Genomic DNA, 141,838 nt, shown 5'->3' on the forward strand with positions numbered 1-141,838 from the left:
CCCAGCCCCAGCTTTGGGTTTTGGTGCTGTTTCGCACCACTTCTTGCGGTGGGAGCATCTCCTCCCCTCGGATCAGTCCCCAGGGAGTCCCAAAAGTTTCAGGAGGCTGCCTCCAGACACCAACAAGTCGGTGTGTTCATATTTCCTGATGAAACAGCTTGAATTTCCTATTCAAGGGATTTAGAGAGAAATCAATTACCATAAAAATCTATTAATTGCTTTTTTTTTTTTTTAATAAATAAATAAAAGCTGCAAACTTTTGACCCCCCGAGGCTTATTTCTCCCGTGCAAGAAACAACCCATATTTAACCCGATCTCTCCTCCCCTCCAGAGCTACCTTTTTCCTGGCCAATGTCTCTGACTCCCTGCAGCAAATGGTGCCTGATCAGCGGAGAGGGGCTGCGGAAATGCCCCTGACCGGGCTTTTTCCATGTGGATGTTTCAAAGCTGAAGGCAACAGCTGGCATTTCCTCTGCAGAAAATTATGAACACGTTTGCTTCCAAAGCTGACGGGCCCTCTAATTGACACCAGCTATTGCATCTTCACTCTGCCTCCTGAGTTTTTTCTTGCGTTGGTTATTTTGGATGTGTTTTTCTTGCTTTTTAGGGGCTGGCAGTAGTTCTCTCCTCCTCTGTGAGCCATTAGGATTTACTCCCTCCTCTGTCTCCTTGCTGTTGTGTTAAGCCTCGAGCCCTTGCATTTATTTTTTTTTCATCTTGACCCCAAAATTCAGTGGTTTGAGTCTGGCCTTTGCTTTTGGCTGGGTGCTGTCTGTCCCTTTGTCTTCCCCATCCAAATCTCCTGCAAAAATATACGTAGATGTGTGAGGATCTCAGTGACCTGTTAACTCTGATCCCATCAAAATTTGGACCTTCTTCATACCCTTTTCCTGCTTCCACATCCCAAAATTCCTATTAATTCTCCATTCAGGCCACTCTCAATATTTGTTACATGATCTTTCAAGGGGCTCCTGGGATCTTTCTCCATAGGATTTTGTGACATCCCTGATGATGCTCCAAGAGCACTCATAAGTAGATGCCCCTGTGGATTCTCTGCTGGCTAATGTAGAGTTGTACTCAGCCTTCAGAGAAAGCTGCAAAGAGGTTATCCTTCCTCTCCCCAGCTGGCTGTTTTCAGTATTAAAATATTTCTTGTTATCCTCTATCCGAATGGGCTGAAATTGTCAAGATTTTGCTGCGTTGTGGGATCTGTTTGGTTGCGTGATGCTTGATGCAGCAGTGTGTGTAGGGACGTGAGTTTGCGTGGATTATCTGGGAAGGCTGTGCGTGCCCAGATGCAGAGCTGTCATGTTGGTTTGTTGTCTGTATGGGACAGGGATAGCTGTCTGGGGATGGAGTTAGCCTCTGGCACCGGGGATCTGTGGATGGGAGAAGCATGGGGACCAGCTGGAGGTACAGGCAGGCACCAGCCAGATGAGACTGCAAACCCACTGGGTCCCATCCCTTTTAGACAGACCTTGCTGAGTGGGGTTATTTATCTATCCCCAAATGTGCTGTCAAAAATGGAAAAAGAGTTTATTACAAGCATATACACAGGAAGAATAAATGGAGAGGAACAGCCCAGCCTCTGGCACTGCTGCAAGTTTGTAAGACCTCCTTTTTTTCCCCTCTTGCATCTTGCCAGGCTTCCCACAGCTCTGTCATCTGGTCCAGGTGTGGGAAGGGGAGAACCTGCTCCATCGACTTTACGGAGTTTGGAGGCAATTTGTTCAAGGAACTGTAAAACCTGGAGAAGTTGCCCCTATAAATTATTTACCAGAGGCAGTAAAAGATCAAGGAAATTGCTGGGATTCCTCGCAAAACCCTGAGGTTTATGGGGTCATTTGCCTGCCCCTACCAGGTTTCTCTAAAGCACTCTATAGTGGTTTAAGAGGTCTTTGACAAGGCAGATGGCAGCCAGTGTCTGCAAAGATGAGCTGAGACCTGCCAGGTTGAAGTTTGCTAATATTTAATGTATAAAACGAGCGGTGAAGTGGCACTGAAGTGAACTGGTGGCTCTGAGTGACCTGAGCTGCCCTGGTGTGCTGGTTTCACCCTGAGGGGCAGCTGAGCTCCACCACAACCCCTTTTAATTCCCCTTTCTCGAAGGGGAAATATGATGGGGGAAAAAAAAGCTCCTGGGGTGAGATAAGGATAATTTAATGAATAGGAAAATAAAAGAGAGGGGGGAAAAATACAAGCAAAGGATGCATGGAAGGAAAGGGGTTATACTTCCCATAAATGAGTGATGTTCGGCCACATCTTGGGAAGCAGGGCCTCGATATGTGTAGGGTTTTTTTTTTGGGAGAATGGAGGTTTTCACACCATTGGTGTGATATTAATGCTGTCCCAAGGTGGGGTGGCCTTGGCCAACCCCAATATCCCATCCCAAATGATAAAGTGCATGGTCAGAGGAAACCCAGGTGTGATCTTGGCCTGCTGGTGGGCTGTGGGTGGAGGGAGCTGCAATGGAAGCTGCAGAGCATCCCTTTACATTCATATAAATGGCCCTGTCTTGCTTACAACCTGTATTTTATTTAGGATCACAGCAGGATTTTGGAAAAAAAAAAAAAAAAAAAAAGGAAAAAAAAACACAGGAAGGGGAAAAGCAAGAGAGAAAACTACTAATTTTCCTTTCAACATCGGAGAATAACGCCCTTGAGTTGGGGATCATCTGTAACCTGGAGGTGCTGCAGTCATCCATCAAGGGCCCACGCTGGCGGCACAGCAGCAGGGGTTGGGTGGGTTTTCACAGCTGCAGCTCACTGCTGGAAGGCAGAGCACAGCTTTAGCTGAAATGTCAAAAGCCTGTGCAATAAAAATTTAAAAAGCTCAACGCAGTCAAAGATTTGCCACGTAGAAGTTCAACGTGTATGCACAAACGCATGTATGAATTCATGTCTGCATGTGAAATCTTTGGGATCTGGGTTGTGAAACCTTTTTGCATCCTTTTCCTCACTTCTGCAATGTGAATTGAAGGCACAGCTATTCTGAACCAAAGCCTTTCTGCACCTACAGGGTGTTCGCATCTGCAGACATTAGCATTTGCTCTCTGAAGGCCTGGGGCTCACTGTGTTTTTTCTTTGTTTCTACAAAGCCTCCTAGGATTTATCCCTCATATGATTGTTTTCCCATGACTGGGTAAGACTATGTTAATATGCATTTCTTACTGTATTTGTTCAGTGCTGAAACATTAAACAGTATCAGGGAAAACAGCGAAGAATCACATATCAGATGTTTGTCTGCAAAAATGTGCTTTGCCTTAGCAAAAGTGGCTGCAGAAACTCAGAATTATTTCTTGTTGCTTTTTTTTTTTATTATTATTATTTCCTGCATACATGTGAACTTGGACAGCAAATGCTGAAGATTCAAATGTGTTTTTAGTTCTGGTCTTTGCCCCTTGCTGGCTCCCCATCGCTCTCAGGGCATCGTCACGGTGCTACGTACCCCAGTCCCAGCTCCGTGCCGTGGCCAGCGGTGCAGATCCTCTGGGTGAACCTGCTGTAGGATGATGTTGTCAGGTGCCTTGTCATAACACAGGCATCCTAGAGGAGTTTCCTTATTCTCCTTTAAGAATAGACCAATATTTTATTGGAATTACAAAGTACTGAGGAGATTGGTCAGCATTTAAGCTTTTCTGATTGTTTTTTTTCATGTTTTGGGCTCAGTCTATCCCAAGGACTCGAGCAGCAGGGAGGTTTCCTGTACATGAATATGAAATATTTATGAAAAACAATGGCTTTAAACTAAAAGAGGGAAGATTTAGATTAGAGGTTAGGAGGAAATTCCTCACTCATAGGGTGGTGAGGCCCTGGCACAGGCTGCTCAGAGAATCCGTGGATGCCCCATCCCTGGAGGTGTTCAAAACCAGGTTGGACAAGACCTTGGGCAACCTGACCTAGTGGGTGCCCACGGCAGGGGACTGGAACTGGGTGGGCTTTGAGGTCCCTTTCAACCCAAAACGTCCCATGATTCTAACTGGGGAGCCTTCCCCATATAGACCAGTAAGACCATTAGGGCAGGCTTCGGTCTCAGCCATTGTCATAGACGTCTGCTCTCAAAGGACCTACATTAGCTATCTCAGTGGCATTTCTGATGTTATTTTAGGCACAGATATTCCCAGAATAGCTTGTTGAATTTACAAACTAATATTCTTCACTTGGATTATATTTTGGGCAGAACTGTAGGGATATGGAGGACAGGAGGAAGAGAAGAAGGGAGGAGGGAGGAAATGAAAGAAGAACTTTTGGAAGAACGTGGAAATAAAGGTCTCTGCAGGAACATTTCTGGAGGGATGTACATTTGTAATAGTATTAACACAGAGCTCAGAAACTCATTCAGAGTGCCTTCATGCTCTAAACTGGGTTTGCTTGTGGCCCAGGACAGACCCTGCCCTATGGAGCAAAGGATTAAATGGGAAGGGAAAAGGGGATCCTTTGGCATTGCAAGAAGGATGCTGGAGCTGAGGGGTGATGGGGTGACCTCACCAAAGCTGACAACATGACTCTTGCAGAAGAGCTGGGGGTAAAACACAGTTTTCTTAGGTCTTAGCTCTGCACTTGTGCTGCAATACAGGAAGGAAAGGAAAAAATGTGACCCTGGAAAAGAGCTAGGCTGGATGAAGTCATTGAGCTCTGAATTTCCACCCTGGAAGTGGTCCATGTCTCCCTGTGAAATCTGCTCAGTCCCAGCCAAGCAGGTGAGGCTCAGACCAGGAGAAGGACTTTTTATTGTCCCTTTCAAGAGAATAAAACCCCTTCTGGCAACATCACTTCTGCTGCAGTTAGTGCTTCACGGAGAGAAGTCCCTGCCTTGCTGGGGGAGACTTCTGTAGCCTAATGAGCTGTCAGCAGTCATCTGGGGAGTCACTAAACCATCCGTGAGCAGTAACCAGAGCTTTCAGCCCCCTTTGGATCTATGATGATGGGCTGGATTTCCAAGGAGGCCACGTGCAAGGCAGTTAATCCTAGATTTCGGGACCTGAAGGTCGGTCACAAAGCAGACTAATAAAGACTTGAGTGCGGGTGGCTGCTGTCTGCAGCGATCTCCTAGCGATGCTCGTGGGCTGATCCCACACGATGGAGGCAGCAAATGTTTCCTTCTTCCATTGCAGCAGTAATATTCACATTTAGGCTTAATTGAATATGGTCATTATTGCCTGAAGAAGGGTGCTTTTAGGGAAAGGTGCTGGGAAACAAAGCTGAGCTCTCCCTGCAGCCAGCCTCAGCAAAGAGATGGAGGAATGAGAGGGTTTATGGAATTTAATGTTGATTCCCCACGCCAAGATGAGCTTTGGGAGCTAGAGGAAAGCTTCCCTTGCCACAGCAGGCAGGTAGAGCATCCCATTCGGATGGCATACCTTAAAGCATCTTTTCTCCTGCAGATGAATGACTGCCCAGGCTGTGTGCTGACTTCAGAAACTGATGAGCGGGTTCTTATCAAGGGAAAAGAAAATGCTGTGTGCCCAGCTCCTTGCCCTGGCAGCGGCCGTGGCACATTACAGAGCCATGGCCATTCATGAAGGTATGTGGCAAGTGGGCTACCGTGAATGCAGCATCTGGGAGGGGATGCTGAGACACACTGGGGAGGGAAATAAAAAAAAAAAAAAAAGAAAAAAAAAAACATTTTCTAAGCAGTTATTTCTCTAATGTCACATCAGGGTGAGCTGTAGTGCTGATACCTTTGACTTTTGCGTTAGGGTCCTTTTTTTTTGTTAGCAGCTTTCTAAAAGAGCATCCCTACTGGTCCCTGGACAGGACCTGATTTTCCCTGGTTTATGGGGAAATCAGGTGTCCAGCCTCTGACACTGTCCTACTCAGCTGTTCCAGGGGAAGGTGGGGAGAAAGGGAAAATTTGTCCTCTCCTGATTCTTCTTTTGATCTCCAAGAGCTGGGATGAGCCACCAGCCAGGGGATGTGAGATAGAGGACCTCAAGGCAGCCTTGAATCCTCCTGTTGCTATTTAGAGAGGCAAGGCAGTGTGAGGGCTCACCTCTTCCCTGGCTCCCCATTGTCTGTGCAAGCCCACAGAGTTTTTGGGAACGAGGGGCTGGAACCAAAAAGACCCTGGAGAAAAGCCTCGTACAGTTACAGTATGATCCTTCCCATGTCTGTGGAGCTTTGGGGTCCTGCAGGAGGGGGAGGCTCCTTGCAAGGTCCCAGGAATGCTGTGGGGCTGGCTGCGAGCCAAAGGGTCCAAATCCTCCTTCTTCAAATCCCTCTGCAGCAATAACCCCCCCAGGCTTTGGGGGTGTGAATTCACCTGGCATAAATTCAGCAAATTCAACAAAGAGTTAATGGAGGCTTTGGCACCAGCTCCAGAATTAACTTGATTAAGTTCCTGTCCATCAATTAAGCCAATATAGTCAACTATAATGCTATTTAATTTGAAGCTGGGAACAGTGCAATAAATCAACGTTTACAGATGTCTCTGGCAAACCTGTGATTGATGAAACGTGGTAATTTTGGAGGTGCATGGAAAATTTCAAATAAAATCATATCCCCCTGTGATTAATATAGCTGTCTGTGTTGGTATTTTCTCCAGAAGGTACCCATCCAAATATGCTTAACATCACATGTTCCCAATGACAGCTTCAGGCACCTGATCCAAGCAGCGGATGCATGTGGGTTTCATTGCCCAGCCAGGCCCCTCTGGAAAAGGTGCTGAGCACCTGGCTCAGCATCTCACAGCATGGGCTCTGGTTGCCCCTTTATAGAGAAAAGGGCACCAGCCTTCCCATTTTGATCCCGTGGAGCTCCTGCAGCTCACTGTTGTCTTTTTCCTTGCTATCCCTGGGTGCAAACAAGGGCAGGAGCATTGTGCAGGGTGAGCAGGGCTCCCATGGACCAGGCACGGATGGAGGAGGCTCCTGGAGCTATGGGGCGTGGAGGGGTAACAAAGGGACCTCTGATACCGACAGTATTTTGAGCAGGTTTTCCAGATCGGGTCCAAAAATGCAAGTTTTCCAGGAAAAACTGTGGGCAGTGCGTTGAGCAGCTCCAAGAGGTGGGTGATTTGGGGAGAGCTGTTGGAAAGCGTTCTCGACCTCATCCAGCACTTGTTAGGATTTTCTGGTGATAATACAAGGACTGGCATTGCCTTTCCTTAAAATCCTTCTGGGGTAGCAGGGACATCAAGGTCCAAGCTCAGGCAAAGGGGTAGATCCAAGAGCAGCAGCAGCTGGGAACAGAGCTTATGGTGACCCGCTGCTAGCAGCGGAGCTGCCTCCAAGCCAGCCCTGACATCCCAGCTGAAAAGCACTTGTGGAGGGTTGAGAAGGAAAGGGAGATCTCAAAAGAGCGCTCTAGAAAGGGAAATTGAAATAATTATCTCCCACTTTTGTCAGGGGAAAGTGCCTTGTGTTCACAGCTGGGTGAGTTAAACCAGAAAGAGCCAGTCATTACTTTTCCTGCAGTAAAGAATTGTTAAGTTGTAAAGAGCTCAGGATCAGGAGGCACAAAAGGAAAATGAAGAAACCAAAAACCTCGGGCAGCAAAGACCTTTGGGGAGCCATCTGTTTGCTGACAGTGAATGATCCTCTTTCCTGCTGCTTGGCCAAAGGGGATCAATCAGGGATAGGTAGCAATGAAGGAGATCACAAAACCTGCATCTTTCCAAACCCTTTGGGGAACCTGCTCATAGGATTGGGGTAAAAGGCAGGTAAATTGAAGAGGCTGAGCTAAAGCAGCCTTTCCATCGCAGCAAAAACACGAGAAACCCTGCAATCTCTGCACCAAACCCTGAAATCTCTGCGGCAAACTGGAGCAAATGCTCCAGCCTGGTTGGGTGTGTGTTGGGTCTCCAAACCTGCACTGGAAGTCCAGAGAAACAGTGACACAAAATGAGAAAAAATATGAAGAAGTCAAGCCCAGTCCTGGTGAACAAGCCTGAATACAAAAGTCTACCTCCAACAGTCAACACAGTCAACTTTTTAGCAGCTTTACAATAATAAATCAGTATCTATCTGCAATGGAGAGAAAAGCCAAAGAAAATACAAATTTTGAACTTCCCCTTAAGAGACTCCATTATCTTAACCAACCTTAAAAGCTATCAGATTTCTGCCCATGAAATATATTTATTGGATTCCTAAAGAAAGAGAAATTAAATTTAAGGACTGAACAGTGTAAAGGGAAACATGCCTTGATGTTCATTAAACAAATTTCCCCATACACCCGCCCCTTGGGTGCCAGCTGCCATGGATAGCTCTGGCTTGCACTGAAAGCCCTCTCCCATTGCTCATTCTCTGCACATGACATTTTTTCCACGCTCAGAGCTGCTGACAGCTTGGGAAGAGGAGGGTGTTGCAGATCTGAGTGCATGGGGTGTCCATGCAAGACTGGAGGACCTGGTTCTTTTAGGACTGGAAAAGTGTGCGTGGCCCCACGTCTGCGTTGTGTGCCTCATGATGGCTCCGAGACCTTAATGAGAAGAATCCCGGGGTGGTTAATAGGGTGACAGAGCTGCTACATTCCCAATTTTCAGTTGTGCATGTTGTGGGTGTCAGCTTTTGGGCATACGAAAACCCTAGAAGTCCTCGTACTGCCAGCATGGCCTTCAGCCTTCACAGACCCGGGTCCCAGTGTTTATGCTTCAAATGGGAAACTTCACAGGGTGGAAACAGCAAAATGGGGATTTAGGGAGAAATTAGAGAGAATGAAGCAGCCTGTTTCTCTGGGAGACCCATGATTATTCACTTCATTGGGCTGAAACGTGGTCTCTCTCCCTTAGCTATAATATCTCAGGGGTTCACGTGGCTCAGAGGGGTTTATCTCCTGGCTGGTTCCACGATGTGAGCTGGGCTCTCCTCCTTCAGTGTGCAGGACAGCAGAGGTGGCCGACGTTTTGTTCCTCGTGGGGCAGTCCCAGGGTGTGGAGACGGAGAGCACGCGGCTGGTCAAGGACTTTGTCAGCAGCATGGCTCGCTCCTTTGAGAACGTGGTGATGGGCAAAGGAGGCGTCCGGCTGGCAGTGGCACTCTACGGAGAGAAACCAAGGTGGGTCAATCCATCCTCTACCACCAATACATGAGTTTCAGTAGCCCTACACCTCCAAATGGGGACTGTTTTTGATAAGCAACCATCTCCCTTCCCATCCTTCCATCTCTTCCCTTGGTCTTGCTGCTTGGTTAAACTCTTGGAAGAGCAAAGCAAGAGTTCAGCAAGAGTTCAACCTCAGCAATGTCACCAGAGTCTAGAGGGACTTGGCCATGGGGAACTCTTCCAGGGCAGGGAAGGTAGCATTTAATGCAGCCACAAAAAAACTCCCTCCTGTCCAATTTTAGGTACTATTTTTAAAGTAATAAGGCTCTGGGGTTCCCCTGACCACCATGAATAGGAATTCTTGACTAGCTGTGAGCCTAGTGTGACCATCTAAGTGTCATCACCGTTGTTGGTCATTACCATTAAAGATGCAAACTTGCTGTGATGACACCATTTTCTTGCCCTTTATCCCCCCATATTCCCCCATCTCTCACCCCCAGGATGAGTATTGAACTGACGGATTATGTGACCATCGAGGAAATACTGGTGGCAATTCAGGAGCTTTCCTTCAAAAGGAGCAACCTAAAAACGGGGGCTGCCCTGGCGTTTGCAGCTCATGCCATGTCTCGCCCAGCCACGCTGCGAGAGGATGCAGCAAAGGTAAGCGACCTTCTGTGACAACTTCCCTGGTATAATCCTCAGCAGGGATCAGACCTCTGACTTCTCCACCTGCTGGCACGAATGGGCCAGTTGGGTTGTGGTCATCCCATCTGCTTTTTGATGTGGAGTTGGGGAACCTCATTTAGGAGCCCATTCAGCTTCAGGTCTGTGATGGAGAGGGACAGGCACACGCAGATTTTCAAAGGGCTGGCTCAAATTATGGAGATGCTCATGTTTCTCCATGGCCTGCAGAGTGCTCTGGTCCTGGATGTCTCCAGCTAAGTACCCAAATTCTTACTGCTCAAGCTACCTGAGCAGGCTTAGGATGTGATTTAGACAAGGAGACAAGTCTTGGTAGCATCAGTTCCTCCTAATGTGCTGTTGGTAACAGTCTACATGCACCTGCTCCGTTTGGGGACAGTGGCAGTCCAACCAGAATCTTATTCAAAAAGCAGGCATGTGGCAGTGTCCCTGACTTTTGGGCATGAGTTTTGGGCCATCCTGCAGCTTCCTCTTCAAACCCTTCATGTTATGCTCGTTCATTCTCTGGCTCTGACTCCAACTCTTGTAGGTAGTCGTTTTGATCACGGATGGGAAATCCAGCGACTCGGTTGAAGACAAAGCCCACGTCCTGCAGGATCGGGGAGTGACGGTGTTTGCTGTAGGTACGTATGGACACAAAAAGCTACGTGGAGCATGGCACCAACTACTGTGTGTGAACCACCACCCGGTTTACACACCAGGGAAGGTTCCAGCTGCACAACAGCACCCGCCTCTAAACACTGCGCCCATCCCTAGGCTCAGCCACCAGCAACTACTGCACGAAGGAGAAAAACACATCTGTGCTGTGCTTGGGTATTTGTTGTTGTTGTCAATCGCTGATTTATGCAGCGGAAATCTGCGGTTTTGCATCTGTCAAAACCACTTGTGAATTCAGGAGGAGTTCAATAAATAGTTCCGTAAAAGTCAAAATGTTTTGATGTGGCATTTTCAAAAATGAAATGGTTTTACTTTTGAATGTTTCTCTTAATCGGGTTTAGAGGCTGACTTCAAGTGTCCATCAGAACGATTCCATGGGAAAGGAAAAATATCAGCCCCTTCCGCCCCCAAGTTAAATACAGCCATCTATTACAAGCCAAACCCTTCATTTCACCAAGTATTTTGGAGAGAAAAAGGAGGTGGTGGTGGTGATCCATTAGGGAGAGCAAGCAGGTGAATTTGGACCGATGCAAGCTGAAAATTATGATTAATTTCTTTTTTTTTTTCTTTTCTGATTCAACCACTGGAAGATGCAGCAATTTTCACACAGCCTCCCAAAGTCCCTTTACTAATCCCAAAGCATCCCATTAGTGTCGAGTCCCCAAGGGCAACCTCTAACATGCCTCTGGAGGAAAAATTGGTTTATTTTCCCTAATGGAAGAGGCTTCATCAGCTCCACCACTGGAGACTGAGTCTCCATTCCTTGTTTCAGCCATCAGTGTGGGCAGCCTGACCATAAAGCCAGCATAAAGCACAAAGGGCAGCACGTTGCTCCCTCTTGCTCTTCCAAGACCTTTGCCAATGCCTGACCCACCCCACTGATGTCTCTGGTGTCCGCCTTTCCCCTTCTTTTCTTTGCCTAGGAATTAAGGATGCTGACAAGCAGGAACTGAACACAATAGCTTCTGAGCCCACAGCAGAGCACGTGGTTTACATTGATGATTTCCACCTGCTCCACAGCGTGGCCCCCAAGCTCTCCCGAAGGCTTTGCTTCACTGCCTCAGAGCCACCACGGCCCATCAAGCAGACTGTGCAAGGTAATTTTGGGGTTCTCCCTTTATCCTATTTTCCTCCTGCTCAAACCAGCCACTTCCAAGCCCCTGGATGTGCCAGCTGTGCCATGGAGATGGACCTCCCACATCCCTTCTGGTCCCATCACAAGGGAGTTTTATGGGTTGAATGACCCTTGAGGAGCAGCCAGCTCCTTGGAGCACCTGTTGCTTAGGGGCAGTGGTCCTGTGTATTTTGCTTGTCTGCATTGCCGTGGTTTATCTGGTAATATGGGATCCCAATGCTCTCGCTGCCTATTTGGGCATTGGGGCAGCAGTTCTGCCCCTCTGGATTTTCATGATGGGTCTCCCGTGGTGAATTCTGGCAGCACAGCTCAGTGTCAGAAGGAATTTCATCCTCAAAACGGATGAAAAAAACAACCAAAGAGATGTCCAAAGAGATCTGAATCTCCCCAAAGAGATACAGGTGTTGCAGCAAACACAGAAGTGGTGGTAATGAATTTCTCCCTCTTTCATGCCACACAAAATTTAAAAGTTTAAATCTTAGGACAGAGCTTGGGAGAACTTTATCCAAGTCCTTAGAAGATCATTTTTTTTGTTTGTTTGTTTGGTTTCTCTGTGGTTCTGCATCTCTTCAGGGCTTCCTGTGATGCTTCACGGAGAGTTTGAGCTTTCTGGCAGAACCATCTCTGCTGGCAGGAAGGAGAACGGCAGAAAGGAGCTGATGCTCTCTGCGTTAAGCAGGTGTTCACAGGGCAAGTGTAGCCAGAAACAGTTTTGTTTTCCCTTCTTGTGCTGTCAAGCAATTTGTCAAAAGAAAACCTGCTTGCATGGTTCTGGACTGGAAACAGAGGCTTTCTCTGCGTTGAATATGGTGACTCCATCGATGAAAGGCTTGCACATCGTGGTCCAAACCAAAGACCTTTCTTTTCTCTTTTAGCAGCTGAGAAGATCGTTGGCCCCCGGGATCTGCATGTCAGTGAGCACAGCCACAGCTCGCTGCGGCTCACGTGGATGCCAGCTACAGGGAGGGTGACGGGGTACCAGGTCCACTTGCATCCCTTGTTGCCTTCTGGGCAGCCAATTTCGGAGGACCAGCAGCAGGTAGAGTCGCTTTCCTGTCTTGCAGTGCCCCAGTTGTGGGTCTCAGTGTTCAAGATTAATCCTCTTTTGGGGTTGTTGATGGCACAGCCTGGTTTGGAGATGGCACCGTGTCCCTCAGCCACCCCGGTCACAGCCCAGAGCATTGCCATAAACTGCTGGAGCTGCTTGTTTGAAGGGAAGCTCTGTAGGGAGACCATCAGGTCTGCTGGTGTGTCAATTGGAAAGGAGGAATGGAGGGAGAATATGGCACAAACTGTCACAAGCTCCTTTATGATCAATAAGAACAGGTTAATAGGAACTGCTCCTTTCTTTACATACCTCTGTGATACCACCTCTCAAATAAGTCCAGCCAGCTTCCATAATAGCAGCTCCTGTTCCCCTTGCTGCCAAGTCTGTTCACCTTAGCAAGGTTTCTGCGTGTTTTGGTTTGGGATTTGCCATGTCCTTGTGAGAGAGGTGATGCCACCTGTGCCACCTCACTCCAGGTTGGCTGGGTCAAGCAGGATTGAAGGATGGAAAATGTATGCCTAAGAGCTCCAATTTCTAATAAGAGAACAAACCTATGAAAGGGTAAAGTATTATGGTTAAGATTATTGATTTTATTAATTTTTAAGATTGCATTTAACAAGAATGATCTTGACTGCTTCAGAATCTCATAAGAACAGAGTAAGAACACAAAATTTAGGTCTACTTCTCTTGCCCTCAGGCTACATTGAAATCTCCTTATATGAGCTTTTCCAACCTAAGTGATTCTGTGAAAATGGTTCTAAAAGAAACTCTCTTTGTCAAAAATAGTTGCTTTTCTTCCATTGTCTTTGAAGTGAGTATTGGGAAACAGTTTCACCATTGTGCACGCTCTTGTTTTCATGGAGTTTCTTCTGAGATATCCCATGAAACCCACCCTTGGCACTGTCCCGTGTCAGTGGCATGTCCCATGTGAACCCAGATATCATTTGAGGATTGCAATGTACATAAAATCCATTAGTGCATTTGAAGAGGCTCCTGCTGATGGAAGCACCTTGCTCTAGAGGAGAAGCCTTGTATTCCTAACCTGCTGTGAACACGGGGGGTTTGACCATCACAGAGGTGTAACGATGTCCTTTGTCCCCCTGTGTGACAGATCATGGTGGACGGTGACAAACACACCGTGCTGGTACCTGATCTGAAACCCAACACCAAATACGTCTTCACGGTGAGAGCTGTCTACACAGATGCCCTTGGGGAATCAGCAGCTGTCAAGGGGAAGACAAGTGAGTATCTCTTCTGCAGGCACCCCTGCATGTCACTTGTCCATGTGGGCACAGGAAGAGAACCTCCCAAAAACTATATGTGTAAGGAGGGAGGGATGAAAGGGTAGGAGGAACATCACCTATACAATGGTATATTTGGTCCCTGGGACAATGTGCAGCATCTTGAGCGGGTGCAGAGTAACCCACAAAGCTCCTGAAAGCACAGGGTGGAGCTCACACCATCTCATTTAATAATCAGTGGGATTTAATGAATCCAGACTGGGATTCAGTTAACGTACCTCCCATGTACCTGGGATGCAGGAAGCCTTCAGAGACCATGGGTTTAGAAACACAAACACTGGGGTTCTCAAGAGAAGTATATTCTAAACACCTTGTTTTGGAAGTGGGACTGTCCAAAAGGTTTGGGTTGGCACTATGTACGTGTACACACTTAGAGTTTCACTACCCACAAGGAGAACACCAAGGTGGTATGATCGTGGCTTTTAGGAAATGCTCCAAGTGGTGATCTCTGGTCCCTTGAAATGATCTGGACTTCCTCCAGATTGTGATTTTGGCCCAGAAATCTCTGCACTACTTTCCGGGGCTTTAAGGGATAAAGGGGCACAGTAATTCCACTTTTCTCCCTGTTTTGCATGAAGCACCAAGTCTGCTTTGCCCAAGGCATTTTGAAAAGAATTATTCCTTTTTCCTTTCCTTTTGTTTCTTCTCCCCATCCCCACAATGTCTAAATTGCTTGTTTTCTTGAGGGAAGATCTCCGACAGGATGAATAAATAAAGAGCCTCAATGAAGTTGATTCATATGTACTTGCCACAAAGAAGATGGAATGGCTTTGTGGGTAGAAATAAAGTCATTTGATCTCTCCTGCTATTATCCCCAACATGAAGGCAGAGGTAGAAACCATAAATCTGTCTGCCATGGCTGGCTGGATCAAAATGGGCTCCTCTTTGTAAGAGCCACATCCGTGGGCTCAAGTAATGTTTGATTCCTGTGTTCTTGCTCAACCTACCTGAAACCACTGCAGTTTTATCTGCTCATGAGGCAATGCCCTCGTGATAGATGTATGGTTTGATATTTCAAAGCTTACAAGACTATTCAAAGAGGAAGCCCCGAGGCACGTTGACAGGGGGGGGTTCAGCTCATTTTTCAAGTGGACAAGGGTGTGATAGAGGGGGAAGTTTACTTTTGAGGATATTTTTGCTACAATAGGGAGAATTGGCACTGCTTACTGTTGTGTCTCTTTGAAGACAAAAATATTTCCAAGGGTCTTTGATGTGGGGCTTTATTAAAGCCCTGTCTTATCCATTTCCGCACTATTTTTGTACCCCAAAGCACCTGTGCCTCCAGTCACTAATTTCCAGGTGATAGAAGAAGGACTTTTTAGCTTGAAGGTTGCTTGGACACCTCCCCTGGGCAAGCTGGAAGGCTACAAGATCTACATCCCCAGAGGTGAGTTCAGTTTTCTTGGCATTTGCTTTAAAAGGAGCAGTGAGCTGAGGGCAGGAAAAGTGCCTTTTTGTCCAAGGAATACTGCACCACAATGCTCCTGGCATTACTCTGGAAGGAGACCAGGTTAGCTTCTTCCAGACATTGTGGTTCCTCTGGGATGGAAGAAGAGAGTTCTTTGAAGGACCTTCTTTGGCAGGACAAGGTGGGGATGATGCTGTGGATGCCCTGTACCCAGTTGCACCATCATATCCAGATCTGCCCTGGATGTTTTTCATACTCAAGTATCCCTTTTCTCTTTGTTTTGCAGCCAACAGACCAGGAATGACCTACGAGCAAGTTCTGCGGGGCGATGTCTCCTCCCATGTGCTGGATAACCTGCAGGAGGACAGAGAGTACAGCATCAGCATCTACGCCGTGTACCCCCAGGGGCCAAGCCAGCCCGTGGCTGCCGTGGGGAGAACATGTAAGAGGTTTGACTTCTTGGCTGTCCCCTTCTTGCCCTGAGCTTTGCTTTCAAACCCTTTGCTGTTGAGAAGCACCTTATAGTTGGTGGGGACGGCAGCTACACATGCATCAAAAGAGCAGTGCTCAACACATCCTCCCTAAATCCGTTTTTGAGCCGTGCTCTTCCCCCATCACGTGCATTGATCCTTGAATACCACCATGCTGCTGGGGTGGAAAGGTGGGAGATCTGCCAGAGGCTCACTCACCCCTCTCTTTCGCACCCACACTGCAGAAAACAAGTGAGGTTGATGCCTTAGAGGTACTGGTCTAGTGGCCACAGATTTGAGTGTTTTCACCAGTGCTTTTACAAGAAACCTTCAAGCTTTTAGGCAAAGCAGCAACCCTTAGAAATCTTTCTCCTGTTGACAGACAGGTTGGAGGGACAGTGATAGAAGGAAGGCAGCCACCCAAATCCTCCAGTGGTCAGTAGGTGCTTTGAAAGATTTGTTCCCTGTCCTTCCAGTGAAGCTCCTGCCCGTGAAAAGCATCTTGCTGCAGAACGAGACCACTGACACGCTGCAGGCGAGGTGGAGCCCCGTCCGGGGAGCAACAGGCTACAGGCTCACCTGGACATCAGCAGGTAGAAACAAGGGAGCGGGGTGCAGGCGTTGGTGGTCAGGGAGAAATGGGAGGCTGGAGCTGGGTGCACTTTGTGCCAGCTGGGCAACAAGAGTTTGGAGGGACCCGGGTTCTTTGGGTCTGTTGCACCAAGACCTGACTTTGGCCTCCAGCATCCCATATCCCCCTGAGAATGCATCCTCATTCTCAGATTCTAACGTTTGAAAACAGATCTGCACTAGCAGCTGGAGCCTCTCCCCTGCCCTGAACCCAAACATATTTTCATTGCTGGTGTGGGGGAGTAGAAGTTAAAAAATCAGGCCTGATGGCGTATTTTGGTCTTGGGAGATGGATGTCTCTGTGGTTCAAAGAGGAGATGGGTGTCGAGACACCTGGGCTCCATCACAGGCTTTGAAAAAAATAGCACTCTCTCCTCTGGCTCAGCTCCCCTGCTAATGAAATAAGGAGATATCTCCCACGGGGTGTTAGCTGGAGAACAGCTCCAAAGGTCATCAGAAGGGAAAAATCTTTATGGGGAGGATGTAACACTGCTTTTATTGCTTTGTAGTGAATGGTTCTCTGGAAAAAAAAAAATAATTAAAATTCAAGGCACACCCCAAAACTCAGCTCTTTAGCCAGTCTTTGCTTAATGTCCCAGATAGAAATGGAGTACATGTGCCTCTCCTGCCACATCTTGAGGGGAAAATGAGGGATGTCCTCAGCTGAAGGAGCAACAGCACATCACCTCTGCTCTGGGTTTTGTGGTACCTGTGCAGCTCTTTTACTGAACACTGATTCACCCCAAATCTAGAGGTGACAAAAATCCCAAGGGACAGCCCACCCTCATGACTGTGGGGTCCTTCTCCCAAGCTCCATCCCATCCCATCCCATTCCATCCCATCCCATCCCATCCCATCCCATCCCATCCCATCCCATCCCATCCCATCCCATCCCATCCCATCCCATCCCCCTGTGTGCAGGGGCATTGGGATCGGACACCTGTTGTCCGTTCCCTTGCAGCCATCCCAGGTGCTGGAGGATGTGGATTTTTCTTCTCTGACAGAGAATAGATAAAAATAAATGAACGCCTGATACGGAGAGAAGGTCCATGGAGTGGGGGGGAGGTGGGAAAGGGGGATGGGGCGCAGGGTGCTGGTGGAAGCAGAAGATGGGGACATGGCACCCTCCAGTGACCAAACTGTAAATGGCAGCCCCCCCCCCAAATCCCAACCTGCTGCTGCCTGCACCTCTCTGCTCCTCTAAAAAGGGGGGTCCGATCCCCCAAGGATTAGGTTTTAACTCTTCTCTGTCCATGCTCCCCTCTGGAATGATGCTGAGAAGTTCTGCTGAGCGGTTTCTAGTCCATGATACAAAAAATAGGATTAACATGGAGAAAATCTTTTGTGGCATCACTTGTCTCCTGTGTCCAGCAGGGAAGGCAGGATTGCTCCAGCAGCATGTCACCCAGAGCTGGGAAGCATGTGGACCCTCTTAAAGGACTGCTCCCAGCCCCACGTACCTCCATTTCTGTGTTTCTACCTCTTTTATTTTCTTTGGCCTGCAAAGCCCTAAGCCACCTTGATCTGTTGGTGATCACTGAGGTCTGCCCAAAATGGTTGTGGGTTATTTCTGTCTGTATATACATTACCTCCTCAACCAAGATGTGAGCTAAGCACCATCCCTACTGTCTTTGGTTTGAGGACCTCATGGACACACGTGCAGACCAGGACGACAAAATCTTTAATCTCAGGCAACCGAGACAGTCCTTGAGTGTCTGTGTGATTGCCCACCACCCTTCCAAATTGGGGGTCCTCCTTGAGGGACCTCACCCATCGTTTCCCTTTGCAGAGGGCAGCATCCAGGATGTGAACCTCAGCAACACCTACACCTACTACATGATCCAGGGGCTGCAGCCTGGCACAGAATACACCGTCACCATCAACCCCATCTTCGGAGATGTTGAGGGGCCGGTAGTAAATGCAAAAGCAACCACAGGTGGGTGCCCTGCAGCAAGGTGTGAGCAAGAGAAACAGTCCAAGAGGACATGGATGGGGTGAGGATGTGCTGGGAGCACGGAGTTGGTGCCATTTGTGGTCACCACCCTGCCTGTTTGGTGCAGAGAGCTGTCTGGGGGTCACTTAGAAGCTGTGGGGACCTTGATGCAACTGGGCGACTCTGTTTTCTTGCAGTGGCTTCAAGCACTGTGCAGATGCTGAAAGTGAGTGAAATATCCATCAGTGGTGCTCTGGTCTCCTGGGACTCGGTTGCTGGGGCCACTGGGTACCGAGTGGCTTGGGGTCCTACACCGGGTAAGATCCTGCTCTCCTCCAGCCTGTATCACCCACACCAGCTCCTGACTAGAACTGTGAGAAACTAAAAGCAAACTAAAAACACCTTCCCCACAGACACCCTCTTCTGTGTCCTCCTCAACAAGTTGCACAGGGGAATGGGGGCTGCGGTCAGTCCCTGATGCTTCGTCTCCACTGCTCCCTCATGGTCCCTCTCTGCCCCTGCTCCATGTGGGGTCCCTCCTGAACTGATCCTTCAGGGGCTTCAAGAACTGCTCCCACACGGCTCCGTCCCATGAGGTCCATCCCTCAGGAGCAAACTGCTCCAGCACGGGGCCCCCATGGGCTGCAGCTCCGTCCTGGGGCCTGCTCCTGTGGGGGCTCTCCATGGGCCGCAGCCTCCTCCAGGCCACATCCACCTGCTCCACTGGGGGCTCCTCCACCCATGGAGGGGCTGCAGCATGGAGATCTGCTCCATGTGGGACCCATGGGTGCAAGGGGACAGCCTGCTCCACCAGGGGCCTCTCCACAGGCTGCAGGGGAGCTGCTGCTGCCTGCCTGGAGCACCTCCTGCCCTCCTGCTGCACCCACCTTGGGGGCTGCAGGGCTGGTGCTCACCCCTCTCTCCCAGCTGCTGTAATGCAGCAGGGTTTTCCCCTTCATTTTTCCCCTTTCCTTTCCTCCCAAAGGCCCAACCAATGCCACTCAACTCAGCTCTAGCCAGCATCAGGTCCTTTTGGAGCTGGCTGAAGCTGGCTCTTATCTGCCATGGGGCAGCTGCTGGACTCTGCTCACAGAGGATACCCCTGCAGCCCCCCCCCCCAACCAAAACCTTGCCACATAAACCCAATACGTCTGGTTTGATCATTTTGGTTCCTCTTGGCTAGTTCAGTTCCTTCATAGTCATTCAAGCCCTAATTCAAATACACAACCACACTCTCATGCCCCAGCACATGCAGATGTCCTCCAACAGCACTTCAGCTGAGACAGAGATGGACTGCTGGGGAAAACACGGCATTCTCCAGACTCTCTAGTTTTATCCTATTCTGTTTTATTTTCCCTCTCTTGCAAAGAATTTTTTGGCAAAGACCGGCCTCGGCAGCTGTCCCTCAACAAGTCGATCACAGCCTACAGGCTCCGCAACCTGGCCCATGACACCGAGTATGTGATTTCTCTCTACGTGCTCTTTGGCTCAGTGGAAGGACCAGGGATCACAACCTCAGCCAGGACATGTGAGTATGGGCAAAGCACTCAAATAACCACTGCAACACACAACCCTTGTGTGGCTGGTTCAACCTGGTGTATCCCTGCAAAGCTTTACACTGTGCCTCCAGCACCTCACTGCCGTCACCTATCAGGGGCACCACGGTGGTGGTCCTTTGCCCTGCTGACCTGATGGGTGAGCGCAGGAATCCCAAAGGCTCTGGGTTTTCTGCTTGTGAGTCTTCAAATGCGAACTGGAGTCAGCATGCTCTGCAGTAGATATGTTCATGTGCCTTGGGCTTGGACAAAGCTTCAAATATGAACCACCAAATTTGCGTTCACCGAACTTTCAGGCATCTCAAAATCCATACCAATAGCCAAAGCATCCCACACTGTCCAATAGTTCAGCTGGAAGAGAAGAGACCTTGATAAACTCTGCTACAGGGAGATGCAGGGAGAGGAACATCCCAACACGGTCCTTGATGCCTGGTGGACTGTGTTGGGATGCCTGCTACAGGTAGCTGCCTCCTGCCTCAAAGAATGAGGACCCCAAATGGCTGTGCTGGGAGACAAGGTTGCTTGGACAAGAGGCAGCAGATACAAATTCTTCACCTAAAATATAGAAAGACAGTGATCCAGTTGGTAGCCAGAGATTGCCCCTCAATGGTGAACCATTGTATGTCCACCTCTGTTGCTGCAGCTTGAGGGGGGCAATGTGGTAATGCTGAGCACGGTGAGCACCATCTAATGCTGTCTTCATCTTGCAGCTCCTCTTGGCTACGTCTCCAATTTCAAGGTGACATCCTACACCAACACAAGCCTGTCTTTGGCGTGGAGTGCCACAGCAGCTGCCACCAAATTCAAAGTCATGTGGAGCCCCGTGGGAGCAGGCAATGGTGAGCAGAGACAGGGTGCACATGCATGTTCCTGGCAGAGACCCACGTTGGTGGCCATGGTGATGGAAGACCCCTTTCCAAACTTCTTATCTAGTGCCTGGGGTAGGAAAAAGATTTCACTACTAAGAAACACAGCCTTGAGCCTGCACCTACGGGTGATAAATCTTTTCCTTTTTGTATTCGTGCTCTTCTATTTATGAAACCGATCCCCAAAGCTCTGAAACCACAGTACAGCAAGTAATTGCTATTTCCTTTCCCTTCTTTCACAGAAAACCAGGTTGCCAAGACTCAGTACCTGGGCAGTAGGGTGTTAGCTCACCGTATCGACCACTTGCTGCCTGACACCCAGTATAAAGTCAGCATTCGGGCTGTCTTCAGCAAGACTGAGGGGCCAGAGGTGACTCTGACTCACCGCACAGGTAAGTCCTGGTGGAACAGACATCCTTGTATTGGGACATCAGGGCTGGATTTGTGGTCCTGGCCCTTCATTCTTGGGGTGTTCCTTCTGACATCTGCCCTGCTTTTGGCTGGGATAGAGTTAATTTTCCTCCTACTAGCTGGTAGGGTGCTGTGTTTGGGATTTAGGATGAGAATAATGCTGATAACACGCTGGTGGTTTAGGTGTTGCAGAGCAGTGCTTACAAAGCCAAGGACTTTCAGCTTCTCATATTGCCCTGCCAGCAAGGAGGCTGAGGGTGTAGCAGGAGCTGGGAGGGGACAGACCCAGGACAGCTGACCCCAACTGGCCAAAGGGATATCCCATATCATATGGCATCACACTGAACAATTAACATGGGGTGGGGGGTGTCTGTTGCTTGAGGACAGGCTGGGAATCATTTGGTGAGTGGGGAGCAATTGTGTTGTGCATCACTTGCTCTGTTTATTCTTTTACTTGATTTTCTTTCTTTCCTTTCCTTTTCTCCTTTTCTTTTTTCTTAAACTGTCCTTATCTCAACCCAGAAGTTCTTGCACTTTTCGATTTTCTCTCCACCCCACTGTGGGGTGGGGGGGGACTGAGCAAACAGCTGTGTGATATTTAACTGTCTGCCAGTTTAAACCCCAACAACATCTCATCCTGGTTCATTTCTGCAGCATCTCTCGCAGGCTCCAACCTCATCCAGACCGTCCAGGATCTGAAGATTACTGACACTGGTGTAAATAGTTTGAAGCTGTCTTGGAAGAGGCTTCCAGGGGTAACTCACTATAAGATATCCTGGGTGCCATTCAGCGGTAAGCATCCTCCTCTCTTGGATGCAGTATGAGGACAGAACACAAAGGTCCTCAGAAAACAGGAGCTTAGCTCAGCTCAGTTCTTTTCCCACAGGTGATCAGGGTGGATAGGGACTATAATGTCTGGGGACAGGCTGAAGCCCTGAAACTTGGCCATGTTTTAGTTTGCAAAGTAGATATTGGTCAGATTCAGGCATAGCTGGTTTTGGAGAAACAGGGAAGCAGTTTATGTGATGCCTTTGTGACCAGATCACATAGCTGCCCACACCTTGGTTCCCCTGTATGCAAAATGAGCTTATAACATCCTCCCTGGTCATTTTCCATAAGATCTCTGTGCAGAAACTGCTGTAACAATAACTGTCTACAGCAACCACCCTGCCATTTCTATGTAGCATTGTGTGGTTTTTTTTGGTGTGGCTGCAATTTTTGTTAGGTGGCTTGGAAACCTCACAGCTGGTTGAAGCAGAGACCATCTCATTCACGATCCCCAGACTGAAAGAGGGCACCACCTACACCATCTGCGTATCTGCAGTGATCGGGGGCCAGGAGGGAAGCCCCACGCTCCTCACAGCCAAAACCTGTGAGTATAGAAACCACCGAGGGGGGACAAGGGCAGTGCCAAGATTTCCAATGGTTATTTGCTAAAATGCCACCGATTCCCACTATCAAAGGATCTTACCTGCCTCAGCTTTCTGGAAAACCCTTAAAGTGCTGCAGGGACTCCTTCGTCTCATCAGAAACACAATAGCTAAGGAGGTAAAAAGGCTCTGAAAACTGATCACAGGCTAAGGAATATTTCTAATAAGGGATATTTAAGGGATATTTACCCTGGGGCAGATATCATCAGATACTCACCAGCAGCTGGAGCTGTGGACAAGTGGAACAGAGATGTACTTCATGCTCATCGTTTCTATTTGGACTTTTTGCCTTTCATTTCAGTGGGGCCTGGATCAGAGTCTCCCAAAAGAGATGCATCTCTTTCATTTTAGCACAGTCAAGCTCTTGGTAGGAGCTTCTACCCTCCTTAAGTTTGAATTATTTTTCTTTTCCAACAGTGGATTTACCCAAAGTGACCGAGTTCACGGTGCAGGAAGCTGCAGAAACCAGTGTTTTGCTGACTTGGGCGGCTGTTCCTGATGCATCCACGTACCTATTAACGTGGCGCTTGTCCTCAGGTAACCATTTTTGGTGGGGAAAGGAAGATGGTTTGTAATTTGGAACCCTCCATCTTGAGTTGCCCCATCACCCAAGAGGATCTGAGGATGGACCATGGACAAGTCTGGCTTACCTTGTGGTGTGTTCAATTCAGTACTTGGTCTTAGAGCCAGCTGATGCAGCAGAAGATGCAAGGGGTGGGTAATAAAGGGGAAATTTCTTTCCAACACCAGCCTTAAGTGGCTGTTGATTCCTTCTAGTATCATGACTATTATTTCCAAGTGCTTCCCAGTTTGGCCAGGGTTAAATGATGCTGTTGTTGATGGCATCACTGCTGACCCCATCTGAACATGAAAACAGAGGGTTGACTCTGCAGGTATTCCATGAACCATATCCATTAATCTCAGTTTCATTTGGGTGAAAAATAGAGGGAAAAAAGAAAACTGTGTCATTGAGGAGGTTCAGAAGATGATCGATGTGACCATTGCAAAATCCTCAGAGGAAGAAAAACGAGAAGTGAAAATTGCCTAGGAAAATAAATAAATAAATAAATAAATAAAGCCTGATTGGCGTTATCATTTTCTCTTCCTCTAGAGGCCCTGCTACTCCAGCAGGAAGAGTTGCAGTGAATCAAAAAAAGGCTGGTTTTGCCGTCCATAAAGCCTTAATTCTTATCATTTTAAGACCTTTACTATATAGTAAAGAACTTTTAAATCTTTCCTAATCATTGCTCACAGTTTTTAGTGTATGGCTTGTTTTCTTTTTCAGTTAATTTGGCCTTACTGAATTTTACTGTTTTAAGGTACCAGCTATATATTTTTTTTCTGTAGTGGGCTTAAACCTCTTTGGATATAGCAAGTTTCCTGTCATTGTTGCTTCAGCCACTAACTTTTTTGCTAGGGATCAGTTCATCTTCACAAGTCAGTAAGAAAAACGTGTGATGCAATTCCCCTGTGCTCCCTGCAGTGCTTTTTGAGTTACCAGGTCATCAGCTTTAATTTTTCTAATTCCAAGGACGTTTTGGTATTGGCAGCTTAAGACTTGCTGCATATGTCACTCAGGATGAAGTCTCCTGTGATAACATCATTTTTTTGCTCTACATATTATAGGTAAGTGATTAGGGAACTGAACATTCAGCTCTCTAGGGTGACTTAAGTGATCTAATGCAACTGTTCCTCTCCTGTGCCATGCTGTTAAAATATCGATCTGTAAGTATTCAAAAATCATTGGTTTCAGAGTTGTCAGGGGCTCAGAAATGGATAATACCACATCTGACAGTCCCACTGTGCCCTCACTCAATCGATCCTTCTGAAATAGGTTTATAACTATTGATTTAACATTACAATCAGATGAATCTTGCCACTGAGTTTCAATAGTACCAACAAGATCAAATTTATGCTCATAAGTGAGTAATTCCAATTTCTCTTGTTTAATTATCCAGGCTGCCAGCATGAGTGTATAAAGGCAATTAAGAATTTTGTCTTTTTTTTTTTTTTTTTCTCTGCCTGCCTTGATTAATTTTCTTCTCAGCAACTTGCTTTTTTGCTAAATGAATTCTCATTCATTGCCCATTTCCCTTGCTCCCTTTTCAAGCTCACTTAATGCCCTCTTCCCTACCTGCCTACCCTCACCAGCCTGCCCTGTAAAAGACTGGGTCCTCTTCTACTCAGCTGGAGGTCATCCCAGCTGTAGATCTCCTCATTTTACATAAAACCAACCCCATACATTTCAATGGGGCTCCATTAAGAGCCAGTCTTCATCCCCCCAGTGACAGTAGGGACCTTGGAGAAGTTCACCTAGATCTTGCCCTCCTCCTTCTTCTTTCTAGCTTCTCTTGACTGTTCTTAGACCACCAAAGCCATGTTTTTTTGCATCCACTCAATCAACATCCAGAGGCTTGTTTAATCGTGCAGTTGCTCCTTGACCCTCACATCTCTTGTCCCTTGCAAAGCATTTCACTCTTCTTCAAAAACTGTCTCCAGCAAGGACCATCTGCCTTCTCCAATAGTTGCAGACTTCTTCCTGCATGTGCTTGGCAGCCTTGTGCTGTGCATCCCATCCTGGGTATGATCCAGGTATCTCCTGCCTCTGTCCACCAACAAAGTCTTCTGCTTGTCCAGAGCATGAACACGGTAACCAAACACTTTCTGATTGTGGGAAACATCATGTGAAACAGAGGGTTTTAGTGCTACGCAGTGGCACAAAGGAAAAGGAAAAGTAGCTAAATTTACCTTTTTGGGGTATAAAGCAGGGGTGAGGAGTGGGCTGCTTTAGATCTGTGTCTCAGCAGAGCTGTCAGCTTATATTTCTCTTCAGGCAAATCTCTTCAGGCAGAATAACAAGTCATCTATGATAATTATTATCTTGAGTTGCCTACCCAAATGGAGAGGAATAGAAGATTTTCAAATTGCAAGAGGGAATAATATATATATATATAAGTATATATATATTTAAAGGAAGAAAACATCCCTTCCAAAATTTGTTCTGGGGTAATGAAGAACATTCAATACAGTTGAAACAAGCTATTTACAACAATTTAATTTATTTCCCTAGAAACTAACGTTCTTTTCTTTTAAGAGAAAATGCTATTTCAGAATGAAAAGGTACAAGTTTCACTTTGAGCAATGTCAAAACTCATCATTCAGTATTTCCAAAATAACACACTTTTAAAATGTCAAAACATTGTTATGACATTTTCACAGATTTTTCCTATCACTTTGAAGCAAAACTATCTATTGTATGCAGTCAGTTTTCTCAAGTTATGTTTATTTCTATTTTATAGCAAGCTTTCTATTCATTAACAAAAAGAATCCTGTTTCTATACGTGACAGCCTTTGCAAACCATAATTAATGTTCCTTCATTGGATGGTCACAGAGCTCAGTGCCTGGACCAAATGCCCTCTCTAAACATTTGGACAAACATCAGGCTTTATTCCATCCCTCTCAACTTCAGAGAGATGCAAACAACCTTATTTCAGCTGGTTTAGGGCCTGACCATTGCAGCTTGCAAATCCATTTTACCATGCCCAAAACTCATCTGCTTCTCAAGCTCCTGTTTGCCAAAGGTGATGTCAGTAGCAGATGGGGTGCTCCTGACATTGGATTTTCTTGAGCTCCTCTGCCTCTCAGTTAATGCATATTTCTTTCTTTTTTCCAGATTCTGATCTTTCCCTGGAACTGTTATCAGCAGCTTCAAGATCATACCGAGTGACAGGACTGAGCTCCAAGGAGACGTATTTGTTTTCCATAAGGCCAGTCTTTGGAAATACTGAGGGACCGGAGACAACACTCACTGCACAAACAGGTATGAAGGCAGGAAGGTTATGTAGTAGCTTTTCTTAGGTGGCTGCTATTGAGGCTAATTTCTTGTCTTCTCTACCCTTGTGGTGTTTTACATCATAACTAAGAGAGGGTTAACAAATATCTTTTCCTCTTTTGCCTCTTGCTGCAGGACCTCACACAGATTCACCTGCACTGGTCTCTCCCGTGACTTCTGCAAAATTGACTGCAATGAGATCCCCAACCACAGCTCCTAGCAATGTGAGGACCACTCCTCTCCCACTAGCCACGGCTACAACATTAGCACCAACCCCAGACACCCTGCCAACAACCACCACAGCGTCTGCACCGCTGACAACTCTCCCTGGGCCAAGTGAGTGTGCATCTGTGTGTGATTTGATGGTGGTGATGAAGGGGGTCAAACCACCAGAAATCATGGTCTTCTCTGGTGTCAGGAGCTAAAATTAATCTTTGTTTGCTGAGAAGTGAGAATGACCAGCGTTGGGGAAATGAATAAGGCATATATCATGCAATTAAGCTCTCAGCTCTATCTTTGGGGGGTGAAGGTGCTGACTGCTCACTCAATGACACTTGGCATCACAGAAGATGCCCATGCCTGGATTTGTTTTATTGTTCTCAGCACAAAGAAACATGCTGCTCCTTTAGGACCACACAGCTCACAGAGATTCTCTCTTCCCTCCGCAGTCTGTGGCAAGTTCAAAGCAGACGTTGGGTTCTTGGTGGATGAATCCTCAAGTATTGGCCAGAGCAATTTCAACAAAGTGAAGGATTTCCTCTTCCGAATCGTTTCCTATTTCCCTAAGATTGGGCCAGAAGGGACACAGGCAAGAATCTGTTCTTCTGTTTCCTGAACGTGTTTTCCTTCCAAGTGTTTGCCTGTTGCTCACCTCTGCAACGACAGCAGTCTGCTCACTCACGTTGAGGTTCAGAGAGGATAAGCACTTTGCCTAAACGTAATTTAGTTCAGGAGGGATGCATGCTGCCATGGGAGATGCTGCACCAGGAGATGCTTCCACCCAGCCATGAGCTGCCAGAAGTGTACTTCCCTTTGGTTCTGTGCTCTATCTACCAGCCTGTGCAGAAATTTCTGATGCCCTAGAGAGCAGAAAATAGCACTTTGCCCTTGCTGAAGCACCTGAATTGTGCCCTATGTGTCACCTGCCAGCCTGACAGATGTTTTTGTGCTCGTTTTTAGTCTGTAAGAAACTCAGCCTCATTCCACTTCTGTTGCAATGCAACTGTTTGTGTTATCAAGGAGATTTATTGAGTGATGGCACCTTTGCTTTGTGCCTGATCCCTCCGCATTTCTTCTCTCCCCTTCCTCCCTTTTCTTTGCCAGGTTGCTGTCGCACAGTACAGCGAGGAGCCCAGGGCAGCCTTCCACTTCAACCAGCACCAGGACCGCAACAGCGCCCTGAAAGCTATCAAGGAGCTGCACTACGCTGGAGGCAACACAAAAACAGGTGTGCAAGTGCAAGCCCACATTTGGGGTAGAAAGTTATGGTCCAAAGTTCTGTAAAATCTGACAACAGACAGTTGAATTTGGTTTTATTCCCAGGGATGGCCTGTCCAACCAGCCTGGTGTCCTTTATCCGTGTCCTAGTTTTGCTACTGGATTTCTCTTTGTTTTTTTATAACCTTGCCTACACTTAAGGGAGGTTTATATACCTGGCTTGGAGATCAAGCCCATAAACATTAGATAAGGATAGTTGTTGATGAAGCATCCTTATTACCCACTCAATGCACATTCTAATCAGTAAATGCCAATGGTTATTGCCTTGTTACCCTAACAACAAAACAATGTACCTGGTCCTATTTTTATGGAGTGTCATCACGTAAATGTCCTTTGTTTCCCTCTGTTGTACAAATAACACAGCTCTTCATCAGCTCAGCATCTCAGAAATGCAGACACTTGTCTTACAGAGTTAAAAACCCCCAGAGCACTTTCCACCTACTCATTCCCAGAAGGATGGTGGGGTATTCCTCCTTCCCCCAAGGTACATGAGCAGTAATCTTAAACTGAAGATAGTTAGTTTTAACTTTATCGTTTTTAAGTGGCCCACCTAAATATCTTCCAGTCAGTCAATGTAAGGGGAAGCATTGAGGAACCCATATATGTTAAATGAAGGCTTGTGTACCTCATCCTGGCTTAGTGGTATTGGTTAGCAACACAGAGAAATTGGGCTGGTCAGAATACAAGAATTTGGACAAGACTGGTTAGAGTAAGTGGGTGTGAAACAGGTCAGATTGCAAATTCTTAGGTAAACTTTCTTTTGGTCCCCCTTTTTTTTTTTTTGTGGAGTTTGTGTCAATGAAGGCATTTTACTGCTCCAAGGAGACTTTCTGTGATATTTTGGAGTTTCTTAACCACTTCAGCTTGGGGGAGAGTTCTTTAGGAAACTCTCCTGATCTTTCTAAAGAAATTTGGAAATGGGAATTCTGTGATTTTTTTTTTCCCTAAAATGTAGTGAAAAAAATGCTTCAAATCTGTTAAACATCTTTTTTCCTTTTCCAAAACAGAAACTGCTGAAATCAACCTGAACAATTTCAGCCAATCTCATTTACTTCTGTCTTCCCTCAAAAAGCATTGGCCCATGCTAGGGTCTACAATCTATTTATGGGGCCACAGAGCATAGCTTTTTTCCCCTATGCATGGAAGAGGCCCCACAGGTAGACCGTGTTAGGAAACCTACAGAAGTGTTATTCTGTAGGTTTACATCTTGCCTTTCTATGTTTGCCCAGGTCGTGGTATAACCTACATGCTAAAGGAAATATTTCAGTCCTCCAGAGGGATGAGACCTGAGTTTCCTCACATGCTGGTGCTTGTGACTGATGGGCGATCCCAGGACGATGTGTTGCCACCAGCCAGAGTAGCTCATGCTTTGGGTAAGAATTGCCCTATTGTGTTTCCCTAGGGCCTTGGTTCTCCTTCATGTACAGAGGAGGCTGAATTTCCAGAGGGTTGAAGGTTAACCCACTCATGCATTTTGAGTGCATCGTTTGCTTTCTTCACTTCTTCATCCTTTCTTCTTCCTGTTCCTAGTTTGAGTGTCTTGGTTTTGCTATAACTCACACACACTGCTGTCGGTGAGTTCTCTCAGGACAAGTGGAGTGAGGGTTTGGACACTGATCTCAGACATTTCTGCTTCCACTGAAAGAGTGATGTGTTTCAGGAATCCGCATCATTGCTGTGGGTGTCTCAGGAGCTGACCCTGCTGAGCTCAACAGCATCTTGCTGCAGCAAAACCTCCAGAATGTTTTCTACATCAGCACATTTGACGACTTCCCCCAGATCCTCCGAGAGCTGATAGAAGTCATTTGCTCTGATCCTCAACCTTCAGGGGCCCAGTTGCCTAGTGGGGAGGTGAGCTGCTTCACCCCCTCTTCTAACTCTGGTCTTTGGAAAGAATGCGAGCTTGTCTGCAGTTATCTCCAACAGTGATATGGTTATTTCAGTGAAAAGGTTGGTGGTGTAAAAGCACAGTAACCTCTTGAGACATGTTGAGGTAGAATTTTTGATGTCTGGTCCGAAAACCTGGAGGATCACTAATCTAACTTGAACTCCATGATGCAGGTTGCCACACATGAGGCCAACAAGCAGCTGCCGTTTGATGACACGGAGAGCAAGCTACACCCTCCCGCCCCATCATCAGCTCAACCACACCTCCAAAAAGGAGAGGAAGCTTGTGGTCCCTGGTGCCTGAAGGTAAGAATTCGTTCAGTGATTCGGGGAAATATATTTCAGAAAAACATCTTGCTCACTGCTCTGGACAGGTGATCAGATTCTCCATCCTGTTCTCCAAATTTCAGTGCAAACTGAAGACACTATAAATAATATATAGAATCATAGAATCATCTAGGTTGGCAAAGACCTTCAAGATCACCACATCCAACCATCAACCTGACCTACTGAGCGTCACTATTAACCCATGTCCCTTAGTGAGGAAATGAATCAGTCTCCTAGGTGGTCAACCTTGCTTCTGTTGCATAAGACAAGGGGTATGCTAGTCAGCGCTTCATGGTCAGTCTGGTTTGTGTTTGGTGGATAATGATTTTCTGATCATCTCTTCTATTTTTCTTTTCCTTTCAAGAGCTTCAGGGGCTCACCAACTCGTGGAGGCTACGACTCATATGGATTTGTTATGAAGGGAGAGAAAGGAGAGAGGGTGAGTCCATTTTCATGAACCATCCACTTGGTTATACAACTAAACTATTAGTAACAATGAAGAGATCTAGCAAAGAATCATCCTCAGATCTTTTATGCTGGTGTTTTGATATATGCTGCTTCATGCTGGCTTTGAAAATCAGGCAAAAAGGAAAAGATGCATATGTGTGTGTGTATGTGCTGGCAATGGAGGATTCCCTGAAGCAGTGCAGAAAGCTAGTGCTGCATGAAAGTGTTTGGATTTGCAGGTCTGGAGCCATAACTTGCATACTATTACTCTCTACATATTTAGGGCCTGCCTGGGAAGGATGGCATTCCTGGGCTGCCGGGTAGGCCGGGGAGGACAGGTCCTCCTGGTCCCCCAGGGCTCATGGTATGTATTTGTTTTAACAAACTCAAAGTGGCATTTAACGGAGCAGTCAGCATGGCTCTCAAGTCTCTCTCTCTCCCGTTTTGCAGGGACTCCCTGGCATCCAAGGTGATATCGTAAGTATATTGAATGCAGCAAACGTCATCAATGCAGCGGGACACTAAAGCTTTGTTTTCCAAGCTTTTCAAAGGCCAGTAGTGCTGAGCAGGACAGGAGGCCCCAAGTGGCACATTCTATTTTTCTGTCACCAGACAGCTCCAGACCAAGACAAGGAAAAGTCTGTTGGCTCTTTCTTTCTTTCTTTCTTTTTTTTTTTTTTGTTTCCAATTTATTTCGTTGTGTTTTTTTTTTTTTTTTCTTTTTCTGGGTTCTGTGTCTCCTGCCAGGACTCCCACTTCTAGCTGTGAACTGGAGTCAGACACTCAGATTTCGTTCTGCTCAGAGATTTGGCCAATAATGCAATACAACACGGGCATATTTCTAGCCAAGTAACCCTCAGTGAAATAGAAATCTCCAGAAAAAAGGCTAAGGACTGTGAACTCTGCCTTCAGTGATATACCTGTCCTGCTGCATAATCACCAGCAGCATCATAGCTCACAGACTTCCCATATGAAATTTTTTCATGCAACTATTCATACCAATGCTTGGAAAATATGTGAGCCCTTGGCCCTGTGGATGACACATATATGATTCTCATCATTGTTGGGACCAAAACCCACTTCTAGGAACCTCTTCACATGACTACTTAAAAACTGAATGAGGTTTTATAAGAGGTCGGTCTGTGACTTGAACATCCCACAGTGATATCTTGTGGGTGCTTTGTTTTTTAACGCTGTGTGATTTATCTTTAATTCCAGGGAGCTCCTGGCTATCCAGGACCAGTGGGGCCAAAAGGAGACCGAGTGAGTTTCACTCTTGGGATTGTCTGGGAAAAAAAATAAAATATATCTTGCTCTCTTTTCTTATTTCTAAGCATTTGCACAGTGATTTGTGATTTCATATTCATAATATGTGAATATGAAGTTCTGAACTATTCATAACTAACCCTCCTACACCACTATTTTTTTTTTTTTTTTTTTTTTTTCTTAGGGGTTTGTCCTTCAGCTTTGCTAGGAGGTATTTAAAGCCTCTGTGGAGAAAACGGCTCAGTTATTATTGCAGGTTCTTGGGACATTTCATTTTTTTTCAGAAACAGGTTGGGTCATTCTGCATTTTGGAGTTCCCCTATGAAGAAGTCTGTTTGTTCACTTTTAGGACACAGAAAGATAAGGCTTAAGACCAGTTGTAGACACTTCCTAGGAGCAGTCCTCCTGTCCTTCCATCATCCACAAATGCACATTTCTCCTCCTTCCTTGCATGGACCCAAGCTGTCTGTATGGCTACACAGTGCCCTAGATCAGAGAACAGATCCTGCTGAAAGCCAACCCCTTTTTTTTTCCCCAGGATTAATTTTCTGCCATGCCAGTGAGCAGAACTCACGGCACAGCCTTGTGGTTTCTAGTACCTCTAAAAGAGTTTCTGAAACCAAGTGGTTTGGTTTTGCAGTGTAGAGAGGTGCATGCCTTGGTTTAAAATTTACTTATTGCCTCTAAAACACAAAACTGTCTTCTTTTGCCTGGACCTCCCAGCACAGCTGAACATGTGTCCTCCTCTTCTTTCATACAGGGTGAACCAGGCTATGTCCTGGGAGGAGTGGAGGTGATTCCCGGCCGAAACGGGCAGCCTGGCCCCCCTGTGAGTATTGTACCCCCGGTGTGCTGAGCCCTTCAGCCTCTGTGGCACTGACAGAGCAGCAAAGGGAGCTGTGAGAGAGCCAACATCCCTCTCTCCCCTCTCTTTTTTGTTGTTGCAGGGACAGAAAGGACAGCCGGGGGTTCCTGGGGTAGCAGGACCTCCAGGTTTACCAGGCTTACCAGGGCCGCAGGGGCCACCAGGCGTCTCCATCAAGGTGAGCAAAGTTATTTGCAGCATGGCTCTGTGATGCTGTGCCACAGAGAGAGGGAACCTGGCATAGCCCAGGGTCCCTAGACCCTCTGTTCACTCAAGGGCCCTAAGAACACACATTTCTTCTCTCTGTCATGGGATTCTCTCATCAAGTTATAAAAGGACTCTCTCCAAAATGGCTTTGCCTGTCACCAGGACCCTGCTGTTCAACACAGTGGGAATGAACAATGGAGCCTGAAAAGGTTGCAGGCAACTTTCTCTGACATGGGACCAGATTCAGTGGTCACTAAGACTTTTACATCTCCAGGTCCATACAAAGGTTTTTCAGTGGCTGGAGTGAAATACCTGGGATCACTTCTGCTGTTCACAGCTAAAATAGGACTGATGGTTGTTGCCAAATGTCCCCTTGCACTGGGGGATGTAAAAAAGTCTCAGTAGAAAACAAGAGACCTCAATTCCACTCCTGTCTGCCCTAAGGTGGTTTTGACATCCAATTTTGCAAGTTGAGGAGTCTAAAGCATGAAAGATAACAGACACCTCTGCTAAATCTCTGCTTTCCCTTGGTGGTAGGGGTTTTGGTCTCTGGGGTTGTTAGCCTGCAGGAGCTTTTGGCCACGACCTAAATTTAGAGAGGAACCCCTCTCTAAATTACCACGCTACACTAATACTCCTTGTCACTTTTGTTTCAGGGTGAACCAGGGGATTCAGGTATCAGAGTAAGTACCTGAGACTGATTTTCACTTTACCAGGTGATGACAAGCCTTTATTATTATTATTATTATTATTATTATTATTATTATTATTATTATTATTATTATTATTGTTATTATTATTATTATTATTATTATTATTATTATTATTATTATTATTATTTCTAAGCTGCCCAATAGGCTCTGTTTTCAATACTTACCAGATGCCCATCAACACCCAAAAGGGTTGCTGGGACAGATGGTGAGACTGTCCTGTGCTTCACATAGGGCCCTCGTGGGAGGAACGGCCTCAAAGGGGACCGAGGAGGCACGGGAGAGCCGGTGAGTTGTCCACCAAGGGCCAGTGGCTGCAGAAATTTCACTGGCCATGGTGGGAAAGGGCTGTTGGCCTGGGGACACCTGCTGCCACTTGGGGTGGGTGTAGAGGGACAATGTTTGCTGCCAGCTCTTATCAGCCATCATTCTGAGACGCTTTGCTCTGCTGATGAGGGCTGGCAGATTAAGCATGGTCAGTTAAGCATTTCTCACTTTGTCAGCTTCATCCTGCTGACCCATCACTCACCAATAGCCAAAAGGAAAATGTCAGAAAGTCAACAAAGTCACAAGATCACAGCCACTCATTTTGCTAAAAGCAAGGACATGCTCATCCTCATGGCACAGAGCAAAGCAGTAGGAATTGTGTCCATCACCATGCTTGCCATGATGACAAACCCTTGGGTATAGTCAATTATGTTGGCAGATAATAGCAAATATTGCTTGATGAAGGTTACTCCAAAGTGGCAGTGATTCCACCTTGAACCCCTCCTGTCCCCATCACCCAGGGAGCAGCTCAGTGCAACCCTGCTCCTTCCAACATCCCAAATCCGACCCCTGCCCCTGTCTGAGGAGGGCAGAGAAGTCTGGAGTAGGTCCAGAGGAGGGCATGAAGGTGGATTAAGAGAGTGGATCAAAAGTGTAGGACAGTAAATGAACTGAGCTGGTGGCAGATTCGAGAAAACCAAAAGGATGGTTCTTCACACAAGAAGTCCCACAAGGATATTTGCAGTATTGGAAGGGAAAAAAGAAAAGTAGTCCATGGAGGGCTACTAAGGATAATTAAACCTTGTCTGGTTTGGGAAGTCCCTGCATTACAAATGATTCAAGCCTGAGAGATTACTCAGGGACTCTAAGCATATCTTGTTTTTACACCCTTTCCAAGATGCCTATTGCTATCCATCATCCTACAGAAGTGTGTTTTTTGTAACCTTTACCCTACTGCAGAGCTATATCCCATAGACCAGACATTTCCTTTTTTCAGTCTTTACCACTTCTACATCAGCAGCATTACTGGTACACAGCCTTCCAGTAACACAGCCTTGAAGTGCCACTGCAGAAGGCACCCACTGCCAAATCAACACAAGCACCCAACCTCTATCTTCCCATATAACAAGCAAAAACATCTGATTTTCTTTTCCTGAGTGAGGACAATGATCCATAGCCTATTTTGGGGAGGGCAGGAAGGGGAGACATTTTGGGTCTAAATAAACATCTCTGTAAATGCTCAGTTGCAAAGAAACCAATAAGCCAGACTCATCAGGAAACACATTTCTCTGTTTGTGTTTCTGCAGACTTAATAAATCTTCTCTTTAGTACATTTGGTAACAAACAGTTTGGAAGAAAAAGATTTGATGATGTCTCTTCTTTTCCAGGGGAAACCTGGCTTGCCAGGCCCTGTAGGACTGGATGGTGTTCCTGGACTGCCTGGACCACGTGGAGAAAAGGTCATTACTCGTACCTGATGTTTGCAGGATCCATCATCCCGAGGGGGAGCTGAGAATAACTGAGGCAAAGTAATATCAGGGTAGAATAACTGCAAATAGTGGAGGCATGTTGGGATTTTCCCCTACTCCCCTCCACTCCCTGCTCATATATGTTCAAGTTCATGCATGGTGGAGGAGATGCTCCACCTCCATCCAAGCCCTTGTATTCCTCTCAGTCCTCTTGCTTCCACCCAGTGTAAGATCTCTGCAGTTCCTTCTGTCAGGAATGGCTTTTCCTCCCAAGCCCTGCAATCTTCCTGTCCCCTGGATGGGGCTGCTCCTCTGAATCCCCCATCCTGCTTCAAAAATTCACTAAAAATATCCACAGACCCTCGTTTTCAATTCTGTCCTCCCAGTCATTGTTCGCACCTTGCACTGGTTGGGCATTTATTTTAGTTAAATGGCTACAGAGCAGATTTCTCCCCTCCTCCTTTGCAGGATGGTTAAGACCAGAGCTTGGAAGCAGGTTGCAGTGTAGGATGTATCTTGCTTTGCAGTCTGGGGATTCAGCTCTCCTGAGCACAATGCTGTGCTTACCTTGCAGGGGATGGCAGGAACTGGCATTCCTGGCACTGCTGGCTCGAAGGGGGAAGAAGGAGAGCAGGTGGGTGGCCTTTCTGCAGTGACACATCTGCTGAAGTCCCCTTAGAGGGCTCAGTGTCTTCCAAAGTCTCCTCCAGGACCTTCCCTCTAGCTTCTCCTTGGTGGGTACAACCCATGGTTTCGAAGGAAAGGGACAAAGAAGGGAAGACTTGGGCTTTTAAAGCTTGAGTTTTCACTGTTTCATTTTCTATTTTATTTTTTTTTTAGGGGGCGATGGGCCCTCCAGGAGTACCAGGTCCAAAGGTGGGTACTGAAACCCTGAACCTGAGTCACTGTGCTTGATACTCAGGTGCCAAGGGATGTATCCAGCCCTAACCATCATCACTGGCTGTAGGAACATTGACCCCTTCCTCAAAAGCAAGGAAAGGGAATAATTCTGTGCATCAGCAGTCATTGGCCTGTGGAAGTCATTGCTGTGGGATGTTGCAGAGACCTGGAATGGCAGTGAGAGGCACTATCTCAATAATATAATAAATGCCATTTTTTTGTGGACAGTGAGAACCTGCAGAACTGTAATAGCCATGGTTAAATGTGTTTTGGGAGGAACATGAACTCTCATGCACCAGGGTTAATCCCAGCTCTGATGGGATGAGGAGGGATGAAGATGTGAGGAGCAGATTGTCTGACATCTGCATTTCAGGTACCTTCCTCAGAACCATCAGGAGATTCTCCTGAGCTGGGAGAAAAGTCTCTAAATTCAGTTTTGAGTGGCTTTTTGCATCTTCCTGAAGCATCCAGCTTCAGCTCACACTGGAAGTTGACACTAGAGCAAGACTGAAGTCCTGGGCACCAAATTTTCAGCAATTTTCAATTTTCGTCTCAGGAGATCTGAATTTCTCTGGCACAGAAAGCACCAGGCATGGGCTTAGGTGGTACAAAAGCCATCTCAGCACCATCCCAGGTTGGTACAGCTCTTGGAAGAGCAACCACATAGGATTGAGTTGCACTGCTCTCTGCACGTCCCCTTCTCCAGGTAACTCAGGTTATACTTGGAGTGACTGCTGATGCCCGAAGGAATATGAGCCACTGATTTATTTCAGGTCTGATAAAGTTAAAAAAAAAAAATCCATGTTGACCCCAAAAGAAATTATTGTCATACTTCCAGGAGAGGTAAAAAATAGGGGAAAAAATATAATATTCATGGAAATGTTTCATTGGCCTGAAACAAAATATTTTGCTCTCCTTTGCAGCGATCTTTTTTTTTTAACCTTCATAAAATGGAGATGGATCTTAAATCTGTGAGGCCTTTGCAAGTGGTAACAGACAGTTTGCTGCTCATGTATTGATCTTCATGAGAGCAAAGACCTCCTTGAATTGCACAAACCTGTGAAGTCTGGGTGTGTGGCCAGGTGTTTCACTGAGAAAGTGCAAATTTTGGCAGGGTGCTCACCAGTAGGGTAACTGGTGATGTTGGCTTATGAGCTTATGAGCTCTTCCTGAGATGATATCAGAGGGTGTAGAAGGCAATCACTGCTGCTCTCCTTCATCCAGGGTGAACCAGGACCACCTGGGAGTGGAGAACCAATTGAGCCAAGGATGTGCCTCCAAATGAATCAAATCAGAAGGAAGTTTTTCTAAATGAAGATTTTAATAAATACATAAGTTAATAAACTTATACGTAAATATAATTTACTTATATGTAAATATAACTTATATGTAAATATAAGCTCCAGACCTGCACGTTATCTGTGCAGTTAACTTCAGCTTTTCCAAAAGGCTGTCTCATCTTGACCTCTCAAGCTCTTTGGGAGGAAACAGTCTGATCAAGCTCAGGATGGTCTATATATATACCTATAGCAATAAGTGCTTATGTATATTATATTAGGTAGTAAATGGTCATGATATAAGTATCTAGTATATAATAACTGTATATTATAATATACATTCAGTTTGGTATTGGGCATTATATTTAGAGTATAGATAATAGCATGCTTGATTATACAACGTCTTAATTATAAATATAAATTGTAAATAATAGAGGTATTTAAAATAATATACAATGCATAAATGCATGGACTACATATATAATTTATGATATATCCCATATGTGATATATATATATATAAGAAAATCTTGATTTTCCTTTAATTTTTTACCTGCTTTCCCCATGGCTTTCACAACCTCCAGTGGAAGGACCAAGCTCAGCACGCTCTACTGCAGCATGTGAGCTTTCAGGCTGATCCTGCTCTGCCAGTGGAGCCTAAAATCTTAACAAAAGCATCTTCTGTTTTTCAGGGTAACAAAGGGGAAGGTGGTGTTGAAGGGGAAAAGGTGAGACTGGGCAGCACTGGATAGCACAGCAGGAGGGAATCAGCCCTGGCTCCATATTCAGGCTCAGAACAGAGCAGCTGAGATATCAGGTTGGGGATCCAGGGAGGGAATTTGAGGTCCCCCCAAAGGCTTCTCGCAATCTGGATGTAGATGTCCAGGCCGTGTATCTATGTGCTGTGTAACCACAGAGTTCAGGAGCTTCTTGCTACTGAAGGAGCCCTTGTGCATGGGATAGACCTTGCATCAGTGGGAAATATCCTAGGCAGTTTGCAACAAGCAAACAACCCTTGATTGCTCTTTGCCAGTCCATCCTGTGCATCGACAGATTTATTTTATTGAGCTTGATTTCAGTTTTGCTGCTTGAACAAGTGCTCCCCCAGCCGATTATAAACTCAACGATCAAAAGAGATGGTGGATTTTTTTCCTAAGAATAGCTACGATAGTGAAAAGTGGAAATAGCTGTCAGTCTTTCTGAAGTCATTGGCCTGGAGTGGATATATGGGCTGTGTCCTAAGCCTCTTGTTTGACTGACCAGGCTCAGGAGGGTGCTGCAGCCCCTTTTATAGGAGAGGAATGTGGATCCTGAGACAGGCACTGATGGTGGAAGGATGTCCAGGGCCTGGCAGTGATGGACCAGTCCTTGTTCTCTTGAGGTTATATGCTTTATTAGGTCCCTAAGGTGCTGTAAGTACAGTGGATACACATGCTTGCAGCTTCCAGCTCTGAGCAGAGTCCCAGGGCTGGATTAGACAAAGCACTGACCTGGTCTGATTGCTCCCATAATCTCAGGGCTGTCTCCTGTCTCTCTGCTTTTCTCTTACAGGGACTCCCAGGACCTCCAGGGCCAAAGGGAGACCAAGTAAGTCAAACAGCAAGAGGACATGTTTGGCTAGCTCAAGGGATGGTATCCCAAATTTCCCCAGCTTGTATGGCATGTGCAGATCTTGCAGGTGCAGTCAAGTGTGCTTAGCAGGGGCTACACGGAGAAGAAGCCAGCAGGGAGTCACTTGAGCATCCCTGAAAGCTCAGAATCTCATTTCTGATTTTCTTTTCATCTTCTGAACAAGGTTTTGAGCTGATTTAAGTAGGAGATTTTTTTCATTGTCCCAGGTTGTTCATTTTATGTCATCTTGCTTTGCAGGGGAACCCAGGATTTCCAGGTGCTCCAGCTATGGGGGTAACTATGAGTGGATTACAGCTCTTCTTGTGCCATACAGCATCACCAACAGTGGTGCCAGTAGACCAAGGACCAAGAGATGCATCCCACTGAAGTGTGGGATGAACTAAGGGACTTTATCCCTAGCCCTCCAACCAGCCATGTCTTCTTCTCCCTTGCTCCACTTCTTTTTTCCTACCCCTGTGCCACAGTTGCCCACTGGCTCCTCAGAGGAGCACAAGGATAAAGCCTCTTCCCTGCTCAAGCCTGTGTTCTAGACTTGTTCCCTTGTTCATGCTGCTCTGGTTCCTGCTGAAGAGACACTGCTGATGTCTCTTTTTTTTTTTTTTTTGATTATTTGCCTTGTTCTCAAGGGGAAACAGGTTCCTCCAGCATCCTGTTCATGTCCTTCCAAATGCTAGGGCAGCTTTCAGGATAAATTTTGGTGGTGGCCACCTCTGTGCACTTCACAGCACTTCTGCAAGGGCTGTGGGAGCAGCTGGAAGTTGCACCGAGGGCTGAGACCCACCACCAGGACACACCGATGCATCCTGGAGGATGCTTGAATGAGCAAGGGTGCCCTAGATTTCCTTCTGAGCAAAACCAACAGAATTGTTTTGGAGACACAAGGTAGGAAGACAGCTCCATGGTCCCAAAATCCAACTAAGGGCTGCTCTGCAGAGTCATAGTGCGACCTTTAACATTTATTTTTGTCCAAAGGTCAGTCCTTTGGTTTTTAAGTTGTTTGTTAGCAAAGGCTACAGCAGATATCTGTCAACTACCCCTCACTTATGAATGATCTTTCAGTCCTATCCCTGGAGCCAAAACCTACTGAGGTTGGTGGGACCCCTCCACAAGCTTCACCGGGCTTGGCATTTGTCTTGGAGCCCTTCCTGGTGTTTTCTGTCCCAGTGTAGGCAATGCATTTCCTATCCCATAACAAGGCTGAGGTTCTCCTGCCTTGGAAGTGGTAGCACGAATAGACCCTCCTTTGAAAGGGAGATCCTTTCCCAAATAAGAGAGAACTTCTGTGATTTCTTTTTATCCTCAGGTTTTGGGACCACCAGGCAAGAAGGGTATGAGGGTAAGTCCATTAATTAGCACTGCTTGAAACTTAGATGAAACTTTGACTAAGAAAAGAGAGGGCAGGGCTATTTACTGCCTGAATCATATATCCCTTGTGAAGGGCTGGAGAGGAGAGGTTGGAAAATTAGCAACAGTCTTGCCCTGCTGGTATTTCTTTTGCTTTTATTAACATTTTGTACCTGTCATTCTCTTTCTAGCTCCAGTCTGTGGGGAAATTTGCTATTTCCATGTGATAGTTTTAGAAGGTAGAGTTCATGGAAGACTCATCCTACTCACAGAAGCTAGTTTCCAGCCAAGGGAGGCATTGACACCAAGTCAAACAATAGAGGAGGCTGGAAGGGACTTCTGGAAGTCACCAGTCCCACCTTCTGCTCAAAATAGGGACAACTTCCAAACTGGGTCAGGTTCCCCAGGACCTTGCACTAAGCACCTCGAAGGATGGAGAGTTCTCCACCTCTTGGGACCCCTCACCCAGAATTTGGCCTCCCCTTGACTGGAGGAAATTAAATTTCTTGTATCAGGGAGGTCTCTGAGACAGAGCTGTTCCCTGAATGATGTCCATATTCTACATCTGTTTTGTAGAGCAACACACTTTGCTCACTTTTACTGTCTAGTCTTCATGGTGGTACATGGCCTGGAGTAGCTTTTTTTTTTTTTTTTTTTTTTTCTTTATTCTTTATAGTTTATTGTCAATCTGCAGAGAAATTAAAGATCTCCCTTATCCTTGTAAGGAGTATTTACTGCAGGAGAAGCTCTTCTGGGTTTTCTGACTCCTGGTATTCATGAAATACCCTCCAGGCCTCCCTCACCCCTTAAAGCTAATGAGTTCTGCCCTTTTCTCTGCGTCTGGGTGTTTGTGTTACCTCCCTTCTTTGGTCTTATTCTCCAGATTGTTTAATGTGGGTTAGCAAAAATTTCTTTCTTATTCTAGACTAGCTGCAGTTAGGTAGTGACCTGGGACCTGCATTTTTTGTGCTTGACACCACTATAAGAGCGCACGTGGCACCTTGTAGTTGTGTGAAGTTACATACAACATCAGCCATGTGGATGGATGGATGGATGGATGGATGGATGGATGGATGGATGGATGGATGGATGGATGGATTTCCCAAGGGAATGGTTTTCAGAGTGGGTTGAAACTGCAGAATGCAGCTCTAGCCAAGCCACATGAACAGAGCTTGGCTTTCCTGCATGATATTACTTGCTTTGGGGTTGTCTTTATCCACAGGGAGATATCGGACCAACAGGGGCCCTGGGACCACGAGGAGACAAAGGAATACAAGGAGACAAAGGAGAGAAGGTAATGCACTTGTTCTTCTCAGCACATGCTTTGTGGATGGAAGGGTTTTATTCACCACTTGCCTTCCTGTGTCAGACACTCCTGTGCTCTAAGCCCAGGGGAAACCTGTGCTCACATGAAGAAGTCAAAAACTGCTTGCAAGGAAGTCAGTGAGGGATGAGGAGTTACCAGTGCTTGGCTCACCTGGCTGCCTGGGTTGGTGAAAATTCTTGGGATCTGCTCTGGCCTGTCCTGCTATCTTATTTATGAGCTTGGAATTGCTCCTGGAAGACACCGTGTCCCTGTTTGCATCCTGCTTAGCACCAAACAGGGCACTAGCAACAAAATCCCATCCGTTATAGCAGGGACAAGAAGTAGTCTGACCCTTGAGGGGCTGCAAAATAGCGGTATGACAGAGACAGGTACCTGTGGTTATGGCACAGAATATATCGTGAAGAGCTAAGTGGGCTCATGTCTCCAATCTCTAAAACCAGGACAGTGAAACTGAGGCACTTGCTGGCTTCACCAAATACTGTTTTTTGAAAATTAGCATCTCCTAGAGGTGGCAGGCAGCGTGGTGAGGAGGCAGAGGGATGTGGCAAGATGGGGAACGTGGAGCCAGAGAGGAAAAGCTCTTTGGTGATGCAGTGAGATATTCATTGGCTTTGTTTTTGTTTTTTGTTTTTTGTTTTTTTTCTGTTTGTTTGTTTGTTTGTTTTTTGTTTTGTTTTGTTTTGTTTTTCAGGGAAGCCCAGGTTTTGGCATTCCTGGTCAGCCCGGGCTGAAGGGAGACCCGGGGGACAGGGTAAGTGGGGCAACACACAGGGTATGAAAGAGAAAGCTAACAGACACACTGGGAGGTTGAGAGGCAATCTCTTAGTCACTCCCAGGGGATCTTTGCACCTGACTTTGGAAGACAATGCTCCTCCAAAATGCAGAGAGAGGATCGCTCCTAAATCTGGAGTAAAGCTCAGGAAGTCAAAGCTCAGCTGGTGATGCTGCAAGGAAGAAAGCCAAGGAAGCCCCATTCCCAGTGGTTTTGTGGCCTGAGGGCAAGCCTGAGCTTTATCTTCCTGACTCTTGTGTTTAAGGCACTCCCACATGTGTTCACTGACGGCTAGTAAAGGTTAATGCCTTCACGTTTCCTCCTGTGAAGGTATTAATTGTCTCTTTCACTTTAATGCAGTCAAAACTTGCAAAAAATAGCATATTTGAGATCCCCACCCCTCTGTCAAAGTCATTCATGGAATTAGTGATTTCAGAAATGATAAAGATGTGCATCTAGACAATGTCTGCTTGTAGGAGCCCCTCTTGGGATCAGATTTTTTCCCCTTCTTTGCATCATACTAGGCTGTTTCAGCTGCTACCACCTCCTAAGGGCATTGCAGCACTGAGTCACTGAGTCTGATGCTTACACCCTGTAGATAACACAGAGGACCCTCATCTGAAATTTTTCTACCTCTGTCATTGTCGCCATGTGACTAACGGTCTGTATTTCTGCAGGGAAATGTAGGTTTGTCTGGGAAACCGGGTCAAAAGGTGAGTATTTGATGCAGTGACTGCAGCATGTGAAGCACCATCTCCTGTGACTGATGTCTGACACCCAAAGCAGCTTGAGTCAGTGTGGTTTTATCTTTGCCGTGGGGCTAGTGTCAAAATTTCGGGAGTGTTCAGAAGCTGAAAGGTCTGAACAGGTCCTGCTTTGGTGGAGTCTCCAGGTGACATGCAGAGCCCTGCACAGAGAAATGTTGAAAAAATGCAGGAAGTGGGGCTCAAAATTCCTGCAAAACCTGTCTTGTAGGAAGCAATTGTATGGCCATGATGCCCGGCATGCTCCTTGAACCTGCTCTACAATATCTTAAATGTGAGGACTATGAAATCCAGAAGAGGAATGTAACAACTGCCTTGTTTTCCTTAGGGGGAAATAGGTCTGAAGGGAGAGAAAGGTGAACCAGGAGTACCTGGGAAACCAGGCGAGACCGGACTAAGAGGTAAAGATGTAAGTAGAAGCTCACAATCCAGGCAGACGGTCGTGCTGAACCCCTTTAATCCACCACTCAGTGCCAAGCTCTCAACCCCACGTTACGCCCTTGCAGCAGAAAGTAGGAACAAGCGATGAGATGGGACCAGTCTGAAACAAATATCTTATATGGGGCTGGATGGGAAAGCAACAGTGGTCAACAACACGAGTCCAGGCCTCTAATTAGCCATGCTGGCTTGCTGTTTGAGGGATCCACCTTCCTACTTGCTCTGTCCTTTCACAGCAAACAAGAACATAGACCCTATTGGGGTGTGCTTCAGGCTAGGTTTTGGGGTGAGGTCTCATCATGCATGGTCAGGGTGGTGCAAGTGCCTGGCACCTTGGTATTTATGTTACACAGTATGGATGCAGCATCTTTTTTTTTTTTTTTTTTTATCTCTTATTCAACATTGTGCTTTTTTGTTGTGTTTTTTTTTTTGGTCTGGTTTGGGTTGGTTTGGGTTTTGCAATTGAGCCTGTCTGCTATGCAGGAACCCTCACGGTGTGCAGTCACACCAGCCCTGAAGGGCTTGCTGTGGTTTTTAGGGTACAGCAGCTCCCTCTTATAACCAACCAAGGTGACCTTTCCCAAGAACTTGCTGGCTTCAGATAAACCTCTTCTACAAGCAGTTTTCAGACTTTTCTTCAGTTCCAAGGGCTGAGCTGACTCCTGAGCATCAGGTGGAATAGGATCACCAAGAGAAGGCTTAAATAAAAAAACGCAGCTGTATTTCTGATCCCAAAGCACTGCACAATTCCCCTGACTTCAGAGCCATGGTGATTTCAGAATCAGACCAAGAGCTCTTAGGCTGAGCAGGAAATTAGAGTAAAACAACCTGCTGCAAGACAAAATGTAACCTGGCATTTTTGCATTGTGTTTTAGGGAGAACCAGGGAAGAAAGGCACCTCCGGGACAAAGGTAACATAAACTTTTAGTGCTCTCAGACAAGGCATTGCATGAGTTAGTTAAAAAGAATCTGCAAAACTAATCCCTTTGTTTTGAAGCTGACCCCTGCTCGTTTTATTTCCTGTTGCCTTGTCCTTGGGTTAGATGAGGCTGTGAAGAACCCTCTCCATATTTCCCATGACTTTTGTTTCTTTTATTTCAGCTTTGGTTTCATCTTCCAAAGCTAAATGCTGAAAAACAAAGGCCAAAAAAGAATCAATGTGTGTTTTCTTTGGGAGAGAGATCTTTACACTGTCCAGCAGAAACCATTTGTTGTGACAAATCATAGTAGGGTTTGGTGGAAATAACCCAGTTTCCCCCATAAGTATGAATAGGTTGTTTTCATCATCAATCCCATTCATTCCATCTCTAAGGCTGCTCTGAAACATCACCACTAGTAAACAGCTGATATTTCACATCACCCCAAGCCTGCCTTTGTACCAACTTTCCAAGCATTAAGCAATGCCCAAGAGGTGCCCTTACCTTCTTTTAGGACCACTGGGATAGTAGTTGACTTGTTTCTCCCCCTTTAAATTGTTTCCTTCAGGTGTAAATGGAGTAAAATTAGTATCACCAAGGAAGGCTCAATGCAACCGAAGAAGGTATGTTAAAGCTCCTACTCCTCTCTTTTAGGGAGAAGCTGGTGCCCCTGGAGAACCAGGAGAAAGAGGAATGAGGGTAATAATTGAAATTATAGTGATTTTCTGCCCAGGTGAGTTTTCTGCTCTGCTACCACCTGGGCCCCCTGCTCTGTCCAGGAGGAAAGGAGTTCCTTCTCCAGCCCAGCAAGAATCCTCACTTACAAGTTTCCAAGTGCAACTATTTATTCCCTAGGCAAAAAATCCTGGGGGGGAAGCATTTTACTTGTTTGCTTTACGTTCTGAAGCACCTTGGCAGGCTCTATTTCTGGCTGATTGCTTCTCTGAATCCTTTCTTGTAGGGCCCACTTGGACTCCCAGGACGACCTGGAGAGCAGGGCATAAAAGGCGACACAGGACAACCTGGAAAGGATGTAAGGAATGCCCAAAGCAGCAGCTGAGAGAGGAAGGGCTTGGGATAGTGCACTGCCAGTCAAAGACAGAACTGTATTTTTTCTGCCTCACGGTGTGCAACGCACAGAAAGCTCCCTCCCTTTCTCCTGGGGAGGGATTTCCTCTTCAAAAGGAGGATTAGGGCTCTTTCTCCCCTCTTGTTTGACTAGGATTGTGTACCAGGTGGTGCTGAGCATGCAAACCTTCCCCAGCCCCACGCTGCTGGAAACAAAATGCTCAGCCCTGTCTCAGTCTGGTGAGGAGGGAAGGGAAAGGATGCGCTTGTGTTCTGTCTGATCTCCCTCTAATAGCTTAAGAAAACACTGGCTGGCATAAGCTACATTTGTCAGAGGGACAGAGGTCTCAAAGGCAAGGCATTTCTACAAATTTTGGTAAAATGAGCATCTGGCTGGGGGAGAGAAAGTCCCTAACGAGCCTACCCACTGGGGAAGAGGCTACTAACCTCACCCCTTATTAAATATCAGAGAGCATCCTCTGCAGGAGTGATGTTGAATTCCAGGTTTCATTAGCTCCGTTGCTCTAGGAAGGGCTTGTTAGTCCACTAGATGCTGAGCTAGCAAAAAGATGCTGAGCCCCCCTCCCCTCCCATGGCTTCTTCTCGTCCTACCTCTCTCTCCCCCTCCTAGGGAATCACTGGAGAGAAGGGAGACAAGGGCGATTCTGTAGGTTTGCACGTTCCCATTTATAACCTTGCATGAAAGAGTCTGTTTGGAGGCTGAAATGCTGAATTGCACCACTCACTTTTTTTTTTTTGGGGGTGGGGGGTTATGGGGATGTTGTATCTCCCTAGGGTAAGCCTGGTCTGCCTGGGACTCCTGGAAGCATTGTGAGTAACATCTTCTTCTACTGACTTCCACATTTGATCAGGAAAGGGATATGTCGAGATTTATCATGAATCCTGGGTACCACAGGGGACACACTGCCAGAAATTATTGCTTTCAGCAGCGTGTGCTGTACAGAGGATTTCCCTCCTAGCCTTATCAAAGCAGCACCCTGAATCTCTGACCTGTGAGCACAAAGATGCTACACTGGCTCCCTGTTGGTTTGAGCCCAGACATAACGGGATCACATTGCTGGTTAATTTTAGAGAAAGCTGCTGGCTTGGGACCCATGGTTAAGGGCTACCTGGGACAAAAGGCACATGGAGGTGAGAGCTCACATCAAAGACATCTTCCTTCACCGCATTTCTTCCATTTTTTTGTAGGTGTCTTCTCTGGAAAACACCATCACCCTGAAAGGTGAAAAGGTAAGGTCTCCTTCTAGCTGAAGAAGCTTTGCCTTGAAGCTGAATATGTGATTATTTTAGATATGTCATATATTCTGTAATTTCGTTACTTTTATAAGTCCAAGTCTGCAAACACAGCCTGAAACTTGCAGGTTCCTTAAGCAAATTCTTGCTGTTCCCACCTCCAGCAGCAAAGCTACTCCAAACTCCACGTATCACTGTTGATGATGCTGGGGCAAGGTGAAATACAATTCTTCCCAGTCCTCTTGTGTTTTCAGGGAAAACAAGAGAGAATATTTCAGCCCAGAAATTGGGAGGATATAATAAGACAATGAAGTTTGTTGCCAGCCCAATGGTTTTGCAGAAAGGCAATAAGATGACTGGGATGCTGCTACTCCAGTAGTTTGTCCAGCACAAGTCTATTGCTGTTACAGAAGCTCCCTTGCTCAAGCAATAGCTCTGTCTGGAAGGGATTGAAGGAGCTTTTACCCAGCACCAGTACTGGAGGGATCACAGTGGCATGGATCCAGCACAGAGATATCAGTGATAGGATGCAGCAGAGCCGGAGTCATTCCATCCTATCACCAGCCCTCTGAAAAAGATCACTGAAAATATCACCCAGCCCCTCATGACTTGGTGCCAGTCTGCCTAAATTCTATCTGGGGAATGCCCAAATAGTGATCAAGAGCAAAACAGCTCCTTGCCCCCTCTTGCCCTGCTTATTTATGGTCTGTTTAGCAAGCAAATGGCAAAGCTGCCTGCAAACCATAATGCCATGTGCAGCCCCAGTGCAGGAACAGAGGTGGGGTCATGGAGCAATTCGAGTAATCAAAAAGCCCAATATGATGAAAAATGTATTTAATGCATTTAAATCCCTCCGTTTAGCGAAGTTTGTGAGATGGTCATTTATTTTATGCACCATGCAGCTGGGGTCAGGAGAGGAGAGGAGGCAGCCAGGGGAGAGGCAGGGCAGCCACAGCATTGAGTTCTGCCAAATTTTGACGTCTGCCAAATTTCACTGAGAGGAAAGGCTTGTTCAGAGAGAGGCAGAGTGTTTACCTAGATGGCTGCTTTGTAGGCAGGTCTGGGCTTTCCAGTTCACCCACAGGACTCGGTCACAGGCAAAGACTGGGAGAACAAGGCAGTATCATCGTGGGTCTGTCCCCTCCCCAAACCCTACATGAGATATCCAGGTTTTGCTTCATTGGCCAAGCTGTGATGGCAAAGAAATCCAGGTGAATTTTAGTTTGTGAGGAGGAGTAACACCATTATTAGCCCGAGTAGATATGAGGGGAAAAGAATAAACAGAAAAGCTCTTAGGGATGTGAACCTGTCTTAAGGATCTGGGTAGCATACTTCAAGTGAAGAGCAGAGTTGCTCCAAGTTTACCTTAATTATGTGAATTAATAAGGTAGTTACAAGAAAAGTCTGATTGGTTCATGCGGAAAAGACAGGGATGTTTTTAGGATGAGGCCAGCACAGGCCAATAGGTGGGAAATGCCATAAAACATGATGAAACCACTGTGAATTTTAGAGGGGCTGAAGAACTAACACGTTCCTGCTGGCTTGCAGGGGGATCGCGGGAAGGATGGTTTAAAAGGTGAAAGAGGACCTCCAGGCCCAAAGGTAGGTGCTCGAATGCGTGGAGGCATCTTTGTGTTTAGGAGGGGAAGAGAACCCATCTCAGATCTCTTCTTATCCCAAAAACATTGGGTTTTTCAAAGCAGGCGTCATGAGCTGGGCTCGTAAGCTTGTGGTCATCGTGATGTAAGCCCTACAACCCAATTTCGTAAATATATGACATGTAGGAAGGAAGGTGCTGTTCAGGAGCTGGACAGGATACATTTCTAAAATGCTTGGGGTATTTGCTTTCTTTCCTCCCCTCCTGCAACTTGAAGATCGCATCAGAAAGGAATGGAAAGAGAAAATACTTCTGCTACAACACACATCTAGAGATCTTTAGAGGTGGGACCAACTGCTCCGCTAACAAAGAGGAAAATGGTGAAGGAAGAAGCATCAGTGGGTGCAGGTAGAAGTCCTGATGTACCCAGTTTATCCAGCACATCCCCACAATGTGGCTCCTTTGCCCCAGCACACCTTGGCATGGAGATGCAGCACCACTGGGGCCTTCCTGACGCCCTTCATTCCACCGGAATCTGTTAGTGCAGAAACCAGATTTCAGTGAAATGAAGCCCGTCAGAGAGGCAGGTCAGCCCCTGGTCCCATCAGATGCTCCTTGCCCTACCACTGGACTTCCCAAGCTGTTGCAGCTCATCCAGCATTTCATCCATGGCAGTAGCTCATGATCTCTCACCTGGAAACCCACATCATGCTGGTCAAGGAGAGACAGAAAACCCATCCCTGGGACTTAAACCCATCAGAAATATTTGACCCAGACTGTGCGTGGTGGTGTGGAGGGCCACCAGGACCACAGCGACCCCTAGAAGGGACCACGGTCCCTGGGAGCACCTTGGCCACCCCCTGCCTTGCTGCCACAACCACACGACTTCCAGCCATGGCACTGGCAGCACTGGTGGCATTGAGGGGCCACCTGCACTTAGGTTTTTATGTCTTGTGCATGGCTGAGGAGTGGAGAAGGAGTAGATTCAGTCTGTGGCAAGGAGGATTGCCTCCAGAGCAACGGGTCACCCTCTCATTGCATTTATACATGCCAAGTGGAAATGTGGGAGCTTGTTAAATATTTTTATTTTTTCAAAAAAACACCTCTTTGGTGATGCTCAAGTCAAACTCTGGTCCAGCCTGACCCTAAAAACACAGCCATTGCCTGCATCTGATGGAGGAGCAAAGGAGCCCATGCAGCAGGGTGGGATTCAAACCCCTCTGAGAGCCAACAGAGCTTTTTCTGGGGTCACGGAGCCGGATGGTGGCAGACTTCTGTCCATTCTTGATGCTCGATGGTACAACTTAATTAATTGTTGTTATTTGTTTGAAGGGAGAGCCCGGTCCACCAGGAAAAGGAGTGGAAATGAAGGTAATGACAATAAAAAATTTGGAGCGTATTAATGTTGGCAACACCTCCCTCTCTACCAAGGGTTGGGATGGCAGAGGGGACCCCATGCATGCCCCCAGGCTTAGCCATCACCACCTGTGCAGCCAGCTTCCCAGGTTGGAAAGGGGAGGAAAAGTATCATCATGTTCAGTCCTTTGGGAAATGCCATTTTCTCCTCTCCCTGCTGTGTTTCCCAGGAACTCCCACTGGAGTCAGGCTGCTGCTCAGCAGGGGGCATTTCTTCTGCTCTTTGGGGCTGGCCTTTAGTCTTGTCCTTACCTTTCTTTCTTCTGGCAGGATCTGGAGAGACTTTTTGAAGAAAATGGTATTAAGGTATGTAACGCCTTGACCTTCCTCTTGACAAGGTGATTGCAATTAAGCTTTTCCATCTATCCACTCTGGTCTTCTGGAGTTGATGTGTGCTCCTCTGAGCCCAGCACTCACAAGAAGGCATGATGTCTTCCATCTTCCATGGATGAGGCATCTACAATTTCTCTGGGCAATGCCAAATCCCCATTCAGAGCTTGGTACTGCCGCCTGGGTTGGTTTGTGGAGTGTCCTGCAACAGTGCTGGGTCTGCACAGCCAGGAGGAGGAGACCCCCAGCTTCCTCTGGGTGCTTTGGCCATCTTGTTCTTTACATCTTGTTTAGTGCAAAGGCCAGTTTGGGTTGCCCCTTCGCTGATAGCACAAATAATTGTGATTTATCACTGCAATACAGCCATGCTAGGTCGGTGGCCTCCCTCTCCAGTCTCAAGGTAGCCACCAAGCTCAGGAATTGTGATGAACCTCAGCTTTTAGTATCTACCAGCTAGGCCCTTGTTGTTGAGCTTGTTGCCCTCAGCTCCTTTTTGTGAGCTCTGGAGATGTGACCAAGGGAGGTGAGGAACTGACTTATTCAATCGGGTGTAGGGGATCTTATTTACAGTGGGGAGAGCCCCTGCGTAAGCACCATCGATCAGATCCTAGATGCCCAAACCTTAAGCACCTATATTTAAATCAACCGTTGGCTGTCAGTGCCAGATTGTAGAATCCCAGAATCATTAGGGTTGGAAAAGACCTCCAAGACCGTCTGGTCCAACCATCCCCTACCACCAATGTCACCAGCTAAACCATGTCCCTAAGCACCACGTCCAACCTTTCCTTGAGTACCAATGCCTAACTAATGCCCTGTGAGCTGACTGGAAATGCATCAGCAATCTTTTTGGGGTGGCTTTTCTTGGACTGTTGTGTCTTGGGGATGGGGGGGTGACAGCAGACCATTGCCTGAATGGTCCATGCTGTTGGCAGCTGGCATTGCTGAAGGATCTCTCCAACGTGCTGCTACGGGATGGGCTGGATGGGCTGATTCAGCAGTTGGGCAGCTCCAGGACAAGCAAAGCCTCCAGGAGAAAGCAGACACTTGCACGGACTGCTAAGCATGGTGTGAGTATTCATCATCCTCAGGGGGACCTAGAAGGAAATGAATCAGTGAAGGCTTCAGGGTCACCTCTGTCATCAAGCAGGCTACGGTGACTTGCAGCCAGCTTAGTCTGGAAGGAGCTGGGGGCTCTCACCAGGATTTTGGAACTATGGGTTAAGTTGCTGAGATTGCAAAGCACCTGGTTTTCAGGGAAATGAAAGAATCAGTCAGCTCCTGATATTTGGTGATGGTAGCTAGAAGCCATCATCTATAGCTCAGAGAGGCTGGGGGTTTTTGGACTGGTGGACGTGTGAGGGGATCAAAGCAGAAGAAAGGATAAGAAAAGACCAAAAGGGTGGCCTCAAAAGTGAGAGGGATCCCAGGGACACAGAATTAATTGGGAAAGAAGGCCTGGAAATGACAAGCAGGGTCTGGCTGCCTGCTCAATCTACCCTGGCACAGGAAGGCCAGCAGGTGGGACAGAGCATGCCAGGGTGGTGGGCAGAAATAAGCCATCAGAACCCAGCTTTTTGCATTTGTGGTTCTCTGGAGCTCAAGTTTGACAGGGCCACAGCAAACCACTTTTTTTGAGGTTGCAGGATTCGCTGAAGTTTGATACTTCTCGTGATGCCCTGGCCAGCAGCGAGGTGACAGAAGAAGCACAGAGCCTGGCAGCGGAGCCTCTGTTTAGGGTGCTGGTGTCTGAAGGACCCCCTAAGGTGACAAAAACAGCAGAGCTGATGAAATGGAGTCACATAGATCTGTACTCTTGTCCACCCAGTCTGCTGCAGCAATAATAGAGCTCGCACATCTGATGTGTGCCAGATGCCTGGGAGCTCCCAGCCCATCCTCCAGCGATGATCCTCCTGCTGATTCCTCATCCTCCCTTGTAGAGGCTGTAATCTAGGTGTGTCTCCTGCCCCAGCAGGGACGGATCCGATCCTGCTGTCAGATTGGGCTGAGATTGCCCAAGGAACAGTTCCTGCCATGACTCCACAGCCCTCATTTGCTTGAGTAACCAGGCTAATTGCTAGAGATAATCTAGTCACCTACATCCTCTGCAATTTCAAGTAACAGATTGTGGTTGTGGGAATTACAAATTTTAGTGATAAGACTTAATCTCCATCCTGGACCTGAGTTCCTGTGTGTTACAGCACACCTCCAGGAATAAATTCAGAAGGCTGTATCCAGGCCACCTCTCATAGCTGTTGGATGAGTCCTGGCTCTTAATTTGCCCACACTAGACAGTCCTGATAAGAGAGAGCCCAGGAAACAGTAACAGCAGCCGAGGTGAGGCTTTTTAATCCTCTTTTACAACAGTCAAGAAGTGACTCACTCTCCACAAACCCTTGTTGGTCACTGGTAGGAAATGTTGTCTGTATCTGGAGCACGAGAGATGTGGGAGCATTTGGAGCCAGATCTGATGATTTTATCTTCTTCTGTGGTTGGTTCAGCGATGATCCAGTTGCTCAGGCTTAGGTCAAGACAGGCTCATCCCCCCTCTGTCCAGGCTCTTCCTGTGATCTCGGGTGAGATGCCTTACTTTTCCAGATCGTTGCAACCTGGATGACTGTCTTTTAGGGTCTTGAGGGGAATGAAGTGCTCACCAGTAAATGTGTTTGCACCAAAGGGCTCAAGAGACTGAAAATAGACAAGTGCCAGCAAGCCTGGAGCCAGCAATGTTGGGATTTGGGGCATGGAGACACCAAAGCTGTCTCTGTTGGGTTTATTAGGGACAGCATCTAGAAATTGGTCACACCATGTGCTAGATGGCCTTTGTAAGACAGGGTGTGCTACGTAGTCTGTGCTGAAAGAAGCCACACGGCTTTGTGGTGTACTCAGTGATATGCCAGAGATGTGCTCCAAGAGACACAGACTTTCAGATACCAGCATGGACCTACGACAATAACCGAGTTCTGCTCATCTTTGCAGGTCAGGGCGCTCCACAAATGTTGTCACTGTCTCTGCCACCATGAATGGGGGTTTGGAGTATGCTTATATGGCCTGGGCCACTTAGCCAGGGCAGGGTGGAAAGGGGCTGCTCACCTTCTAGTGAGAGCCTTGGTTTGGGTTCCAGGTGAGAAGAGGCAAAACATTTGCCCTGAGCTCACTTATATTGTTGTGGGAGCACCATTGCTCCTCTCTGACCCCCTAAATCTGGCTGAAAGGGTTGGGGACCCTCTCTTCTCACCTGGACCACCCTGTTTAGGATGGGCCTCAATGAAAAAGCAGGGAGCAAAGGGGGCTCCCTTTTTTCGGCATGCCCCAGCCCAAAGCCATTAGCACTTCCCAAGTAAGGTGCAAAAGAGATCATGGTAACTTGGCTCTCCAGCCTTGTCCTGCTGTCTGTGAGCACGTTATTGAATAAATGGTGTGTTGCTGATAAAAGCAGTGTGTTGTGGATGAGGTCTTGACTCGGAAAAAGAAGTAACTGCTTTTGTTCTCCCCAGGGTCCATCTGCTGGTGAGTACCAGCCCCTGGGGAACACACCCAAGTCCTTGGAGGAGAGAAGGAAGGAGAGAGACTCGAAAGGGACAAACACTTCTCTCAGCAGTGTATGTAAATGCCTGTTCAGTGACTTTTAATTACATTCCTATTTGTGCTGATTTAATAGGCGCAATGGGATTACATTTTGAAGAGCTTGAGTGGACAAACCCTTGCGATTCTGTGCATTCAGCCTCTATTTTGCTGCAGTGAAAAGCTAATTTAGGGAGAGGATAAGGAGTTCTGCATGAATCGGTTTCAGAGTTTCAAAAAGTCTTTGCTTTCCAACTTCCACTCTGGTAATCAGTAAGACTTGTGTTGTCACTCACCCAGCATCCCCTGCAGAGCTTGCCTGTGCCCCCCACACACCCCGAAGATGATCTGCAAGGAAACCAATCCACAGAGCTTCTTGAGTCCTTGAAGGAGAGGGCAGAAGGACAACCACAAGAGGACACCAGCCATGTAGGTATTCCCCAGCAGCTCTGGGTGCTAGACCAGTGTGGAGACAAGCAATAGACTGGAAGGGACTGGGATGCTCATCTCTCACACAATGCTTTGAGATCCCCAGGGGAGACAACTGCTTGGACATAGGACCTTGGCAGGAGGCTGATGGCTTCATGGCTGATGGCCTTGTCCTCTGTATATGGGCAGGGAAATGGGACCACCCACCACCCAGAGCCCTTGTAAAATTTTTTTGGTGGTTAAATACCCACTTTGATGGAAAAAAAAGGCCAATTTCAACAAGAGTAAACTGTAATTTACCAAGCCTTCATGGGGCAGCTGAGCCAAGGTGCCTATCCCAGAGGAAACATGGTGTAGGGCAACCCACTTTAACTCTTCCTCCAAGGTCTGCAAGACATTCGCCTCTTAGAAACCTCAGGAGATGAGTTATTGCTCCTCAGCTGAGGGGCAGTAGCACAGGAAAAGGTTCCTTCCATAGCCAGGAGGTGCAGCAGCCTTCCAAGGGCACATGCACATCCCCTCTAAGTCACACCACAGCATTTGCAGCAAAACCAGAGGGCACATCCAGGCTGGCAGCAGCAGTGTCACAGCTCAGAGGATGGGCACTAACTTGGGGTGCTGCTGCAGTGTGGTTGTCTGAGCCCTAACATCCCAACTCACTCTTTATTTCCGCCCTCCTGGGCATGTATTTTCTTCTGTGAGCCCTAACATGCTCAATGACTTGGACCAAACCCAGCACCCTTCATTCTTCACAGCATTTTAACCCTAAAAGCAAGGTCGAGCTTGGCTGGGGGACCCTTCCCCAACACCACACACGGAGTGGCACCAGCCACGGTGATGGAGGGGGGCAAATGCACTCACCCAGTGCTGCTTCTGCACTTTTCCACCCGATGTTTTCCTGTGTGATGGAATGAAGGCTGTTTCTGAAAACACTTGGAGGCAGGATGCCCACAACCTGAGTGGAAAAATCCCATGGATATTTGCTTTCTGCTACAAGCACAGCTTCTGCTAGGAGCAGCATCAGCAAGGATGCTATTTCTAGGAACAGCGATGGGGGAGGTAGCAGGGAGACCCTGTCAGAAGGAAATCTTGCTCTGATTTGAGTCTGCTGGAAACTTGCCTCTGCTCCATCCCTTCAGCTGTCTCCTGCCTTGCAAATTGTCACGGTGCTGGCTCACGAAGCTGGAGCAATTGCTGTGGCAGCAGCCACGAGAGGGCTCCCGGCACAAGCACGCACACGAGCGCTCACACACGCGTGTCTGTGTGCAAGCTGCAGCCCTGCAGACTGTGCAACGAGCATCCCTCAGCTGCTATCACAGGGCAGGGATTTAGGAGCTCGCAGAGCCTGTTTCCAGTCCACATCCTACTTTTTGTATTGCTTCTCTTCCTGGATGCACCGTTTCCCTTTGCTCTCCATGGTTTAAGCTGGAGAGAGATTTGGAAAAGCAAAGGATGGACACCAAACCCCTCACTTCTCACTCGATTGCATGTAGGACCCCAGCTGAGGTAGGAGCTTTGTGATGCCAGACTCTTAAAAGCAGGTAGAGCTCAGTCCCTAGGGACCTACACCCTGGAATTGGGGCATCCCAAATCTGTACTTCCATTCAAAGCTATGGACTTCAGCTCTGTTCCTTGTGGTTTCACGCATGCCCCATTCATGGAGTGATTTAATAAATCAGATCCATCACAGGCACAGCATTTTCCTCCTTGATGAAAAGGAAGTGACCCCTCTTTGTCTGGTTTCAGGGAACTAAATGCATCCATGTGCCCAAATGCTGTGGCTGCAGTGTTAGGAAATAAGAGGAGTTTGAGGCAGACAAAGAAAAGTTTTACTGTCCCTAGCAATCAGGGATGTAATCATTTTTTTAATCCCTGCATTCCAAGGATGAAAAGCAGTCTTTGCATCCCATTTGAGATTCCACTTCCATTTTTTTTAAAGCCAATGGGAGGTAAGGAGCAGAGCCACAAAACTGCAGGCTCATTTATCACCAGAGATCAGGTGGTTTTTTTTTGGCCAAAAGTTCACACTTTGGGTTTATAGAGATTATCTCCTGTCCCATTTATCCCCCTCATCCTCCAGAGGAGGAAGAAGCATGGGTGGAAGGCAGGGAGCCAGGAGCAGCCCCTCTCCCCCCAGCACAGATCCCTGTGCGCATCGCAGGGTGATGCAAAGAGAGCGAAATGGAGCCGCTTCTTTCCCCGTCAGCAGCAGCTGTAATCACGAATTTTACCTGTTAAAAGGTTCATGGGGCCCTGGAGAAAAGCATTCTGTAATAGCCCAAGAGCTTCATCTCAGAGGTGCAATTTCTGGCTGGCAGGAGTTAATGGGGGAAGCAAATTAACTGGCATAAAGAGGCAGGATGAGCCCTGGTACACGTGCCCATGCCAGAAGCAGTGCCCAGTTGCTCTTTCCATGGATGAGCCACTTCTTTGGCACTATGGGACTGGTCTGGTTAATTCCTGCCCCCTCCATCTCCCAGCCTCCCTGCAGTTCAACTTACTCATTTTCGGGGTTAATTCAGATAAATGGTGCTGACTGTCTCCATGTGGATAAACCCAAAGTCACTTTTTTTTTACTGATATCTTCATTCTTTGCTGTTTCTGTATTTCTTGTTCCTATTTATTTGCAGGATATTTTCTTCCTCCCCCTTTTATTTTAATTTTTCTCTTTCCTGTCCTAATTGTGTCCATTCTTTTCCTCCTTCTTTTCTCCCTTGTCTCTTTTTATTTCTTTTTTTTATTATTTTTTACACTGCCACCTGCCATCAGCAAATCACTGCTTTAGAAAGCAGCAGCCTCTCCACTTTTCCGTGAGGTGCCTTATTGCTGGCATCTCAGAGCTGGAAACTGCTAAAATTGCGGAGGAATAGCAGAAAGGAGGAGAGTTATTACCCCCAGCAATTTCCCACCACCCCTGGAAATGGCAGCTTTATGAGATCGCCTGCACATGGGTTGCCATCTGAACCTCGGCGAGGTCTTGGCAACCCACGGGCTTGCCTCGCCTTTTCCTTCTGACGCTCTTCGCACGTCTGCAGAATGAAGGTGGACCCGTGCGAAACAGCAGCGGCATTTTACACGTGCTGTGCATGCAGATCAGCCGTGACCCAGTGCAGGATGGACAAAAGCCACCCAAGATGGGCACTCATGAGCAATCTGTGCCAGCGCATCATTGACTGGTCTTTAATTCCTCCTCCTCGCTCCTCGCTACGTTGCAGTAAAGAATTTCAATTTTAATTGGTCCAAAATATTTTTTCCTTACGTATTTCGATGAGTCAGAAACTTCCTGGGTTTATTAGCCAGTTAGAGAAACCATCATCCAGCTACTTGAATCCAACAAAACAAGGCTAGCAGCCCTGCAAACTTGCCAACATAATGTCCAGGGCTGGACTAACCAGCACTTCTTACAAGTCCTTTGTCCAGGATTTACTTTTCCTTAACTTTAGCCATCTAAAAGTTTCAAAATACACTTCTAGATTAAATTGTGAGATCAATCCCTGAGTCTGAAAATAATAACAACGTGGAAATAGTGCTAAGTATCTGCACCCTATCCTGATTTTCTTCTCTCCTTCCCATGCTCCTGTCAGGGCTCAGGGCTGAGGTTTGGGTGCAAGGAGGTGCCCAGCCTTCTTTTGTTGTGGATCACTCCATTGCTTTCTGCCTTCGTATCAAAATATTTACCAAAGCTGATCTGCAGTGCCTCCATCATGTAGCTCAGGGAATAATTGCTGTACACTGAGATATCCAGCAGCTAGGAATATTATAATTTTTACAACAGCAAGCAGATAATTTGTTGTTGCTAACATGGAAAATTGCAATCAGTTTATGATTTGGGCCAGTAACTATTTGTTCAAGCTTTACTGTGTGTGTCTCAAATATGTACCGGCCAGAACCGAGCATTGCAAACATCAGCAAGAGACAGATGACCGAGGAGAGTGATCAGGCATCAGCAGTTGTATTATTGCAGTCAGATATATCGGGTACAATAAGTGCACAGCAGCTGTGTTACCCAGGCATGGGTGCTGCAGGAAAGCATTTAGAGCTCAGAGTTGCAAGATTTTAGGTATTCCTCTGAAATAACAGTAAGTTAATTGCATGGTCCTGAATTAATAATAGCATGGGGTGCTCAGCAGGGTGATGTTTCCTTTCCTGCAGGAAAAGATGAATTCGGATGATGGTTCTGCACTCCCAAGGCACATGAGGGCCAGGAGATCAGCCCAGCAGGACAGACACCTGGTAAAGACCCTATTTCACCGTGGTGGCTTTGGGCTGGACATTGCATACAAGCAGAGCCACCGGCATAATCCCCAAGGGAGCGGTGACCCTTCCTTGTTGGCTCTGCCACAGGTGCATCCCCCCGGTGCCCCAGGAGCTCCGAAATCCCCATCTGGATCTGCGGTGAGTGAGTGAGACAACCTGATATAAAGTTGTCCTCAAACACATGGACACGAGGGAAACCCTACTTGCCTCTTCTCACCGTGCAAAATCATGATGAATCATGATCAATCTGGGTGGGGGGGGGTGAAATTTTGGTGATAAATATTAATAAATAAAGCAAGAAACAGCTGCAGGTGTGGCTGTCTTGCTTGGCAGAGCAGAGTGTTCTCGTATTTGGCAAGGGAAACGTGATGCTCACAACACGGAAGTGGTGAAAATCAAATTTAATCAATGAGGGAACATAAATTACCTGGATCATGGAGAAAGAAGTATGAGACAGGAGTATTTTGTGTCCTGAGAGAATAGAAGATACTGGTATGTGTGTGTAAATGTGAAAATACTTGAGTGCATTTATAAATATGTATAAGACGTATGTCTCTGACATACCTGCACAATTACATCTCCAAATTTAACATAATAAGCCAGAAATGGAAAGTGCAAAGAGATGAATTTACAAAATTTAAGAGAGCAAGACCTGTCTCCATGAGTTAAGGGTGAAAAATTCTGAGTCCTCCAGACTCCTTTCCCATGGCTCAAGGGGTGAAACATTTCTCCACCTCTTCTCACACTTTTCTCTTTTCTTCCTCAATTCAAGATGTACCCAGGCCCTCAGCACCCGAGGAGAATTAAGGTACAACATGAAGCCCCAGGGCTCCTCTCACCCCAGCTGCACATGGTGAGGATGTGGCAGAATCCCAACTCTGTGTTGTACCTGCACTCATTTTCTTACAGAAGGAGGAAATGGGCCAGCCAGATCCACCCTTGTGTTGCCAAAAGGTCAGTGCTTTTGGTTCACCTTTTAATGCAGATACCCAGTGGTGTTGGGGTGAGTTGGGATCCCAGAGCATCTCCCAGGGCAGTCTCATTTAGAGGCTGAGAAATCACAGATGAAAATTGGCCAGGCTGGTGGGTTCAAGAGGTGGTAACCAATGGTTTTGGCCACTGGCAATGAGTACAGGACCCATGCTGGAACCTTCCACATCTGTTTCAGATATGTTTTTGGTGTTTTGTGCCTCCTCAGTATTTTTTTCCTCTGTGAACTTCTCTGGTCTCCTTCAAACATGGTATCCTGGGACAGGGAGAACCTCAGCTACCGCTCATCTCTGGCCCCAGTTCCACAATTTATCATCTCTCTGTGCATTTCCACAGTGCAAGATAGGAGTGATGGGGTCAGGGACAGCCCTGATCTGGTTAGGATCTGGTTGGGGTAGCCTTGGTCCACCATTAAGCAGTGGAAAGGAGGTGGCCCTCCACTGCGGTTTGACAAAAGGTGATGCAGAAATGAGGGCAACACCAACGTGGCCCAAAGAGGGAAGGAGAAATTCCTCATGCTAGCAATTGAAGGCTCTGTCTGTTGTTTTCCAGGGAGAAATGGGAGCTCCAGGAGCCCGTGGAGACAAAGGAGAAAAGGTAGCAATAGTGCTTTTGTGGTCTGAGTCTCTGAGATTTGGAGAAGGAAGCTGGGGACACACTGGTGGAGAGGATGTTCAGTGTCCATGGGAGGCTGTGCTGATGTAAACTGGGATTGTTGCAGTCCCACCCTTATCCCTTGATCTGTCTGAGTGCTTCTGCTCCCTCCCAGCAATGCTAACACACGTCTGCCATGCCTCAAGGGGAAGGCAGAAAATTCAGGGAGGTTCCTGACGTTTGTTCTGCTGGACTGAACCAGGTGACAGACAAGCAAAAGCCAGCCCTGGCACAAGGACAGGGATGGAAGAAGGGCTGGAAGATATTTGGGTTTTGTCTTACAGGGGCAGCCTGGAGAGATGGGGGAGCCTGGAGAAAAGGTGAGCTGCGGAGTTGGGATCAGCAGCTGGAGCAGGACAGTGGTACCAGCTAGGTGGCCCAAATCCAGCACTGGGGATTGCCACGGGGAAGCCAAAACCCTGTCCCCTGCTCAGACCCATCACCTGCTGGGTCAGCTCAGTACCCCAACTCCTTCAGTACCCCATCTCCTTCTCTTTGGCCCCGTGTTGGGGCGTTTGGCTCTGCCCTGGCCACATGGACATTCCCCACCTCCTCTGGGGACATCAGAGGCATCTCTGTTGTGGGCACAACTGGAAACCTTTGCTCTCACTCGGGGTGGCACTGAGGTTGTACTTCACTCTTCTCCCACAGCCTTGGTAACTCTCTCTTCATTTCTTAGGGCACCAAAGGAGACAGAGGGGAAAATGGTCAAAAGGTAAAGAACAGCATTGATACCATGGTCAGCGGTGCCTCTACTGACACCAGGAGACCTTGTGTCCTCTATGACTGCTCTCCCTCGTGACATTTTACCTCCCATCTCAGGGAGAGGTGTCAAGGTGACCTCCTGAGATGTGGGCTCAGCCCTGGGAGATACGGCTGCTGTCTGTTGGCTTGGCAGGGAGTCCTGTTGGCTGCTCTAGGCAGGGCACACATCTTAGACTAATGCCAGAAGGTACGAGTCTCACCCAGAGTCTTCTGACACCATCTCCAATAATATTCCTGCAATTCATCTCCCTCTTTTCTAAAGCTCAGAATCACTGAAGGTTGAGGCTTGGAGGCACCTCTGGGCCCTTCTGGTCCCATCCCTGCTCCAGCAGGGCCACCCCAAGCTGGTGTCCAGGTGTTTTTTGATGCTCTCCAAGGAGGAGACTCCACAACCTCTGAGTACCTGTTCCAGGGTTCCAGCACCCGCCCAGCCCAGAAGTGCTTCTGGTGGGCAGAGGAAACCTCCTGGGCTCCAGGTCGTGCCCTGTTTGAGCTCTTTAAAAGTTCTCAGCAACTTTATCTCTCCAGATAAGGCTTCCCATCATCTAGAGGAGATGTGATAGTCACTTGGGGCCCTTTAGACTGGCTGTTCAGGGAGCAGCATGAAACAAGTTCTTGATGGACCCAGAGTGGAAGGAGTGGTCTTGCTTTTTTCTTGACCTTCTTTTCTTCATAGGGAGAACCAGGAATTGGATTCAGAGGTCCTGTTGGTCAGGCTGGTCCCCCAGGATTTAAGGTAAATCTGTCTTCTCCTCTAGATAGGATCTCACTTGTTTTTCTGTGGGTTTTACTCTCTGGAGTCCTTGCTGACCTTTCCATTGCTGGGTGGGAAGCACAGAGGTGGCTGGGATGGCAAAGATAAGGCACTGAGGCCAATCCTAGCTTGGAAAGGCAAGAAAAACTGTATGTGGGTTTGGGACAGAGGGAGAGCTTTGTGTCCTCCAAGGGACCAGTTCAGAACAACTGAGCTCCAGAGGATAAATATGGCTGTGAAAAAAATCCAGGGAATTGTGGTCTCAGCAGAGGGTTGTTTCTGCAGTCCCTTGGGACATTGCAGGAATTTGGGGTTTGAGTTTACTGAACAGCTCTGTGGGTGTAAAGGTAAGTGGTCCCCACTCTAGCAAGCCGTTCTCCAGCCCTAGGACTTCTCTGATGGGTCTGAGCTGGAAGAGATGCCCCCAGTTCTACGTACCTTTCATGGGAATTCAATGAAACACCCCAGGCTTTCTCCAGGACCTTTGGGATTCCATCAGTCCCACCTAAGATCTAAATTCCTTGTGATTCACTCAACAGGGTGAGCCAGGGGCCCCAGGACCTCCAGGAGCTCAGGGCATCCAGGGCATTCGAGGCAACGCTGGCACTCCTGGGTCACAGGGGGACAGAGGGGCTCCAGGCCTGCCGGGGACACCAGGACAGAAGGCAGGTGGTGTGTGGTGAAGGGACTGGGCATGTGGTGTTGGACACAAGGTGAGAATGAGCGTGGTCTTCCTTAGATTGCATCAGGTGTCCACTTCAGGTCAGACCCCCACCTACCCAGGTCTCCTGAGCCTACACAGAGTCTGGGAAGGGAAACAGAGATAAAGGCTGGTTGCAAAAGGAGTGGTAATGGCATTGATGAGATAAACTGATGTGGTTAGGGAAAAAAAAAATAATAAATAAATAAATGAATTAATAAATAAACAGGCAGGGTTTGGGCCAGGAGGATGTTCTTCCAGTTCAAAACAAAAGCAATGGAGCTCCAAGACAGGTGGGGACCCATTATTCTCTACTGAAACTTAATGATGTGACCTGATGAGGTGATTAGGAAGAAAAGGAGTGGTTTGGGGTTTGATGTTAGCAAGAGGGTTCGGGGTCATTAGAACATGGGGACAGAAGGAGCAATGATTGTCACTGCAAGGACAAGGAGTTTAGTGGGAGGTGGGATGGGGGACAGCAACATGTTTAAACTCAGGGTCTCTCCTCAACAGCAAAGAGGCTCCCATTGGGAGCATCCCAATGACTATTCCTCCTGCTTGCTGTGGTGCACAAGGCTTTAGGGACGCTGGCTTTGGCTTTCAGGCTGGCTTAAGGGGAAGCAGGGCCTTTCCCTTAGGGTGTTCTCCTTAAAGGATTTTATTTTCAAGGGTGAACGTGGGAAGAGGGGCCGGAATGGATTTGCTGGACCTGCAGGACCATCGGGATCCCCAGGAAAGGAGGTGACTTTTATACCTCAACCCTTTGTCTTCTGAGCAATGCAGGGTTGGCTGGGGAGGTGGTTGGGGCCCTGGCACCTGGCATGGGTGTGTTTTCACCCTTTTAGTGGGCCAGGAGAACATCAAAGACATGCAAAAACGAAGTCTTCCCTCCTACTTTGTTTTCCTCATCCTACAGGGGATTCCTGGGACACCCGGACCCAAAGGCAACAAGGTGAGTGCCAATCTGCCAGGCAGGTCACAAGTAGCCGAGATCCTGGGGTGGCAATGGGACATCCACTGCCCTCCCCTGGCTCCTTATCCCTGAGCCCTTCCAGGTGCTTCATCCCTCTTTTGCCCTCAAGCCCTTCTTCCCCAAGTTTGCCAGAGCATCCTCCAGAGAGAGCAGCAGAAAGTCAATGGAAGTGTCTCCTGACTCTTTCTGTGGCTTTTAAATCAGAGTCAAGCCTATCAACAATCATCCCATGTGGTGTCCTTGCTCCAAGCAAGACCTTTTTTGGTTTTGTTCTGCAGGGAGAAGTTGGGGTTGGAGCTGCTGGTCCAAGAGGTCCTCGTGGGCTGCCTGGCCCTCAGGTAGGTCCTTCCAAACATGCTCCTTGCTTGGCTTATTACAATCTACCCTCTTCTGGAGGCAACATTATACCATCACCTCCTGCTCACTCAACACAGAGGATGCCAGAAGAGCCCTCTTTAATTAAATAATGGTTGCAATTAGCATCCCCTCTGCAATTAGATGCACTCAAGCGCTGCATGTTGCACTGGCCGGCTGCATGCCTGTGCCCTCACTGGCTGAGTGGGAGCTTCAAAGGCAGCATCTACACCTCCACATCTGCATGTCTCAATAATATCATTTCAGTGAGGAGCCAGCTCATTTTGCATGCTTTGGGGATGCTACCTGCAAGCTCATTCCTTCAGAAATCCACATCCAGCTTTTTTACCCTCATTTCCCTCTTCCAGTCCCCCTGGCAGAGGGAAAACAGCCCCTGTCATCCTCGGGACAGCAATGCTCACTTTTCCTCACTTTGCTGAGAAGTTTTTGGTCCCCTTCTGGCAAAGACCCCAGGGAGATCCTCTGGAGTTGTAATCAGAGGCCATGTTTCAATTTGCTGCGTCTGTGGCTGTTCCGCGAATAAACTGATTTTATGCTGCAATCCATTTAGACAAACTCCCCATCTGCTAGCAGAACGGTTCAATGAGGCCCCTGAGACAAAACACTTAATGAGAATGTCAACAGCTGTGAAAGGTCTGGGGTAAGCCTCGCTCAAGCTTTATTATCTGTAGAAATGATGAAATAATGTTTCTGCTCTTCTGACTCCAGCATATATCTGGAGTGAATCACAGAATCTGAAATTACATTGGCTACACAGAAGAGGGAAAAATTTGGCCTCACAGGATGGTGCCTAAGTCGAGGCATCTTAAAGACAGGTAAATCTTGGGGGATCTACCTAGAGAGATCATAAAAGCACTTCTCAGACCCAACAGCACACCTATTCCTGGTAGTAAGGTTGAAAAAGAAATCAGTGGCATGCTTGAGGCAAGGCTCAGAAGAAGCACTAGAAAACTACAGCTAAGTGTGAAGATAAGGCTCACATTGGTCACCAAAGGCAAGGATTTCTGCTGAGCAGCTGGCTGGTGGTATCTTCTTTCTGAAAGTCAGTGGTGTGGGTTTCAGGTGAATTCCTTTGCTGGGGTGAGGCCTACTGAAATCGAGCTCAGCAATGGGTTATGAATGTGCATAAAAGCTATCAAGCCCTTTAACTGAGGGTGAGAAACCTCTTGGGAACCCAGGAACATCTCAGATCTCTGCCCATTGCTGCCCATGCCTTTGTCATGTGTAAATGCAGCTCAAGGAGGGTCACCCAACCTTAGGTGGCTTCTTCTGAGCCAGTCCTCCCTGTAGCATCAGAGAAGAAGAGGCACCTTTATTGGAGTGATATCATGCTAAATCAGGTCCATATCCTACAAATGCATTTCACTTGGGGGCTGAGGAGAAGCTGAAGATTGAGGCTGACCAAAGTATTATTCTCTAAACCCTGCACACACTGCCACCTGCAGTGACATGTGGATGGTCTCGAGCCCTCCAGGCCCTTTAAACCAAAACCATAGGAGCATTGAGGCACCTAATCCACGAGGCCATACAAGTGAGCAAGGCAGGAGGACTCCCTGGAGGATCTAGGCTTCTGAACATTCAATTCCTGTTGTCCCCTGAGAGATGGTTTGCAGAATTGGGACTGTATATGTTGCATTTGTCTGCTGGTGGCCATCACTACCCCTCTTCTTCCTCACAGGGTGGCAAGGGCGCTGTGGGAGTCCGTGGCCCCGTTGGCATGATGGTGAGTGTTAACATAGCATGCAAGACTGATTAACATGGATTACAGTGGCCCAGGGCCCACAGATAATGAAAAAAATAAAAAATGTAAATGATTTGATGGTCTTAGTGGGAAATAGAGACTTGGGGAACCTGAACTCCAGGGTTGTGTTGGGATGCATGAGCATAAATCCCGCAGGCAGCTGTGAGACACAAGCTGCCGTGCCAAGCGTAATCACTTTAGGCTCCTGTCCATTTGGCTGACTCATCTACAAGCTTCTGAAGCCCTCCTAAAATATCTCCACCTCTCTTTTCTTCTCCGTCAGGTCTGCTTGCCTGCATGAGTTTCAGGGTCTTGTTCTGTTTTAAATTCCCTTTCCGCTGATAGGGGTGAGTCAGGAGAGATGCAGATCACAACTGCTGCTTCGACAAACAACTTTTTATTTATTAAGCTGTTGTCTCGAATGGAATGAAGCTCTTGTTATGAGCAGAATAGGCCTTTATGAAGCTTCTCAGAAGGCCAAGGGTGACTGCAGCACCACATTTCACCCTGGGTCTCATCCCTGAAGGGTTTGTTCTTGTCCAGGCTGTCCCTTAACCATGAGGGCTTGCAGAAGGATGTAGCCCAGTGGTCAGGGCAGCAGCACAGGGCACATGGGGCTAGCAAAAAGCAGGGTTTGTGCCTTTGGGAAATATCTGTGCTCCATCTCCTCCCAGTCCATCCTGTCCCTGCCCACCCCTGTGATGAGCTGTCTGTGCTGCAGGGGGAAGTGGCCACCTCTAGATGTATTTGTATGAGGTCATGGATCACAAAAAGGGGTTATACCTCGGCTGACTCCCCAGGAGAAGCCCTCTGGCAGCAGCCCTACACTCTCTGAGAGGCTGGGGCTTCATCTCCTTAACATTAAGCATACAGAAGTCTCAATGTGAGGCTTGCAAAATGGGGCAAATTGGCCAATCTGGTTTAATTTATATATCTCCCAGGAGATCCTGAGTTGTAGCCCTGACCCTGTGCCGGGCAGAAATCTATGGCTAATTTTTTTCTTTCCACCAGTGTGACTCAATTTTGCTGTTTCTCACTTCTCAAATTGCTCTCAGGGGGAAGGAAAGGAGAGCTTGGGCTCCTGCACCCACCCCACCACCAGCTTCTCCACGCTGGAGCCTCTCCTTGGAGGCAGCCCTTCAAGTGGAGGCTGCTCTTTTACTCTTCCCTAACACCTTCCCCGTTTGGTATTTCTCTTTACATTTTGTTTTATGTTCTTGCAGGGTCTAAAAGGCCTCCCAGGCATGAAAGGCGAAAGAGTAAGCAACAGTCACCTTACTTATGCAGCTCCTCAGGAGGAAGGCACCATTGTGGGGAGCCTTTATCATGGAAAACTTGGGAGGGGGGAGAGACAATTTGCTCAGTGTGCACAAGTGTGAAGTGACATTTGCAGCCCCCAGTAAGGACTGGGCTGAGATGGGGCCTGGGTGCATGCTATCTTTCTGCAGGCCCATTTTTTTGGTTGGTTGGTGTTTTTTTGGAGGGGTGGTGGAAGGAAATTGGGGAGTTTGGACACCAAGGGACTCCTGGTGTACTCCGTTTGACACCCAAATGTGCAATGCATACCCATTATTTGCATCCCTGAGCAGGAGTCCCTTGGTCTTCTTCTGCCACTTCCCACTTGCAAGCCCTGAAAAGCTGAAACGTGCAGTGCTGAGAAGAGCAAATCTTTCAGTACAACATGCAAGTTTTGAGGGGGAAATCTGGGAAATCCTACATTATGTAGGAAGTCTTCCTACCCTAGATATAGCGTGGGCACATCTCTGCAGGCGTTATGTCCTGCTGGGAGGTGAAAATCCAAGGACAGCTCCACACCGTGGATGTGCTGAGCATGGTGGAGTCAGCCAAACCACTCCAGTCCTGGATCTTTCTTTTTTTTTTTTTTTTTTTGTTTATCATTGCAATAAATTCTGGTGGTGCGCAATCTCTTGCGGTAAGCTAATCATTTGGCCGAGTGCCCAGAGGAACTGGCTCCCAGCTGTGATAGATGTCAGCGTCTTGACGTGCAAATCGGTGGACTGAGCAGCACAAGAAGAGTGAGTAAAAAGGGAATCACTCACTGTCTTTTTTTTTTTTTTTTTTTCTTTCCTGTTTTCAGGGTGATCGGGGACTTCTGGGACCCAAGGGAGAAAGAGTAAGGACATTCCAGCTTGTGGCTATCTGGGGCAGATGGGGTAAAAGGCTGCTAGGATTTTATAGTTACCTGTGAGCAGATGGACGTTTATTTTAGTGAGTCAGTGATCAGACATGGTAGAGACGTAAATGATAAGAAATACTGATGGGTGGTTTCAAATATCTGGAGGTCTTAGGGATATTACAGGATTTGTAGTGTTACATATGGGGGAGCACAGCTCAGCTTGCATGGGGTGCTGAGCAAGGATCCCAGCTGATGGTGTTCAAAGACTTCACATCAAAGGGAACTTTAAATCCTACCTTCAATCCTTAGTGGGAACTGAGTAGTAAGCACCACGTGCCTGGATGAGGATCCCTTTGCCAAGGAAATTTGCAGAATTTGAGCCCACCAGTGTCTCAGAGCTGTACCATGTGGGGAACCGCTCCCTGGCGAGATCTTTTAAAATTTTAATTAAAAATAAAAAATAAAATCAGAGCTTAAACAGGACCTGTGGACATCTCTGGTACAACCCCCGCACAAAGCAGGGCCAGCTGCAAAAGCAGATCACACTGCTCATGTCCTCGTGTGCTCTTCTCTGAGCCTCTGCTCTGATGTTTGGCCACCCCCAGGGGAAGAAGCTTTTTCTTCTGTCTGATGGGTGGAACAACTGGTCCCTTCACTGTGCACCTCCAAGAAAACTTGGGGTCTATCCTCTCTGCATTTTACACCCATGAAATGGAAGACAATGCTTAGATGTCTTCCTCCATCGTGGGGTTCTCCAGTGGGTTCAATCCATTTTGTTGGTGTCTTCCTTGCCCTGTACGCAATGCTCCAGGTGGGGCTTGCACCATAGTTTTAATAGGATCCTACAAAAGCCATAACCAAAAACAGCAGAAAAAAAAAGTCACTTCAGCAACTCTTTTCTGGGGCACAAAAATGCTTCCTGTGCTCTAAGGGAGGAAGAAAATTTCCACTGATTTTGGTGAACCAGCTCGCCCCAAAGCGTGCTGCAATCTTAAGCCTGAGTTGGCTCATAGCAGGTAATGCGAAAATAACACCCAGAGTGGTTCTGGAAAGTGCACAGAAAATGCTGAACTTCTGCCCAGTGTTTTGTTAACTTCCTTCCTGGATGAAATGGCTTGTTAGAAAATGAGTTTTAGAAAACCTACATGATGATTCTGCCTTTGAGTCATGCAGTATTAAATGATTATGGCCGATTTGTCTCTGAGGAGGCTACTTTCAAAAGGGACTCGCTCCAGAGACAAATCAATTCTTAATCTGCTTCATGAGGAGGCCCCAAAACACCTCCCAAGATGAAGGAATGCGTAATCTGTTTTTCCAAAGAACACCTTAATAAAATATAAGGAGGAGTGTGAGATAAAACTGGAAGGGAGAGAGAGTTGGTTTGGGTTTGTTCTACATGATTGCAGCTCAATTTTCTTTCTAACTCTCTCTTCATCAATACAGGACTATCTGTGTGCATCTCAGGGCCAGTACCATATATTGGATTAAACTACAGCATACTTATGCTCTCTTTTGTCCGCAAAATTGATCAAGTCCATCCCCATCCGCATTATAGATACTACGGAGAAAGAAAGCAGGAGGGTATATTAAGATGGAACTGGATCAGGGTCCTACGGTGACTGTGATGGTTGTATAAAGATTGCAAAAGACTGAAAAATATTATCAAATCTGGGGGAACGTTAATTCATGCATGTTTGTTAAGACCCTAGCATCAATGCAGTCTCCCTGAACGGGGATATTTGCGATACTGAAGCGAGCTGGTGTAAATGGAGGCCTTTTCAAGAGGGCTACAATTGCCACAAAGGACTAGCAAGGAGAATTATCAGCCTGCAAGGGGTTAATTTATCTTTCAGGGGAATAAAAATGAATAAATGAGTTCTGTATGCTGCTAACAGCAATGGTGAAATATTAACAGGCTGCACTGAACATCCAAATCAGATGTAAAAGTCTTCCAAAGGCGAAAACTGCTCCTTTCTGCTTCTGTCCTGCCCATGGTAAAAAGGAATCACCTTCCCTACTGGGTCTGCCCTGTCTCCAGTGCCAAAACCCACACCTGCTGCACCTCCACGCGTCCTCCTTGCTGCTGCACGCTGGAGGCAGGTGCACGCCGGCAGGTCGCAGTGCCCCGGTTTGAAGAATCGATGTTGTTGAGGGTGTGGAGGTTATCCCATTACCCTGAAACCAGCCTTTAGCTGGGTTAGGATGAAACAGAAGTATTACCCTGTGACACGCAGCCTGCACAGCTACGGAAGGCTGTGAAAGACTTGGGTAAAGAAAATTTCGGTAAAGAAAATTTGTCTTAATCCCAAAGACCAAAATGAAAAAGCTTCTTAGATAGCCTGCCATCTTCTCACACTTGTCCATATCCCCAGGGGCTCAGGTTGTGCCCAGAGGAAACTTTTCCAGCCAGGTGTAGGTTTTCCCTGAAGCTATCCAGAAGGTGGCTTCAACCCTCCTCCCTCCAAACTATGGATGGCATCTCCTCCTTGGAGACACAACTGCTGATGAATATACTTGGCTCAGACATGTCCGTGGGGTTACTGCAGCCCTGTAGAAACCAGGGTGGCACCTAGAGTGGCTGACCCTCAAAAACTACCTCAGAAGGATGTCCTAAGTCCCACTCACCTTCCTGAGCTCCATCTCTGTGCCCATAAAGGAGGGCACCCTGAGCCTTTGGCCAGGTCCTGCTCCTGGGAGGAGATGCAAACCTTGCCATCCTAAGTGACACGCAGGGATGAAGGAGCCAAGCCACCTCATCGGGGATGAATTTGTCCCATCATGGATGGCCTCAGGTCAGGAATTGAACCTCAGGGTCCCATCTTCCCATGCACAGCTCCACCTCCAGCCTTGACATCCAGACAAATGGGCCCCAACATTTTCTGGAGCAAGCGGTCACTGGCAAAACTCTTGGCTGTGAATCCAGGAATCACTGGGCATCTGCATCTCTTCCATGTCTCCTTTCCCTAGGGTGATCCCATGACTGGTTTTGGACCCCAGGGCTATAAAGGCAGTAAAGGAGATCACGTAAGTTTGACTCTCATCGTCTTTTTAAGCTATCCCTTCCCCAGCGTTGGTGACATCCACATAGGAAACAGCTTGGGACAACCACTGCAAACCAGCACTTTGGTCCAGAGACACTGGCTGAGGGCTGCATCCTTCTAAGAGAGAGGCACAACTAAATTGCTGTCTTGTCCTACAGGGTGAACAGGGCCTGCCAGGTTTTGATGGAGACAAAGGCGAGAAGGGAGAGGATGGACCTGTTGGAGAAAAGGTAAGAGCATCCCAATGTGATTGAGCTGTACAAAAAAAAAAAAAAAAAAAAAAAAGGCACTGGCTGTGTGAGGAGGGGGCTATATGCAGATACTGTCTCTGCACCCTCCCTTCCCACCTTCCTGATGGGAAACAAGGTGCAAGGACACATTTGCCCACCTCTTCCCACAGACAGGGCAAGGATGCTGCTGGGCTGGGGCTTGGGGTTGTGATACTCATCCTGTTTGCCAGGTGTGGAGCCTTGTAGTTGTGGGAACATGTGAGGCTGGTGTTTGCAGTGTAAAACCACTTTCGGAGAAGTGTTCATTCAATTGCTACAACACTGAAGGGCCCCGTATCTCCTTCTCCCTCCAAGAGCTGGCCGTGCTCCTTCCTTCAAACCCTGCAGCTCCTGAGGCAGTTTTAAGGCTCAGCCGGCTCCTCTGTTCCTGTCCAGAGCTGCTCCTCATGCAGGGCTGTCCCCCAGGGGGTGGCACAGCCAGCCACCCGCCCCTCTGGCTGTCTTTGCTCTTTGAGAGCCCCCCGTGGTGGTCTCAGGTCTCAACCCATCACTCTGCTGGGAGGAATCACACAACTCTCCCACTCTCGGACTGAGTCATGGATTAAATCTCCATATGCTAATCATCCCTATTTTGATATCATGTTAATGGGTTTTGCTCCAGAAGCCTGACCCAGGACAGGGACTCAGCTGGATAAATATAAGTGTCTACGACAGCAGCATCCCTGTCTGAGCTCCTGTTACTTCCCATGGGGATCTGCATAACTCCACAGGGCGGATTCAGGATGGGCCAGTGTGGGCATGTCCTTTGTGAAAGGGCAGATCACAGCCTGGCACTGATTAGGTCCCCAGTGATGTTAAAAGAAACCCACAGAGATGCTCCCATGGGTGGTACCTGTGTTTTTGTCAGATGAAATCCCCCTCGCAATATCTGTCAGACTGCTCCCTAGTAAGAAAATAATAAGTAAACATCTCCTAAAGACACAGCACCTTTGGGCTGAATACCTGAGATACCCTGGAGCCCCGGGGTAGTATCTCCACCACCAGTAACTCAATACGGGTCTTGCTCTTCGGTGTTTGCAAGGAGACAGCCTACTTAGAGGCTTTGAGACCCTTTTCTGCTTGTGTTCCTTCAGTCCCCATCACTGGGCACCAACCCTCTTCCAGGACAGTGCTCTGAGCTTTCTGCTGAGCTGTTCTGCAGCTGATGGCTTTCTTCCTTAGCACTGGATGCCATACAGACATTTGGGGTCTCTGGGGGCCTGGGGTCTGCTATAGAAACGGAGATTTTGGTGATTCTCTTTGCTATCTCCATGGGTTCCTCTGCTCTCTCTGAGGGTGGGTCACTTCAAGATCATAGGGTACTTAGGCTGCGTTTGACAGGGATTTTAAAATTGTAGGGACTCAAAGGTGAAGCTGGCTCCAAGGGAGTCATGGGGCTTTTTGGAACAAGAGGACCGGTGGGACAGAAGGTGAGTACAGCGAGCACCTACATTAAGATATCCTCTCTAAGACCCGAGGTGTAAAATCATGCATGAACTGATGTATAAAATCCTTTCATGGTTTCCTCACAATAGAATTCCGTATTTTCTCCAAAATTACTGCTCGAAATATTATGGGGTTACCAGAGAGCAGTAGTTGTGCTCTGCCAGGAGAGTCCTAAAGATCCTTCCCATTTTATAAAGCACCATCTTTCCTGGCGTCTTTCCTGGGTTATGACAGTCAGTAATGATTTTGCTGAAATGTCAGTATTTACATGCCAGGTATGAATTCCTGCCTAAGCTCCAGAATCAAAATGGAGATGCAGGGCTCCCTTCAGCTGCCCACCCAGGATGTTTAAAGGATCTTACATCCCAGCTGCTGCTGCAGAGGGTCCCTGACCCCCAAAGGTCCTCCTGTCTCCTCTTCCACAGCTGTAGGAATATCCTAAAACAATCCCCATTCCCAGAGTGCGTGCATCTCTTTCTCACAGTCATTCATCACCGCTTTCCTTGCAGGGAGAGCCAGGAGCACGAGGTCTGCCAGGCTCTGCAGTGAGTTGGAGCATGTTTCTCTGCCTTTGGGAGGCTTAAGCATGGAGTGGGGTTGGCAACACTCGTCCTCACCCCATGGCTCGCATATGGGTCACTGGGGAGGTGAGGGGAAGGCCACTCAGTGTTGCTCCACAAAGCTCATCTTCAAAGAGGCTTTGCTAGAAAACCTGCCATGGGCAAGGGGGGCAACACCAAAGGTAAGTTTTAATAGGAAGTTGCATTTTTTTGCATCAGGAGACACACGAAATGTGCATTTAATTATTACTTGTAATGCCTTTAGTACTTCAGGGAGCATTGCCAGACACAAACAGGCAATGTTTCATGTTCAGGTGGTTATGAATTGTGACGATAGGTTGTGTATCACATGAGAAATGTATATATCCTTGAAAGACTTGGCTACAAGTGGCTATTCCCAGTGCTTAGTGGACACTGCTGCTGGCCAGAGGGAAAACAGTTATGTAGGAGGACCTGGGTAGTACTTCCTGATTCCTGCAAACTGCAACTGGGGAAAAAAATAAAAAATAAATATACTACTACTAATAATAATAAACTAATTTTGGTTTTACTGCAATGTTTTACAAAACTTTTACAAAACAAAACATTTTTGCTGCAATGTTTTACAGAAGTGTTTACATGCTTTACAACTTTGCCATTTCACCTGGAGGAAATCCTAAGTTTAAAAAAAAAATAAAAAAAAAATAAAAAAAAAAAAAAGGAAAAAAGAAAAGGGTCTCCAAAGTTGTTCAAAGTGAAAAAAGTCACCACTGATTTGTTTTCATTGGGGAAAAGAAGGAATAGGACAGTAGGAAACACCAAAAGGCAACTAGTCATGGAAATATGAGCATGTTCAGTTGTTTCATTGCAATAAGAAATATTAGTATTTTCTTAAGCTATTCCACACTTAATGTCTCCTTGTGCATGAGCAGGTGGTTCTCAGCAACAGCCTGTTGCTGTAAAAGCTCCACGGCTGCTCAGCACTGCCTGATGATTACTGGTCATGGATGTATGGGTATTTAAGAGTCCATAATCCAAACTGGTAATTGCTCACTGAGGAAAAGGCCCTCATTCAAATAAGAATTTCAGTTCCTGCTTTGGTAGTGCAAGTAGGAGAATAAGGATGGATTCCAGCAAAGGAAGCTCAACTGGACTGCAGTAGGAACTGGCCATCCTGACCAGCAGCCATCCAGTGATGATTGGGAGCTGTGCTGTTTTCTACTGGTACCCACAGGGGTTGTTGCATAATATAATTAACTACCAGAAATTGCTATCTTGACAATCAGTATTTGAGGAAAGCTACGTAATCCTTTTTTGGAAAATATCTGAGGGTTTTGCTGGTACAGGGAACGCTATGCTGTGCTTGGGGCTAGAATGAGATAACAAAGCTTGGTTTTCGTTTTTCATTAAATTTCTAAAATTGCAACTCTCACATCAAAGCTGGGGCCTTGACAGAGGAGCCTTGATATACAACAGCTTGGATGAAATTCATATGACCTCCGGTTAGATGTCTGCCATGTTCGCTTTCCACATCTGAGCAGGCTGGACTCAGTGTGTTTTATAGACTGCTGTAGGGTACTCTTGCAGTGTGATTCACATCATCTATTTCAGACACCTGTGATGGGACATGACATCCTGACGTGACTTGTTCTCCACAAAACCAGGCTGATGATGTCTCACTTTATCTTCACAATGCTCACAGATACCTTGATTGTTTGCTCCTGAGTTACTCCGGAGTGGGAGGTTAGGCTGCCTCATCAATCATTCCTCAAGTCCTCTTTTCTCCTTCGCTTAAAGACAGATACTACTTGGTCCAGTCTGCCTGTACCCACTCATTCCTATGCAAAACCTCCAAGGTAATGCCTAGCAGTTCTCATTTTCCTTCAGCCCCCCCTAATTCCATCTGTCCTTTCTACAAATTTCCACCAACTCATTGCAAAAACTTGCTTTTTGTCCTGCTGAATTCCCTCCCAGTTGATATCTGGGGAGACAAAAGTTCCAGCGCCACCACAAATCACTCTGAATAATTTAACCAGCTTGTACAAAGTCTCATCCATTTACTCTTTTGATTTGATCTGCAGGAGTTCCCAACCAAGTGACAGCATTTGTGTCTTCTCCCTGTAATCATTGCCTGGAGAATTTCAGTGGACCTAGATGAGTTTATAACTGGATCTCAAGGCAAATGAGTGCATTCTTGATATTCAGGACACCTCCTTCTTTTTCCTCTTTTCTAAAAGCACTATGCTCTTTTACATTGATATTCCTGCCATACTTCATCCTTTAATATTAATACTTCAGCCTGTGTTACATATATTAAGTTGTAGTCTTGATTATGTATTAAGACTTCAAGCTCCTCTTCTTTATGTCCCAGATGTAATTCATGCATTAAAATACCAGCAGATTAACCCATTATTCTCCTTAAAGCTCTGTTTTGAATATCCCTTGCCATCACTCCCTATTTGGGGTTTCCAGGATCTGCAGTTACGAGTGTTCCTGGGTCTTCTCCATTGTGGTGTGCAGTTTTCTTCATTCGGTCTACAAATAGGGTCTCTGAGTTCTTCATGTCCTCTTGTGAGCTGGGCTCTACAGTTGGCCAGCAGCCTGTGGATGCTCGCGCTATAACTGAGGAAGCCAGGCTCCTTGTGGTAACACCATCCACACAGCCATGTGCGTGTTCCCAGAGAGTCCCTCTGAAACTTGACTGGAGGGTGGGAGACCCACCAGATCCTTGGATCTTCTGCTTTTGCTCCCACAACCATTTCTGATGTTCTTTATTCTTCAGTGCTCTGTGGGGCCCGAAAATGAAGTGATAACCAAGGCCCCTTCACCCAGGCTATGGTAGGTGTGGTAATACAAGCACAAATTTGACTTTACCAGATTAATTAAAAGCCCTAGAGCTCTTGATATAGTCATTGAAGAGCTACTCAGGGTACCAATGTGAGGGTCCCACCTCACTACACCAGCTGCATGAGGACTTAGGTGAACCCTATGGCAGCACAGCTCTAAGGCCTGCTAAGCAGTGGGGCCACCTCAAGCAAGAGGTGAGGAAAGGTTGGGTGTAGACCTCTGTCCTGTGCTGGATGAGAGGTGCCCTGGCCACTTGTAGCATAAAGAGCCATCTTCTGAGTTGTTTTTGGCCCAGGAGGGTGCCCTGAGCACTTCTGATGAGTCCAAGGTGGTCAAGGAGAAGCCAGCCAGACCTTCCAGCCACAGGTGGAAATCTCTGCCCAGAAACCTTGGAGGCTTTGTGAGATGCATTACCTGAGAATTAATGCTTGTTACAGCCACGAGGACAAGCTGCTGCTTCCACACCAAGACAGGACAGGGTTTTTTGGGGGAGGAGGCTCAGGAGTGAATCAAATAATTGCGGGCAGGATCGTCTAGGCACAGGACGCAGCAGGGAAGGGATAAAAACACAGCTGAAACTCCCAGGTTGAGACTCCCAGCTACTTCAGATGTATCATCCCATCAAATATTGAGTGCCGAAGCCCAGGAGGTGGGAAACCTTTTAGCAGAGGTAGCAGCCTACGCCATGGTTTGGAAATGCATTAGCCCTTTGATGTCTCTTCCCTGCTGCTTCCAACAGATTGCTCCTTTCGGGGTGCGATGTGTTTCTGCAGATGGATTTCATGCTTGCCCAGGGTGACCCAGCTAATTCCCCAGCTCCTCATCTGAGTGGAGACAATGAGCCTGGTGACGACACAGGCTCTTCCCTGGCTCCAGCCCAAATCTTCGCAGGAATTTGTGCCTGGAAGCAGAGATCCTCGGCTGCTCAAAGGCATCTTTGCGTCACGGCCAGCGCTCGGGACTTATGACTAAGCCTCTGCGTTGCTGTGCCTTCATGGTACCTGGTGTCTTTGCGGTTAAATGAAGCCTGTTCCAGCAACACTTTAATAACAGAACCAAACAGCAGAAGCCATTTCCAGTATTCCACCATTAATTGCCTTTAAACTGCCATTTTACTAGCTTTTCTTGCCCAGCCTTTATTTGCCTGGCAATACACAGAGTGTAAATCTGAGGGAACAAATTTCCATTTGGCTTCTTTCCCTTGCCCACTGCCTGAACATTTTTTCTCTTCTTCTTGTTTCTAAATCCTCTTCCTTCTTGACCCTTCCTTCAGCCATCATTTTCTTTCCCTGGGTGTAGACGGCCTTGAAAAGCATCATCTCTCTGACCCCAGCCTCTGAAGGGAGATTAGACCCGCTGCATGCCCAAACCTGACTAAAAAAAAACCTTCTAGCATGTATGATGAAGTCTGGTCAGCCTGTCACAGATAGAGCAACTACAATGAGATAAGATTGAGGTCAAAAACATATTCACTAGATAAGTAGGCATGCCTGAGACCAGCAATTTTTCTGCCTACCAGTACGTGTCTTGAGCTTAGCTCTTCCTGAATCCACCTGAGCTCCTTTCAAGCCCAGAGCCATCACAAGAAGCATCCCACAGATTAAAGCTAACAGAAGAAATGAGAGTTGGACATGGGCAGATGTGGGAAACACAAGAAAAGACAGAAAGGTCTCTCTTTGACACAGGAGCCCCTCTGGACAAATAAATCCAGGTGCTGAGAGGACTATTAGAGCTAATTGGGAAATCACTAACTAGTGTCAGGTTCCTTCAGGCTCAGGCTGTGCTCAGGAATAAGCTTTAGCCCATCCTCTCGGGCACAGGTGTATAAATCCCTGGCCAGATGGGTCTGTACCTAGTTCAAAGCAATCTGAAAAATGCCAGGCACTTGAAGGTATCCTGGGCTCTTGAGATTTAACCATTGAACCAAAAGGTTTATTGCCCTCCAAACAAGCAATCTGTCCTAGTAAACAGAAATTCTAGTTAGCTGTGTTTTTTATGGCCCATTTATTTCCTCAGCCAGAACTTCATATTGATTGTGTCAATAAATAGTAACTGGTAAATAAAGATCATGCATGAGATGTTCGTGCCTGATTGTGCAGGCAGGGCTCGAGGAGCATGGACTTTACCTCCTCCAGATGTGACCAGCAGAGCCGTGGAGGAGCACAAGGCCTGCTCTCAAATGCTCCTCTTACTCCAAAAGATAAAAGGTGCCCAGTCTTGGGGAGGGATTTGAGGAAGCACTTCCCAGAGAGGAGCTGAATTTTAATATCTGGGGATGAAGAGGTGATGGGTCTTGCAGGCTGACCTGCTGACAAGGGCAGCACCGTCCCACCCACGTATCTCTGAGATGTTTGCTTGTCACCACGATCACTGAGTTGTCCATTAGCCACTGAGAGGATGAGTAATGGGAAAGGTGATGATGTAGCTGTTTGACATACAGATCTGGTGGCTGGTTTTTTTTCCTTTTTTTTTTTTTTTTTTTTAATAAACATGCTTCCTTTCAATAACTTACTGTAAATTAATTCCAAGCAGATAATGTAACCAAGCAGACAACAATAACTTGTTCATCTCCTGATCTGCTTAAGCAGCCAACTCACGCTTCTCCAAGAGAGATGAGCCCTGTGCAATCAGCGTCTCTCAAGTGGGGCCAAATCCAATTTCACCTCACACCCAGGTTCTGAAAACTGCAGTCAAAATCAGCCAGATTAGATAAATGGACTAGCAGAATTGGCAGCCTTGGGGAAAAAAAAAAAAAAAAAAAAAAAAAAAAAAGGCATTTTTAGTAACTTTCAGTTTGCTGTTGGAAAGAGAAAGAGGCCCTAATGCTGGATGATGTTGATATCCCATGCTGAGCTAAGCAGCAAAGTGGTTCAAGGACGTCCAAGGTGTAGTGCTATGGTGGAGCATCTTTACCCTTCATTGCCCACATGTTTGGGCTGGATGAGGCTCTCTTTTCTCACTCCAAACTCTCCAGGTGGGAGATCTTCTCCAAGCTGTAACTGTAAGCAGCCTAGTGCTCAGAGCTGCTCTCACCAAACAGGGCAGTCATTCACCAAACTGAATTTCACTGCTGAATTTCTGCTCTGCTCCACTGGTTGGGGCTGAAACTGAGCTGCTGACCCAGTGCCCAGGACCGTGGGCATCCCATGAAGGAACTCACACAGCGTGATGCTGCCTGCTAATGCCCCTACCCCTATTTTCAACTGCAGCCATCACCACCTCAATTTTCTTTCTTCACACGTGTGGCTTGCAGGTTTGTGAAAAATGGGTGCTAAACCCCAGCCTCGTGTCTCAGTGCTGGTTTTAGGGTGGCTCCTGATCTCTGACTGTGTCCGTGTGTCACCTGGGCTCTTGCTATTGAGTTTCTATCCTGATGACTCTCCTCAGACACTGCCTTGCTAACACTGAAATTCATTTTGCTCCTCTTTGGCAGGGTGCAGCAGGCCTCGATGGGAGGAACGGAAACAAGGGAGCCAAAGGTGACAGAGGTCTTCAGGGACAGAAGGGGAAAGCAGTGAGTAGCAGGAAAGGATGTGGTTCATTTGGAAGGCAAAAAGAGGCTCCATGGCTTTCTCACAGCCATATAAGAAAGTTTTCTTCACTGAGGGTGGTGAGGCACTGGAACAGGTTGCCCAGGGAAATTGTGTGTGCCCCATTATTGGAAGCGTTCAAAGTCAGGTCAGCTTTGAGCAACCTGATCTAGTGAAGGGGAGTTGGACTAGGTGATCTTTAGATGTCCCTTCCAACCCAAGCTATTCTGTGATTTTATGATTCCATGAACTGCAAATTTTTTAGGAGCCCCCAGTGATTAAAAGGACAATGTAAATGCAACTGATGTTATCATCAGAGCTGCATTCTTAACCTGTCAGGCTATGTATGATATGTTTTTTGCTTTGTTTTGTTTTCATGTAGGGAGATAAAGGTGATCCTGGGATTGCTGGTGACATTGGGCGGAAAGGAACAAAGGTAGGGGAAGGGTGAGACCCTGTTGAAATCTCCGTTCATGGAAATACTCAAAAGCTTTGTGGATATGGTCTTGGCCAACCATCTCTAGGTGATCCTAGAGCAGGGTCCAACAGAGTGGTTGGACCAGATGGCCTTCAGAAGTCCTTCCAACCTCGACCACTCTGTCATTCTGTGAAATAAACATTGGGACAAGCAGAGAAAAGAACTCAGACTCCAGGCTGGAGTGGGGCTGATGGGGAAGGATGCTGTGGGTAAGGGAAGCTCTTGCAGCACTACACTGGGACTAATCCTGTGCACATGCAACATTCATCCTGTCTGCCTTCCCCTTGATTTAACATCATTGCCCATGATCTGCTTTCTTTCCAGGGCTTACATGGGCTCCCAGGACGCACTGGCACGCCAGGAGCCAACGGCACCAAGGTGAGCTCAGCCCAGCTTTCCCTCCTGCTCTGGATGCCCCATTTCCAGGAGTGTTTCCCACTCATCCCCAGGGTAACATCACGCTTGAAGAAGCCACCCTAACTCAGGCAGAAGACCCTCTCTGCAGGCTGCAGCACAGAGAGATGTGGGCACAATCGGGATTGTCAGAACTGATCCCCAATTTTGGACAATCTGTGGTTAAAAAAAAGAAAACAGCCCCTCATGAACCCCTGCCCAAATCCTCTCCTGCTCTGTGGCTTAGCAACTGCCTGGGCTCGATTCACAATTACTGCCAGGCACATCGCTCTGATTGTCAGCACTGCTGGTCCTTCCTCTATAAACAGGGATAATGGCCCTTAATGGTCTTTTTATGAAGGGTTTTGAAAAGCTTGATAAGAAGCAAGGGAGCGCTTGATATCTGAACCAATGGGCTATGTTGTTATTATTGTTGTTATTGTTGTTATTGTTGTCCTTCATCTGCCTTGGCCTGTTGGGTAAATTAAGTCCTACTCAGTGAATTGCCCACCTACTTTTATGTGGGTGGGCTTAAAGTCAGGGCAGCCTAAAGTCTATATTGGTCTGAAGTAGGAATTTACATTAGTCTGAAGTAGGAATTTACCCGTATTTAGGCTTTCTGTTACCAGGAATGTCATCATGTCCATGCCCTCCACAGCACCACTTACCCACCTTGCATTTTGAAGCTAGTTTTCCACATATTTTAGACACTGTACGTACTTACAGCCCATTCACTGCTTTTGCATCCACAGGGAGAAATTGGCAGTCCTGGAAAACCAGGAATCCCAGGATCAGATGGGCCATCTGGACCAAAGGTGAATATTTAAATTGCACATCTTCCTTCCAAAAGGAAGTTTCCTAAAAGCTTTGCAGATGATGGGAATTTCACCTTGGCAATGTGCTTATTTCCATGGGAAACAAACAGGGCTATTCTGAATCTGTTCCTAGAAGCCAGCATCTATCTGGTTGGAGATGCTTGGACATCTCGGAGGTGGGGACCTCTTCTCTTGCCTCTGCAAAACAGCCAAATTCATCCACCCAGCCCTGAAGCTCCTCAAGCAATATTGCACGTGCCAAGCACTGGGGCTTTTTAATGAGATTTCTTTCAGTCACCTTGAGTACAACACAACCTGAGAGACCCTGATGGGTTGCACTCAGTAAATAACATTGTAACCTGAAGAAAAACAGGTTTGTTCAACAAATGCAACCATGCCAAGTCTGCACTGGCCATGATTTTATCTTGGCTCCCAACAGGGCGAACAGGGAGCATCAGGTGACGACGGTGCCATGGGGATTCCTGGGGAGAAAGGAGAAAAGGTTAGTGCTCGCCACACTGCATCGAGCTGCCATTTTTTAAAGAATAAATCCCATATCCATCAGGTCGAGTTAATAAAATTATACACTTTATGCATCATAGGTACCCTTTCCAGAGGGCAAATGTCAACTGTCTGGAGCATTGAGGCTGGGACTGCAGGTGGAAAGGGCAGGAGAAGGAGGTCTCCTTAAATTCACCCTCTGCTAATGCATGAAACATCAAGGGTTATTGCACTTTCCAGCCCCTTCTTGCATTCAGCTCCACCATTTGGTCCCAAAGGTTTTTGCTTTTGGTCCCCACTCCTGACAGTCATCTGTGTCAAATACTTTGAGTCCTTCTCTTGCCAAGCAACACCCCTGGCTCAGTGAGTTTCTGAGCTGCAAATGGTTGGAGGCTGGGAGATCAAGATATGGATGAGAAGCAGAAGGAAATGAGAGAGAAAATTTTGTGTCCAGAGGAGCTGGACAGGCTCTTATTTTTGCCTACATCAGAAATCCACCTTTAGCTGGGTCTTGCAAGCATCTTGCAGGCATCTCCTCCTGTTGTGTTTTAACAGGAGACTTTTCTGTTCACCACAGCTCCAGGAGAAAGCCCAATGGTGCAGATAAGTAGGAAACTTACAGGCCACCCTTTTTCCTCCTCAGCTATCATTGGCCTTTCTGGGGATACAGGCTAAAGGACTCAGCTTATATGTGCAAGGGGAGTTGGGCTTTAGAAGTTTTGGGGTATCATCCTGGAGATGTCCATGTCACCAAGCAGGGAGGTTCCTCTGGAAGAGAAATGGTAGGGAGCAAAACAAAATTAATCTCAACCATCCTACTGATGCTCTTCCCATGTGAACAGACAAAAGAGAGTGTCTAGGGTCTGCCTTTATTGCCAATGTCCATGGGAGTATCTGGGAAATACCTGACTGGCCCATCTCTAAAACCACCTGTGCTTGATAAAAGCTCTGAACCACTCTCTCTTGCTGATTCTCAGGGGGCCAAGGGAGTTCCTGGCTTGGGAGGCTTCAAAGGACAAATGGGGTGGCCTGGAAAGACTGGAGCTGCAGGACCAGATGGACCTCAAGGGCCCCAAGGCAAACCAGGGCCACAGGTGAGCAATAAGTGTCATTATCATGCTGTGAACCCTAAGGAGATCTGGTGTGAGGATGGCTTGAATGATAAACTCTAATATGCTGGCTTCTAGGAGATATAGTTTTCTCCTTACCATTGTAGCTATATCATATATCTATTGATAAAGAAAAATCCTCTCCTTCCACTCCCGTTCAGCCAGGTCTGGATCTCCCACGTGGGCAAACACAACCATGGTCCCTCTGCTCTCTATAAAACCTTATACCAGAGCTGGTGGGGCTGCCCTAGCAAGGATTCACCCACAGACACCCTCTTCCAAGAGCAGGATGCTCTGGACCTCATGGATTTACCTTCTGTGGGAAGCTCTGGTAGAAGTCCCATCCCCAGCTGCCCTCCAGATCATTGCACCTCACATCCTCATATGAGATAGCACCCCAGAAGTGTCCCCCCTCTCACCCAGATTTCGGAGGGGTCTTGGTCAACTTAATTCATCTTGCGATGCATTTATCACCAGAGATATTTTCTTTCCTTTCCTCTCTTCTTTTCCTATCTGCAGCATAAGTGGTGACCTCTGAATGAGGAAAGGAAGGCTGATAATTTCATGTTAGCAGGGCATCGAGTGCACCCCTCCTGTTGCTAATTATCTAGGGAGCAGGATGCCAAAGTTTCGGAAGGAGCTGGTGGCTTTCAAACCCCATTTGTGGCCTACGCTTAATAGGTGTCTTTGCATGCAAGACATGCTGGGCACCTTTTGAAATGTAACAAAAAGACTTGGAAATGAGACATGCTAATACTGTTTATAAGCAGGAACATGCTGCCCCCAGATTCTATGGTAATGAAGAGTGTCTTGCTGCTGCCAACACAATGCAGAGGGACGACACTAGAGATTAATGTTAATCACCCACCCTTAGACAGCATCCATTAAGTAACGAAGAACTTTTCGACTGAAAGAGTACTGGAAATGAAAATACTCTTCTCAGTTGTGCTGGTGGGACTGGCTGAGTTTCAGGCTTGCACAGGAGAATACATAAATGAACATGAAAGAGCTGAGAACAAAAGAAAAGCTGAAGTTGGGCAACTACCTGAAAGACCAACTGCATCCCACCAGACATCTCAGGGACAGCCCTGTTTTAACTCCTGCAAAGCTGGCAGATATTTGGCAGACATTAATTGATTGATGTATCCTTATAAAAATAAGCTTAAGGACTTAATGCACATGTGTGTGTGTATTTATACATAGGTATCATGTGTATGCACATCCATGTGTTGTCTGTAAAACATTCGAGTTTGCTGCCAGATGGGAACTAGATCGTGCTGCTGTTTGGAAATGAGGAAAGGAGGGAGAAACCCTGGCAGGGTTTTTCTCTGTTATGCCCTGATGAATTTTTTCAGCCAAATAATGCATCTCTGATGGTCAGTGAGTGACCTTTGCCAAGTTAAGAGTACATGCAAAAGGAAGGAGAACGTAGCTGCTGTGTAGCTGCATCTGACTTTACAGGTCTGTGCTGGTAAAGATACAGCAGTGGGAACTGCTCTTGCTGTCAAGGATGGAATTTGGGACAGTTCAGACCCAGTTTGGTGTGAACTTTCAAATGAATCTGGACCTCATTAGAGCAGGTCTCCTAGGCCCGACCAAAGGTCTCCCTTCCCTAGAAAGCCTTGCAGGGCTTCAGAGTCAGGTGGTGTAAAGGCATCTATATAGGTTTTGTTGATTATTAACCTAATTTTCACCCTACACAGAGAAAGAGCAACATGTTTTGGGAAAGTCTGTACCCACAGGGTGGGCAAGGTGTAGGACCCTCTCTCTGAAACACTAAAACAGGGACTAGATCCAGCCTCAGACCATAGCCTCAGCCTTCTTCTTCTTTTCCTTGCTCCCCAGGCTCTACCTGGCAATGAAAAATTCATCAAAAGAATCATACAAGGGAGGAAGTAGCCAAAAGTACAAGCTCCCCTCATGTATGTTTAAAAGGCAGGAAGTTTTTATGTTAGCACTTACAAGTGGTGAATGCTCAGAGAGCCATGTGAGAGATAATAAATGGCTTTTGTCTGGACACTGATTAAAGAGGGACTGTGAGATGCCTCTTTCTACACCCACACTGCTACTTGTCTTTTCCCTAAATTAAAAGAGAAAGTCCCTGGGTTTGAACCACAGCAAGGCCACCCCCGTTTCTGATGTGGGAGGGCGTTATCTCAGACTGCAAGCCCTTCTTCTCCCGCTGAGGCTCCCTTTCTTAAATTAGTGCCAAGACAGAGAGCTGGAGAGAGAAAACTGCCTTCTGCCCCACAGAAAAAAACAGGAAAACCCCAAGCTGTGGAGCATGGAATCTCCAGAGGTTGCTCAGGCATCACTAATTGACTTCTCCTCATCCTCTCTAGGGCCCGCGAGGAAGAAGAGGGAGATCTCCACTCTGCCTCAGAGGGGCCCCAGGCATGGACGGGCAAAAAGGAGAAGCGGTCAGTATGGGGGTGATCCTGCTGTCCTGCTGAGACCCCACCACCACCCTGCAGCAGCGCAGGGCTCTGCATTAGGGCTGGGTGAACCCTGGCTGCCCTAGGTGGGGTTTCTTGGCCCTCCAAATTTTGCAACAGCAAGAGAACAAAAAGCTTCTTTGGGAAAACATCAAACATCTTCAGCTGTGCTTGGTAGACCAGGAGACCAATTGGTAGACCAACACTCAGTGCAGTACTTCAGTACAGTGGGGTAATGCTCAGCCTTTCATTGCTCATCAGAGAATATAATCAAAAGCTTAATTTCATGATACTGACCTGCAACCCATGTCCCAGATCAGTCCCTACATGCTTCGGGCCCTACCACCACCGACTCACAAGATTTTTGCATCAGGAGGTGGCACTGCTTTTCCTCCATGTGTCAGTGGAGGGTAATGTGATTTCTCCCCAAACTCCAGCACCTGTAAGCAAATAGGGAATGAAAAAAATGACCATCAATGTTTTAATTTAGGTCACTTTTCCCATGTTCCTTTTCCTTTGATATTTTTAAGTATATGTAATCAACAAATCCAGTTCTCACCAGCTATGAGCAGAAAAAATTTCTTTTCAGCAAGCCCTGTTGGCAAAACCCAGCATCTCCCCAGCACTGGAATTGCAAGCCTGGCTTCCATCTTCTGCGTGGTCTTGTTGGGGTTCCCAGAGGTTCTCTGGAGGCCAGATCCTCTCCACGCCTCCACCTCAGCCTTTGTGGTCCCTTACATATTCCAAAGAAACCTGCCTTAAACCTGGTAACATCCTTAGAGCCCTACTGCCTTGTGCATATATAAGTTAGAGCAGTCACACAGCTCTTCAAACTCAGTGGAAAAGCAAAAAAAAAAACAACCCCAAAAAAACTGTGAGCCTGCACCCAGCCCTTTGAGACACACTTTTGTTCTTGTTTCCCCGCACACGGATGAGACCGTTCCTTCCAGCTTAGCCAGCTACCCACTGATATCCCTTAAATTTATGGGAAAACATGTGAGCATTTTTCTCCATCTCCATTTCTAGAGCATCCTCTCCTCTCTAAGGTGCACTTATTCTTGGAGCATTTAATGGTCAATCTACTGAGCTTTTGTAATGACTTAAGTGTTTTTAACAGGGTGAAAATGGGCCGGCTGGCCAGAAGGGAGAAAAGGGAGATCCTGGTCTTTCTGTGAGTACTTTAGTCCAAGATGACATCCTATTACACAGGCCTGAATAGAGAAAATAGGACAAACTGCCCCTAAGAGGTGTAGAGAAGGAGGGAAATGGTGAGAAACAAATTAATGCAGAGAATATCCAGGAAATGAGAGTGTTGGCCATTACCCAGAGACATCAGATAGGCACGAGCTGGAGCAAAAGCAATGCTGGGCAGTCCAATGCCAAGTCCAAGCAATGACCCGGAGTTTGGGGCACAAAATTTGTCACCCCTACAAGGTGGAGCGCACGTGAAGTTGCAGTAGGGTGCAACATTAAAGATGCTCAGCTGAGACAGTGGTAGTTGGTTAGCCCAAGGACAAGGGATAGACTCAAAACCCATGGGACCAGATGTCTCACTCTGTGGGGATTACTGTTAGCTAGAAAAGAGACAGAAGAGAAGAAAACGAGGTGCAGTTACATCTCAGCTAAACCTCGTGCTACAGCCCATCTCTGTCGGTCAAGCCTGCAGTGTGATTTCAGCAGATCTGTGATGCAGATGGGCTGACGAAGCTTCTCAGAGGACATCTGAGGGACCTTGACTCCAGGGACAGTGCCAAAAAGGTTCTGGTACTCACTGGAAAGCCAGCCTGGGCTTGAGGTGTCCCACGGTCCTCATGGCTGGAGATGTCTGTTCCTCTGGGCAAGAAAGAAACCATCGGTAGGGGAATCATTTTCCTGATAAGCCACAAAATGTGAACCAAGGTCTCTATGACACCAACATCTTGGCCAAACCGAAGTGGAGGTGGCCAGAGACCACATCTGGTGGGGCAAGGGGAGTCTGGCTGGGACATAAAGCAGAGGGAGATGGAGCTTGGGTAGAAAATCTCCTCTAACCTCTGCTTTTCCCCCTGGGGCACAGGAGGAAGAGGTGAAGGAGGTGGTCAGGAGCGAGATGAGAGGCAGATGCGGTAAGTCGGCTGGTGAGCCGCGCTCGGGGCCATGGCTCTGACATCTGCCGGTGGCTAAATTGGAGCAATTTGAGCACCAGCACATGCTCGCCCGGCAGAGCAAATATCACCCCATTAGCAGCCAGCGGAGACGTGTCACCTCGCCAAGCTCGGAGACGAGCATGGGTTTCTGGGCCCTGGGGTCTCTGTCGTGGCCCTGACCTCCTGCTCAAACTCTTAATATTTTTTTCTTTCAAACCTTCTGTCTTCCCATTTTTTCCCCAGTGGTTTTATCAGTAAAGGTTTCCTCACTGGTCACCTCCATTTCCCCGCTGATCGGTGAAAGACACTGGGTCACCAGGGGAAGTTTGGAGCCATGTTTTGCCAAATAACAACCTTTTAATTCCCGTCTACTTCGTGGTGCTTCTTGACACACAGACCTCTCTTCTGCAGCAGTGAATAGCTGCCAAGCAGGGTCATGGCAATAACAAAAAAAAAAAAATGTGGAAAAAAAACACATTTGGAGTTGGTTTTACCCTGTAATCCCCACATCAAAAGGGTTTTAGGGTTTTGTGGTCTTGCTTTCCTTGCTCAGCTTCCTGAACACCACTCATGTCCCTCTCCCTGGAGCCTTCCTGTGGCCAAAGAAGGTTTGGGTTTGCCCCCTTGCAGTTGCCAAGATGATTAAGCCAAATTAGTGCTTGTTTCCGTCTAGAGATGTTAGGAGGTGTTTGAACGCTTTTCAGGGGTAAAAAATGGAAAATAATCCATGAAAGCATGTGCTACCTGTAAAAATAATTATTTTATTGGAAGAAAAAACTGCATTTCCATAGGGAAGGAATAAATAGAGAATAAACTTTGCCCTGTCTTGTGTTTACAGACTGTGGAGGTGAGCTGGGAAGGACGTTCGCGGAAAGGGGTAAGGCTACTAATACAGAAATGTATGTGAATATATAATATATAAATAATATATATATTTCTAATATAGAAATATCTAATATTTCTAATACAGAAATATATGTGAATGTGCACTGGAGTAAAAAGGGTGTTCTCCCTACCTCAAACAGTCTGAAACTATGAGTGAAAAGATGTTGTTAAGAAAGAGTGTTTTTTTCTGAGATTCAGTATGGAAAATGACCCTGGATCACTGAATGCTTTTAGACCCTGGCTCCTAGGGGGACTTTTTTTGAGGGAAAGATGAAAAAACAAGGTTAAGAGGGACACCAAGAAGTCTCCTGCTTCCACTCTGCACTGCAAGACAGAATCAAAGCTATTCTTGACAAATATTTCCAACACCCAGATGTAAAAGCTGTAGCAATAGGAACTCCTCTCCATACCCATGAAACAGATCCTGTTATTCCACCATCCCAAACCCTTAACACAATAAGCTTTGGTGCCTGCATTTTGGGTGTCTATGTGCCATTTAAGCTCCCCCTTTAGGGACCTAATGGTTATGGTCCATGGAATATGGAGGGCAAATCTGCTGGTACTGATGTAGACCCATTTGGTCAAGGATTCAACCTCTCTTTTTTTTTTAGCCTTCGTAGCACATTGTTTTATAGTATATAAAAGCAGAGCATTTCACAAAGCTGAGACTTTCTAAAGAGAGAAATAGGTCAAGAAGCAAATAGCTGGGATACTTGGCAGCATCCTTGCTCTGGACATGAGGAGCCAGTACAATCACAGACACACAGTGTAGCTGGGAACTCCCTTGGCATGGGACATTCCTAATTACACCAGACACAATATAGCTTTTTCTGGGCTCTGTTTCCCCTCCTGCTCTGTATTTAGAAAACAAATGTGTCAGCGTAGAGAGCATCTCTCCCTGGTGTCTCCATGGCCCCGTACGTGGGATCCTGCTCTTGCACTGGCCTCCACTTGCTCCTGCAATGCTCATAAATCACAACAAATGAATCCTGCACAGTGAATATTCTCGGACACAGAAGAATTTCTGCTCCTATAAAAGACAGCCCTTGCTGACGTGTTTTGCATTCATGACTCAGGTTCTACCCAAGGGATTTGCCTGTTATCCAGCTGCTCAGTCCTTCAGCCAGGAGCACTTGGTCCTCTCTCCATCACTCCTGTTCAGAGCGTCATTTAGACGTAGCTCTACATTCACAAAGGAAAGCAAAGCTGCATCAAAACCACAGTGGACATGCCACAGAATATTAACCTGGGATGGATTCGATCTGCTGGTCCAAATCTCTTCAAAACACGTTTCTGGGTTTGCACAGCCAGGTTCAACCAGATCTGCCATCCTGTAACCTCAAACACTGTACATACATACAGCCAAAACTCCTAAAATATCATACATAAAGCCAAAACTCATAAAATATCTGCCTCACTAATGTGCCTGCTAGCCCAGTCCTAGTCAAAATCCCACCTGTCCCACATTTATCCTTTTTTTTTTTCCTTAGCTGGTCTTATCTGAGAAGACTGCAATGCCCAACATTTTAGTGGATCCACCCCATAGAGATGCTACAGGTCCCACAGAATTTAATTATACAGGGGGCTTTGATCACATCCCAAGCATCACTGAAAACATGTCCATGCAGTGCCCGTGGTGATCCAAAGGGGTCCTGCCACACACTGGGAGCTGCTTCCTTTAAAACCAGCTTTTAGTCTGCATACATTTAGTATATCCCCCTGCCTTTGTTGACAAGACAATAGACAGCATGATCTGCCCCTACGCACTTGCCTTTCTCAAAAGTATGTGTGATTTGGGAATGATTTCCTACCTTGGCCACATGCCCATGCTCTGGAGGTTATGGCCAACAGAACATGGCATTGTGTTGAATTACAACTATTTTTCCAAGCACGGGGGGCTTAGCTGTAAAAACCATCATGCCAGATTTCATCCTCACTGACCCAGCAATTAAATCCACAGGCCTGGAGGCAGCTGAAATCAGCAGGCAGCTCCCAGGGTATTCTGAGGGACAGGAACACCCTGGAAGGGATGGTGAAAACCAGGAAGAAATACTCAACAAAACCCAGAGCATGACCACGTTGGCAACATTGTCGGAGCCCTTCATGGACCCTTCCCTTATTGCAGGTAAGTGCAGCTGCCTGGATGCATGCTGTCGGTCTTTTCTACCACAGAAATAATGCTTTCACCTCTCTTAGAGCACACCATGAACCCTGTGCTAAATCTCTATCATGGACAGTGGGCAGAAAGGAGGCAGGAAAGGGATTTCCAGCAAGGACTCCTACACAAAATCCCACGTGCTGGACAGGGTTGATCTGTGGTTCAAAGCCAAGATGATCCAATGCTCCTACAAAGGGCAGCAGATGAGGAAAAAGGGGCCCAGTGATGATTGCCACTTTTGAAAGGACATTCCTAAATTCTGGAAGGAGGCAGCCAAGGTTTTCGGGCTGATTTTGTCCCACTCACGTCCTTGCAACTTCTAGTAAAGCTTCCTACCAGCCAGAAATTACATCTCTGAGACCAAACGCTTCAGCTATTATGGACTATTTCTGCCCAGGGCCTCGTGAACCATTTAATGGGTAAAACTTCTGATTACAGCTAATGGGAAAACAACCAGCTCGATTTGTCTCTCTTTGTGTTGCCCAAGAGAGAGGGGGAGACAGAACAGCCAAGGTCCTGCTTTGCAGATGCACATACATGACCGGCCCATACATGAACACCAGTAGGTCTATGACATCTCCTCATCTACCTGTGCACCATGCTAGTGTGATTGGCCACATTTTTAGGAATTATCAGTCTCCCCAATAGGATCTGAAGCAGTGCTGGGCAGCTGAGATGCAGCTACTATTTGGGGAGGATGAACAAGCCGATGGGGTTGTTCCCCAGGAGGCTCCAGGACCACACTGGGATTCACTGGGACGGTGTCCTGGTGGAAAAGCTCAGGAGATGAGTCTGATGGACATGGGGAAATCCATTAGTGCTTGGCTGAGAATGGCCAGCTCTCCAGGAAGAGGATAGGACGGGGCAGTTTTAGCTGCATTTTCCAATCATCCAACCTTTCTTCTGACCGTGAACCATGGAGTGAGTCCCTGGGGGACTTCTTGGTCCAGCCAGCTCACCAGCTGGCCAGCCAACACATCAGTGGGCCAATCAGCTCTGCTACTTTGGAAAATGTTAAAAAATAAATAAAATAAAAATCACATTGCACTTTTTTAACATGCAAAACCCCCGATGTTATATAATTTCAAACCTCAAAACAAGTGGTAGCCTGTAGAGGCCAGTGACTGCAGTGTAGATATGTTCACCTCTATTACACTATGGCACTTTCCCTGAACTTTGGGATGCATTTTAAGTCAAACCCATTGACGATGACCCCAACTTTTCACCCATATAATCTGCTCAGGACCAAACAAACCCTCCCGAATCCAGCTAAGCCTGAAGCCAGCCTCCAACCATCACCGCCTTCCTCCTGCCCATCCCTCAAACTCTCACCTAGCCTCTGCATGGCACTGCGAAGACGTCATCCATCTGGGTTTAAACTCACTTTATACCAAGGCAGCATTCGGGATCTGGGCGGTTTCAGATCGATGGAGCGTACCACGCGTTATCGAATCACAGCTGCCGCCGTCGCCAGCCGACAATCCCATTAAAGCCTGGGTCTGAGGCAGGAGGGCTCATAAATCGCTCGGCTAAGTGATGAGTGCGGATAGGCGCTCGAAATGTTAACAGGATTCTGCAGTCGGAGGGTTATTACCGCCAGATTACAATCGCTCCTGGCTTTTCAAAGCTCCCAGATTTACAAAACTCCGGCCTGACATTTATCTCCCGCAAACAACCTCAAATACTTCCATTTTCTCTGACTAACACCCAACCTTTTTGACTGAGTTGTTTAACACCATTAAGAATTTTATTGCCGCCGGTTCCTCCCCCCCGCCTCGCCAATCGCTCCGTGACATTTATTAAGAGAACTTGTTAAGTGTTGGAAAGCCATGCAAGGCTCCGATGATCAATATTTAAATGATGGCTAATTTGTTTGCGTGCCCTCATTACGTGTAATTTCCATTTGCTTCCCCAGCAGCTTCCAGTGTGCAGCAGATAACGGGGCCCTCTCTGCACAAGCGCCGAGAAGCCCACAGTCAATTACCAGGTGAAATACAATGAATTAAGTGACATTTAGGAAAGTCAGCTCCCTAAATGCTTTCTGGCCTTGAGATCAAGGGGATGTGGGGCTGAAAGTGTTACACGTTCCAGCACACAGCGGCTCCAATCTCAGATTTGAGCTCGCCTTAAGGCAGCTGCATTTGTCCCCACCCCAAAAAAACACAGTGAGATTCCCCTGTGCAATGTCCCCTAATACAACCATCACTACAAAGACCCCCACCCCAAGAAATTGGGGTTCATTGCCCCCATGCAAAGCTCAGAGACCTCCTTGATGGGCAGCCAGTGCTGCGGAGCAACAGGAAGCTTTGTGCCCATCCCACTATTGGAAACCCACTGCCAAATGCCCACTGCTGGTCCTTGCTGCCCCCTTTCCTCCTCCAGCCCCATTTTTTGGGGTGAGAACGCAACCAAAGAGCATGGGCAGCTCTTGCACCAGCCCCATACATTTGCCCAAGGTGGAACCAGGGTGGCTTTTGCCCACCTGGGTCCCACACCTGAGTGGTGTTGGGGTCTCCCTGCAGCCCCTTGCCTGCAGCCGATGGACGAGGGTTCCTGCCGGCACTACTCCCTGCGCTGGTATTTCCACCCCATGACGAATTCCTGCCGACCTTTCATCTTCGGGGGGTGCCGAGGGAATGGAAACCGCTTCGAAAGCAAGTGGGAGTGTGAGCGGCGCTGCAAAACCTCAACAGGTGAGGCTGCCCCTGGCTCTCCTATCCTCCTCTTCCTCAGGAGGAAGCAGGAAAACCCGTCTGTGATCCATCCACCTCCTTCGCCTGGTGGTGCCCCACCAGGACCAGGCAGGAGGGCTCCAAGCCCAGCAGGACAAGGGCTGCTCTGTTTTATTTGATAAACTGGGATGGTAAAGGGGTAGTGATGGTTTGGAGCAGCAGGGGGAGGAAGGGGAAGAGGCCAGCTGCAAAGGGGACAAGAAGGACTGTCTGTTCCCTCCATCCATGGAGAAAAGGGAGGTTTCCAAGGCAGAGCTGCTGCTTTGGATGGAAGTAAAGACCCTGAGGAGGCAGCTTTGCCCACCAGCCTCTCCAGGATGGGCTGCTCAGCTGCTTTGATTTTTAATGTACCCTGCTCCCACCGGCAGCCCTATAACCAGTCATTCTTTCCCATCTGTCCCTCCAAGTCTCACCGATTTTTCTAGATGCCTCTAATTTCAAGGTCTTCCCCTCCTGCTCACAGCACATTTCCCACCCTGGTCCCCTCCAGCCTCTCCTAAAACCATCTCCTCCCTTGGGCCACAGCCACTGATGGGCTGCAGGGTGGACCTGGGGTGATGAGGAGGGTCCAGACCAGCACCAGTGCTGGGTCCCGATAGTTTGCATGCCTCGAGCTCATCACCCCATGCCTTCTGCAGGAACACAATCCTCAGACAGCTCCATCCAAGTGCCTCTCTGGCCTCTCCAGCCACCAAGGACTTGGGGCTGAGTTTGAAGCTGGTGGAGCTGCCTTGGTCTAGCCCAGCTCGTGAGCAGTCCCGAACATCCCTGTGTGTGTTTCATGTCTCACCAAGGGTTCAATGGGCAAAACTCACTCCTGGAAGACCAGTTGGGCTACTGTTATATGATGTAGGCTTTGGAGGGTTGGTTTTCCTGGTTCTTCCTACTCTCCAGGCACATGGCAGCGTGCCACAGGGGAAATGGGCTCCTGCTGGCCCTGGCAGTAATGTAAACACCACTACTGCTGAGCAGGGCATGAGCTGAAACACTTTCCTAGAAAGACATCCCTCCCTCAGCCTTTTCTCTGCGTGGAAGAAATCCCTCTGGGCAGCAGGAGAAATGCATTAGCTCTCCACAATAAATTAAAAAAAAATACTGGTGAGGTTTACCTGCTCTGTCTTCAAAGGCATTTTATGAAGACAAGGAAATTAAAGGTAGGGATATACAAGTTCAGGTCCTTTTTGGAGTTTTTAGGTGGTCCATATTTGGTTGGTTGATTTTTAGACTGGCATCTGCTATACTTAAAAACAAGACCATTGCACAGGGTGTTATCATCCAGTTGAAACCTCCTGATAAGCAAGGGGTTTTGCACAGCCTGAGCTTCCTATTTTGCGAGGGAGAGGGCAGTGTAAATATTTGTTGCTCTAAGTCCAGTTTAGGACAGGCAATGCCACCCAGAGAGCTGAAATGTTCCTTGGGGAGTACGGATATGGATTGACCAGCCAGGATGGGGAGATTGGCTGCCCCAGTGCAGCCAGAAGCCCTCTTTTCCCCTCACACGAGGGTTGACATCACTCCTCGGGGAGCCCATCCTCATTTCTTGACCATGAGGACAGCCAAGGTAGACCAGTTGGCCCATTTCACCCAGTCACCACCCACATTTGGTGGCCTGCCCCTTGCTATTTCCTACACGAGGGGCAGCCACTCTCTAGGCTCTAAATCCAGTCCCAGCAGCACTGGGTTAGAAGTAAACCTCTTTCTGGACAATGTGGTGGGCCCAGGCCATGAGTGTTAGGCCACAGGGTGGGCTTCCCAAAGCAGCTTCAGTTATCTCCAGAGCCACACCTGCACTCCCTCTGTGGGGACAAGCAGCTGCTGTGGAGTGGGATTCATCCAAAATTAGCCCAGGTCCCTGTGTCCTCCACGTGCCCACTTCTTGCTGGCCCTAAAGAGTGTCCAGAGCTGGCCCCTATCGGGATAGTTGCTTTATGGGTACCTGACATGTCATGATATGACCAAGCAGAGACAATCCCATGGCGTTAGGGCCTCCTGAGCCAGTCCAGACGTGGGAGGCCCAAGAAGAAGCCCAAATTACAGCCAACCTCCAACATCCCCTTTGTTTCCTCTTTCCTTTCAAAAACCAGACCGAGGGAGGTGATCGGCTGCAATCCACACCTAAATCAAAGGGAAACAGAGCTGTGAGAAGTGCCTCCAGAACATCTTGGAGACTGGACAAGCAAGACAACCCATTTAGCATGAAGAAGCAACAGAGGTTGGGGAAAAAAAAAAAAAATCAAAAACTAATTATGAACAGAAAACAAAGCGATATGAGGAGAGCAAAGCACCTGATTGCTCCGGAAAGCTTTGTCTGGAGGCTCATGACTGCACCGCTCTACTCAGAAAACTGCTGTGCAAAACCAGACAACGCCCACCCCCGAGTCTATTTTTGTAAAATAAAAGTGTGTTAATGCTGCTGTGTATCATCCGAGCTGATAATTCACGCGGAACCAGTAACCCTTTAAGAAAGGTTGATGGGAAGCTGGGGGTTTCCACTGCCCCGTGTCGTGGGCAGGCTGAGCCCCATCCTGGTGGCAGAAAATATTTCAGCTTAGCCCTGACATCCTCAGGGCCTTTAGTGAGTCCCAAGTTGTATGACAAGAAAAATAATAATTTAAAAAAATGGATTTTAAACCAGGCCTGGCTTCTACCTGCAAAATGCCAGCCCCAAGACTTCAAGGTGTGTGGAGGTCCATTAGGTGGGAGGGTAAAGCTCGGGGGTTGGTGGCCACATGGATCCAGCTGAGATCAAAAACATCTCCAAGTGCACTCATGGGACAGCACACCAGCCCCTGGGAGGGTTGCAGTAGCTCAAACAACACAAATTTTCCTCCCAAGTCCTCAAATATTCAGAATTTGCCAGAAAAACAGCAGAAGTGAAAGGTTCTGCCTTCCTCACAGGCGAGAAAATTGCTGCCGTGTTGCAACCAGGCAGGAAATGTGGGGTCTGAATGCGATGCTTATTGCATCGTGTCTGCAGGGGTTGTGCTGGGAATTGCCTTTTTTCCCCCAAACGGCCTTGGTGGGAACGTTGTGGTTAGATGAGGGTTTGTGGTGGAGAAGGGCTGGAGGCGATGGCTAGGAAATTATCAGTGGGTTTTATTAAAAGTTTGGATACACGTTTTGGTAAGACTGAGATCAGGTTTTCCTGGCTGAGCAGGTATGGTTCATTGCTAACCTGTACAGGCAGTATGGTGTACAGGCAGAAGTACAGGCAGGAGCCGGATTCATTCCCTCTAAATGAAAAAATAAATAAATTAATTAAATTTAAAAAAGGGGGGGGGGATATTGGTAAATGTTGGAAATGATACAGGTGCCATTTTCAGCCTCTCTTCTCAAAAGGATGTTTTGCATCAAAATGTACTTTGGCAAGCAAAAACACGCAGGTGTGCATCACAGCAAAAAAAAAAAAATACTCCCTGAGAAAAGAAAAAGTACTCCTGGCTGAGCAAAACACTGGCTGCAGGCTCACCCCACCCAAAAAAAATAATGATAATAATTTTAAAAAGGCCTTTCTGTGCTTCGAGGTAAGTCCATGGCATCGAGAAACAAGAATTTCTCATCGAGAATGAGCCCTAACAGAGTGCATGACCCCAGGTTCATCCATGACCCTGGTATAAAAATCTCTATTAAGGAAGGACTTCGCCAGGGGGATCAAGTTGTTGGGCTCTCACACTTTTTAGAGCTCTAAAAGAGCTGGGGGAAAGAGATTCAGCCATAGGAAGGGCTGAGGATACATTCCCAGAAAGTTTCGCCCACATCGACCCAAGCTGGGACATCTCTGGTTGCAACCTCCCCGTGCCCCAAATGAGGCTTCCTGATGCAAATCAGTCTGTGGCTGGACTGGTGCAAAAATATCCATATGGGCACATGGGGACCCAAAGTAAACACAGTTAAAATAAACGTTTTAACAGGTTCTAATTCCTGCCTCTTTCTACTGAGCCCATATGTGGCTGCACCATCTCTGGTAATATGGGATGTGTCCTCATCCTAGCCTCCTTTGGGTCCCTGCCTCCTTTGGGTCCCTGCCTCCTTTGGGTCCCCAAATCCTCTCAAGACATCTCCTCTGCCCCCTGCCCTATCTCTGCCCTCCCAATGTGGGGTTTCCACCAGGAGCTTCTCTCCAGTTCAGGGTGCCCTCTGAGGGACTACCGCCACCAGACAGCTCACTAGTATCTCCAGGTGGCACTTATTTCCCAAAAACAAGAGCAGGAAGCCTTCCTCCATCCCATGGCTGCTCCCTCAGAGACCCCAGCCCCACATTTCCTCATCCACCTCCAGCTCTCAATTTTACCAGGGCTTTAGAGATGAGGATGGTGCATTTCTGCGGGCCAGTGAGGCACCTGGCAGGCATGTTAAGTTGACATAAAGTCTGAAGAGACAACAAGCTATAGGAATTGCCTGAAGATAATTTTTATGGCTGTGAATCAGCAGCATGGTGAGGTTTGGAGGCAGCTAGAGGTGAGCAAATGGACCTGGAAGCATGGACCATGGGCCTGGGACCCACCTGAGAACATGAGGAATTTTTCTTCTGGCCTCATTATTCCCAGGACACTGAAGGAATGGGCCAGCACACTCAATTTTCCTTTTAAGCCCACTGCCATCACTTTAAATAGAGCTTCACCTCCCCACGTGTGGAATTCCTTGGCAGCTTTGGGCTCCAAGCTTGGCCCAAAGGAGTGTCCCAAAGCCAAATTTGGGGAGCAGATTTGGCCACTTGGTTTCGTGGTTAAGCCATAGCTGAAGGAGAGGGGCAGAGCCTCTGTGGTGTGATTTGGCTCAGGACCTTTCACCATAAACCATGCCCACAAGGGAAGCCCAAGCAGCAGCTCACGGGAGAGCTGGGGGACTTAATTCAGGGTTGCAAAGCACTTGGAAGACTTCTCCAGTGGGAAGCAGCACTGCAGGCGAGCGTATAGGATCAAGCTGTTCAGTCCTCTGCTGGGTGTATAAAACGCAGCTTGAATTTCCCATCAGAGCTCTGGGAGCTTGGGCATAATGGGAAATTGATAACTCGATTTTTTTTTAATACGTCTAACCTTAAATGTTCGTTATTGATTTGCCATCTGAACTGCTTTGGCAGGGCCAAAATATTACCGGAACGCATCCTCGGTGTTTCCTTGGAAATGTCACGTCACTCTAATTGAGTTTCTTGAAATGATTTGATTGCAGGGTAGGGGAGACTTTTAGGGCCGAGAGGTTTGCTGGGAGCCGGCTGCTTTCCAGGTGCAGGGAGCTGGGGCTGCTCCAAGCGGGGCGAAGCCAGAAGATTCCTGAACATCACAGGTTGGAGAAAAGCCATAAAAAAAAAAAAAAAAAAAGCGAGGAGCGTGGCTACAAGCCCCAGGCATAGGAAGAGAGGCACAGGCTGGGGCTCTAACGCACGTAAAACCAGCTTCAAAAATCCTTAGTTTTGCAAAGAGGAGGGGGACTTCAGGGCGTGGGTGACCCCAAAGCCCCATTCACATGGATGCTATGGAGCTGAGCATGTGGGACTATATATATGGCTGTGTACCTATAGCTGAAGCACGCTCAGCCCCTTAAATTTGGGATTTCAGCGCTGCCTTGCACATCTGGCCAGCGGAGCCTTGCGAGGAGGTGAGGGAAGGAGAAACTTGCCCAAGCGCGGCATCCGATGTCAGCGGGTAGTTCCTAGGCAACCCTGACAAAAGAAAATGGATGGCGAGAGATGAAGAGGCTGGGCCGGAGTAATTGAGTAATTCGATAACGATCCGGCCCCTGAAATGGCTGCGAGCCCCGAGCATCATCCAGCCTCCTCTGGCTGCGCCGGCAGATTGGAGCGGACAGGCTGACGGGGAGGGAGCTGACAGAAGTCCTCGTCTTCACTCCTGCCAGAGTCAAAAGCAACAGAAAAGTTCATCGCCGTGTCACCCATCTGAATTGCATCCGGCTAGGTAAATTAATTACCTGGTATTTTTAGAGCAGGAGTAATTTAGGTGCTGGAGATGCTGCGGAGGCAAACGGACGTGAAGCTGATGCAGGGCTGGACCCGAGCTCTGGCAGGACACGTCTTGCAAAAGCACCCAGATTGGCTCATTTTGGGAGCAAGAGCAATTACTGCATTGTTATTTTGGTCTACATAACCACTGCCGGTAAAAGTGAGGATGCTGCTGGTGAGCACCATCCCCTGCCCATGACAAGGGTGGGATTGCAGCCTGATGGCTGTGGCATCCTGGAGAAGGAGGGGAAATGGTAAAGAAGCCCCCAAATCCTTTGGTGCTGGGCAGGCAGCTCTGCCTGCTGAGATGGGGCGAGCAGGAGCAAAGACTGGGATGGATTCACCCCACAGCATCATTGCTGGGTGGGTTAGGAGCAAAACCAAGCAGAAAATCTCCCCATCCAGGATCCTGAAAGAGCTGTGTCAGTCTGTCCTGCCCTGTTTCACCCCAAAACAACCCAGGAAATCCCTTCGGATCCGTAAGGTTTGGGTCACACATCTCCTGCCTGGGGCATCCCCTACCCAGCTCCCTGAGCCCCATCAGCAGGTCCCCATGTCCCCAAGATGTGTCCCACCCTGCCCCTAAAGCCACCCCAAGCACCTCCACGTGGCTCATGAAGCGAAGGAGCCACCCCTTGGCCATGATCCTTGCAGCAAATAAATGCTGAAGGAGCAATATAACCCAGCCGTGGAGAAGTAACCATCATATTTCTTGCATTTTTCTTGATTTTGGGTGTTTCCTCCCAATGGGAGGTGTGGTGGCCACGTAGCTGCAGGCACACACCCTGCACATGGTGCAAGTGCCTCCTTGGAGAAGGGGTAGGAGGTGTGATAGGGACAGCAAACAAAAACATTGCTGCAAACACATGGGGAAGACAATTTGGAGGATTTAAGAGAATTTTTTCTTCTCCAGTGCTATATTTTTTTCCCTCCTTTAGAGGGAAAGCATCAAGAACCAAGCTTTATTTCATGCCCAAAGAGCTGACAGAGGTGAAGTCTGGCAGTTTTTAAGAAGGTGGCTTGGTCAGTGACAGTTTGACCCCTGCAAAATGAACAACCTTCTCATTCCCTATCCCCTCCTGTCTCTCTACCAAGGTCCCAGCCCAAAGCCATGAGGCTTTCCAAGCCACCAGCACCTTCTCTCCAGCCCCTTTGCAGATAAATGCAAGGACTTGCTGCTGCTGAGCTGCCAGCAGGAGTGAAACCACCCCGAAAATTGTGTCATGGGGCAGAGAAACCCACATAAAAAATGAGTTTTGGGGGAGAGGAAGAGCTGTTTGCTACAGGGTTATGGAGAGATGGAGAATGGGCAGTCCTGAATTTCCAGCCTGCACAGCCCTGAAAATGCACATCGTGTATTAAAAGTTATTAAAGATGGGTCAAAACAACCCAGAAAATCCCTTTTTGCCCATCTACGGACATACTGTGCCTCCATGTCCAACTCCTCTCTGCAGCCGTGGTGATGGAGATATTAAAAAGGACCACACGTGGCATTGCCTTCGCCTCCCTGAGCCTGCCAAAAGTTTCGTGTTGGTATTTGGGGCGTGCTTTTCGCTTTCAAGGCTTCTGGTCTGCCACGACCACGAGATGCTGGGTCTTATTTTTCCCAGTAGTGGAACGGTTGTGGCGATGAAATTTTAATAAGATCTTCTTCAGCTGCCCACATTTAGGCTTAAATGATGATTCAGAGAAGGAAATTGAGCTCGGCAACTGCAAGAGAGGCTGCGGAGAGGTGGGAAGGTGTCCTGCTCCTGGAGAGACAGACGCACAAGGGGTACCAGTGAGGATGCTCGTGACAAAGCCTGCATTTTTTACAAGTTTGGTAATTTGGGGAGAAACTTTGGGGAGTTTGGGTCATACTCCCCTCTGCCTCAAATGAGCTCCCGAGAGTGTCCTTTCTCCAGGGTCAAGGGTTATTTTTATGCCGTGATATTTTTAATTTTTACAGCAAAATCTATGCTTTGAGCTCTGCAAAAAAGCAAAGAGCAAAGCAGGGATCAGCAAGCTGTGGTAGCCAGCCGGGGACAGCTAAAACAGGGTTTAAAGCAGACCGATAGAGATGTACCAGACAGTTTGACTTCTTTCATCTTTTTTGTTTTTCTTTAGTGCTGTTTTCTCTTTCCTATTTTCCCCTAATAAAATCACCGTGAAGACTCCATGTCTGGCATGCAGATTTGCCTCCTGCAGGACACTGTCCTGCACCGACCCTACCGAAGAGCGAAGCATTTTATGGGTAAATAGCTACAGAAATACACCCCATCATCTGCTGATGGCACAGGAGATGGAGATAGGTTTCCTTTCCTGGCTCCAGTGGTGACCTGCAGGATGATGGGAAATGCATTTGCCCTCATGCTCCAGCTTCGTACTTGGAAAAGAAAGAAAAAGAAAAAGAAAAAGAAAAAGAAAAAGAAAAAGAAAAAGAAAAAGAAAAAGAAAAAGAAAAAGAAAAAGAAAAAGAAAAAGAAAAAGAAAAAGAAAAAGAAAAAGAAAAAGAAAAAGAAAAAGAAAAAGAAAAAGAAAAAGAAAAAGAAAAAGAAAAAGAAAGAAGGGAAGGGAAGGGAAGGGAAGGGAAGGGAAGGGAAGGGAAGGGAAGGGAAGGGAAGGGAAGGGAAGGGAAGGGAAGGGAAGGGAAGGGAAGGGAAGGGAAGGGAAGGGAAGGGAAGGGAAGGGAAGGGAAGGGAAGGGAAGGGAAGGGAAGGGAAGGGAAGGGAAGGGAAGGGAAGGGAAGGGAAGGGAAGGGAAGGGAAGGGAAGGGAAGGGAAGGGAAGGGAAGGGAAGGGAAGGGAAGGGAAGGGAAGGGAAGGGAAGGGAAGGGAAGGGAAGGGAAGGGAAGGGAAGGGAAGTCCTTCCCTGCTTTTTGGTCTGGTCTTGCGTCCTGTTTCCCCGAGACCTTTGGGATCCGCCACCACCATATCTCCCCAAACAAGGACAGATTCAATTCCAAGTGTGTGAAGGTGAACCCACGCTTGCAAAGCTGCCAAAAACTGACAAACACCCCCCCAGGGCCCCACAGGGGGCCAGCCCTTTCCCAGTGTCCCCAAGCCATCCCACTGCAGCCACCAACCAAGAAGAGCTGACGATCCCATTCCCAAAAATTTGGAGCAAGCACAAGGGCACAGCCTGAAGTAATTGCAGTGGGTGCAAACTACAAGCTGGCATGTTCTCCCTCCATCGCACACGCTCTCCTTTCAGCCCCAGAAAACCCTCAGTGAGAGGGGACGACCACTCCACCACAAGGGACAGACCAGTTGAAGTGGAGTAACATCACTGCTGTGAAGACAGCTCCACAGACCTTGCCCTGTCCCAAAATGCAGTCTTCATATAGTTCAGTTCACTACCAAAATGCCCTGAGAAGACCCCATCACCTCCGGGAGAAAGTAGGCTTTAAGGTGGCTTAATTGATCTGGTTTAATATCACTCCTTTCCCCATCCTGTATTCCCTTCCCTGGGTGCCTGAATGATGGGTTCCCAGCTTTTGGCAATAGCAGAGTTTCAGTTTTGTCCTGAAGACCTGAAATTGCTGGAGGTGATCAGGGCCATGAGGTCCTCATGTCATTGGGTTGCTCCAGGATTTGGTTTCTGGGGTGCCTGTTTTGCCCTGCCTTCAGTCCCAGGGGATGCCAGACCCAAACCCCATGCCAGGAGCAATGCTGCCCTAATGATCCCCAAACAGGTGACAACTGAGCCCAAAATGCCACCCAAGACATTTCCAGGGGATCCCCCGGCCCTTTTAAAGCTCTCCTCCACCTCAAAGAGACCTGGGATGGTGACATCTCCCTCTGAGAGGAAGAGGGGCACCCATTTTTGAGTGCCCCCACCCCTTTCATAAAGCACCCATTGGCCAGGTCGGCACCCAGAGCCCCCATCCCAGATGCATCTACAAGCTCAACCCCTTTCTTTCACCCCCAGCCCCATAAAATCAGGGGAAAAATGTGGGGAGGTTGTCCCTAACCCACTCTGAAGCATGTAGGGCTGCCAGTGGTCTGAGGCCAACAGGGTCTAAGGGTCTCCTGAGCTTTTTGAGGAACCACAGCTGATATCTGAAGCCCCCAGGGAGTGAGAAGATGCAGAACACATCTCTCCAAAGAGGCACGAGGGGACAGAAACACTGGTGAAGCTCTCACCATTCACCCCAAGCACCCATAGGAGTTGAGTTGGAGCCTCAAGGTGGCATTGCATTCATTTTAAATGGTTTTAGGTAACTTCTTGCAAGCTTCAGGGCCATGGTACCACCTGGTCCACCAATGCTCATTAAGACACCAGCTGCTGCTGCTGACTCAAGCCCTTCTCGCCCCACCAAGGATGAGGAAAGGCAGGACACGACCCGAGCAAGCCGAAGGTTGCTGAGAATCAGCACTCGCCTATCTGCAACGAGAGCAAAGGGAAATCATTTTTAATGGAGCTCCACCGCCAGGGACCCTTCGGAAATAGCTCCATCCATCACTGCTTCCTCGCCACGCAAGGTGAGCTGAAGGGTTTTGGCAGCTCTGGGGACCTGGCAGCCCTTCAAGGAAGCTCATCCTGCTGCAATAAATGAGCCTGCAAGAGTTTGCTGGAGCTAGAGGAGCGAGGACTGCAAGCCGTGGCTTCCCTCGCTCTTGCTGGGAAGGAGCAGGGTGGTGGTTCCCTCCGGCGATGTTTCCCATCCAGGTTTTTGCGTGGAGATCTGCAGGCAGGTTTGGTGACCAAAGGCTCCATGGATTTGCCTTCCAGGTCTCATTGAAAAAGGGGAAACGGAGATGTCAGTCCAGGAGATGGAAGCTTCAAGAGAAAATGAAAAAAAAAGTGAATTGCTGGGGAGATGAGACCGGTGTATCTCAGCCAACAGCTGGAGGTGGTCAAGAGGAAAATGTTCTACCAGGGATTGAAGCCAACGGGGAGCTCCCACCCTCACCAGTTGCTCTGTCTCATGTGATGGGCAGCAACCTCAAGGGCTGGGTGAGAAGCTGGGAGATGCTTATCCAAGAAGATCACGGCTCCGTTTCTCCAAAAAGCACCCGTGACCACTGCTGTGGTCCAGGAGTGAGAACGTCTCCCCATCGTCACTCCGAGCCCACCCAGAGGCACTTCTGGCTGCCACAACTTTTGTGGGGGATCTTAGAGGGTTTTCCTCAGGTTTGGTGGGATTTGTACCTTCCCTGATCCACCAGGAGCCCCCATCCCAGCCTTGGGAGGATCCTGCGCCAGGAACCTGACTTTTTGGGGTGCTCCAGCCCAGGACCATGTGGAGAAACCCCATTTCCAGCAGGGAGATCTCCATCCCCATCCTCTTTGCAGCACAAACCCATTTCTGCTCGCAAACCAGCACCGTGAGGCATTGCAGGAGACCTCACTGACCTCACCAGGACTGGAGCAATACTGGGACCATGGGCTGTTGTTGTTTTTTTTCTTGGCTGCTGCCTTGGGGCAATCGGAGTTAATTCTGCTGGACCTCAGTTGGTCTGGGGAGCTTGAAGGGCTGTGGATGGGGCTTTAGGGCACTACACTGGGGCAAAACCCTGCCGAGGTGGTACACCAGCCCCACGCGTCAAAGAGAAGCCCAAATTATTGGGATAATGCTGCTCATCAACACTGAAAACCCAGACAGGTTTCCTTAGGGGCCACAAAAACCTTCTGCATTTAAAATACCCTTGCAGGGAGTGCTCAGCTACCTGGAGGAGCGGGGGAAACGTGTCTGCGTGATCCTGCAAAGTCCCAGCACTGACGACAGCCCCGTTTTCGGGTGACTCTCAGCGGGTCGTCGGGTTCAGAGGTCTTTTTTGCCCCCCTTTTTCCTCTTTCTGAATGGGGAGAGGCACCGCCGGCCCCGTGACGTTGCCAGCTCCCTCTGATTTCATTTTAATGAAATCATGCCCAAACGAAGGCTCCACGTCTGGAGTTACGACTCAAACCCCGTGATCACTCATTTTTATATATACACAAGGGAGGGGAAAAGCGTTTCCATAGAGAGAAAAAATATCACAGCCCTCTTAATAACAATAAAAGAAAAGCGAGGGTGCAGAAGTTCAGGGGAAGGCGCCTGATGCCTCTCTCCTCGGAGTGAGACAGCCGAGCGAGCAGCAGCCCCTTCCCATCCCGAGCACCGAGGACTGCCAGGTGAGTGCCTGGATTTCATTTATTCACCAGCAGCCGGCTTCATTTGCACAAACTTTAAATATTTCAGTGCTTTCCTTGGGAGATCAGGTTCCACGTTTCTCTGCAAGGAAGAAAAGAAAAGAGAGGAGGGTAGGGAAAAGCAGTTCAAAATACTATAAGAGGCTCCCCGCCACCACCACCAGTGAAATGTCTTTTGGGTTATTATAACAATTTTTGGAGGTAGATCAGGCAGGGGAAGGGTTTGGAAATCTAGAAGCGGGGACGCAAATCGCTGCTGATGTTAAAGGGGCGAGGGGAGAGGAGGGCACAGCCCCGTCCACGTCGGGTCAGCCTGGATTTCGGAGCCCTGGGAATCAGCATCATCAGGAGGCATTCGTTAGGGAAGCAAAAGCGGCATCAGACAGAAAGTTTGTAAAGTCTTACAGGTCTCATCCGCTCTATTATTTTATTCCAGACTTACTTTTTGATGGGAAAAAAAAAAAAAAAATCAGCTTAATGCTCCTCTGCTGCCGAGGAGCAAATAGCTTTGTCCCCAGTTTGCCAGAGCTGCCCTGCTGGAGTGATTTACTTTTCTCTCCGAAGCCAAGAGGCAGAGCTGTCCTGCCGGGGCTGCCGGCTCCATCTCACCGTAATGCCTGGAAATCTCTCACGGGCGTCCCAGCAATTTCCACCCTCCGGCAGCAGCAGATTTAACTCCGAATTCCTCAACCCAGCCACAGGCAGATTTTCTTCTTTTCCTGCTTTTTTGGGGAGTTTAGGGGGATCCTCTGCCAGCTTTCTCTGGAAGCAATCCAAAAAACTTTCTGGCAGGGGAGCAAAACCCCTGTGAAAATTTATAGATATATATATTAAAAATTAGCTCTTGCTGCCTGGGCGCTGAATTTCCTTGCTACTTTGCCTCGCTTTTTGTCCTGCTTTTCCTCTGGCTCAGCCGAGGTTCCCAAAGAGTTTTGCTGAGCAGCAAATGCCCGTGGAGCCAAACCGTGGGTACTGAAACCCGTTTCAGTATCAGTGGGAGGCAAGGCAGCGGGGAGAGGCTGCTCGGAGAGGGCAGTGGCTTCGCGAGCCAGCTCAGCTCAGCTCTCAGAGCCGTCGCCGTTATTCGGATGGCAGCCTGGGGACACGCACGGTCCCCCAAAGAGCAGGGGCTGCAGGCAGGGGTGAGGAAGGATGGAGATTTCTAAATTCATGCCTTGATCCCCCTCATCCCGCTAGCAGGGACCACAAGGAGTTCGCTGGGGTGGCTGCATCATATGGGGCTGAAGCAAATCTGCAAAGAGGGACGTTTTGGGGTGGAAGATGCTTGTCCTATTAAGCTTTTGCAAGCCAACTCTAAGCCCCGGGATTTAAATTTCATATTTGGGGCTGAAGGAATGAGTGTTTCAGGCTCCAGGTCTCCGTCACAGGGACGTTGTGTGCCCGGGATTGGTTTTGTTCCCCCATCCTACAGCGGCATTTTTGCCAGCACTGACTGGGTCGTTTTACATCCTTCTCCTGTCTGGACAAAGGGCAGAGTTAAGGGGACAAATCTGCCCCAAACTCCCCCAGAGAGGGGCAATGAGAGCAGAGTTAAGGGTACAAACCAGCCCTGATCTCCAAAGGGACAGCACATTAGAGGCTGAAACTCGGTGACAGGGGAGCAGGTCCAAGGTGACAGCTCCTGGGGATAAGGGGGTGATCGGATTTTGGGGGACACCCACCCTAGAAGGACCCAAGCGAGGTCCCCGTACCCAAGGGGACTTGTCCAACCTGGACAGGGCTTGTCGTGTGGTGAGCTTGCCACAAGATGGGGCCAGAAGATTGGGAATGGCATCCCACCTCCAGTCCTCGGTGGGGACACCTGTCTGTCCTCTATAAAAGCAAAGACCCCTCAGAAAATCCCTTCTGGACTTTTAGGGGGCCCTTTCGAGCAGATGGATGGGTGTATGGGGAGGTGGGTTGCTTCCCAGAGAGGCAGGACTTGGAAACAGGGAGGGTTTGCACAGCATGGGAGTTATCCTAAGATTATCAGCCTCCTCAGGACACCAAAATGACCGTATTTTGAGCAGAGAGGAGCTGAAAGGAAAACTCAGCTTTACACCAGCTGCTGGCACACTTGGTGGAGGCATTAGCAAGGTGGAGAGGGCTTCACGGGGACCGCAACGGGATTGCCCCAGGCAAGGAGGTGCCCACAAGAGAAACAAGTCCTCCTACAACAGGCAGTTGACAAAGAAAAAAAAGGCAAATCCTCCCCTCCACAGAGCGTTCAGCCTTGCAAAGCACATGGGACATCAAACCTCACACCCAGTACCCAAAAAAAAACAAGGGTTTGGGGGTTGCACCGTGGAGGAGGAGGCCCTGAAGCAGCTCGTTCCCCGTTGCCCTAAGCATTAGCTGGGATTTTGGGTGGGATCCAGGAGGATGGGACGTGGGAGGACGGGGGGATGATGGTGCTGGGACCCCCCCCGGGGAAGTTTATGTCCATCTCTGCCCTCCCCTCGGTCTCTCCAACTGGGCAGGCCACCGCCATGCCCCACGCCAAGCTGCTGCTCCTCCTCGCCCTCCTCTGCGCCAGCGAGACCAGCCGGGCCCTCCGCCTCTACAACGCCGCCTCCATCTTCAGCTGCCTCAACGCCGCCCTTGCCGAGGCCCAGAAGAGCCTCCCGGAGGAAAACGCCGTCTTGGACAAGCGTGGCTACAACTATCACCCCTCAGAGGAGGCCTCCAAGGAGGAGGAGGAGGATGAGGAGGAAGGAGAGGGAGAGGAAGACAGAGGGAAAAGGACATTCCCAGGGGAAGGCCATTACAAATACAGCTCCCAGGCGCAGGTGAAGGGGAAGACGTACCAGAACCGGGCCAAGAGCGACCGCCGCACCAAGGTCACCCTCTCCCTCGACGTCCCCACCAACATCATGAACATCCTCTTCAACATCGCCAAGGCCAAGAACTTGAGGGCGAAGGCGGCGGCCAACGCGCACCTCATGGCCCAAATCGGGCGGCGAAAGTGACCCCCGCGGGGCCGGGGGGACTCGGAGCAGGGCTGGGAGCACGGGGCCACCACCCGGCCCCCGGCCTGCCGGCCAGAGGGGACTGAGAGCCGTGTACGATAGCAGTGTTGTATATTTTTGACCCATAGAGCTACCTAAATTTCATATCTCTTCTTCCTCCTTCTCTCCTTCCCAATCTCCCTCCCCAATTCCTCCTCCTGGACATTTCCACACCTGGGGAAGAGCCTGGTGTCCGCAGCAGGGCAAGGGGACGTGTCACCGTGGGAAGGTCCCGATTAAAGCTACAATCTCTTGAGTTTCCAACGCGTTGTTGTCCCATCACCTCCCCCAGATGCTCATTCAGGGCTTTTCCAAAACCTCCAGCTCCACCTCGCCTGTCTCAGCCCCTACATTTTCCCAAGTCCCCCAACACACAACCCCATACACAATCATTGCTGCATTGGGAAGGGAAAAGTTCAGGGGATCCCAGTTTGTCCTGCTGGACAAAATTTTAAGGTCTAGATTTTAAGGTCGGCCTGCAACCACCCATTTTCCCACCAAAACCTTCAGCCAGGAGGCCATCACCCCCATCCAAGTGGTCCTTCAGGGAGCATCCCCAGGATGTGGGGTGGCTTTGCCTCTCTCCCCAGTTGTTCGAGGTGAGTTTGGAGCCCAAAAGTTGCAGGTTCCTCCCCAAGCACTTCAGACCCATCCTTGGGTCTGTCCGTGTTGTCCATCCCCACCACTCTGCCTTTCCAGGTACTCGAGGTTCCCCTTCATATCCCTGCCAGAGCTCACCCTGCTCCCCTTCATCTACCCTCCATCAAGCCCCAGCTCACTCAGTGCCCACCCCTTCACCTTAAACTTCCCCCAAATCCCCTCCTCTCTTCACCTCCCAGCCCACCTCCAAGATGAAACTCCATCTCCTGTCCTCCATCCCAGCATGTGGAGGGAAATTTGGGAGATGGAGAGAAATTTGGCCCTCTTTCCCCAGGAAACATTTGCCAACAGCAGGAAATCTCCCACCAGCCTCACCCAGGAAGCCCCCCAGGGGGGACATTGCAGGGGACAAGGTTGGAGGGGACCTTGGTTGAAGGGTTGGCAGATGGACCCACCAGACATCTGCAGGACATAGGTGGAAGCATCTCCTCTCCATCCCTCCTCTGGGTACCCAAAGGAGGCAGCAAATCTGGATTCATCCCCAGCAAGCCCATGTTTGGGTGGCCAGAGCTCCTAACTGGTCACAACTCTAGGACTTAGGATGAGAATTTGAGGCCTGAAAAGCAAAAATCAAATAAATATACCAGATCCTCCAGCATCTCCCCCTCGTACACACATCTCCAGCAGGCAACACACCAACATGATAACAGCATCTCTGTGCCATGACCACCTCCTCCCTCCACCCTGGGGCTGAGGATGGACCGGTGAGGTCTTTCCTCATTGCAATCTCCTCTAGCCTTGGACTATATGGCCCTTTATATACATTTATATACAGCTTTATATATTTTATGGCCCAACAACCTACATGTCCATCCCCTGCCAGTACACTGAGCTCTTGTTCAGCAGTGCACACTTGTTGTCCTCGTTTTACACCTGGGGAAACTGAGGCACACGTGCCAGATGTGCTCTTGTCCCTTTGTGGGTTTGGCCAGAGGTGTCCCAAGCTGTCTGGACGCAGCCTTTCCAATGCATCAGGCTGTCTACAGGAGCCTTTGCTCAGGGTTAAGTCATTGCTCTGGGTGGATTTCCCCTCTGCTTCCCAGTGAGCTCCAGTAAAGCACTGGCCCAGGCTGGGAAGAGGCTTTTCCCTACCCCCATTTCCCATGGGGTCGGGGTCCAAATGGCTGTGATGTTCCCAAAGGGATGGGACAGACTGGCCAGCAGCAGCTTAGATGAGGGGAACATCCCCAAGTTACTGTCTGGAAATCCAAACATCCCATCCCTAGGGCTCACATTTTTCTCTTTCTCCTGCTTCCCATTAATAAATCAATTAACACTGAAAACACACCATGGGAGCAGGTGGACCCAAAGTGTTTGCTGGCACCAGGCTGTGCCTGAATGTGCGAAGCTGGGACGGGGTAGTGATGGAGAAAGCAGAGGTCCTCTGTCCCCACCTGCATCCCCCTGGGGGAGTCTCACCCGTACCCGGTGCTGTCGTGGACAAACCTTTCCAAAATTAATCCTCCTTTTTGCTTGGAGGGGACAAGACACAGACAGAGGTCAGAGGAGCCAGATTTCCTTAGGAAGCTGGACTGAAGTCTCCATCAGCCACCACCAAGGGCTGGGAGCATGAGGATCCAAAGCTTAGGAAGGGCAGCCTTGCAGTTTGGGTGAGACGTGAAAAGTTTGGTGAAAGCCAGGTGAGGATTTGCTCTTTCCTGCCACTTCGTGCAGAGATGAAACCCAAAATCAGGTATTGCACTGGGAAGGGTGGGCTTCCCTGAGCAAAGTGTGGGTGCACAACTGGTGTGGGCTCACTCAGACCAACAAATCCTTCTGCTTCCACCGCCAGGTCCCTTCCAGCCTCTCCATAATCCTCACCCAAGCATCCATCCCTCCCCTGCCCTCCAGGAGCTCCCTAGCCCTCTTTCTCTTCTTCCACGTGCCAATGCTCACATGCCAACCCGCGTCAGGCCAAACCAGAGGTGTTGCAGGGATTTTGGCAACTCCCCAAGGACAGCAGGTCCTGACCACCCTCCTGGGATCAGGGAGGCCCCATGCCCATCTGGCTGAGGAAGGAATTTAAGCAGTACAACTCAACAGGCATTGAGGATTTTGGCCAAAAATATTCTCCTGCTGAGTGGGACGGTGCCTGTGTTCACGTCCATGGGGTTTTGGCTAGAAAAAAACAAGATGATTTCAAGCGGTGACCATGAGGAGAATTGTCCCAAGGCACTTGGGGACATGGTGGCCTTGCAGAGGCCTCAGGAGCTGAGCCCTAAGCAGCCACCCTGAAGGCCTTCCCTTGTTGCCAACGCCACATCTTAGCCACACTTTAAGGAAAAAAACTCAGCTTTTGGGGTGCCCCAGGGCTGCTTAACCTCCCCAGCACATCCCATTTTCTGCTCCCCCCCTTCACAGGCCCCAACCCTCCTGCTGAACCCAAGAAGGTGGTGGGACACGGGGAGACCCAACCATGCCCGGTGGACCAGAGCCAGTCCCCGTGTCTGGGCTCTAGCTCACATTTTAAAACTCGTGTTTCTGGGATATCCGTGTCAGTGAGTTTCTTGCTTCGGTGTGTGCTGTATAGAAAATAAAACCGTTGTCCATTTGCAGTGTGATGGTCTCATTGCTGCCTCCCCAGCGTGGTGCTGAGCCATGTACCATCTCCACGGCTCTTTTAGGTCCCCCGGGACATCCATCAGCCCCACATCACAGCCTCAGCATCTCTGGGGATTTATTTTTTTGCCATGTGATAACTGCTACCCCTATTTTAGTAGAGGAAACATCAGGACCTAGTCCCATAGGGGTTCTGGGAGAGGTCCAGGCCCTACACCATGGATGTTTTGGGATCAAGATGTGGGATGCTGCAAAATCCAGGCACAGCCAAGGGAGCCACGCTGCTTTTGTGGCTCTGGAGCCGCCCTGGAGCTGGGAGAGCCCAGATTTCTCATGGTACCAGCACTGGAGAAGCCACCCCAGCCCTGGGACATTGCCTTGAGGCAGGAGCCCCAGCCTGCAACTCCTCTCCACCCCCAGGTGATCCAGGAGATGTAACATTTGCATTCAGAGAATTGGGGTGGAGGATAGGAAGCGCATTTCCAGGCCTGAAAATTGCAAAGAAATTCGTAAAAAATTAACATCATTTTTTTCTTTTTTTTTTCATTAAATTAACCAACTCAGATTAACCCAGATACTCCCCCCAAACAAACATTTGAATGTCTTCTGAGTTTGCAGAAAGTGCAAAAAGACAAGAAAGAGCAAAATAATAAAATAAAATAAAATAAAATAAAATAAAATAAAATAAAATAAAATAAAATAAAATAAAATAAAATAAAATAAAATAAAATAAACAAGAAAGTACAAAAAGATGAGAAAAACCTCCCAGGAAAAGCTAAATGAGGATTTAAAAGGCTAAAGAAAGTTCGGGCTCCCCAGGTGTGAGTCCTTCAAAGCTCCTCATTGCCCCACACCGCAGTCCCAAAGGATGTGGGAGTGGTGGTTGGTAAGGGACCGAGATGGATGTCCCTTTGGTGGTACTGGGGCAGAACTAAAGCAGGGGGTGATGTTCTGGGCTTGTGGGAGATGGGTTCAGCACCTCTGTGCTGGTTTTGGTGTGGGGGCTGTTGAGGCTGGGGCTGTGCTGAGGCTCCAACCCCATGTCCTGCCCTGGTCCCAGCTAAAAGCACATGGGCAGGCTGTGGGAAAGCTTCAGGTAAGCTTACTTAAATACCTTCTTAAATATCTTTAATATCTTCTTAAATATCTTAAATATCTTCCTAAATATCTTAAATATCTTCCTAAATATCTTAAATATCTTACTTAAATATCTTCTGGCTCAGAGCTTCTCCAGTTGGATATATTTTCCTTTACTAACCCTCTGTGGATATCTCTACTACAGTCTCTTTGTACCCAAAAGCTTGACTTTTTTTTTTTTTTTAATAGTCTCCTGTGTCAAGGAGTTCAACAGTTCCCTACACACTACATGAGGGCTTCTCTCTTCGGCTCAAGCTGTGAGCAGTTGCTTCATGGGGCAATTTCTTGGCCTTGTCTAGAGAAGGTGAACAATCAGTCTGGGCTCCTTGATCTTTGGATCCCCTCCAGCCAGCAGATCCTGCGTGGCTGCCTCTAATCTAAAAGGAGATGAATTGCTCTGCATGTCAACATGTGGAGCTCGCCAGAAAGGGGCCTCTCCTGGCAGGGGTCTTCTATAGCCACCCAACTGGATGGTGAGGCCAGCCTCTACCTCCAAAAATCCCTTCCAACCTCCCCCTCTCTGTGAAAGGAGGGATGTGTTTGCACCAAGGCTGGTTGAGCTGGATCGTGCCCTCCTCCCCAACTGGGAGCACTGGGTGAAGCAGCTGGGAAGGCCGCGGTGCCCTGCCTTCTGCCCCGAGGCAGGGTGAAGGGGAACCACGAGCAGCTCGACTCCACAGCCGTGGTGTGCTGCAGATCCAGCAGCTCTGCTCTGCATCCTCCTCCTCCTGGGAACGGGGCTGTTGTGCAACGTAATGACAGCCCTGGGATGCATGGGGACCTACCGCAAGGCCCTAATCTCTGCATCTCATCTGCCGTGGTGGGAGGTTGCAACATCTCTCTGAAGGGCTAACGCGTAGTTCTTGCTAGCCCAGTATCTCTCGGGTGCCTGCTGTGGAGAAAATGTCCTGGCTGCCACCAAGCTGGAATAACATCCTTCTTATACATAGGCTGTGGGCCATATGTTCCATAAAAACACCCAGAAAAGCAAGTTTTTGCCTTATTCCTTAGTGCATACCAATAACCTCCTCCTCTATCCCATCCCGATGCAGAGGGAGTGCATTTCTATCCACATTGGCCAGGCTGGCATCCAGATGGGCAATTCCTGCTGGGAACTGTATTGCTTGGAGCACAGAATCCAGCCAGGTGGCATCATCTCCTCCAAGGCATCCTCAGGGCAAGCAGACTCTTCCTTTGGGACCTTCTTCAGCGAGACAGGCTCAGGGAAACACATGCCCAGAGCAATATTTGTTGACTTGGAGCCTACTGTCATTGGTAAGTGGTGGAAGATCCCCAACCCTCCTACTGGGGGGAGCAGGAGGGTGTCACCACCTCTGATTTAGCATGCACTGTTGGCCATCTAACCTCCTGGTGAGCTTACCAGCTTTCATATTCGCACTAGTTTAGATGTGGGTTCATAATCTGGTGGACAACGCTCATGACAATCATGAGGTTGTCAACTTGATCTCGACTTCTTTCAGATGAGATCAGGGGACCTACCGCACGCTCTTCCACCCAAAGCAGCTCTTCAGCAGCAAAGAAGATGCTGCCAACAACTATGCTTGGGGCCACTACATCATTGGGAAGGAGATCATCGACCCTGTCATTGATAGGGCTCGTAAAATGGTAACAATATGAATGGTCTTCTGCATTAGCCCTCTGTTCTTGCCTTGGCTGTCGAGAGAGGCAATGTTTTTTTGCCTATAAAGGCTCAGAAGTGCTGGGATAGTACAAAGATATGCTTGATTTGGGTAGAACTTCTTCGTGGCCATCAAGCTCTTCCTCATCTTCTTGACTGCTTAGTCAAGATATTAGGAGTCTGTATCTGTCCCCAAATGTCACTCAGACCAGGCTCCAATCTCTACAAAAAAAAAAAAAAAAAAAAAAAAGTAATAATTTAAAAGAATTGTCTGTGTTTAACAGACTTCCACTGTTAGAAGTGGAAGGTGTGTAAGCAGTAGTAAAAACCTGGCCTTAAACTTGATACTGAATGCGGTACCTGGCTGCCCTGGAGAAGGATTACGAGGAGGTTGGAAGGGACTCAGCAGATGGAGAAGAGGATGATCAATAAGCTCTGTGGGGAAGCAGCTTGGATTGTGAGTAGGTTTTGTTGTTTTTTTTTGTCCTGCAATTCCTTCCAGAGAATGGAGTTGAAGACTGGGTCTGTGATTTTTTTTTTTAAGTTACGGGTTGGCTAAAAGCAACCTTTTGGTCAAGGTTTGTGTATGCACAAATTTGCCTGAATAAATGGTGACCAGTAGAAACATCTCCTGTCTTGATGTGCCACCATGGTGGGATGGGAGGGGTTTTTTTCTGCCTTGGCCCCTGGTGATGCTGGGCTGTCTTGCAGTCAGGGGCAGGTGACAGCAGGGCACGAGCCACGTCCCCTGCAGGGGAACTGCTGGGCTAAGATGAACACTGGGATGGTGATCCCATTCACTGGCTGCCTGGGGCTTTTCCCTGACCAAAACATTGCTGGCTCTGGACTTTGCAGCTTGCAGCCCTCTCTGAGGCAGCGGGATCAGCTTTCTCCAGCCCCCCACCACCACACAGAGCCCTGCTAAAGCAATCCACGTCTGGCTGCCAGGGCTGGGCTTGCCTGAGAGTCTAATTTTGAGTCTGGAGATGAGAATTCAAATGCTCCAGCTGTCTGCCAGCCCCTCCAAATGCATCTGACCCATGTCCTTAGCTCATGCTCAGCACCGAAGCAAGGAGCTGTCTCCCCAGTTAGACTTCTTTCCTCTTGTGCTGGGTGAGGGTTGCCCCCCAGGCACAACAGCACCATCCCTGTGGACAGGTAATGAGTTGGAAAAATGGGTTTTAACTTGATTTCTGCAGATCCCCAGACTGGGGCAGGTTATTACTCCGCCGGGGAGCCTCCTCCCAGTAAGTGATCCAAGAAAAGGAGCTGGCTGGGATGCTGCGGGGAAGCTGGATCTGCACTCAGGCTGTAATTGAAGGGCTGACAGGGTTGGCTCTGGGTTGCACTGGAGGAAAGTTTAAACAACCTGAGGTGGGGGGGGAGGAGTTATTAGAAGCTGTCTCCACTTGCCATTACTCAGCTGGGCTCCGAGGGGTGGCAATCTCCCAAGGACAACACGTGGGGAGCTCCCAGGGGTTGTCTCACCTCCAGCCGCCCTCTGCCTGGGGGGAGCGAGGTTGTTTGGACTGGCAGGGTTGGGAAGGAGCTCTCCTGGAGCTCCCGGGCCTCCAGATGCGGCTTTATGTGCTGGTTAATGCCACCCTGCTGCAAAAGGGTGTGCCTAGACCCCGAAGTGATGCTCAAACCCATCACAGCGCAAAAAGGGGAGAAAGCAGAAGGATGTACAGGCAAGCAGCAGGTGCAATGCCAGCTCTGTCTTCCCCGTGTGGGTATTTGGCTGGGAGTGATGGTAGCTTGCTTGTTTTTGGAGCCTTGTCTTCTGCTCAGCTCAGATATCCTGGTGGAGGGGTCGTGGTTTGGGGTTTGTGGTCAGCACACAGCTGTAGGGAGGAGAAACAGCAGCTGAGCCAAGCCTGGTGGCCTGAGACCTTCATTTTTATGACTGTGGAGGAGCTTAACCTGTAAGGATGTGTTGAACCCTTTTCATGGGACAAGGAGTGATGGCTTTAAGCTAAAAGAGGGGAGATGTAGATCAGATGCTAGAGGGTGGTGCTGCAAGTAGAGAAAATAAAGCTGAAGCCACACAATAAAGGGTGAAACACTCTTGGAAGAAGGTCCGTAGGCTTGTTGAGAAGACAAAGCATCACCTACGACCATCAAGGCAATGATGTTGCTTCCCCAAAAGTCATGGCATCACTCCCCCCATAAAGAAAATCCTTCCTGGCCCTCCCTCCCTGCATTTGTGGGAAGGGCCCGAGCAGGGCTGTGCTGACGGATGTGCCCAAGTCATTAATTGCAGTAATAAATAACCTCTTCAATTACATCAGCTCTGGTGCTGTGCTAATTGCTTTCCAAGCTGCGGGAGTGCAGCTGTGCTCCTCTGGGCTGGTTCACGGCTCCAGGCAGGAGCGATGCTCACCCAGATGAACTTTTGGGGGAATTGAACCAGCAACTTGCAGCTCTGGCTGCCTGCAGGGAGTGGAGCCACCAGCCTTGAGACCATACCTGTAAACTTCACAGCGTGTTTACCTGGGGGGCATGGAGCCAGAAGTCATCTTTGACCTTTTCAGAAGGCATCTTTGGTCTTTTTACTCCCAGCTTTGAAATGAAGGATGGATGTGGGGGCTATGATGTGCAACAAACATGAACTCTCACGCGACAGCCATGAACAAACTCAATTCAGCATAGAGCAACAAGATTATAAACACTCCCTCTTCATATCTTATCGGGGGAACCTCAGTGCTTTTCCTCCTGAGTCACCCCAGCACCTGCCCCTGGCTCCTCAGGGCAGACTCCAAGCCCAGGCACGTGGGGCTGGTTTCACACGCCAGAAATTTGGACTCCTTCAGGCCCCCAGGAAGCCTTGCCAGAGCTGGGGAGGTGGCAAAAACCCACCCAAATGGTGCTCTCCCCACTGTGGGACTGGTCAAACTGGGGGTTGAGTGCCTGCTCCCAGCCCCAGCTCCTCCAGGCTGCTCTTGGAGGTGACATGAGCAGCATCCAGCTCCTGACAGGCAAGTTCTGGCAGGATATAGGACATTTCCCACACAGCAGCAATTACAGTCAATAATACTCAGAGTTAACCTACCCAGAGCATCCCCTTACTGGCATTCATCATTTCCCCAAAGGTACCATCCACACACAGGAGGGACCTCCACGTACGTACAACAACCCAATTAAATCCAGAGAGCTCAGAGGAAAAAAAAAAAGTCTTTATTCAAATACAAAAGACAGTTGCATAGAAGTGTACTGGTACATTTCTCGTTAAAAAGGTGCTTCTGCAGTAAAAGCCAGAGCAAGAGTTTGCCATCTCAACCAAAGCAGGCAGCTTGCAACATTCCCCTGGGCTAAAAAAAAAAAAAAAAAAAAAACAGGATCCTCTGCCCAGGCAGGATGTGTCCCCAGCACTGAGCCAGGCACCTATTCAGCTTCACTCATCGATAAACAGCCGTGTGATAAAGCTCGAGACACCCATGCTACAGAAGTGCGCTAGGAGCACGTAGACTAGGCAAGCAGAAAAGGCATAATACTTCAAACAGTAGCGGCGAGGTTCAGGACAATCCTTTGGCACCTCCAGGCACTCAAGACCAGTTTAGCCTGATGACAAGAGAGTTTGTATTTCATCTGAGGTTTGGCTTCATTAAGAAGAGGCAGGAGTTTGTTAGTACTCATCCTCATTCGCCTCATCCTCTTCTCCATCTGCTGAGTCCCTTCCAACCTCCTCGTAATCCTTCTCCAGGGCAGCCAGGTCCTCCCTGGCCTCCGAAAACTCCCCTTCCTCCATGCCCTCGCCCACGTACCAGTGCACGAAGGCGCGCTTGGCGTACATCAGGTCAAACTTGTGGTCCAGGCGGGCCCAGGCCTCGGCGATGGCCGTGGTGTTGCTCAGCATGCAGACGGCGCGCTGCACCTTGGCCAGGTCCCCCCCGGGCACCACCGTGGGCGGCTGGTAGTTGATACCCACCTTGAAACCAGTCGGGCACCAGTCCACAAACTGGATCGACCGGCGGGTCTTAATGGCCGCGATGGCTGCGTTCACGTCCTTGGGCACCACGTCGCCCCGGTACAGCAGGCAGCACGCCATATATTTGCCACGGCGTGGGTCGCACTTCACCATCTGGTTGGAGAACTCAAAGCAAGCGTTGGTGATCTCCGGCACCGACAGCTGCTCGTGGTAGGCTTTCTCCGCCGAGATGATGGGCGCGTAGGTGGTGAGCGGGAAGTGTATCCGCGGGTAAGGCACCAGGTTGGTCTGGAATTCAATCAGGTCAACGTTCAAGGCGCCGTTAAACCTCAAGGAAGCGGTGACGGAGGAGACGATCTGCCCGATGAGCCTGTTGAGGTTGGTGTAGGTGGGCCGCTCGATGTCCAGGTTGCGGTTGCAGATGTCGTAGATGGCCTCGTTGTCCACCATGAAGGAGCAGTCCGAGTGCTCCAGGGTGGTGTGGGTGGTGAGGATGGAGTTGTAGGGCTCCACCACCGCTGTGGAGACCTGCGGGGCCGGGTACACGGAGAACTCCAGCTTGGACTTCTTGCTGTACTCCACGGAGAGCCGCTCCATGAGGAGGGAGGTGAACCCCGAGCCCGTGCCTCCCCCAAAGCTGTGGAAGACCAGGAACCCTTGGAGGCCGCTGCATTGGTCAGCCTGCAGTGGAATAATGTATTTTTACCTCTCTCTGAAGGACTATCCCAAATGGCATAGCAATAAATTCTGCTTGAAGCACTTACTGGCCAGAAGAGAAGTAGTTAAATGAAACCGAACTCCACCCTGAGTACATCCAACCCCTGGAGTAGATCCTTTCCCATCACCCTACTAAGAATCTTTAAGTAGGCATGTGTTAGTCAACTTCAGGACCTCCATGGAGCTATCATAGGCAGTTACATATCAGATAGAAACTGAGAACTTGTCCAGAGTTATCAACCAAATGCACATCTCAATACCTGAGGGTAGACAGGAGGTAGCACATGGGTCCTGGACCCTTAGGAGACATCTCAAAAGCACTTCAGCTACATGCAGCCATGTACAGCATTACAAACTTGCCTTGCTCTTTTCAAGCATGGAGTTTGGTCTTGCCAGCCCATTGCAGTTTAAATTAATCTCTGCAGTTGCACAATGGGAACGTGGCCTCCTTGAGGTCAAAAGTCCTTCTCTTCCCCTTCTTACATCTAGCATTACCTCATTCCTCTTCCAACCCCCCATTCACATATGATATGTAGTAACGTTGGCTTTATGTGAAGCTGTACAGGATCTGATGGCCCACTCACAGCAGCAGCCACTTTTGAGCTCAGATAATGTTTTTTTCCTTCAAAGATTATTACCCCAAAACCCAAAGCTTAATCACATAGTCCCCAGTGTGCTATTTTAAGGGAAAGAACACCTTTTCCCTTACCATTTTACGAATCCTGCTGAGTACAGTGTCTATAATCTCCTTCCCAATGGTGTAGTGACCGCGGGCATAGTTGTTGGCAGCATCCTCCTTGCCGCTGATGAGCTGCTCCGGGTGGAAGAGCCCATGGTAGGTCCCAGTCCGGATCTCATCTACAAAGAGGGGCAGTCATGGAGAGCAGCACACAGTTACAGGTCATGGATATTGGTGTGGCAGAGTAGAACAGGTAATAAATCCCCTAGGAGCCCACGTGAGGTGAGTTACTGTAGTTACCACATGCAGTTTGTGCTCCTGCTTGTCGCAGGTGGCTGGAAGCACGGCCTCCATCACCTGCCCTACAGCACACCAAAGAGGAGACAGGGTGCCTCCAGTGCTGATTTTTCCACTGGATCCATCCTAACCAGCTAATGAAGACAAGATTAGGAGCAATTTCTCTAGGCTCAGAGCTTGAGACACCTCCAGGGGTTATTTAGGCCCACTCAAGCTGTTGGATATTTCATTTTCATTTGTTTCATGTTCTATTGACTTGCTCGTTCAGATCCCAATTTAGCACCTTGACTACCTAGTCAAGGTCACCTAAAAATTAAATGAAACCAAACTGAAGTCTACGTTCCTTCCATTAATTTAAATAAGTCACGGATCTGAGATAGTAAGACAGGAACACATTCACCCTCGGGAGAGGCCTAGGAGGCAGGAGCAGATTAGATGCACAACCTACATGGATGCAGGTGATGGGGAGTCATTTCCACCAGGTTCTTGAGGAAAAGAACTTGAATAGGAAGGCATTGCGAATCAAATTAAAGCATCAAATTGAGTTTAACCCCCAGAGATCACTAATGGAGCTGGGGATGGAAGGGGAAATAGCAAATATGCAGCAGCAAGACGTATGGCTCCTGCAGAACCATGAAATTTGTATCACCAAGCAACTTGTAGCACCCACAGAAGCTTCAGAGGGAAGCTGAAGCTTACCCAGATGTGCCACAAGTCCTCGGATGTGGTAATTCACCCTGCAGTACACGACCAAGGTTGATAAACCCATGCCTCTTCACGCCTGTGAGGATCCTGCTGAAGACAGCAGGTCTTTTAAGAAGAGGGATGAGCTGAGGTTATTCGGGATAACGGGTCTGTCCTTCTCAGGTCCGTTTGGAAAGGCAGCCCTCAGCCAGGTTCTGCTGGCTGGAGACGTTTTACCAGAGCAGAGGAGAGTGGGAGCTACTGGGCAATGACCCCGACCCCAGTAAGAAGGGCGAGAAGTCCCGATGACGATGCCACAACACCCTCCTCTCCCACTATTACCAATAACGGTGGGCTCCAGGTCTATGAACACCGCCCGGGGTACGTGTTTCCCAGACGCCGTCTCACAAAAGAAGGTCTCAAAAGATGAATCCACTTGCTCAGCCTCCGGCTCCGTGGGTTTGGCCACCTTGGGGCCGGGGATGGTCCCGTCGGCCTGGATGCCGTGCTCGAGGCAGTAGAGCTCCCAGCAAGCGTTGCCCATCTGCACGCCTGCCTGCCCGATGTGGATGGAGATGCACTCCCTCTGCAAGGGGGGAAAAATGTCTCGTTAAGGCCATTTTTAGACATCCTGTGGCTTAATTTGAAGCCCCTGTGGCTCTCAGTGGGGCTGATGAGGGAAGCAGGAGGCTTCCGCCCACCGCTGGGAGCTGGAACGAGGATCAAACCATGACCTGCAGACCTAGGAAGGGTTTGCCCAGCCTGAGGCAGGGGGAAGGAAGGAAGGAAGGAGGTGATGGGCTTCATGCTGAGGCAGGACGCAGCTGAGCACCGCCGCTGGCTCCTTCTGGTTCAGCACTCACCTGGTCCCACCATGGAGCCAGGTGGCCGCCGATCCCCTTGGGGTCAGGACATGGGGACAACAACTTCAGGCTCCAAAACATCTCTACGCCAAGCAGTGAGAAGCCAAAAGCTGGGAGTCACACCAGGAAACAAAGCTGGGGGACAGCAGAAGTTGCCCAGGGCCAGAATATGGGCAGGCCAACACCGGGGAGAGGCTCAGAGTCCCCATTTACGCAGGTCACCCTCCAGGGGCCTCCCAAAAATCCTCCAGGGGAGGTGTCGGAGGTACCAGCACCTCCTGGAGACTCTCTGGGGACTTGTGATGGTTGCACGCTTCCCTCGATAATTGGCACCTCTGCTGCTTCCACCTCCCCGAGATCAAAGTGCTGCAGTGCCAGCTCACGGCCCAGCTCCCCAGGGGATCCCATTAAAGGGTGCTGGTGATCCCAGCCAGGTATGGCGAGCAGCACCATTGCTCCTGGTGATGATGGAAAGGATATTCTGAGTGTGTACACCCCTAGACATGACCACCCAGCCAGGAGGACCTTGTCCCTTGAAAGGACAACCCTCTAAGCCACACTAGAGGGTCCTGAGCACCAACAGCTCTCGGCCACGAGAAGCCATCAGGACTCAACGCAACTTCTCCTCTCTTTGCCAAGAGGTTTCTCAGCACTCAAGCCGAGCCCAGCAGCCACCACGTGCCCAGACCATCTGCCACAAAGCCGGACACCAACTGTCCAAGCATCCCTCGGCCACCGCAGAGGGACAGCGAGCCCTCCACCCGCAGCTGGTGGAGCACAGCTGAACCCCACGCCACATGCAAGTCCTCCCTCCCTCCCTCTCCGAGCTGATATTTGCACTATTTGGGAAATGCTGCCTGCCACTCGCCCATCCCTCCCAGCAAGATGGTTGCAATAGCTCCTCGCCAAGCTTTGCAGGGGTCAGCGGCACAGCCCCGGCGGGGGCACGGGCCGGGACAGCTGCTCCTCTCCCCATCCTCTCCCAATTTGCTGGTCCCAGCACCTGCTGCAGGGGGGCACTGCCATTTTCAGCCCAGAGAAGAGAAGAAAAGAGTGGCCTGCTAGAAGGAAGAAAGCATAGATCACATTCTACAGCTTCTTTTTTTTTTTTTAAACCCTCCCCATATATGCTGGAAGAGCTTTTTTTTTCCTTGCATTAACTGCATTTTGCAGACTCTGCCCATAGGCAGCCTATTGTTGTCCAGCTGATTTTCCCATTGGAAATCCCATGGAAATGTTTAACTGTTTTATAACCGGGACAGGCTCTCGAAGTCACGGGATAAAAGGAAAAAGTTCAAAAGCCGGCTCGCTGGGAGTTCCTTTGAAGTTTCCTTCCACTTGCAACATGCAAAAGGACACCACCAGATTTTCCAACAAGTCGCTCTTTTGCATGCACGGGAGGGTGACAGTTGGGTTATTCACAAAAAGTTTCATCTCGAGCAGGCAGGGCTGCAAGTTTTTTAGCAGCCAGATCAATCCCCTTCCAGTTTCACAGCTGCAAACTCTTTAGAGCAAAGATTCGATTAAAAAAAAAAAAAATTGTAGCCATGAACCTAGGAGGAAGGGAGACTTTATTCATTTAATATCTAATCCCAAGGGTTTGTAGCAGACAAAGGCAACATGGCAGCTCACTCCTAAGGAAGAAAAAAAAAAACCCTAAAGGTCTCTACAAGTTGCACTAGATCCCTGGGGCAGGGTGAGAGTTGGAGTGTTAAACTCGGGAAAGGGGCCAGCAGTGCCAAACTTCAGGCTTTGCTCTGCCCCACAGTTGCATTTCGAGATATGCTGGTTCCCCCCCTCCAAAAAAAAAAAAAGAAAAAAAGAAAAAAGAAAAAAATGCAACTTGCATTAAAGAGCCAGGCACTTTGCAGCCCTACAGACCCCATCTCAGGGGCTGGGAATTCAGAGGGGGGGGAAAAAAGCAGCAAGAAGCCACTCAGCTGTTCTGCAAGCAAGTCCCTCACTTTTCCCTTATAAGGAGCAAACTCTGAATCAATAAGCCATAAGCTAATCAGCAATTAAATAAAGCTGCTTGGAATTAACATCCCCAAGAGACAGGAGAGCAAAGAGAGCAAGCAAAGCTGTTCAGCCTGGAAAAACCACAGCCTAGACTTTAGGTTTAGGCTAACACAAATATAAGGCATGCTCTTACCATGATGAGACTGGAGCCTCGCTAAGATCTAAGCAAAACAGCTGCTGCCCCTGCCTCTCCCTGCAACTTTATAGCCCAGGAAGGCTTGACTCCACCTGAATATAAAGAAGCTTTCTGCTAGCTTAAAGGAGCAGAGCTCCTTTTTCCCCCGTGCATCCCCAGAAATAGCAAGGGAGAAAAGGGTCTCGTGGAGCCTGGCCGGTGCAAATGCTGGGATTAAACAGCCTGGGGTACAGGGCAACGTGAGTTTTTTTTTTTCTTTTTCGTTTTTTTTTCTTTCCCCAAACAGCCTCAATTAGGAGAGAAAAAATAAATAAATAAATAAAATTATTATTATTAAAAATAAAAAGTAGATGCCAAAGTTGGGCTAAAAAGAAAGAAACTGGGGAAGTTTGGGTACCCCCATATGATCCACTTTATCCAGAAGAAACAATCTTCCTCTTATTCTAATCCAGAGCACTGCCATTGATAAGGTGCTATGTTGTCTATTTTTATTTCCTATTTCTTTTTTCCATATCTCAGTGACCTCTGTGGGAATCTGCTGATTTTTTTGCACCTCCGTGGCATTAGGGTGGAGGCTCAGATCCCCCATTTCCCTCGCCTGCTGGACATTTAGGGTTCCTTTTTCATTTGCCCCACTGACAGCTGACATAGGGACTCCAAACCAGCTCTGGCCCCATCCAGGGGCAGGTCCCCTATTAGGGTAGGCACATCTTTAGGGCTTTAGGTCTGCCCTGATGGCTCGGTGGGCCCTGTGTCTACATGAAATCACCCAGGTAGGGAATTTTCCCTCTGTTCAGCATTTATGAGACCCCCTCTGCTTGCTGGGTCCGGTTTGGGCTCCCCAGTACGAGACAGGCAGTGGTATACTGGAGGAAACCCAGTGCAGGCTGCCAGGTTTGGGGGACAGGACATGGAAGGAATGGGTAAGTGTGAGGCTGGTTCATCCTCGAGAACCTTTTAACTCACCACAAAAGTGGTCAGACATTGGAATAGGAACCTAAAGATGGGGGACTCTTCATCCCTGAACGTATTCAGAAGTCGCCTGCACCCATCCTGATCTAAGTCAACTCCAAGATGCTTTCAGGAAGCAAAATTAAACCTACATGCTCCAACCCAACCTCAGGAGCATCACCAGCCACGGGATGACTTTCTTCAGCGAGTTTTTATTCCCTAATTGTACTCTCAACACCACGTATGGGCTCAGCCGAGCCTGAAGCGTGGCAGAATTCATCCCCAGCTCTGCCAAAAATTGGGTACAAGGCTGCTGGTGGGCAGAGAGATGAGATGAGATGGGATGAGATGAGCTGACCTGCCCGAGGAGGCATCTAGGGACCAGCTTTCCTCCCCAAATGTGCTGAGCCCAACCTCTGCGGGCAGATGGGAGCATCGCCCTGTTCCTGCTCCGGGCTATGCCACGGGTTTAGGGAAGCCGAGCAGGTTGGACACCCTTGTTTTGGAAGTGGGGGGAATTCAGGGCTAATTGGGTCAGGCAGGCTTCTTTTGTTAGGCACAGCCTCGTGTAAACACATTTGGCGGCGGCGTGGCCTCCAAAGCTCCGCTGGGAATCCAGGTGGCCTCCGAGGATAGGGAAGGTATTCATCCCTCCGAGAACCTCCCCAAACGTGCACACCGAGCCTGCCAGTCAGACGAGATCTTTTCTTTCCAGGAGACATCTGTTTCCCAAGGAGAACGGCGAAAATGAGGAACTCTGGAAGTTTTGAGTATGAAATATTCATTTTTTGGCTGACGTCTGGTCAACCTCGAGCTATGCGTGACTACGGGTCGACATTTGGGGTGGCTGATTTCTTCTCTCTTGGGAAACGGAAAGCAAAGGGGAAGAGTGCTGTAAGTGGTGACACGGTGACAGAGACAACCTGCCTGTGATCTCGGCTCCGGGACGTATTTAGAACAGCATCGAGGAGAGGGACAGGGAGCAACCCCCCAGAGGACCCACTGCGGCAGCTCCCGGCCTTTTTATAGCCAGATCTCACAGCTGCTGCCTCCTTTTTCCCACTCCAGCATCCTAAATATTGCCTCCTGGCTCTGCCTGGTCCTCCTGTTGCCGTCCCCACCACGCACCAGCTGCTCTTAGCCTCCACGGGGCAAATCCGTCCCCAAAACTCGCCGAATGAGTGTCCTCGGGCGGAGGGGAGAGCTGGTTTGCGACCACACTCCGGGCAAGCACTTGGATCATTGGGCTGCTGAGGAAGAGAAAACCCTGCTATCAAAAGGATTTGACCCTGGGAAGAGAAAATATTTAATTTCAGCCAATATTAATTGTTGGTGTTGCTCTAACAGGAAAAAGTGGGGGAAAAGAGCTCTGATTTTGCTTCAGGCTGAGCCAAATGTGGGTTTTTGGGGGTGTTTTTGGTTAATTAACTGAACTAAAAAAAAAAACAGTGATTTACGTAGCTCCCAAATCCACCATTTTAGGAGTAATCTGCTCCCGTCTTTAATTGCTCACCCAGTTAAATTCGCTGCCTCTTTCACACGTGAATTTCCCTAGCGTCAGCTTTCAGCCACTGGCTCTCCTCCTGCCTTTTTCTGGGGAGCGAAGGCGGCCAACTTTCCACCCCCTCATCCCCCCTGAAGGCGGTTGTTGTCTTTTCAAGTGAATTTCGTGCTGGCTGAATATGCAGAACAACAATCCTAAAGATCTCCATCCTCTGCGTTAACCTGAACCACCGGATCCCGTTTCCCAGAAGGTCTCCGTCTGCCCCCGTTGTCCTCCAGGGACGTAAAACCCCGACCAACTTTAATGGGAACACCCCAGAGCCCTGGACAAACCTGGTCTCATCCCCTATTTTAGGCTTGCTGGGGCTGCTGCTCAAGTGCTGCTCCTGACGTTGGTTGTCCTTTATCATCACGCCGGGAGGCCCCAGCCCCAGCTCCGGCATCTGTTACTGATAACCAGAGATGATTTATCCAGGCGCTAGCCCGGCTATCTCCAGCGTACGCCTGCGTGTGCTTCTGTCCATGCAGAGTTTGTTTTTTATCCTGCTGCTTCCCCATTTTGTGTGCCTGAAGGATACAAGGAGGGACAACTCCACTTGGTTAGGACAAATCCACTTACGTGGTTTCCTACCCCTCCTTCCTACGCACAGATTTGGCTCCTGCAAACACCTCCTTGCAATGCAAGACAAGTGCAGCGATTTGGGATGCAGGGGGATCCGGTATAATCAAAAAATAAAAAATAAAAAATCAGTTAATCTTATCACAAAAATAAATTATCAATACATCCCTGTCAACAGAAGCATTCGGCATCAGTAGGAACTCGCAGCATTCTCCACCGTAATGCAAAAAGTTTCCAGCAAAAAGTGGTTAAAACCGAAAGCCTCCGTCGCGAGGCTATCAGGTTGGGATGTTTTGACATTCCAGCTTCTCCCCTCCCCTCTCCCCTCGCTCTCCTTTCCAAATAAAACCCTGGCAGAGCCGTCCCCACGCTGCGAGGCGGCTCAATTGGAGTGGAACCGCATATTTCGGCAGCGCGCCCTTCCAGCAGAATTCCCCCATCCAGGCTCTGCCTCGAAGCCATTCCCGTAACCGAGGGTGGAGAAAGCACCTTCTCTGGATCTGTGTCTGCACAGCTGTGCTTCTACTCTGCCTCCCCAAAAGCAGATAGCAACCAGCTGTGGGGCAGGGGCTTCGTCGTGGTGGGGTTAGGCTGTAGCAAGAGCCCACGAGGATGTATTTTGATTCATTCTCCAGTTGCAAAGGGTTGTTTCTACTCTTCTTCCTTTAATTAGCTTCGAAGTAACGAGGTAAATGCTTAAAGGAAAAGCTTTCTGCTAAAGTAACTCGGAGAGAGATGGATTTTTATTCTTTAATGGGTTTCAGAGTGGCTGTGATGTGTCAGGCAAAGGTCTGCCTCCCGGTGCCCTGCTCCCAGCCATGGCCGTGAGCAGCTGCTTAGAGAAGCGTAAAAGGCAGGGGAAATGGATATAACATCCCCTGAAGTCTCTCCGCTGATTTTTTATTCAGCTCGGGGACTTTCTGAACGGCGTGTGGTTTCCACACGCTCCGTAGCACTCGATGAGTTTCCCTGCCACGAGTTTGTCTCGTGCCCTTGAACGTCGGCCAACCTTAGCGTCAGCTCCCGGGCACTTTTCGTTTCAATTTGTTCAGCAGGACGCCGAGTGACCGGCCTCCTGCACTTCCCTCTCCGTACAGCTGAAGCCATCCCAGCCCTCGAGCACGTGTGTTTGTGTGCACATTCCTCGCAGAAAGGCAAGTGGCAGAGCTGTGTCTTTTCCTCTGCCAGCGATGTGACTTTATCTAGCCCTGCGACGGATCCCGACAGCTCTCTGCTCCCTTTATAGCTGATCCTACTTCCAGTATTGCAAATTTTAGTTTTAAAACAAATGAAACTGAGCCAGACCCTCTCCATCATTCCCTGCTCCCCAGGAAACTGCCCCGTGCTGCATTTCAGCGTGGATTTAAATCTTTATTGACCCACTTTTGTATGAGATGCCTTTATTTCCCACCTCTCTGTGTACAGGAAGCATCGAGAGCAAAGCTGGGGTAAAAAAAATCCTTGCCAATCTCACGAGCAGTCTAAAAACTCCCCCTTAGTGCTTCCCTTCGTGTTTGATTTCGGAGGTACCAACGCTGCCATCGGTGGAGCTGAAAGCTGAAGCTTTGCAGCAAGCGTTTGGGAAGAATTGTGTTTCAGTGCAGATGTTTAATTGGTATTATTGGGATTAATTTGAAGATTCAGTGTACAGAGATCTGTTCCGTGCTGGAAAAGATGGGTCGACGCATTTGACTGTCCGGGATGTTCTTGGCAGCGTGGGATGTTCTCATTTCTGCACGTTATCCTTCTAGAAAAAGGATAGGGAGCTGCTGAAAATAAAATCACAGCAGCATCAAAAGGACATCGTAAAGCTGCAGCTAGGGACCTGTTCCTTTGCTGTGCTCAGCTGTGCGGAGAAGTTTTGGGCAAGAGCCCTTCCCATGCCACAAAGCTCACCCATGAGTGACGTTTCGGATTGCTTGCAGCTCGCGGGGTTTTTTCTACTGGCCCTAAAGCTCTGAGAAGGATAAATGCTGTCATTGAGCCTATGTAAACAAGGGGTTTGAAGATGTAAGAGCAAAACTCTTCTTCCTTCATCTTCCGAGAGATGGAACGCGTTGGAAAAACACAGGCGAGGGCTGCGCTGTTATTAAAACTTGCCTTTTTTTACCTTGCTCAGCTCTTGGGCTGAGACAAAACCCAAACGAGGCCCAACCATCACGCCTGGAGAAGGTGCAAGGAGGGAGGACGGGAGAGCAGAGCGCCGTGGATTATCCAAACTCATTTGCTTAATTTTCTCCTAAAAGGAATGAATTCTGCGTGGTGCACAGCAGTTGGGAAATGCATCACTCCAGGCTCACAGCAGCAGCTCGGCCAGCTAGGATCTCTCTTAAGCCTCGCTGAAGAGCTCTGAAACCCTCCACAAGTTGCCCGTGTCCCTTGGCGGAGTTCCTGTTGTGACCGTGAACCCCAAATATCGCCTAGCTTAATGCTTGCTGACTACCTGGAGTGCGAGGGCAATTTTCATGTCGTTTCATGGCGCTTATTTTCTAGGTTTTTCAAGAAAATAGATTTTTTTTGTATTATTTTTTTTAACGGCTCTGAATACTGATGGTGACACACACCCTAATCATGTGCAATTTATGGCCGAAGGTTTTATGGCACCATAAACGTCTAAGCCGCCTCGGATCCTCCAGATGACTACTTTCAAAGTAGTGTAAGTGCTTCGACGAGCAACGTTGCCAAGTGCATAAAATTCGGCAGCACAACTCGACGCTTTGAATCCTGAAAGAGATCGGTGTCAATGAAGCGTGCTTTAATCTTCACCTAATTAAGTCGGCTTGTTGGAGAACCACAAGTCCTTAATGCATGTGTTACTAATTCCCTCTCTAATCCAAAAAAAAAAAAAAAAAAAAGAAAAAAAGAAAGAAATCTTTCCGAAAGGGCACAGTCCTAACAAGACAGACTCTCCATTTAGGTCAGCGGAGTCTCCACTCCTCCTTGCTGAGAGCTGGGGAGAGAAAACCTTGCAGGCTAAAGGTTTTGCTCCTTTGAGCAAAATCTTTTCTGGCCAAGAAGACGAGAAGCACAGAGCAAAGCTCAAATCTCAGATTTCTCCTGGAGGACCACCAGCTCCTGGAAATGCAGTGAGACCCTTTTGCAACCCCTGGCAGCACTCGCTAGCAGGTGGATGCTGTAGCATCAGTGGGACTCTCAGCACTCAGACCCCACGGATATCGTGTGGGCACAATCTTCAGCCCTAATTTGTCGTTGACAAGCACTGATTTAATCGTTGGTGGAGTAAACTGCCTCAGACACCACCAGGGACTTGGCCATAAAGTCAGGAGGCGGCCTGAAGCAAGGCAGAAATCGTGTCCTGACCTCCTGACAGGCAGGAGAGAGACTGGTTGTACCAAGCAGTGTTGGGCTTAATGCCTGCCTTTGAGATAATATTGTTATATACCACACTAAATCCACTTACACTTATTAAAATACCAAGCTCTGATGAGTGCATAAATGCACAAGGAGCGGTTATCAGGGCTATGCAGCTGCTAAGTTTCACACATAAGGCAGGGGAAGGAGGCATTGGGTGAGGCCAATGAAGACTCGTGCTCACGTGTTGGTTATTAGCAGGTTAACAAACCCTTCCTGCCCCGTGCTTGCCCTCAGAGCTGCCTGGGATGAGAAGCTGCATTCTCTTGGGTATGATGTCTCCAGTCTGGTAGGCATCAGCAGAGCAAGGGAGGAATGTGTGAGAGGCAGATTTCAGCATTAGGAAGGGTTTTCTTCTTCTCCATCCCCATAACGAAGCAAATGAACAAACTCCTGAGTCCTTCAGCAGTGACAGAGGACAGGAGGAGCAGCTGACCAGCCCCCGAGCCCACAGACACTGGAGAGATACAAAAAAAAAAGAGTGGAAATCTAATAACAAGGGTTTCAAGAGGCATGAAAAGGATCTCCCAGCTGGATTGGCTTCTTAGCTCTCCTAAAGTTTTGCACTAGGAGTCCTGCGGCCCACGAGAGGTTCTTCAGCTCTTCTGAGCTGTGTCCCATGCTTTGAGGTTCCCCTTTGTCCTCCACTGGTAGCAGATCCCATGACTATTCTGGATGTAAAGACTTAAATAAAATAAATAAAGAAAGGTAACAGGGACTTTTATTTTCAGTCTGCTTCTCCTTGCTCTGTTCTCCTCTTTCCACCACCACCTTCCTTCTTTCTATAACATAGTCTCCAGTGAACAGATGAAATCCAGATTGGTGTCCACTGTTCTACTGTTGCCTTGAGCAGCAGTGGGAAGAGAGATGTTAAAAACATTTTGGGACCACTACACCCCGGGATGGTAATGTTAGATTTTGGTGCTGGTTAACAAGACTTCCAAAATGGCAGGTAAGGCACAATGGGTACAGAGCGGAGGCAGTCTGAGTTCACTCTCATGCTGTATGAAGATGGATGGAGACTTTATTTTGAACATATAACTGAAAGGCAAACACAGGTCAGTGTGATGGAGGTGGGTAACAAGCTAAAAAAAATCTGCTTGAGCTCAGAGTTCAGGGTTTCCCTCCCCATTGTGGCCACAGCTCAATCCATTTGTGACAGACTCCTAAGGAAAAGTGGCTTTCAAAAACCTACATCTGGGTTGGAGACTCATCTGTAGGAGTCCCACAAAATCCTCTTCAAGTGCCTGCTTATCAGTGTGCAAGTGTTTCTGGTCATTCAGATCCTACAAATCTTCTTGAAGACAGGGAACCCACTAAGGCACATTCAGGCTCCGTGGAAGATGTCAAGGCCGTGTCATAGATCTATGACAACATCACCAGCCTGGATAACCAGCATCACACTGGCACCTGCTGATGGGACACGTGGTGTCCTCTCCCATCGTGTTTTTAGTTTAATAGGGCCTTCAGCATTGATTTCACCAAGAGAGTGTTGACTTTCCCTGGGGACCTACTCCTTGGGTCCCCAGGGAAACCTGGGGGGACCCCTGGGGGACCCACTTGGGGGGACCCACTCCTCATGACCTACACACTTATAGTTTCAGCGGTTGAGGTCTGCCAAAAGCACCTTTCAGATCGCTAACATCTGTGCTCTGAGTTCTCCAGCCAGATGGAAGAAACATTTGATAAGCCCACGGCTCGCAGCCTGCTGTACTGGGGGGAGGCAGTGCTCAGGGATGTGGTTGTGTCCACTACAGAACAAAAAATAACAAAAAAATAAATTAAATCATTTTTAAAAAGTCCTGAAAGACTATCAGTTTTTCAAACCCAGGAGGACACACCAGTTTGTGGATGGCTGTTGCAGAAACCAGGGCTTATCTGAGCCGGTGAGGTCTCTAGGGCAGGAGACAGAGCTGTGGAGAGGGACTGGAAAGAAATTAAAGGATATGAAGTGGAGGAGATGAAGTATGCGAACGTCTATCGGTAACTATTAGCCAATATAAATGAAATACTGAGTGGGACAATGCAATTTGCTAAACTGTTTGGGTTTGGACAAAAATAGAAACTTCACGGTTTTGTCATGTTAAGTCTACACTGGAATAGAATAAACAAAATTAATTCCTCTTGTTTTGGCATAATATCAGCGCTGAGCCTGACTGCTCTGGCATACGCCACTGAGAGTAAGCCTGGCGTATTGTGTGTGCTTATTCTTCCTCCTATCCCAGTGGCACATTTCAAAATAGAAGCACAATTTCTTTCTAAAACCTTCCAATCTTTGCCTCGCATATGGTTGTGTTTAACCCTTTGGCAGGCTGCTCTGTTCGGCTTAAAGCAGGGGTATCTGCTCTTCTGAATCAAGTTGCAGGTTCCACTTCAAAGTTAGGCTTGATTTTTAGTACCTCTGAAGAATTCATTTCTGATTCATTACTAAAATACAGCCAAGGCAGTGAAATGCCTTGGGCATGTGTGGGATTTTTAATGCGTTTCAAAGCATTTCATCCAACCGGTGCACAGAAGTTGAGATCAACCTGCGACTGAAATGAAGATGATAAACTGTAAAAGGCAGTTCCAGCATAGCAATCTGGGGTGCCAGCATTGTTAAAGGGAGATCTTTTTGCCAAAGCTGTCTGGTCTAAAAGCAGACTTGCACCCCAGAGGAGATAAATCCAATTTCCAAGCAATGATAAACCATTACCTACTCTCTCTACTGGGACAATTAGGGCTGCCATTCCATGAGAGAGACCTTGTCCCAATATAACAGCCACTTTTCACAGAGGGGAAGGGCTGAAATGAAGGTAACTGGGATGTCACCCAAGGGGGACATGTCTCCTTAGCTAAATATCTAAATTTTCACCCTGCGTCTTGCTCAAAGCCCCACTTAACCTGGAGTGGGGTGGGACGAACCAGGCGGGCGTCTGATAGCTTTTCAAGGCAGAATTTGTGGGGTTTGCTAGCCAATGCCTGCCTAGCCAAAACATCTGCTGTTCCCCAGCACTATCAGAATTTAAGATCGTGTTGTAAAGAGTTTACACGGTGGTTTTACACTGGGACACTGCAAACCTCAGCAAGGGACTGTGGCCTGTGAGAGTCCACTCATCTCACCCCAAGCAGGAGATGAAAATCCCACCTTCCTCTTTCACCTGGTTTCATGATGCTGCTCTTTTTTTATTATTATTATTTTTTGTCAGGAGAGAGGGAAAAGCTTGCTAAAGCCAGAGGGGAAAGGGGTCAGGAAGGCGGCTCTGTGAGGGGAGCCACAGCCTTGGCCCCATGCCCTCACCCTGGGTCACATCCCAGATCACACCACATTTAAACCACTTGTGTGTGTATTTTGACAGAGTGTCTGAGGCACGTTTTTTAGACCGTAGCTTGTTTCCAAAGTTTATTTTTTCAGTTTTAGGGGGAGATTAAGGAGGGGGAGGGGGGTTCTCCTCCATCAACCCAGCAATTTCTGCCTCCTTCCAACAAAAGGGACGCCGCTACCCTCTGGAGGGGGAGCGTGAGGCACTGCCTTTTACTTCACTGAGGTGAAAAGAAGGATGAAAACGGGAGAAAAGGGAACACAACGCTTGATTTAGGGACGAGGAGCCAGCCCCGTGCCTCAGTTTCCCCTCCCCGCGCTCCCCCCCTCAGGCGGGCACCAGGGGGCGCTGCCCTCAGCCTTCCCCCCCGCCCCTCTCTTAATCCCGCCCCCTCGTCTCCTAGCAACGCCCCCCTCCCGCCGCGCTGATTGGCTGCCGCCGGCACCGCCGCCATTTTCAAACCGCTGAGGCGCCGCCGGGACCGGCGCCGCCGCCGCCATTTTGTGCCGGGCTGAAGCGGCGCCGCTGAGCCCCGGAGGGTCCCGTTCCCCGTCTCCCCCCCCCTGTCTTTTTCCCCGAGTAGCACCATGGAGGCCGAGCCCACGGGCCTGAAACCCCCTCGGCGGAGACGGGGCAGGGCCAGTGCAGGGCCCCGCGCCAGCCGTTCGCCCCCGGCGGCCAGCACCCCCGGTGGGGCCGCGTCGTGCAGCCGGTAGGAGCCGCGATCCCTCCCCGTAACCCCCCTCAGGGGCTGGAGCCCACCCGTGGGTGTTGTGAGGGGGTAATCTCTTCAGTCCTTTAGGGACTCTGTCCTTCAGGGCACCCCTCTGGTTTATGGGTGAATCCCCCCCCGGTTATATGGGATCCCTGTCCCCTACCTCATGAGGGGAGTTTTGTTGGATCCAGGGGATCCGCTGCCCTCCCACCTTATAAAATAGGGATATAAGGATGATTTCTCCCCTCCTGCTGGCTTTTTGTCCTGTCTTATAAAGTGATCTGGGTTTAGGGGGTCCCTGAGTGCCCTATAATTGGTCGTGGGGTATCCCAGTGCCCCATTTTATATTGTAAAGTGTGGGGGGGGACCCTTTCTTCAGGTCATAACTCATTTCCTTGCCTGTTCCTGACCCATTAGAGGGGCAGTTGATCCTATTTCTATCCTTGTGTCCTAAGCAGGCCCTAGACTTCTGTGAAAAAGTCTTTCTCCTCTGGCTGGGGGCAGGGGGAGTTGTTAAGGATGATGGAGTTTGGGGCTGCTTTGTGGGGTCTGGGCTCTCTGGGGAGGGTTGGAGTGGGACAGGTCCCCCTTGGAGGGCTCAGCCAAGCCTCGGGCTTTTACTCTGACTTTTAAATCCCTCTGTGCATCATCTATTACTGGTATTTCTTTCTATACATTGGATCTGGGAGACCTTTCTCAAGACCACCCCGTGGAAGAAACCATTATGTCATAAACTAACCCAAGGTCAGTTTATCGGTGTTGACCCTGATAATGAGGCCTGGATGTGTTCGTGGGCAGTAGTTGACCCAGGTGACCCAACTCCTGACTCATATCTAGATAAACCCAGGGTGATCAGTGGAGATTTCTGCTTTTTATTACCCTCGAGGTTAGGAAATGACTTCCTCTAGGGGTCTCTCCCTCAGTGCTGTGGTTATTTGTGCCTTGTGTGGGACTCCAGCCCTTTGCATCCAAGCCTGGCAGCTGCTTTGTGCCCCAACTGTTCCTTGGGGGATAATCTGGGGCAATCTGGGCAGATCTGTGTTTGAAACCTGTTGAAATTCCTCACAGCCAGAATGGATATTCTATTTTAAGTGACTTAAAATGAAAGCAAGGTGGATGTTGGTGAGCTCGCTTTTCATATTGGCTAGTTCTAGTAACCGTTGTGTCTTCTGGATGGCAGAACGCTTCGACAAACTTCAGAAATAAATGCTTTTTGTAGAAATAGGCTGCATTACCATCGTGATGATCAAATTGTGGCTCCTTAATTACTGCCCTAGAGAAGCATGGACTAATTGAAGGCTTCAGCGTCTTGGTGAGGTGATGAAACACACCGGCAAGGTTTGGTCAGTCATGCAGTGCTCTGTGAGTTGAAGAAGTTGCTGGCCTGAGAATGACAGGGAGGCTTAGCCAGCAGGGAATTTGGGAGGTCTCCAGTCCAGCTCTTGCTTAAAAGATGGAAAACTTCCAATTCCTGCATCCCAGCCCTGCCACCAGCTCGGGGTGCTCCAGTTGGTGGTGGCTCCTGTCCTGGGAGGCCCAAAGCTGTGGTTTTGCCATCCCAATAGTGGAGAGCAAACCACTTGGAACATTTAATGTAAATTGTTTAATCCCTTCCGCTCTGGAGAGCTGGCAAACTACAACAGAGAGAGGGAATAAGCATCCAGAAGCAGGTCTCATTGCTTTTTCTTTAATTACTTTAACCAGATACACAGAAATGTCTTATTTCTGAGTGGTTCTGCTGCGGGGCTGGATCCCTGAGCTTGAAAACAGGCTGACCTTGTGAGGTTAGGGGGCAATTTCCCACTTTTGGCTGTCACTGCCCCTATCCACCTGCTGCAGCCAGCGTGGGCACCTCAGATTTGGGGCTCTTCTGGATGGAAATGTCACAAGCCAGGGCACTGAACGCTGCTTGGTCCATGGAAGAACCCCTCTGAGTGCTTCAGCAAAGCCCTTGCTCCACAGCCAAGTGCTTCCACACCAGAATTTAAATATTTTTACACTTACGCACCACGGATTGCCTCTCCCCCAGCTGATTTGCCGTGCACACCCAGGCGTGAAGCAGCTCTTTGTCTCCAGCTCTGTAACCTGACCACAGGGGAGGAGTCCCCTGCCCACCCGGCTGATTTTAGGCAAATATCTCTCCAGGCACAAACAGCTCCAGTTGCAGGCCCGGGGCCTCTGCTTGAAAGCCTGGGAATGCACGAAATACATCCAGCGGGGTTTGAGGGCGAGGTAATCTCCTTTATTAGCCGCGTCCCCTCGCGCCCGCTGCCTTGCTGTTGCACCCTTAGACCCTCACGGCTGTGACATTCCTGAGCAGCCTCAAACTGGCCGAGTTTGTTTTTTAAAGTGTTCGTTTCCCCTTTTTTAGACCGTGACTTCATGCAACTGGGGATATTTCCTCTAAGGGCTGCGATCTGGGGTCTGCTTTAAAGTCTTTATTTTCCCTTTGTATCTTCCCCCCCTCAGCAGTGTTGCGTGATGATGTGAATCATGATTAAAATGCCATCAGAAGAGATGATTTATCTGAGCAGAGAAATTAGGAGTGTGCCCACAGCTCTCCTGAGGTGGGAGAGGAGGATGGATTTACCAGGAGGACTTTCTGCTCTGCTGGCAGCTGGTTTCTGACCCAGAATCAAGCGGTGTTGCTCTGAACCTCGTGTCCCTGGCTTTGGTAGCTAGAAAACAGCAAAGAAACTGCAGGTAGGCTGCTGGGATGGGTGCAAGAAACCTCGTTGGGGGTTTGTTCGCGTTGTGATCTTGTTCCCAGCTTCACGTATCTAGTGCTGGGGTGAATCCAGGTGAGGCTGACAGCTCAGGGGCATGGTATCTCCGCTGAGGTAACACAAATAAAGCAGTGAGGCCTCTCTCCTGCCCCAGACACGCTATTTAACCCCGACTTACATCTCTCATAATCTCCTGCCAAGCTGCAGGAGGCTGGCACTGGGAAGGAGCAGCCTCCAGCAGGGGTGTCCCAGGAGACAGGTACCTCCAACCCCATAAACCCGTGACATTTTCTTGTCCTTAGCCCAAAATCTAACAGTTCTGATACCCAGAAGCATTCTGCAGCTTTCCTCCTGCAAAAGCAGCCGGAGGTGGTGGCGCAGGGTCACACGGAGCCCTTGGGGTCTGGAGCGGGATGGCTGGTGTTAGGTAGAGAAAGCAGCAGGACAAACAGCTGCTGCCTGGAGAGATGAGCAGGGGAGGCTGGCAAAGGAGCTTGGCAGAGCAGCAGCAGGTGCCTGGCTGAGTTTTCTATTGAGCCAGCACCCGAAAAAGCAAAGCTTTGCGTTCAGGCAGTGGCTAAACCGTTTTCCCCTCTGGCCACGGGGTTGCTGAATTGGGAACAGGCCAGATTTTGGTGGTGGCCCCTCGCTGAAGAGGTGCTGTGCAGAGCAGGAGCCTTCCCTGCAGCCCCGTGGGAGGCTCCTCAGGAGGAGGCTTCCCAGCAGAGATGGCAGCAGAGAATCTGCTTGTCCGCACAGGAGCATGAGGCTCACAGACAGCTGAAGAGAGTCCTTCCCAGATGATGTTTACATATTTAAAAAAGCTTTTTAAATCCTCTGTGATCACCCACTTGTTATGCACGGTTTACTACGAGCTCTTCACTCAGTTTGTGTTTATTCGCGGCGCACACGGAGCCTATTTCAAGGCAGTCGTTTGTTGGCCTGTGAGCTAACACGATGTGGTTTTGATGGCGATACCTCTTTCTTCTCCCTAATTATGGCTTTTCTGCAGTGAGCGTTTGCTTGCTCTTGATCTCTGGCGTGATTAAAGCCTGTATTCCACCAGACTTTCTTGGGCTGGTAAAATAATAATGAAGAGCGCAAACCTGCACCGTCCCTTACCATTATCACTTCAAAGTTAGCACAAATGGAAACTTTTGCTGCGCTGAAGAAGGTAGTTATTAAAATGCATCGCTTCAGCATAATTGGAAGCTACAGCGCAGCTTTCAGAAAATGTCTAGAGGCTCTCATGTTACCACTGTTTTACTCCAAAAGCAGGCTGTGTCTGGGTCTGAGCATGTTCCAGGCACGGTATGCAAATACGCGTCCACTTCAGTCGCTTGTGCTGCCACGGGCCCTAAATGTGGAGTTTTTTGGGAGATGGGTGATGCTGCAAGGAGCACAGACACCTGAACCGTGTCCAGGCCTCAGCCTGAAACTGCTTTAAGAAAATGTTGATACTGGGGCAGCAGTACACAAAAATCCAACCAGGATGAGTTTTTTTTAAAGCTTAAGGTCTTGCTTGTGTGTCCTTTACTCGTGTTTCTTTTCATCTCTTCTTTGTGCAAGAGCTCTGCAACATTTCAACAGCTGGAAGAGGGCTGGGAAGAAAGTACCTCAAAAACTAAGGGGCATTTATATATTATATATATATTTATAAACACATTTATATATTTTATATAGTATATTTTAGTTACTAACTGGTTTCTTCCTGTATAAACTGTTGTTAATTTGTTTTTAGTGAAATATCTAGTAGCTTTTTATAGTTATTTTCATCTTTCCCTGTGCTCAGAGTGTCTGAAAACTTCTTGAAATCCAGTATAGTGTTCTTGTAGCAAACTGGAATGAAAGCCTGACCCCAGTGGACACCTACTAACGCCTGCTGGTGCGAGGGAACTGCCTTGAACCTGGTGTTTTCCTGCAAGGAACAAAGGTTTGAGCATACCTGACTAGTTAGAGCTCTGGAGAATAGTTTCCTTTTTGGTAGGATGTGCTAAACTTATTAAAGCATGGGCAGAGAGAGTAAAAGGAGCTGAAGTTCACCCTTCATGCACTTCCATTGGCCTCCGCACAAATATCTAGGAAATGCTGCTAGCACCCCTGGAGCCTCCTTCCCCATGGTGTGCTCTCAGTTCCTGGGTGTTAAGGAAGAAGAAAAGACCTGTAAAATATCCAAAACCTGCTTTTTCTAAAACATGGCACTGCTGCTTTCCTAAACTCCGTGGCAAATGCCCCCAGCCAGTTATTAAAACCGAGGGCAGCTTTCAGCCCTCAGCTTCCCTTTATGTGAACGTTGACGGGGAGCAACACCAGGCTCTTAATTCTCTTAATTACTACGTGCTGATGATAGCCTGACTTGTTATTGTCTTGTAAAACAGAAGTCATGCTACACTTACCAAATAATTATCTTTACTCACAAACGATTATCCTCAGCATCCATTTGCTTAATCCTAGCTATTAGTGCTGCAATTAATATTTGCAGGGCAAGCTCATCGCAGATGCCTTGCAGAAGGCACCCATCAGATAAGGAGCTCGCGGTGGAGGGAGATGAAAGGTTTTTGCTGAGCCCAGCCAGCTTCAGGCCTGTGAGTCAAAAGATAAGGCTAGCATCTCCTGATAACGTGGCCCCTTGATGATAACGATCCCTTCAGTACCTCGGCACCCAGTGAAATAATTTTTCCCCAAAAAGGGGTGTTTTGAACTCTAGGTATCTCCCCTGGCCTTGCTGTAGGCAAAGGTTGGTGTGATGGAGAGAAGACCTCTCTCTTCTGCTCCTTACCTAAAAGTAGGTGCAGTTTTTCTTAAGAAAACAAAAAGATTTATCAAATGCACTTCTAACAACTGGTGGTTGTGATGGTTGATCTGAAATACACTTTGGAAAGAGGAGGTGAAAATCAATGGTACGGTTGGTCTCGGTAAAATGTAAAGAGCTTTATGAAACGAGTAGCCCTGCTTCTGCAGGGAAAGGCTGAGAAAAATAAACTAATTCTTACAGTCCTGCTCATCTGGCCAGGAGAGGATGGACTCCAAACAAGGAGAATCATTTTACTGAACTCTTACAAAGGAGTTGCAATGCAGGCATCTTTCTCAGTTATGTTGAGGAGGAGACTCTGCGTGTCTTGACTGCATCCTGTGGGCTCTCTGGTGCATCAGGGGAGACTGAGACAACATAAAGGTGGTCTTTACCTTACATAAAGTCAGGGAAAGTGTTAAATCAGTGATAAAGAAGATAAAGGCCTGGTGTATCCAAACAGTGACCAGAGTTTAGGTGTTGGGAAAGGCTCTGTTTGACTTTTTTTTGGTTTTTTTGCAAGAACAAGATTTTGACATGTGTTTAAGCATGAAGTTCAAGTGATACCGAAGTCATCTTGTTTCCTGACTCATAATCTCACCTCCAGAAGCGTAGCAGACCTTGTCCTCGCATCTCTGCTTGGTGAGAAGGGATTGTAAGAACTTGAGCTCTAACCAGAACGTGGAGCCAGTGCTTCAGACCAGCATCCTTGTGCTTTGGTGCTTTCTGTGGTGCCTAATGGATCTAAAATCAACGTAGACTCAGGGTGTAGCTCCTTCCCTGACTGCTCTAGCTTCACACACAAGCCTTGAAACTGTTGAGCTCAAAGTATTCCACCAGCTCCCATTGCTTGCTCTTCCCTCTTGGGAAATTTAAACTTCCAGTTTTGCTTCTGGAGTTCAAGAGCTCAGATTGAAAAGAACTGGTGAGTTAGTTTGGCTCCATAAAGTATTTTCTAAATCAAAGTAACAATGGAAAACACAAAAACTGCTGGCAAGATCCTTTCCTGCCCAGGTGGACCCGTAAGGCTTCTGATTATCAAGTCACTTGGTATTTATTTTCACGTGCTGGTGTGCAGGTTTCCAGGTGGTAGCCAGCAAACCTCATGTTCTTGGTGGTGAAATCTCCAAGTGTGCTGGAGGAGCAGCAGGGCTCAATGCTCCCCACAGGGGGTGCTCCCTCCTGGTGTATTTAGATGCGAGGGAGTTTAATGCAGTGCTGGGCGTGTCACGTAGGGGCAGGATTGTTGTTAACCTCCAAAATTGTCTGTTGTGTGGATAGGCGAGCCTGTGTGGGGTGAAGAAGAGGCGTTCACGTGCCTGGAAGAAGGGGACAGCACTGTTTTTCCATTAATAGGATTTATGGGACATCTTCAACTTCTATTGTCAGTTCAAGCTTCCAGATTTTAGAGCTTTGCACACCTTTAAGGGTTTGCATTGTTCCCTTCCTGACTGAGCAAGTGCTGCTCTTCAGTTTGGCATCACAGCGGATGTCAAGGCTTCCAGGTTCTGTTCTAACACAAAGCTTTTGCTTAATTCCTTTTGGTTTCAGTTTTCTGGGTGGTAAAACCCAGCCCGTTAGGAAGAAGCAGCATTTTAATACTCAGTGCTGAAGTTTTGAGAACCACTGACATGTGGAAGGATGTGAGCAAACGTCTTGGACCACTTTTGAGAAGTGCCAACGCAGAAGTCCTGCACTTGCTGAAGTCCCCTTCGGGTTTGCAGAAGTAATAAATCTGCCAAGCTGTTCCCATTCGCAGGAGCAGTTTCTTTTATTACAATAATCCAAGAGAAATATAAAATAATTATTGATATCAGGGAGCATGGGGACATGGTTTAGAGCACTTTAGTGTGCGTGCTTAGTGGTTGCAGCCCGTGAATCTTTCTGTAGGAAGACAATGATTGTTTGAATTAGTGCTTGCTCGTTAACTTAATTTTATAAATGCAGGATTCCCAAATTAGGGGCTCATCTTTGCTGGAGGCTGGGAAGAAGGCAACTGTCGGTATTTGATTTTAAAATGTGTAAATATACGTTCACTGTTATATAAATACATATTTTTATGTAAAAATAGATTCTTTTATATAGAGTGTTAGGTGGTAACCATGGAAGTGGTATCTTTTGGTGGTTGTAGAGGGTGTTGGTGCTTGTGGCAGTAAGCAAACGGCTCGGGAGCCTCTAAAAGTACCTGAACAAGGCCTGCTGGTGGAAGACAGCTTGGGCTGTGAAGCTGGGGTGAACCTGGAATCACCCAATTTCTTCTGGACCTTATTGTGCTGAGAAGTTGTCTTTGTTTGATTTCTCTCCTTCGGGAATACTCAGTGGGCTTTCCAGCAATGCTTTTTTTTTTTTTTTTTTTTTAAATCTTAGTGCTTTTTTTCAAAGCAATGCACACATAAATACACAACTTTGCTGAAACTGATAGCAAAATTCCTAGTAAATTCCCAGATTTTACCCTATTTACAGGAATTTACCCCAGAGTGCTTTGTCC

General features: G+C 48.3%; 3 protein-coding genes across 3 annotated transcripts; 2 read left to right on the forward strand and 1 right to left on the reverse strand.

Annotated features, from left to right (window-relative positions):
• Positions 1-4,923: 4,923 nt before the first annotated feature.
• LOC311222229 (uncharacterized protein) lies at positions 4,924-104,657 on the forward strand (the record flags this gene model as incomplete). The annotated part of the gene is made up of 90 exons (XM_084306405.1): positions 4,924-4,986; positions 5,418-5,523; positions 8,813-8,993; positions 9,479-9,638; positions 10,210-10,303; positions 11,261-11,434; positions 12,351-12,511; positions 13,632-13,761; positions 15,092-15,208; positions 15,516-15,671; positions 16,176-16,292; positions 18,119-18,265; positions 18,460-18,579; positions 19,632-19,790; positions 20,529-20,657; positions 20,927-21,076; positions 21,750-21,887; positions 22,321-22,467; positions 22,943-23,062; positions 26,200-26,346; positions 26,494-26,694; positions 27,027-27,166; positions 27,682-27,805; positions 29,085-29,228; positions 29,516-29,706; positions 29,917-30,048; positions 30,434-30,508; positions 30,800-30,880; positions 30,967-30,993; positions 31,735-31,779; positions 32,543-32,611; positions 32,730-32,825; positions 33,511-33,537; positions 33,799-33,852; positions 35,220-35,291; positions 35,875-35,934; positions 36,141-36,176; positions 39,028-39,063; positions 40,412-40,444; positions 41,675-41,746; positions 42,471-42,530; positions 43,229-43,264; positions 43,644-43,724; positions 44,629-44,664; positions 45,325-45,369; positions 45,632-45,703; positions 46,370-46,405; positions 46,534-46,569; positions 46,948-46,989; positions 48,541-48,594; positions 49,922-49,960; positions 50,276-50,311; positions 51,268-51,402; positions 51,979-52,098; positions 53,830-53,934; positions 54,209-54,325; positions 58,478-58,558; positions 58,670-58,720; positions 59,355-59,390; positions 59,492-59,536; positions 60,125-60,169; positions 60,511-60,546; positions 60,906-60,941; positions 61,668-61,727; positions 62,285-62,410; positions 63,115-63,186; positions 63,362-63,397; positions 63,697-63,756; positions 65,472-65,516; positions 66,758-66,793; positions 67,633-67,668; positions 70,639-70,695; positions 70,871-70,942; positions 72,340-72,411; positions 72,937-72,972; positions 79,247-79,327; positions 79,726-79,779; positions 80,146-80,199; positions 80,967-81,029; positions 81,469-81,531; positions 82,508-82,624; positions 84,982-85,059; positions 86,192-86,245; positions 87,131-87,179; positions 88,039-88,077; positions 90,046-90,210; positions 92,159-92,230; positions 92,766-92,936; positions 103,760-103,869; positions 104,568-104,657. The coding sequence occupies 90 exons, from the start codon at positions 4,924-4,926 to the stop codon at positions 104,655-104,657; spliced, it is 7,779 nt and encodes a 2,592-aa protein (XP_084162531.1).
• Positions 104,658-107,534: 2,877 nt separating this feature from the next.
• Positions 107,535-108,014, forward strand: UCN3 (urocortin 3; the record flags this gene model as incomplete). The annotated part of the gene is made up of 1 exon (XM_084306437.1): positions 107,535-108,014. One exon carries the CDS (start codon positions 107,535-107,537, stop codon positions 108,012-108,014), a length of 480 nt encoding a protein of 159 aa, XP_084162563.1.
• Positions 108,015-117,673: 9,659 nt separating this feature from the next.
• Positions 117,674-120,939, reverse strand: TUBAL3 (tubulin alpha like 3; the record flags this gene model as incomplete). The annotated part of the gene is made up of 3 exons (XM_084306323.1): positions 120,696-120,939; positions 119,403-119,551; positions 117,674-118,657 (listed from the first exon to the last, which is right to left on the reverse strand). Exons 1-3 carry the CDS (start codon positions 120,895-120,897, stop codon positions 117,674-117,676), a joined length of 1,335 nt encoding a protein of 444 aa, XP_084162449.1. The 5' UTR covers positions 120,898-120,939.
• Positions 120,940-141,838: the final 20,899 nt, after the last annotated feature.

This window comes from Netta rufina (assembly GCF_964035555.1).
Source record: "Netta rufina genome assembly, chromosome: 1".
NCBI classification, from domain to species: Eukaryota; Metazoa; Chordata; class Aves; order Anseriformes; family Anatidae; genus Netta; species Netta rufina.